General features: G+C 42.4%; 3 protein-coding genes across 5 annotated transcripts; 2 read left to right on the forward strand and 1 right to left on the reverse strand.

Moving 5' to 3' along the window:
- Positions 1–29,284: 29,284 nt before the first annotated feature.
- Positions 29,285–69,242, forward strand: GALNT10 (polypeptide N-acetylgalactosaminyltransferase 10). Its single transcript, XM_079968288.1, has 12 exons — positions 29,285–29,601; positions 42,696–42,798; positions 44,205–44,343; positions 45,275–45,441; positions 47,206–47,391; positions 49,600–49,783; positions 50,929–51,046; positions 56,995–57,102; positions 58,406–58,627; positions 59,958–60,074; positions 61,854–62,003; positions 63,090–69,242. Exons 1-12 carry the CDS (start codon positions 29,386–29,388, stop codon positions 63,255–63,257), a joined length of 1,878 nt encoding a protein of 625 aa, XP_079824414.1. The 5' UTR covers positions 29,285–29,385; the 3' UTR covers positions 63,258–69,242.
- Positions 69,243–72,815: 3,573 nt separating this feature from the next.
- SAP30L (SAP30 like) lies at positions 72,816–84,383 on the forward strand. 2 transcript variants are annotated; one of them, XM_079968342.1, is made up of 4 exons: positions 72,816–73,442; positions 75,400–75,522; positions 78,101–78,121; positions 79,548–84,383. In XM_079968342.1, the coding sequence occupies exons 1-4, from the start codon at positions 73,257–73,259 to the stop codon at positions 79,671–79,673; spliced, it is 456 nt and encodes a 151-aa protein (XP_079824468.1). In that variant the 5' UTR covers positions 72,816–73,256; the 3' UTR covers positions 79,674–84,383. The 2 variants fall into 2 exon arrangements, with proteins under 2 accessions (XP_079824468.1, XP_079824467.1); XM_079968341.1 differs by having other exon boundaries at positions 72,851–73,442; positions 78,101–78,199.
- Positions 84,384–102,305: 17,922 nt separating this feature from the next.
- On the reverse strand, positions 102,306–111,172 carry HAND1 (heart and neural crest derivatives expressed 1). 2 transcript variants are annotated; one of them, XM_079965246.1, is made up of 2 exons: positions 110,295–111,172; positions 102,306–104,623 (listed from the first exon to the last, which is right to left on the reverse strand). In XM_079965246.1, the coding sequence occupies exons 1-2, from the start codon at positions 110,928–110,930 to the stop codon at positions 104,525–104,527; spliced, it is 735 nt and encodes a 244-aa protein (XP_079821372.1). In that variant the 5' UTR covers positions 110,931–111,172; the 3' UTR covers positions 102,306–104,524. The 2 variants fall into 2 exon arrangements, with proteins under 2 accessions (XP_079821372.1, XP_079821371.1); XM_079965245.1 differs by having other exon boundaries at positions 102,306–104,626.
- Between the last annotated feature and the right edge of the window lie 33,007 nt (positions 111,173–144,179).

Genomic DNA, 144,179 nt, shown 5'->3' on the forward strand with positions numbered 1-144,179 from the left:
GGAACCGGAAGATCCAGCGAATAAGACACCACCCCCAGGAAAATAACCAGATTTATTCAGGATGTCTCTGCAACTTTTGAGTTGGAATATAAATGGCTGTAATATTCCGGAAAAAAGGAGGAAAATTTTCCACATATTAAAAAAGGAACAATTGGATATTATTTGCCTACAAGAAACTCACGTGATTAGGCTCCACAGAAAAGTGTTAATAAATAAAAGACTTGGCCAGGAATTTATATCTTCGGATAGAGTAAAGAAGAGAGGGGTGGTGATATATGCAAAAGAGAGCCTGTCACCTAAACTTTTATTTAAAGATGAATATGGAAGAATTTTAGCAATTGAGATACAACATCAAGGAGAGAAGATCTTGATATTAGGAATTTATGCACCAAACGAGGGGAAATCGGAATTTTACAAGAAGCTGCATGAGACTATGCTGGATTATCTGGACTATGATAACATCATTATGATGGGAGATATGAATGGGGTCGTATCAACTAACATGGATAAGTCACAAAGTCAAAATGTTACAAAAGATGGCAGACTACCAAAGACTTTTTTTGAAATGACTGACAATATGGACTTGATTGACATTTGGAGAATGAAGAAACCCTTGGGAAGAGAGGGAACATTCTTCTCTGAAGCCCAGCTGACTTGGACAAGAATCAACCAAATATGGATATCTAGAGGTCTGGCACCTAAGGTTAGAAAGGTGGAAATCTGCCCAAAGACCTGCTCCGACCATAATGCACTAAAGATGGACATGAGACTACTACCAACCGGCTCCTTTAGATGGAAGATGAATGACAATTTGTTTAGAGATCAGGAGATTATTAAGAAGGCCCAAAAAGTTTTGAAAGATTATTTTGAGATAAATTTGAACACTACGGTGGAAAAAAGAATCATCTGGGATGCAAGTAAGGCTGTGATGAGGGGGTTCCTGGTTCAACAGAATGCTGTAAAGAAAAGGATACAAAATGAGAGGAAAGACAAAATCTTGGAGAAAATTAAAGAATTAGAGAAGAAGTTAAGATCAAATCCGAAGTCACAGCCGACTCTGAAAGAAATTAAACTTCATCAAGCCCAATATTCTAAATTGATAAATCAGGAAATAGAGTGGAAGATTAAATTAATGAAACAAAAAACTTTTGAATCGGCGAACAAATGTGGAAAACTGCTAGCTTGGCAGCTGAAGAGGAGACAAAAACTAAATACAGTTACAAATTTAGAGATTGAAGGAAGAAATATTCAGAACCCTGTGGATATTAGAAAGTGCTTCCAGTTATACACTCAAGGGCCGCAAGACGAGGTCGAGATTAAACAATTTCTGGGAAAAAATGGGCTACCAAAATTGTCACAAGAAAATAGATCAATCCTGAACTGCAAAATAACACGACAAGAGATTGAACAAGCCATTCAGAACATGCAAATGGGCAAATCTCCAGATGGGCTGACCTCCAAGTATTATAAGACATTAAAAGACTATTTGATACAACCACTGATGGAGGTTAGCAATGAAATTATGGAGGGGAAGAGGGCGCCGGAATCGTGGAAGGAAGCCTTTATCACATTGATACCAAAATCGGAAGCTGAAAAGACACAACTTAAGAACTATCGTCCCATCTCTCTTTTAAATGTGGATTACAAAATATTTGCAGACATTTTGGCAAGTAGACTTTAAAAAGTTTTAAATGAAGTAATTTACAAGGACCAGGCAGGCTTTCTCCCAGGTAGACACTTGTTTGCTAATACAAGGAACATTATTGACATCTTGGAACTTTTGCAAACAGATATAAATACAAAAGCAGTGTTAATTTTTATAGATGCGGAGAAGGCCTTTGACAATATTTCCTGGAAATTTATGAAGGGAAATTTAAAAGAAATGGGAGTGGGACGGGGTTTTGAGAATGGGATTGATGCAATATATTCAGAGCAAAAGGCTAAATTGATAGTCAACAATGTGGTTACAGAAGAGTTTAAAATCGAAAAAGGAACACGACAAGGCTGCCCTATTTCCCCTTTGCTATTTATTTCGGTTCTGGAGGTGCTCTTGAATATGATTAGAGGGGACCGGTTGGTGGAAGGAATTCAGGTCGGAGAGAAACAATATAAACTTAAAGCTTTCGCAGATGACCTAGTCTTGACCCTGCAGGAGCCAGAATCTAGTACGAAAAGAGTATTACAATTGTGGCGGGATTTAAATTAAACAAACAGAAAACTAAGGTATTGGGGGAAAACTGGACAGATACAGAGTCAGAACGGTTTCAGAAAGAGACAGAACTAAATGTGGTTAAAAAAGTAAAGTACCTTGGGGTAAACATAACAGCAAAAAATCTGAGTCTTTTTAAGCATAATTATGAAAAATGTTGGTCAGAAATTAAGAGAGACTTAGATAGTTGGACAAAATTGAAACTTTCTTTGCTAGGCCGAATTGCTGCTATCAAGATGAATGTATTGGCAAAAATGTTGTTTTTGTTCCAAACATTGCAGATTGTGGACAAGACGGAGTGCTTCCGGAAGTGGCAGAGAGATATTTCTAAGTTTGTCTGGCAGGGCAAAAAGCCCAGAATTAAGTTTAAGATATTAACTGATGCGAAAGAAAGAGGGGGCTTTGCCCTGCCAGACCTAAAGTTGTACTATGAGGCCGCAGCTTTTTGCTGGCTAAAAGATTGGCTACTTCTCGAAGACACTGATGTATTGGATCTGGAAGGTTTTAACAATGCTTTTGGTTGGCATGCATATTTATGGTATGACAAGGTTAAGATCAATAAGGCCTTTAAGAACCATATTGTCAGAAAAGCAGTGTTTAATGTCTGGACAAAATATAAAGACTTATTGGAAAATAAAACTCCAAGGTGGCTTTCACCGCTGGAAGCTAAGGCCCGAAAAAGACCCAATATGGAGGCCAAATGGCCAAAATATTGGGAAATATTAGAAAAAGATGGAGACAATTGGAAATTGCAGAGTTTGGAGAAAATTAAGGACAAAGTGTGAGACTGGTTACATTACGCTCAGATTAATGAAGTTTTCAAAAATGACAAAAAGTTAGGGTTCCAGGTGGAGAAATCGAAATTGGAAACAGAACTGTTAGAACCTAAGACTAAGATACTTTCAAGAATGTACAACTTGCTGTTAAAATGGAATACACAAGATGAAATGGTTAAATCGGCCATGATAAAGTGGGCACAGGATATAGGGCATAATATCATGTTTGAGGACTGGGAAAGGTTGTGGACCAACGGGCTGAACTTCACTGCATGTAATGCTTTGAAGGAAAATGTAATGAAAATGATATATAGATGGTACATGACCCCAGTTAAACTTGCCAAAATATACCATTTGTCTGATAACAAATGTTGGAAATGTAAAGAAAATGATGGAACATTCTTTCACCTCTGGTGGACTTGCCCGAGAGTGAAGGCCTTTTGGGAAATGATATATAATGAGTTGAAAAAGGTATTTAAGTATACCTTTACTAAGAAACCAGAGGCCTTCCTTTTGGGTATTGTCGACCAGAAGGTGTTAAAGAAGGACCGAACATTTTTTATGTATGCAACAACGGCAGCAAGGATACTCATCGCTAAGCACTGGAAAACTCAAGATCTACCCACACTGGAAGAGTGGCAGATGCAACTGATAGACTATATGGAACTGGCCGAGATGACCGGCAGAATCCGAGACCTGGGAGAAGAGAAGGTTGAAGAAGATTGGAAGAAATTTAAGATTTACTTTAAAAAGCATTGTAATTTGGTTGAATGTTAAGATGGAGGCTAGATCATAAATAATTGACCACCACTAAATTAGATGCAATTAGGATGATAAGTGAGATTGAGGGAAAATCTTAAACCTTTGGGAGAACTATTAGATTATATTCTAAATGAATGGGATATAAGAATGTAAACAAGATGATAAATTGCGGGCAAGAATTGACAAAGATGCAAGTGGGAGCGGAAGACGCGAGGGAGTCCAAAGAAGCTAAGAAATTATGTTATGATATATGTTACATTGTTTATTATATTTGCATTTATGTTTAAAAATCTTAATAAAAATTGATTTAAAAAAAAAAAGAGAAAATGTCAGATGGGAGAACCAGGTAGTTGTACTCATGGAGCACACTAGACCATTGGTGGTAAGGACATTGGATGAAACAGCAATGCTGTTCCAACCATGCAGCAGACTTCCACTTGTGCAAAGCAACCACTTGCTGCTCTACCCTAAAAAACCCTGTGCAACCACAAAATCTGCTCCAGAGGGTTGGTGATTCCTCCAAAACAGGTACTGGGGTTGTGCAGGGAGAAGAGAGGAAGTGAAAGTCAAGTTGTGCAAGTGGAACTCCATTCATGCAACCCACAACACCCAATTCCCACTTGGATTGCAGCTCTGTTAGTATGAACTTTGTTAACTTTTGAGTAGTTATCAGAAACTGTGGAAAGCCACAAATAAGAATGATGCCCTTTACATGAATTTTATAAAAGCAGAAAGAATACATCCTGCTCAAGGTAGAGAAAAGGATGAAATCTGTAATTGATATGTTTTACACAAGGGGTAGGAAATCTTCCTTCCAACTTCCATCAGTCTAGGCCAGCATGACCAATGGCCAGTGATGATGGAAATTGTAACCCAACAACATCTGGAGTGTTTACAGGCCATCTCAATGACTATCACATACAGTGGTACCTCAGGATACAGACGCATCAGGTTACAGACGCTTTAGGTTACAGACTCCGCTAACCCAGAAATAGTACCTCGGGTTAAGAACTTTGCTTCAGGATAAGAACAGAAATCGTGCAGCAGCGGTGCAGCAGCAGCGGGAGGCCCCATTAGCTAAAGTGGTACCTCAGGTTAAGAACAGTTTCAGGTTAAGAATGGACCTCCAGAACGAATTACGTTCTTAACCCGAGGTACCACTGTATTCCCATCTAATTGTGCATAAGATTGCAGCCTTAAATGTTGATCAATTTTTGTATGCACTTTGACAACTTTTGGGAGGGTGCATGATATATGTAGGTATATATCTACATACCTCTAGAGATGACTGTGGTTGAAACTAAACTCATTGGTGCTTTATTTTAACTCGGGTTCAGTTGAAAATCTTAAGACTTGTCCCTCTCATTTTATTTTGCATTCTCAGCAGTAAATACAAAGATTCAATGCACAGACTGCTTCCAACCAAGACTAACTGCAGCATCTCCCAATAGGTTGATCTATTATATTTTGGAGTGAGTTTCATTTTGCAGAGCCCTGTGGGCTTATGGAAACAGCCAAAATTGCACGTTTATTATCATCCCTGGGGAGAAAAAATGGATTCAGAAAAGCCAGTGTCCAATCAAAATATAAAAAGCACTTTTCATTTCCATGCCCGATATTGCTCCCCTTTCCTGAGGGGTTAATGCTCATATCCCTTTGATGACATGGGTTTTGCTGGCTTTGACTGCTGAGCATCACCCTCAGTTTCTGCAATATAAAAAAGGAAAGCCAGTTTCACCCCTGGCGCAACTATTTAATGTGCAGACAGGTAAATTACATTTCTCTCCCATAAGTCATTTGCCAGCCCTCCTGCTGAAAGTGGGATAGCTGTGCTCCTGATTGTTACTGGAAGGCCTTGCCCTCCATTGGATGTTCGCAGCTGGGTTGTAGAATGAAGCAATATCCATCGCGTGTGAAACCAGGCCAAGACTCACTGTGGATTTCTGGAGGCGTTGGTACTTAATTGTTTGCTGGACTATACACATTGTTTTCACCTCTCATATTTCTGCCGCAACCTAAATTATTCAGGTGCTGAAAAATGTTCCACTGCCATCTTGGTGAATGATACCTTGTTCCTTCAAAGTTCCTTTACAGTTCCTTCCTTCTTAATATGTTTCCGTTCCTCTGGAGACTTTCCAGCCAGTCAGCCTTGTTCTTTAAAATGAAAGGAGTTTAAAATTGGACTCTGCGTTCCCGCTGAGGCTTCACCTGATCCAAGAAGAATGGAATAATTACTTTCAATATGTGGCTGCTACTGCCGCCTCAAACCAAAACAGTCACATAGTCCTGTATTGACTTGCTTGGGCCGTGCTCATTGCTGTTTCTGAAGCACTTTTGAGTCACAGTCCTCTCTTAGGGCACATCTGCATGTTGCTTATTTGGAAGATTGGGTGCATTCCTACAGCACATTCCCACAGAGATCGCCATGGTTTAGTACAGGCATAGGCAAACTCGGCCCTCCAGATGTTTTGGGACTACAACTCACATCATCCCTGACCACTGGTCCTGTTAGCTAGGGATGATGGGAGTTGTTGTCCCAAAACATCTGGAGGGCCAGGTTTGCCTGTGCCTGATCTAAGGCCACAAACAGAACTTCCATTATACTTCAAGTACTTGGGTCGTGTAAAATGTCCTACTTTCTAATGTAACTATTGCAGTAAAGTGTGTGGTTTTTTTCTCAGGGGAGGGGGTGGTGATACAGCTCCTTGCCAAGAGCACAAGAGATCCTTGTTATCGCCCCATGGTTGTGTTTGCTGTGTGGAGCTGTGCATCAGGTATGTATCAGTTCACAACCAAGCAGAACTGGAGAGAGAAATCATGTGGTAGATCAGCAAAACCACTGGTGCTGTCCTAATGCTTGGGTCTACAAACAGGAACAGGGTCTGAAATTAGCACTGAAGAGCATCCGGCACAAGTTCATCGCATGGCCTCTGCATCTGCCTCTAGCTGCATCAGATGCCTGTAGTTGTAATTGCCCCCAAATGCACAGAGATGATTCAGCCCAAGCAGGCAGGAGTCCACCAGCAGTAGCCAGTGTAGGACTCTGAAATGGGGCATTTGGGGACAGAAGCAGAGTTGGGTAAGGCAAGGACCCACTGGATCATATGCTGGCCCATTGCCAAGTAAGGACACCTGGATCTGACATAAGAAAAGAAAGCCAATGAAAACCAGTCCCCCATCCTTTCTGTCCAGACCAGCAGAACCCAGCAAGACTTTGGATGCAGCACTGGCTCTTGTGCTGATTCCCTAGGCAAGGCTAGGATTGCTATGTGTGTGTATACTATACCACATTTCTTCAAGGCAACCAAGGCAGCTAACTGTTTAAAACACTAAAACAAAGGCAAATAACAAACGATAAAGAAGCAGAATTCTCTCAGGCCATTGGCAGTCCTGTTCTATCCTTCCCTCGGGGCTCACTGCCGTTTAAATATCCACTAGGGTGGTAGAGGACAGAGTTTACTCAGGTTGTTGGTGGCCTCTTCAGGAGCTGCTGGCATGAGCCCCCTGGCTTGAGCTGCTCCTTTTCTTCTCAAATATTTCTTTGTATTCATGGGGCTGCCTTCCCTACAGGACATACATGGGGAATCTTGTTCCTGATGAAGCATCATTTACACTTAGGAGGTCTGGAAACCTTGAGGAACCACCAGCTTGCAGCAACTGCTATAATAGCCAGCTTTGTGTCACTCTTTGTCTTGCTCTGCTGTATATTACTACTGGATTTATTGCTGTTCTCCTTTCCCTGCTTTGTTTTAAGAACTCTTTTACTGTGCATTCTTGTACAAACATCTTCAGCTAAGTTAGAAAAACACTTATTTTGAACAGATGTTTTGGCATCCCTTCAGAGGTAATCTGCTGGATTCCATCATTCTTTTCCAGCAGCTCAATATTGTTTCAGGATGAAACAATTTCACATGTGCTGGCAGCTCACAGATTCTCACTCAATCACTTTTCTTTTTTCCATGGAATTGGTGTCTAACATTGACAAACGCCCCCCCCCCAAAAAAATTGCATAAATGTATATATTAGTAGACAACAGCCAGAAACATAAAAAGTAAGGAAAGTGAAGGAAAATCACATAATTGTAAAGTTGGAAGGGACCTTGAGGGTCCTCTAGTCCAGCTCCTTGCAATGCAGGAATACCGACTAAAGCATCCATGACAGATGACCATCCAACCTCTGCTTAAAAACCTCCAAGGAAGGGAGGTCCACAACCTCCTGAGAGAATCTGTTCCACTGTCAAACAGCTCTTACTGTCAGAGAGTTCTTCCTGATATTTAGTTCAAATCTCCTTTCTTGTAACTTGAAACCAATGGTTGGGATCCTTGCCTCTGGAGCAGGAGAAAACAAGTTTGCTCCATCCTCTATATGACAGCCACTGAGATGTTTGAAGATGACCATCATATCCCCTCTCAGTGTCCTCTTCAGGCTAAACATACCCAAGTACCTCAACCCTTTCTGATAAGACACAATATCCACAACATGCCTCTGATCCACCAGAGGGTACCAAAAGAAAAAGAAATGTGATTTGTCTGGCATGACTTGTTTTGAGAAATAACCTTCTTGTGTTTAAAATCTCCACTAAAATGATTATTGTTGTGTTCTTAATGTTTTGGTGCTTAAAAACACCTTTAACTAACGCCACTTACTTCTTTTGTACAAAGGAACGATCAATGTGCCACTGCCACACCTGTACAGCAGCTACTTACAGAAGTATCAAGTGTAAGATAGCCTGTGTTTCAGTCATAGATACGATACATTACCTACAGTTCCTTCAGTTATGCATAGGGATGGGAATGCCCTGCAAGTGGAATTCCGTGAAATCTGTTTGCCTTCTAATTGTCACAAATTTCACATAAAGCCTTCCTGATTCCCCTTGCATCATCACACTTCTTATTACAAAGGTCCTGGATGTGTTCACATATGTGGGTTTTGGTCAAAGATACTGTAGATTATAGGGAACATTTAACCCAGTATTGTCCACTCTACTCTAGGTGGCTGTGACTCTCAAGGCTGTTAGACAGAGGTCTTTACCATCACCTGCTCCCTACATAGGGACAGGGAAGGAAATTTGATTCACATTGCATTTAAAGATGGCTAGGTACAGTTGTGTAATGCATTTATCCAAGTAATGTGTGCAAAAATGCATATGCATGGGTAAAGTATACATGAAATGCATCTATTGGTGAAAATAACATACAAAATGCATTGTACTGGGGAAATTTACTTTGCAAAAATGTATATTAGACACGCAAAATGTTCACATACAAAAATGTGAACATGTGTATAATAGAACTTTGCACTACAATGCTGATGAATTTTCATGAGGACTATTTTTTTATTTTTTAATAAATTGCAAACTGATGTGGAAATGTGGAGAACTCAACTTTTAACATTGGAAAAGGGAGGGACCAAAATGGACAGATTCCCCCATCTCTACCCCTGAGCCTTTGAATCTGAGAATCCAAGATTGGACCTGAGATCTTCTGTATGCAAAGCATTGGATCTACCACCGAGCCATGCTATATCCTCATGGGGTTTGTAGTCAGTGGTTGCTGCATTTGAAGTGAGTTGTTCTCATGCGTGCAAAAGTAGCCACTACCCTTTGGGCAAGCTGCAAAAGTCTTTCCTGCATAGCACACGGTGGTCTGGGAGTTCATCACATGTTAGCTGCCATATGGATTCTACCGCGCTATGCCTAGTCTCATTGCAAAACTGAGGTTTAAAGTGGGGGTGATGAGGAAAGCAGCCAATTAAATTCCTTGAGGAATCCCCAGGGAGAACCATTGATATTTACTAGTATATACAGCTCCCATATTTTGCCCCTGAGAAAGAATACAAACTCACCCATTACCCTCTCTCCCATCCCCGGTTCATCTTCCTTTCTCTGCTCCAGCATTTTTGCATGTTTCTATTAATGAGCGATGCTCTGGCTTTTATTTGCTCAGAAAGCTGACATTTCCAACCAAGGGCAAGCTCAGCACTGTAAGGAAGCCAGATTTGGAATGCGCAAATTATGTGCCTGCGGGGACATTGCTTCTTTCCATACTTACACCTTCTTTTTTTAAGGTTCCATGGGGAGTTTTTGCAGGCTGCATCTGGGGCATGCAAACTTTGCTGTTAACACGCAGCCTTAATACCCACATTTGGCAGGGCGGGACTACCAAATGATTTACTGCCACCCTGGTTAAATTATTTGTTTCTGTCTTCAAGGTATCAAGGAGTGATACATTCAGAGGCAGCTTGGCTGCTTGCATAAGCTTATGACAGCAATTCATTATTCTTACTACGTACACCATTAGACTGAGTTATCATACCACGTTGGTTTGAGTCAGCTCCCTCACAATATTTCAGATGGATGACATTGCCGTGTTCATTTGCCCATTCATTATTTCGCCTTTTTCTCTCCGTTACGGAAGCAGAGTAGTGGGGAGCACACTTTGCATTAATCTCTGTTAACTGGACTGAGGCCATGATAACGCAATGTGACAACTGAGTCCTGTTCCCCAAAAGGAAACTGGAAAAGGAAAAGGTTATTAGCTTCAGACCTTCTTTCACCAGCTAGAGGGGAAACTGCCTTCCGGCTCATAAATACTAGATTTGTGTGGTGGAGGGAAAGATAGGAAATCGACTCTCTGGCTGTGGCCTGGATTGAAACATGAATTGTTGAGCCCCTGGAGAGTATTGGCCAAAGGTCAATACCAAATGAAAGAATTTGATAAATTGTTGCCAGCTTTCCACTTTCTGACAGATCAAGAGCAGCATAGAAAAGCCTATTCGTGTTACTTGATTTATGAGCATACCTCTCTCCTTCATCCTTTCAGCCACACCACTGAAAAACAACTTTATTGAAAGACTTGGTCCCATTCATATTTATATGGTTTCCTTATTTCCATTGAGCTATGCAGAGGGAACGGTGAGTTTTCAGCTGAAAAGCAGAGAGGCACTCGAAAGTAGAGCAAATAAAGCCTTTTTAAGATTGCAAAGGACTATTCACAATTTGAACTCTCTGGCACATATTGGGTTTCTTATCAGGCATCGTCATCCTGATTCACTTTGTCTCACTTGCCTCAAACAAACTGAGACACAAAGCACCTTGTGCAGATAGCAACTGGTGATAAAGTATTGCCTAGGAATCATCTGTATATTTTTATTTAATCCCTTCATCCAGTTTGTTTTGCCATTCAGCTCATTAAATCCCAGTAGGAGTTTATCGCAGGCAGGGGTGGCTACCCTCTTTTGGCCCACAGTCTGTGTTCATTGTTGGCCAACCTTCTAAGACCATATGCTAGCAGAGGACATGCCCAAAGTTAAAATGGGCATCATCAAACTTGGCATGGTCATCCCACAGCCACCTTTCTCATTTTCACATACACACACATGGGCAGACATGCTCGTGTACAGAGGCAGACGTGTGCAATTGTACACAAGGAGACAATATCCTCTGGCCAACCCAGCCCTGTGATGGGAGGAAAATTGTTGCTTCTGCTCTACAGAGACCAATCTCTGACAATCAGAGAACTATCTCCGGAGAACAGAGAATTGCCGTGCCAATCTGCTACTGTATTGCTAACATCTTCTAATTTCTTCCATTTTACCTCTTGCTCTGAAGAGTCCAATAGGTCTCTGTATGTTGCCCAACATCAGTCCATATTCAATCTTTTCAAAGAAATTGCTTCTGTGGGTGAAAGCCAGAAAAAGGTGTTTTCCTTTCAAGCAGGTTTTTGTATTTCTCCCGAAGTCTATATAAATTATTTCTAACTACATGGTTCAAAAAAGAGCTCCTCTATATTTTGGCCTTAGAACAACCTGCAGCCCAATGCACGAGGTGCTCCCAGAATGCTTTGGGGGAATCCCTGCGTATCTAAAGATATTGTAGTCCTTAATTCTATGGTGTGACTGTGGCTTGCGTGAATCAGGCCTGAGAGTCCCTCAAGAGGATTTATTTGTTAATCAATAGGTTTAAAAACGGGAGGTGGGTGTCACACCTATTTGAACATCAGTTGATCCAGATGTGGTCATTTTTAACATAGTTTGATGAATAGTTCAAGTTCCCTTCATGCCTTAGAAGGCAGAGTCAGGATCATCATGCAGGCAGAAGTTTGTCTGCCTGGATTTGTCCTCTCTTTGACCAACTTCCAAATGCATGAAAATTTCACAACAGCTTTGGAAATGCTGTTCCTCCGCTAGGCTCTTCCCCTTCCCCTCCCCCTTACTCTCACTGCATATGCTCTGCATCAGTGTTTGCCAGAAATGAATCACTGGCAAAGGAACAGCAATGCCCAGAGAACCTCTCTTCCTGCAGCTGCATTGGTTTGTATGCTGTGCCAGCTACAGAGAGTCTGCAGTCCAGCCTCACCGCTGAAATTCTCAGGGAAGGTCAAGACATAGCACGTTAAAGAAACAAGCTATATGCAGGGGTGGCTGGGCTTTGCCACAACTGCTTGTCATCTCTCCCTCTCCCTCTCTCTCATTCACAAGTGCAAGCAGCCTGCACAATGCATTTTTATTGGGGGCTTCCAAACACCTTAAGCAAATTAAAAAGTGACTAAAGCTACACAATGGCCAACTGTGGCTGCTCCTCCCAAGCCACTGAAACAGAAGTGTTTGCAATTTACCTAGTGCAAGGCCGTTGGTTTTATTAAACTGACCCGATTTATTAAAATCGGATTAACGGCCTGATCCTTTTGTCCAGCTCTCCATTTCCAGAGCACACAGGCAGGATGGGGCTTAAGCACCTGTGTTGTTTTTACCTTGCCAGCATTATACCATAAGAGTCACTGTGATGCCACAGCTGGAGCAGAGCTATGCAATACTGCTGCTGCTTCTCCTTCTATGTCTGATGTGTTATCAAAGGCATCATTTAGGGAGAAGGAAAGCTGGCGAAGGCCCTTTCAAAGGAGGCCCTGCTCAGTCATCTCTGGCTATGTTGGGACAGAGAGGAATATGCTGCTCAGTGAAATCTGCTTTTGCCTAAGCTTCCTTAGTTTTAAGATTCAGGTAGGTAGCCGTGTTGGTCTGACGCAGTCGAAATAAAAGCTTATATCCAGAACAAACTTAGTTGGTCTCTAAGGTGCTACTGGACAATTTTTTAATTTTTTTATTAGTTTAAAGAAATACTGTAGTGTAAAGCCTCGCCAATTTAAGCAGCCTTCGGGGGGCTTTAATTCCAGAATATTTGGAATCAAGTCCAAAAGTTGATTTCCATGCCTACCCTTTGCATCACTATTGTTTTCCTATCATTCCTTTGGTGGGGGTGGGGGTGGGGGGTGGAGGGCTGCCCCAAGCTACCCCTGAGAAGGACAATTGCTAGAATGGTACCCATTCTCAGAGCCTCCCATTTGCGATTTGTTGGTGGGGAGGTTACATGATGTTGCATCAAAGCAAGAGCTACCCCACCCATACTTTCCAGTTCATTTCCCCATCTTTCCTCACTGTAAAAAGTTCGATCGTTTTGGGAACTAGATTTGTTGTGAAAGACCTCCAAATCAACTGAGGATGTGATCAAATATCACCCAAATATGACAACGCTCTGGAAGTGCCCTGAAAGGAGAAAAGGGATTTTATTTTATTTCATTTAGTTTTTCATCACTTTCAGCCACCATCTGCATTTCCTGAAACCTTTACTTATAATCTTGCTTGGGGAGTCATAAAATGAGAAAGGCCCATAAACCAAGCCTCGGTTGGAAAAGAAAGCAAGAAAGTGTATGTGTAAGCAACAAAGCTGACTGCAAAGACAGAAAACTCATCACCTGGATGGGAAAGGTTGATTTTTATTTACTGCAATAACTCACATGCAATTGTGTGGCTTCTCCTTCTTCTTTCCTCATATGTAACAGCCAATATGAATTAAAGACTTCTGTGTGGTTGCCTGATATTTTAAGTTTTTAAAGTGAAATTTTAAAAGGCTTATGTGAAATTAGCAGCAAAGCATTTTTCATGAATTTTGTGTGTGTGTGTGTGTGAGAGAGAGAGAGAGCACTCTTGTGTGTCCAACCTTTTTTGTTTGTGCTCAGAGCTCAGATCTAGTTCTGTTAGGAAATAACCAAGAGTAGGAATACGTTTCCAGGCATTTACATGCAAACAAGCTCACCAAGCTACCTGTACAGTTTGCTTCAGAATTATCCTAAGCAGAATTGGTCCCAGCTGGTGGCTGCTGAGACGAAGCAAAGATTTGTGCGTGTTCCCTCCCCCTGCCTTTTCTTTCTTGATGAATGCATTCATTTCCTGTACTTATCCTTTGCAAGCCAGAAAGTGTAAAAACCCTTTTTCTGCTTTCAGTTTCTATTTCTTTTATTTATGGCTAAAGCTACACACAATACATTAGGACACGTAAATGCTGGTTGAAAAAAAATACAGCTGAAAGTCCTGTAGAGGTAAATAAAACAACTAAGCACGTTCAATTAAAGGGTCTTTAGTCCATTAACTTCTGATTAATTGCTTGTAACTGATTAATTCTCTTAACTGAATAAAATAAATAGCACTGCCTCAGCACAGATGGAAATTTCCCTTGACCGAACGATGCAAACAAACCATGTTTGAAGGGGGGGGGACTTAAATGTGTGCCTAAACAGGGCTGCCTATAAGATCTTCTGGGTCTTTTACCTTGTTATCGATTGGTTCTGAGGTTTTGCTTGCACAGCAGAACTTCCCCTTCCTCTCCGCTCCCCATACAGCCTAAAAATCCGCTCCAGAGTGTTTATCAATGCTGTGGAGCAGATTGATTGACTGTGTGCAGCTATGCCATGGGTCCTGAGGAGATGTCATGGAGGGGCTGGCCAGACCAGGACGAGGGGCGGAAGAATTTGCCCATGGATGATCTCAGGGAAGAGCCCAGTAAGCTGGGACTGGACGCATCAGGTCCTGGGATGCGAAGAGTCACCCTGGCAGGAGGATCCTCTCCTCCCTTTACACCAGGGGTCAGCAAACTTTTTCAGCAGGGGGCCGGTTCACTGTCCCTCAGACCTTGTGGGGGGGCGGACTATATTTGGGGTGGGGGGGATGATGCAAGAGCACCACGAGCGCCGGTGGCTGCTTACCTGTGTCTTGCGAGCGGCAGGGGCTGGCAGCGGTGGGACGATGAGTGGCATGTGAAAGGACTCTGAAGAGGGGCTGCTTAAAATGGCAGCCGCTCAAGCGCTGCTGCTGCTGGCACCAACAAAGCCCAGCCCCCTTCCTCCTCTAGGCAGGGCAGGGAGAAGCCAGGAGGGAGGGAGGGAGGAGGCGCCGCCAGCACCGCCACCGTGTGAGGGAGAGGGAGGGATCGCCGCTGGCGATCCATGTGGTGATTCCCGGAGTGTCTGCGGGCCGGATCCAGAAGGCAATTGGGCCTGATCCAGCCTGCGGACCTTAGTTTGCCTACCCATGCTTTACACCATTCCACTTCCTCCTCAGCCACCCTAGTGCACAGTATCTGCTTCACTCCAGCCTCTGGGCCAAATGCACCTCTTGAATCGGCTCTCCCTCCAGAGCCAGCAGAACTCATCCCCAGCTTAGCCTCTGAAGAGGAGGCTACCACTCAGTTTGTTCCAGAGGTGTTCCTAATGCCTCCTCCATCCCCCAGGTCACAGTGATGCCAGCGCAGGTGCAAACAGACAGGTCAAGTTCAGCCATCTCAGCAAACAGTCTTAAGTTGTGCTTGCCCCAGCCCCTTATAATGGGATTGCAGGGGGCCTGCTGTTTGTTGATCAACAACTTGGCCTACTTAGACATGCATGGCACCTGCTGTGCATTGCCACCAGAGCCATAGCTACGTGATCTTGTGCCCCTGGCAGAACCATCCAGATTGTGCCCCCTAGGCAAGGACAAATTAGCTCTTATTTATAGACCTATTTATGGACATATTTTTCACCAATTTTGTGGGGGGGGGGTCGCCTGCACCCCTGGCGGGGGCCATCCTCACCGCACCCTAGCTACAGCCCTGATTGCCACTCTTGCCTGCTTTATAACTTTGTAGCACTCTGAGCAATAGAGAGCATATATGAATGATCCGAGTCTGAGTCTTTCATCCATTGAGAGCCACAACAAGAGGGCCAGAGTGGGAAGATGAAAGTTCCTTTGCCCAAGCAGAACGCTTGCACTAGCAGAGCAGCAACTTCGGATATGACCCAGGGCAGATCTGCACGCATGGTTTTTAATGTTAAGGAAGCATTAAGGAATGGTTTTCATAACATAGATGGACACATGACGTCCTACTTTTAACATTCACAATGCGTTATTCAGCTTTACATGCTTGGCAAAAGAATTTTTTAAAAAATTAAAATGGGGTGGAGAAGGGGTGGTTGTCTGGGGAAGAAAGACTCTGGCAATCCCACCCACCATTGCACCCAATGTGTTTTGGCTATATGTGATTTTAGCTTTGGGTGTGGTCCTCAGAACATAACCCCTGCCTATGTTTAGGTCTTACTGTGGTGAAATAATAATAGTTGCTGTTGGCCTTAGTCTTCCCCTTCCCAATTTTTACCAGGAACTCTATGGACCTTATGTTTTATCCAGTACTCTGGTGGAATAAAACTCAGACAGAAGTTGTGTAGGAGTCTGTACACCTTTGTGGTCCCTTGCCTGTATCAAGTATACCTGAAGGAGCGTCTCCACCCCCCATCATTCTGCCCGGATACTGAGGGCCTTCTGGTGGTTCCCTCACTGTGAGAAGTGAGGTTACAGGGAACCAGGCAGAGGGCCTTCTCTGTAGTGGCGCCTGCCCTGTGGAACGCCCTCCCATCAGATGTCAAAGAAATAAACAACTATCTGACTTTTAGAAGACATCTGAAGGCAACCCTGTTTAGGGAAGTTTTTAATGACTGATGTTTTAATGTATTTTTAATATTTTGTTGGAAGTTGCCCAGAGCGACTGGGGAAACCCAGCCAGGTGGGCAGGGTATAAATAATAAATGATGATGATGATGATGATGATGATGATGTTCTGCTTACTATTTTTTGTTTTTGCTGTTTTATAGCCATTAAATCTTTTCACAACAAGAGATCTGTTACCAATTCATTTTATGGTCTGCACATTTGAAATGTGCAGGGAATGAATTAATTACAACTCAGGCCCACAGAAATGAATGCCCTGTGGGCATGTTTCATGTCACCCTGAAGAATATACAGTTAAGATAAAAAACAATTGTCCAAAGTGAAGAACGCAGGCAGGTACATGGGAAAGGAACTGAAGGTGGTTGCCATGGAATCGTGCTACACTAAGAATCACACTTTGGCCCAGAGTTTTGCAAGTATGTAGCAGGCTTCTTTATGGACATGAAGTGTGCTTGAGGAGGAATAGCTCAGGGAACTATAGAACAAACTAAGAAAGGGAGGGGAAAGATACAAATAAAATTATTAGGCAAGCCACTAGGGCCTTCAAGTATCAGGCATCTTAACTATAACCCTATGTAATACAAATAGAAAACTACCTTTAGGAGATATTTTTTTTTCTTTTTAAGGATAATCATTCTGTCTAGCAAAAAATGTTCATAGATAAGATTTTAATTTCCTTTCAAATCCTCCTTCCAATATATTCTGCTATAAGCCCTGGTAATTGTCCATGGTAAATTGCTGATCCTATTTTGGCCCGGGGGGGTGTGTGACTCCCCAATCGTTCTGTGTTGTGGGTAATATCAGCAGGTGGCTTTAGTGCTTCAAACAATCCTGTATCCTAATAAAGCAGCGTTCCCAGTTTTCTGTAGGGTTCAGCTTAGGTTCAAGTGAATGTGAATAAAATCCCCTACAGATCTTCCCCACTCAACACAGGAACTTGGGGCTGGCACACATGGGGTTGCATGTACCCCTGCTTGTAAACATCAGGCGAGCAACTGAATATGGCTGTCTAACAATGCTTAAGGTAAGAAGAGGGGATGCTGGAGCAGTGATTTTGAAGTAGAATAGAATGTCCCTATTTTCATCTGAGTAATGTTGAAGGGTATTATACAGTGGTCCCTCGAGTTACATACGCTTCAGGTTACATAAGCTTCAGGTTACACACTCCGCTAACCTAGAAATAGTGCTTTGGGTTAAGAACTTTGCTTCAGGATAAGAACAGAAATCGGGCTCCGGCGGCGCGGCGGCAGCAGGAGGCCCCATTAGCTAAAGTGGTGCTTCAGGTTAAGAACAGTTTCAGGTTAAGTTCAGACCTCCGGAACGAATTAAGTACTTAACCCGAGGTACCACTGTATATCACTTACACAACTTTGCCATAGAATGTATAAACCTTTTCATTACGCATTTGGAAAAGGAAATACTTCTAAATAGTTCTAATCCTGAGAGGGGGTGGAAATAGGTGTGTGTCTGCACATAAGGTGTAATCAAAAGATCTGCTTAGTTCATTCTTTTAAAGCTGACTTGCAAATTTAAAAATAATAAATTTGATATTGTAGAGGAATAACCTGGTATGTGAATCTGGAATACTATAATTCCACCATGTTAATTTAAAACAATATGAAACTCAGAAGAGCGTTAAGCATATTATAGCATTGCTTACGACCATGACCAAGTTCTGTTTCATCCAAACTCATGTGGCTTTTGCTGCAATAATTTGCTTAGTAGACCATTCACACTTTTATAATACTATGCTGGAAAGAGGAAAGCTGAATGAGAGCGGCTGTGTTACTATTACTTATTGATTTATATCCCACCATGCTCCCAGGACTGGGACTCAGAAAATTAAAACAGCATGGATAAAATACAGATAGCTAAAAGCATATAAAAGATAATGGTTAAAAAGTAATTAAACTATAATGGATTTAAGACATAAAAACGAATCTGTTAAAATGCAGATAGTAAAAACAGTACAAAATTTCCTACGAACCTCCGTATAATTTTTCCTTGTTCTCTTCTCTGAGTGTACTGAATGTAATAGGTAACTTCACCATTAGTTATTTTACTTTTTACTTATAATGGATGGTGTTAACACAAGAAGTTTGAGAGCTGCTGTTGCTCCACAATCAGTAGCACACAAGCGTAACTGTTAACCGAATATAATTATAGCAGTTGTGCTAGGAGTTTCACAATAGATTTATAAGCAGAAGGAACCTGCTGGGTTTGGTTGTTGATCCACGCTAAGAATGACACTCTCATGAGAAGAGAAGACTCCCTGGAAAAGACCCTGATGTTGGGAAAATCTGAGGGCACAAGGAGAAGGGGACGACAAAGGACGTGATGGTTGGATAGTGTTCTCGAAGCTATGTACATGAGTCTGACCAAACTGCGGGAAGCAGTGGAAGACAGGAGTGCCTGGCGTGCTGTGGTCCATGGGGTCATGAAGAGTCGGACACGACTAAACGACTAAACAACAACAAGAAGAAGAATGGCACCATTCCAACACTATCGGAATGGCAATTGCGCAAGTGGGCTGCTGCATCTAGATAGTACTCAATATATTTTAAATAACTGAATTATAAATAAACATCACATCATAAATATTACTGGTTCTACAAAAATATATTAATACCCACAAAAATCTTAGCTTTTATGCATCTATAAGTTTTGTCACAGCCTATTACCCTCCCCCACTTCATTGCTTTAATATTTAAGTGTTTTTGTGCTGAGTCAAGAAATTGTTTTGTCTCTCATTCCTTTTCTAGAATCCTATGTATTTTAATGGGGCCCATGGAGTTCACAGACGCATGCAAAAAATAACTCAAAAGGAATGTGAAAGGAGATGTCTCTTGCTCTTGCCCAGTTTAGAAATGATGTTCGGAGGACAACATTAATGATGCCCTACTGGTTTCCTGCAGTAGTGGTGTGCATGAGGAAGAAAATCTGTGTCTGTGCTCGTTTTAACAGACAATGGTCTCACTGTGACTAACAGATTTTATTATGCACACAATTGTCTCTAGCAGTGCAGCTTCTGATTCTTCTTCCCCTTATTACACATCATCAAGAGAATGGTGCTATTGACACATCCAGTTCCTTTTGGCATATTAGTATTAAAAAGCTACATTAGCCAACAGTGAACAGAGATGGAATCCAATGGGGATGTTTGAACAATTGTTATTGGCTTCCAAAGCAGAGGTCCAAGATAAAAAGGGAAAGTTTGAATGGTTCTTCTATGCAGAGAGAAAATCAAAACTGCACAGAGTTTCAAGCACCTCTTGTCTCAGATCTGTTTTAGAACACAAGTATCATTTGAAACATTATGAAGTTATAGAAGGAAGGTGGTCTCCAAAAATATATATACTGTACTCCACCTTTTGGACCACCAAAGAACCCAAATATGTATAGAAAAAATAGCAATTGGAGGAGATCAGAAAGGTGCAGCGGAAATAGCTGAAGGCCAACATTCAATCTGGAGATTTTAACCTTTTCCTTCCCACCACCATTGTGAATGTCCCAGCTACCCCTAACAAAGACTCTTTATCCTAACATAAACCAATGCAGCTTACGCTGAAGGGTATAAGAGCTTATGTACCCTCTTAAAAATTATATGTAGTGTCGTTCCTCATCTTCATGATGGCCAATAAAACACATTCCTCACAAGCTTTCTTCTACTGGTCTTTTGCGCCTCTCCCAATTGGAGCAGTTCTCAAAACTACATGCTAACATTTGCAATGTTTATGCAATGGGATGAATCCTAAACACTTTTATTTGGAAATATAGCCCATGGGACTTGGTTATATCTTTTATTCTTTAGGACCTCAGCATTAATATTTTCAAATGTGCCTCACTTTCATTTCTTTTTCAAAGGCACATTCTGCATTATGAAAAAATGCCTTTTTCTTTTTCCTGTTTCATAGAGCAGGCAATGATGGTGGTACAAATCTGAAAGAGCAATCTTACACATGTTTAGGGAAGTTTTTAATGTTTGAAGTTTTATTCTGTTTTTAGTGTTCTGTTGGGAGCCGCCCAGAGTGGCTGGGGAAACCCAGCCAGATGGACAGGGTATAAATTATAAAATTATTATTATTATTATTATTATTATTATTATTATTATTATTATCATCTATTCAGAAGTAAAAAAAAAAAATCCATCGAGTTGAGAGGGGATTACTCCCAGGAAAGTGGGTACAGGGTTGTAAGATAAGCCACAAAAATGTTATTATTCAAGAACCCGCAATGGAAAAGAAAATAGAGAAACGTGTTTATGAAGAAGACCAAATTGCTTCTTTGTGTTAGACATAGACATCAGTAGTCAGCCTGATGTCTATGGGAAGCCCACAAGCAGGACATGAGCACAACCGTACTCTCGCCACTTGGGGTTTTAGCACTAGCCCATGGTGGAATGAATCACCTTTCCTTGTTTAACCTCCCAGTGAGTCACCATCACTGCTCTCTTCAACAGCTGTTTTGAAGCCTACACAGCTGCAATCTCTTCCTGCCATGAAAGATAATAAAAAACATATGGCTAATATAAAGGGCAGAACTGGGTTAAAGAGTTACACAGCAGGAAGCTCTTCCAAAGGATCCTTGATAACACAGATAAACATGGCATGCCTATAGAACTATTTTTCACTTTCCTCTGCCTTCCCACTATGGACCATGAAAATTATAACATCACAAGTCTCTTTTTGAACTAAGAGATATTCCTTGTTCCCCTTAAACATACTGCTGAATAGCTTTAGGAGTGCAGTTTCACAAAAGGAAAGGAGGCTTTAGCAACCAGGGCATTCATTTTTGCCCAGCTAAGCCTGGGCTTGTTAAAAGTAAACTAAGGCAGCTGCTAACATTGACTTTTGGGATGTGTTTTATGACTGTAAACAATCTTAATCCAGTAGGATCAGAAAGAAAATCCTTCAATAATATGCATCCTGTGTCAGGGCTAGTTTTGTCATGCTCTATTTTTAGAAAGTCATATCAAACCATCAATATAGGCCTCGTCAATTTCAGTTCTGTTAAAAGTTCTCAGAAGCAATTTCATTAAATGTGGCATCCAAGGTGCTAGGATTTGAGCATGTGACTGAGGAGGGAGATGAGATCCCATTGCCCATCCCCTCCTGAATTTTCTATCTCCTCCTGAATTTTCAAGGCACAAGATCCAATTGAACATGAGCAGGCATTCACTCGTGCAATGGGACTTCACCCACCTGTCATCCTCCCATCCCTATAACACCATGACAATGCCTCTTACTTCAGAGTAAGATTAATAAATTGTAGTTTGTAAAGGGCTTGTCAAGAGCCATTACTGACCATGGATAATGAACAGCATTTTATCTTACTTGTATAATTTTTTAATTTTCTCATAGGTGTAGAATTGGAAAGCTACAAGAGTAAATGCATCCATCATTTACAAAATTAAGGGGGAGAGTCCCTAAAATGTCACATGGAAATTCATACCTCATCATGGTTAAGGGCTACCTGGAACATGGGATTGTTGTTGTTTTCCCCAGTGTTGTCAGGGTGAATTTAATCCCATCTGTTGATGGAGGGTTAGGCCTGACTTATGTAGACCCAGGCACATCCTAAAGTGTAGTGTGTGTGTGTGTGTGTGTGTGTGTGTGTGTGTATGATGAATGAGGAAGAGGAAGAGGATCCCAGTGTGGGATGTAGCCACAACTGGAACCTACCAGGACAAGCCAGTGATGGAAAAGATGTTGGGGTTGCAGAAAGTACACACAGGATAACAGAGGATGGTGAGAGGATGAGGGTCAGTCTGCAAGGACCAGAAGAGCATCATCAGAGCCAGAGAGGCACCCATCTCCATGAACAAGGCAGGTTCTGAAGCACAGGGAGCAGCGGGAGATACGCTCTGGGAGGCTGAGGCAGGCCAGGACACACAGCCCAGCTCACTAGTTGGCCAGGTCGAGCTCTTGGTTCAGGGAAGAGGTGTATTATTCCTCAGCTGGATTTGGCTCAGGACAGGTGAGGGTTACATGCCTCACCAAATCCAGGTACTACAATCAAGACTCAAGAGAAAAATGGGGAGAACCATGGGGCTGTCTGCTCAACTGCTCATGTTAATGGACCTTGGCTTGGATTTTCCAGGACCTTTCCAGGACTGTGCTTTGGGTTCACCTCTGGACTGTGTTTCCTGGCTGGTGGACTTTGAACTTGGCTTACATGGATTGACCCCGCACAGTGTTTCCTGTTTGTTGAACTTTGGCTTGACATACTGTATGGGACTTGCCACTAGGTAGGCTGGGGGTTCAGGACAATGTGTATTAAATGAGAAGGGTGTTCTGTGCTCCAAATGTTATTCTATAGAATATTTATTTATAATTATAATTAAAGTCCCTTCATATTACAGAATCATTTCAATTGAAATAGACTTGGAAGGCACAGGGAGGTGTTGTTGAATGTTCTAGGGAAATAGCGGAATGTTTTCACCCAATATTTACAGACTGACTCATTCATTGATTCTAAGAAAAGATGCCGCTCAGTGGTTCGGTGCATAAAAATTCATGCCCTTTGAAGGGGAAGGTTGAAACCATTGCAAAAATAAATCACTATATGAAAAACAAATTACAAGGGAAGCTGGAATGAAAAACATTAATTTCACTGTGATGTAACCCTCATGTTACTGTAGCAAAGTATCTGGCACTGTTCTTTTTTTAAATAGGGTCATAAAATTAATCATGGAATGTGATGTGGGAAAAATAAGCTCTCTTTTTTAGAATAGAAGAATATTAGTAGCTTTAGGAAGCTACTACCATAATGATGGGTGTTTTATTTATCACAGAATATATAGAGTGTTCTACATTTAAGAATACTTCAGCGGTGTACAGAAATAATACATAATACATAATACATAATACAGACCATAAAACAATATTAAAATATTGAAGGCAACAGGAATTAAAAACAACAAACAATGATCACAATCCTCATGTTTGAAGAGTCCACCTATTATGACACCTCTAAGTTCTGGTACTGATTTTGGGGTGGCAAGTCTTCAGTGAATGATCCATAATAGAACTTGGTTTTGGATAGGAAAAGCTCAGTTTTTGGTTTCATTCAGAGCAACTTTGTTATCAGAAATCCTAATACAGAATTGAAGAGTGACACAGTCTTGCAAGATTTATTGCAATCCCAAAAATGTATGTGTGCCATACCCATTGTCACTGAGGAGCTGTCTACAGTGCTGAACTAGGCTGGAGGCAAACTATTCCAGTTTACATTTCACTGGATACCACAGTGAAACTTATATCAAATCAGGAGTAGAGCTAACGTTGTTGAAAAATTAAGTACAAGAATTAGGAGTTCCTGTTTCTGAAACATGAAAGGCTTGTAAATGTGGAATAAAATTGTTCCAACTAAAACGCAACCTGTCCACAATTTTTTTGCAGGAGAAGCCACGGTCTGCAGCATGCCTTAAATCTGTAGATCTTATCTAGAATATATTTTAACATTTCTGGGAAGTGACTATGTTGGGAGAGCTAGCTACGTGATGGGTGCGTTATTAAACTAAGTGTAATGAATTTTGGGAGTCAGTCAACATTCAAAAATTATGCTCAAATCTAATTGGGTTTGCTCTCCCATTTACTAATTCATTTAGTATATAGAGCATACCTTGTCAGTGGGAAATTGATTGGATAGGTTGCATCCTTAATTTAATTTAATGTTTCTTATACTCTGGGGTATTCAGCGATGTTCCTATGAATATGTAATTTCCTTAAGCACTAGCAAGCCAACCTCATTCATAGCTACCTGATCTAAAAAGCAGATAACTATGAAAAAAACCAGGATTTCTGATAAAACTATATACACAAGAACAATTTATGTACACTATGTTGATTTTAATGCATTCATGGTCTGGAAAGCAAGTGGCTTTCTATACTTTCTAGATTGTGCAATAAGGACTGAGGAGGCAGCTGGGAGATGGAGGTAAAGAGAGACCTATGCTGGATTCTATGAGGTACACAGAGGGGAAAGAGATACTGTAGTAGTAATCAGTGTTTTGGTAAAAATACGATGAGCAGCAATGATTCTTCAACATCAGCTTTGTTGGACTGGTCATGTTGTGTGGATGCCTGATTATTGTCTTCCAAAGCAACTACTCTATTCTGAACTTAAAAGTGGAAAGCATAATGCTGGTGGTCAACAAAAGAGGTTTAAAGACTCTCTCAAGGCAAATCTTTAAAAATGTAGTATAAACACCAACAACTGGGAAGCACTCGCCTGCGAGCGCTCCAATTGGAGAACAACCATTGCCAAAGTCATGGACTTTGAAGACACTCGAACTCAGGATGAAAGGGGGAAACATGCTAAGAGGAAGGCAGGTTTGGCAAACCCTCACCATGATCAACTTCTGCCCGGAAACCTATGTCCCCACTGTGGAAGGATGTGTGGATTCAGAATTGCCCTCCACAGTCACTTAGGACTCACTGTTAAAACCGTGTTCATGGAAGACAATCTTACGTGGCTACAAGTGATCGCCAAAGAAGAAGAAACTACTACTACTAGAGAAATGAAAGAAATTGAAGAATTAACCCCTCTCCACTTTGTTGGATGTAACTCTTTGTGGGACTCTGCACAAGCTTAATGCTTAAAGGCTTTGCTCTCTTCTCTCCCCGAATGGTTAACCAATATGGTGTACACAAGGAAGGCATGTAAAGCCCTGGGAATTATGCCAAACTTTACAAGTAGCTCTCCTGAACTTCAGAAAAGACAAAATAAAATCAGAGTTTTTCCTTCAGGAGAGTTAAAAAGAGTCGAACAAGCTGATACAAGATACTTCCTGCTTTGGACTGGTCAATAAATCTTAAAGGGGACATGCAAGAATCTAGGAATACAAGTCCTTCAATAAATTTGACCGTAGAATTGGCCTTGGCAGAGGACATAAACAAGGCTAATTTGAGAAATAAATTGGGGCAAACCGGCAAGCTTATACAGAGGCAGTCTTTTGCCCACCCAGACAACAAGCATTTTCTAAATGCACACAAACAGGAGAGAGAGAGACTCAACTCCAGGAACAACTTCATATGGTTTGCTCTGAATTAACCCTCATCAGTAACCCTTTCTTACAGTAAGCAATGGGCTGCTTACAACATTAGTGGAAAATTTTACAATTCAAGAGAGAGCTTTAGAATCAAAAGATGTTGAAAAGTACTCATATCTTGATCAAAGTGCCATGGGTGCCAGCACAAAATGGCTGCAACAGGCAGCAAAAAAAAGGAGAGGTGACTTGTACTCCATACAAGTGAATAGCCACACAAAAAAGCACAGGTTGAAATGGTACTATGAAAAAGAGGCCTGTAAACTAGGAAACGGGAAAATGGGAGGACAGGCCGAAAGAAAGAGAAAGAGAAGGGATACAGAAAGAGAAGGGGGAAAGCAGTTTTGAAGCAGAAAGGGGAAAAGGAGAAGGTTTAATAGAGGAGGATTAGAGAAAAATCCCCATTATTGGGCACAGAGATTAAAGGAGTTACCAAAACGGATTACAAAGAAAATGCGGAATTAAAATGGCAACAAAAGAGACTTTTCTGTGGCTAATATGCTGGTGCAGCCACCTCAGGTTGGTAAATATAAAATAGTAAATATAACAATTGCCCTCATGGAAATTTAAAGTATAAATCTCTAAAGAAAGCTTCTTGTATTATACATCTTTCTTTACTGGTTTACAATTTAAGTGGTTATGCATTATTCACCAACGGGCAGAGTATTATTCACTGCACCACTGATGATAATACAGTGATGACAAAGAGGAACACAGTGAGATGAAAAAAATGAAACTGTGGGGATCTCTGCCATTAATATGCCATGGAGCAGTGTGTTTTAAAGAAAAGTGAGCAACTCCAAAGCCTTACAGGTTATACAAATGTAGGGGCTGTAACTTGTACTTAAAATGAATTGTTGGATAATTTGCCTGGCATCTGATGAATTCAGAATTAGCTGGAAGATTGCCACCTAGCGGATTATGTGCTGAGTTTAAATTTATATTTCTTCACAGGAGGGTTAGATGGCAGAGGGGGGTGGGGAAAATATGTGTGGAGGCAAGGAAAAAATGCAACTTTTAATTTAAAAATAGAACATTTTAATGCAATAAAAATTAAAATGTAAATGTAGAAATTCCACTTGCAAGACACTAATTTATTTAAGATGCAAACCCAGCAGCATGTGCTTTTGCCATAGTTCAGCTATTTAACTTAAAATGCTCTTGCTCAGCATTCCTCTTCCTAATTATACAGGTTGTTTGTTCTTAACTTACGCTACAATCCTAAACACTAGTGAGTCAACATGCACTGGACTGCAGTGTTAAGAAATTGTTAGGAGGAGAGAGAACAGTTATTTGAAATGCTGTGTCATGGCCAAGACTTGATTTGTTTATGATATGGTGGAACACACTCAAGCAGTAGGCTGATGAACAATTGCCAGTGTCAGCTATACCAGCTGCTGTGGCTGCAGATGCCAAACAAAGAATTAATGGCTCAAGTAACCGTGGGAAGTCTAAACAACTTTCCCTCTTGGTACCTGAAAGACTAACAGTGTGGTGTGATATTTCCTGTATGCCAAGTTTGAAAAAATTGCCTTTCCCTTCACAAGACACGCATTTACTCATTTTGATCATGTCATGGAATAATATTTATCAGTGCCAAAAATTGACACTAAATACATCTAGCAATATTAGCAAAACCAGAGACTTCAGAAATGCTCTCTGCATTCTTCCAATCCTATGGGGAAATGGTTTTTACTTTCAAACTGCTAGGTTACAGCTGCTTCAATTTATCACATGGTTCATTCTTGCAAAGTTGTAAGTGAAACAATGGCTTTGAAACTTTGGAAGCAACTGTTTCACTTGCAGTATGTGGAGGTTTTCTTCAATGGCATTTCAGAGTGGAAATCTGAAACACTGAAGTGGCTTCATCTCTAGTGCTGTGTATTAATATTCCTGCAAACATAAAATCTTTGGAGAACGGTGGACAATATCCAATGTTAGTCATATTCAGAGACGAACCACTGAAATCAATGGACAAGTCCATTCATTCCCACAGATCTGAATCAACAGTATGATTTAACTGGATCTCATCCAGTATATTTTGCTATGTAGGTTACATGCCACACCCATTCAAGATCCAAAAGTGAGAAGAAAGAACACAGTTCTCCCTGGGTCTGGAAGAAAAGGCATGCTAATGTCCTGTTATCGTTTGTGGAACAACTTTTAAGATTTACTGCTGAAAAGGCCTGATTCTTCTGCATAATTTGAAGCTACACATGTTCACAGACCAACAAGTAGTTGCAGATGGTGTATCTCAGTTCTATGTAAGATTCAAAGCAAAGCAGATACCAGCCATAAGCTGAAAGTATATAGGACTGAAGTATCAACTTTTACAATGTGTATTGAATATTCTGATTTACAAGCAAGCACATACACACTTAAAATGAACATTTGTTTTTAGCTTTGGGGATCCTAACCAATTTGCTGTCAGTACTATGAAGCTATTTTGTCTCTGCTTTGGAAGTGAAATTAAAGTTAAATTCAAAGACACTAGCTTATTTTGCATTACCATTTTTTGATATTCAAAGTTATTTACATCTCCTAGCAGTGGCAGTGAAAAGAAGCCTTTTTAATTCCCCGTTATGACTATAATTATTGACAATTATATAAAGTCAAAATAAAACCTTCAGCTATTGAATTCTAGCAAGTGCGCAAGGAGTTTGAAAAGAACAAAAAACCGCTGCAGTTGGCAAACAAAAGGCGGTATTTACAAGATTAGAATATAGTTAAATGTGCAATTTAACAAGGTGTTAAGGTGGAAAGGCTGCAGATCACTCCGTGGTTAGAGGATATTGAACAGCAGCACCTTGGGGGAATTTTTGAACTTCTCTATGTATACTGGGCACGCTTCTTTTGTTTACCTATGATCCAAATTCACAGCAGGGCTCTGACGTTTGGAAAACCTAATAAAAGCGTATCGCATTATTTTAAGAGCATTGAAAGTCCCTCCACATTTCTCCATCACTTCCCTCGCGTCCCTAGAAGGCTTTACTTCAGTCATTAATTAAAAAACAAACCAACCCTACAAGTCTCCTCCAACATATTGCTCAAGGCAGTAAAGGAATTAAATGCTTTGAGGCTGAGCCTTTTCAATTTCCTAATCCTGGATACTGCCCTCTTTTAACAACACTTGGGCTGCTCCGTCCCGCTTGATCTCTGCTAGCACTATAATTCCCCTCCTTCTAACCTGCCCGTGCACATTCACGCGATCCCCCCAGCATAAGGGCTCCTCTGCTGCAAACTTCTTCCCTTCACATTCAGTAATGTAAGCGGTGCCTAATTACAACCCTACGGCACAGCGCAGGAAAGGCAGCCTTGCTGGCAGGCAGGTTCCGCCCGGTCTACCCTCTTCCTCGCACTCGCTCCTATTTAAGCTTCTGGCCCTGTCAGCTCCACCACCAGCCCACAGGGGAAGACTACGGCCAGTACCATTTACAAAACATTGGGGGGGGGGGCGGTTGGCGGCGAGAGGAGCCGGAGCTGCCACGCTTCTATCCCCCCCCCCCGCTCGGTGCCGGGCACTATCGGTGGGCGTGGCCTAGCCTCGAGGTTTCTGGGCGGCGCTCCAACGCCAAGCTTCTTTCCCCCCCCCCACCCGCTCGCGGTGGGAGTGGTAGTGCCCACCCCTCCGGAGCGGAAGTGCCTGACGGAGCGGAGTTGGCGGGTCGGCTTTGCCTCGCGCGCTGCTCGAGTGCTGCTGCTGCCGCCGCCGCGGTAACCGCCGTAACCGCCGCCTCAGCCCCTTGTGTGAGGGGAAAGTTGGGGTGGGGGCTTCCCGGATGCGGCGGAAGCAGAAGCGGCTGCTGCAGGCGGTGGGGCTGGCGCTGGCCGCCCTCGTCTTCCTTCCCAACGTGGGGCTTTGGTCGCTTTACCGGGAGCGGCAGCTGGATGGCGGCGAGGGCAGAGAAGCGGCAGGCGGCGGAGGCGCGGGGGGAGCCCGCGGGGCGGTACCGGCGGCGGCGGCGGCGGCGGCAGCAGCCCGAGGAGAAGCGCAGGTGAGAAGTGGAGGGAGCCGCATATTTTTCTCCTCCCCGTCTCTCTGTCTCTTCGCCTCACGTCTGGGGTCTTGTGGGGAAGAGCGGTTGCTACTTCGGATGTAGCCGGGAGACGAGGATACTCCTGACTCGGACTATTATTATTTTCTATAGTCAGTGGTGACGGAAAAGGAAGCGGCCGCTCTCTATGGGGTGAAGGGCCTCTGCATTGCCTATACACGTTTACATTATATATGTGTATGTGTACACACACACAGAAGGAAATGATGGCTGAGCCGCATAGAGGTTTCTCTGTCTTACACACGCACACAGATACACACACACATCCAGTGTGTATATGTGTGTGTGTACACACAGAGAGAGGGGGGGGGGAATGATGGCTGAGCTACACAGATGTTTCTCTCTCTTACACACACACACATCCAGGGCATTGATCCATTAGTATGAGGGGCTGACGGGGGGGGGGCAGAGGAAGGAAGCCACACTTCCTTTCAGGCCAAGAGGTGGCTGAGGATAAAGCAGCTGTCTGGGGTGGGGTGGAGGGAGGCTTTGTGACCCCCCCCCCATGCAATGTGGCTTTTGGCAGGCTCCGCTCCTGGGCCATTACCCTCCTCTCCTGGGCTAATACCCTTTGCAAGACTTGTAAGTCATAGTTGGCTTACCTGATCTTGCCTGTTCTACTAATAAGTTAACTGGGTGGAGGTGGGGAAAGTAAGGCAGAGTTTTCTTCCTCCTTTCTTTCTTTTTGGAGGGGAATAGGCAGTTCCCGTTTTGAACCAAACCGAATCATAGGTTGATTTTGCAAGTGCTCATGCAGAAGAGCTCTAGATTACCAGATTGTTGTTCTTTTTTTAAGAAAAAAACCCCTGACTGGGCATCTTTTGTATTAAGAGTTTCTAGGTTTCCCTTTTAAATTAACGTGCTGGCGTTATTCTTGTTTTGGCACCCTTGTCATTAAGGAGCAAAATAAGGTGAAGAGCATGAGCTGTCATTGGTAAACTAATCTTCTTTGTTATAAGGCTCTCATTGTTTAGGTCACCTCAGAGTAAAGGGTGTAAGGTTGCAACCCTGTGCATATCTAATGGGAGCAGCAGTTTCCTCATGCTGGTAGAAGTGGATTCTTATGGCAGAGTAAATCTGTTACTGCTGCAAGACTACTTGTTTTAACTTGGGAATTCATTGACGTATATGTGTTTTAGTTTTGAGTAAGCACATACAACTCATTGAGGTGATCAGTTTTATATTTTATCTGTGAGTCTTATAGAGAAAGGGCCTCAATCAGCTACCTAAGGTAATGTTCTTTTCATTTATCTAAATATATATACATTTAGTTCTGTATTGTACAGCTATGGTAACTTTATTTCTTTAGTGTTAATGAAAAAGGCTTCATTCAAGACAAAATGCTGTGACACACAAATGTGCAGTGTCTCCCAAAATAATGAACATAAATTCTTAGCAATGTGTACAATGAGTTTTGAAAGTTCCTGCTGGTATATCAGTTATAAATTTGTTCTGTCTTCACTTGAATGCCCTAAACATGAATCCCTTCTGTTGCCATTTCATAGACTTTTGTTTGTTCTTCTATTTTCACACTTTATTGCCCTCACTGCTATTCAGATTTCAAGAAAAAATAATATTCTTAGGGGTGCCTAATTAGGTATTATATGTGTATGTGTATTATATATAAATTATATGTGTATGTGTATTATATATAAATTATGTGCACAGACCTAGTCCACAGGCCTAACAACCTTTTTTGGCACACTAGGAAAGGAGAGAGTGTCTGAGGTGGAAAATATTATCAGAGAAATTTGTTATGTTTGCTTTTAACAGACCAATCTTTAACAAGTGTTTAAACACAGTTGTGAGAAGAACCAGGTAGGCCTTGGAGAGAAGAGTCATGGGCAGGGTGCATTCAGGATATATTATTGGGTTTATGGAAGAAGGGAAATGTACCAGAGATGCAGGCAGAGAAGTGGAAAGTTATCTTCCTCTCAATTATGTTAAGCCTCATTTCATATCTCTCGGCTGCTATACCATAGGCTGGGATTGGGGGAAGAGGTGTGTGCTTTGATGAAGTGTAGCCTTCTGCTGTGCTTGCAGTTGAGGATAGTGGCTACCTCCTCTGTTGAGGCCATGAAGAGGAGTTAGCTTTTGCTTCTATGTTAGATTATAACATGCCATAACATCTGAACCTAGATAAAATGCAGTATTCTTAACTATCATCAGTGAGGGTGGGGAGAGGAAACCAGCTTCCAGCAATGGTTTATGAAGCTGGCTTTTCACTTACCATAGTAAAGATTAAGCACGGTTTAGTGCTGGGATGTAACACTAAATTGTGGTTGATCTAAAATGGAAAGAGACATGCCAGCTATTGTCTTTGCAGCTGTGCTGGAGTCAGTATGTGAGCCAGGGGGTTGCTACAGCTTGTCCATGTAATGAATGAATGAATGCCTTCAATGTATTGGTTTAATTTAAATTGTAGGGAGATTAGTGCTGTGAGGAACCAGTGGCTTTGCAGATGCCATTTAACAGGGTTCATAATTACCTGTAAAACTTTAAAAATAATTAATATTGGTTTCTGGTCCTTATAAGTCATGCCAAATTTGATGTACCTATCATAGCTCTTTCACTCAGCAGTGGAGTGGAAACCAATAATGGTAGAACTGCAAGTATTTGTTTACCAAAAAGACTACAACATTTAATGGCTCTCTGTTGCAGCATTAGTTTATTACAAAATGATCTCACAAAGCTGAGTACAGTTGGATCATAAAGCTTATAATTAATAATGTATTTTCATCTTTCTCCTCATTAGGAAAACATTTGTTAGATTACTTCTGCAAAGCTGTGATTAATTTTCTAAGCCTCCTCTTAGTCTGTTAGTTAGCATGTCATTAAAAAAAATCTAGCCCTACAATTACAAAAAATATAGATTTGCAGTTCACTGTAATACAAGACTCTATGAACTGCGCAGTGCATGGGAATATTAGTACCATTATAATCATAACACCTGGTGATGGAGGATGAAAACTGCATTCTCAGTAACATCCACAAGCTAGTTTTTGCATTTTAGTTTTCTGGATGTGTAAACACCTCTCAGAGGACTGTCTGTTGTAAAGTCAAGCAGTATCCTCTTGTTTGTATATTTGGCAAGCATGCAAAAGAATCTTATCCTCAGTCTTAAGACTGTACTGTGGACATGGAGGGCAAATTATTCAAGTATTGTAACAGTACCAACCAGTGTGTCATATGCTGGCTATGTTGCATCTTGAATGATATATTGTAGTCCATATCACAAACTCTTGATAATACTGTAGTCACCAGAACATCTGGTGAGGAAAGGGAGCCTGTTGTGTGATACTAAGTAAAAAAATGCTAAGTCTGGAACTAAATCGGTACCCTAGAAGCAAATGTCTCCCCACCCCCACTGTTTTCAAACACAGCACAATTATTTGAGATTCCTGTGTTGCAGGGGGTTGGACGTGATGACCCATGAGGGTTCCTTCCAATTCTATGAACCAGAAAATGCTTATTTCAATAATTAAACTTCCTCATTTTGTAACTACATTTCTAAACAAAATTCTAACTAGTTTCTGTACTACATTTGAGGGTAAAACCCTAGGTCTTTGCTCATGCTTTCAGTTCATTGTTTATGGTTGTATTTATGTGTAGACATAGAAAGGGAAGTTGTGGATTTGTTTCTCTGTCAGGATGCTGACCAAGATCCCCTAATCAGACTTAAGTGACAGAACTTTCCAAAGTCCAGAGTTTGTTTTTTGTAATCTGTGTTTTCTGTAAGGTGGAAAGTATATTTTTATCTATTTATTTTTTAAAAGACATGCCTTGCTTTTCACAACATCTGAGTCTCAAAGCATCTTTCAAAAAGTAAAAGCATACAAAATACAAAATTTAAAACATGAATTAAAACATCAGAGAATAAAACAGAACAGGATTCATGATACAAAGGCTTACTGAAAGAAATAATTTTAAACTGATGATATGATCATTCCAAATGTCAGCACTACATCAAAGTATGGCCCATTCCCCACAAGTTTTAACAGAGTTCTGTATCCCCTGGCTCCCTCAACATACACAAAGGCAGAATAACAGGGCAGTGCAAGGAAGGGGAATCTGTTCCACAGTTATTTATTTAAAGTAATTTGTTAGTTGCCATTCAAAATACATTACTTTCCCATGACAGCTTACATCATTTAAAACAATTTAAAACTTATATCCCAGGAAAGGAAGTGTGGGGCCACTTCTGTATGCCAAACTGACCTCTGTTTATGGCTTCCATAAGCAAGATTTTTCTATAGCTGATCTACATTTCTGGAAGGTTCACATATTTCCATCTACCTTGCTGCTCAGACAAGTTAACGTACATATTCTGCAAAACCTGTTGAGTGGCATGTGGCTATTTCAGAGGGGGAAATCTGTTGTAGGAGTGTTGAGCCTTATAGGAAGAGTGTCATATCTCAGTAGGAATGTTATTGCACAGAACAGGGTCAGTCACATTGAAAGCCCTGCTTTGAGTTACTGCAGAATGAGCTTCTGAAATCTTTGGAACTTAAAGAAGAAATTATCTTGCAGACCACAGTGATCTACTGGGTATGTAAGGGATAAGACAGGCTTTCAAGTAAACCAGTCCTGATCTCCTTGAACTTGGCCTAGTAGCAGATTGGCAACCAGTGAAAATCCCACAAGCAAGGTGTTGTATGCTGGCAGCAGTTTCACCAACAAACAACCATTCTGCACCAGTTTCAGCCTCCACCTCCATACGAAGAATAGCCTCACATACAGCACATTGCAGTAATTCAGCTGCATGGTTACCAATGCACAGACAACTGTGGACAAGCTACCCTGATCCAGGAATGGCTATAGCTGTCTTAACAACCAAAGTTGGTGAAATGCACTCCTGGCCATGTAGGGCATATGTGTGTTTAGTGGCAGAGCACTAGCTCCTTCAGAGAGAGAGAGTGACCTCACCCAGGACACACAAATTAATGATCAGGGACACTCACCTACAGAGCTCTCATTTTGCTAGGATTCAGACTAATTTTAACAGGATTCAGGCTCACTGTGAGAACAGGATGCTGGACTACATGGGGTATTTGCCTGATCCAGCAGACTCTTCTTATGTTCTTATCTATTGAGCATTCATCCTGATTTGTATTCAGGGAAATTAGATGGTGTTGGCTATTTAATGAGCATTCATTGTCATTTGCTGGAAGGTATAAGCTTTCGTGTGCATGCACAAAGACCAAACTAAGTTGGTCTATAATGTGCTACTGGACAATTTATTTTATTTTAGTTTTTAGTTTTCTGTCTGTTTTGATGCCCACATGAACTTGGCCTCCATTTAAGGTCAAAGGATGCCCTTTTCTCTGTGTTGTGCCATAACACAACAAGGAGGAAATGGCATTTTATGTGGAATGCTTTTCTTAGGGCTTTTCACCTAGCAAACATCCTGGTGAGTTTTGTGTACCAGGCGAAAAACTTCCTTATACGTTTCGTCTTTTTGTTGCTGCTAATTGCAATTTTAGCTTTGTTTTCAACCACAGCTTGGTTTTCTTTTGTAAGGCATGAATTTTAGTTGTAGCTGTTCTATTGTCCTGGATAAGATTAATGTTTATGATATGATATGTCTTTACAACAAATTTTGGTCTACAGTGTAAAATACACTACATTTCATTCAACATATCTGCAGGGAACAATTGATGATTGTGTATTACACATGTTGCTACAAAGACAAAAAGAGATTGAACACAAAGACAAAATAAGAATTAAGAAGTATTTCATTTCAAACAGTAGACAACAAGATGCTTCTGGAATATGACAAACAAGGCATAAGGTTATGTTAACATCCAAAATTCAGAAATGTAGGGGGACTTCCGGGTTAGCGCCTCCGGTGATGGCGGAATTCCTCTGATCAGAAGGAATTTGCTTCGTAGAAATCCGGGTCTGGCCGCCACGGCGAAGGCGGAGACCCACTAGAAATCACAGGCGGGTGAAGCCTGTGAATGTGGGATTCGGCTGGCACCTTTTGCGCCTCCCCTACTCGCGGGGAAACCCGGTTTTGGAGTGACGTGGGGTGAGCGGCGCGGTGCTTCAAATTAACTGCTTCTTCCACGGAGCGAAGCCACATAGCTGTTGCCAGAGAGCGCTGACTTTTTCCTGTGGACAATTTGATCTTAAAGCAACTACCCGTGAGTAGAGCGGAGAATTGGATTTTTAAACGTCTTAATTTGGTGCCGAAACGGGGAGGTCTAAAACAGGAAGTCCACCTTCCCCTTTTGTAAATAGATTGAAGCAATGAGGATGCAAGCTGAAGTCTCGGAAAGCCTATTGTAAAGGACTAAATTTTTATCAGTAAAAAATACTAAACCCACCTTGGTGGCAGGAGAAGAGGGGGGAAAGTTTTGGACTGAGTATACCTGCAGGAGAGAGTGAACAGAGTTAATATACCACCGCTCCGATCCTGGAAACGGGCTGCCAACAGGACTGACCCTGATTAGAATGTTCACTGACAGTTAGTTAAATAAGAGGAATACATTGTTTCCATGGTCTCCGTCTGCGTTTAAAAAGGAGTAAAAGTAACAGAAAATTGAAACTAACTTTATTGTTTGAATTGAGTTTAAAAGGACTAATACAAATAGAAACTGTTTCCCTCTAGAGGAAGCTTTTGAAACTGTCACAAGAGTTGAGCTGGGGGAATTTCCAGCTGCAAGATAAAAACCTGTGAGATTCTGGGGACCTTGAATCAGTTAAGAATGTTGACAAAAGAGGCCTTAGTGGTTGTATTATGTAAGATAAGTGACTCACTGAAACAGCTTCACAAAAAGGTGGATGTGGTAACTACCAAAATTGACAATTTGGGACAAAAAGTGAACCAAGATAGAAACTATTCAGAAACTGACACAGGAATCTACTTTGACATGGCAAACTGCGGAGAAGGCTAGGGAGAAAGTTATTGCCATTGAACCTAAAGTAACACAATTGGAGAGAGAGAGAGTCCCAGCCTTACAGATGCAATTTGATGACCAAAAGTTGATGCCTGCTATGATTGAATTTAAAGAAAATCAGATTTCGAGGATCAGAGCCCTACCTGAACTGGAGAAGGAAAGTTTGATAGATTTACTCACACAGGAATTTGATGACTTTTGGGACCGGGACTTGGGTCAAGAAGAGATTTAAACTGTGAGGGCTCTCGGACTTGGAAGAGGAAGGGAAAAAGAGAAGAACAAAATAACAGACTGTTGGAAATACCAGAGGAATTTAGAAGAACAACAGTCAAGAGTGGAAATTTTGAAAGACGTCCTTAAATACCTTTTGGATCTTAGATTTAACTACGGAGATTTGGTTGCCCTGTCGAGAAGGAATAAAATCATCTTTAGGTGGGAGTTTCCCCGAGATCTACTCTTTAGCCTCAAAGGAAGGAAAATGAAAATAAGATCAGTGGAAGACAAAGTAAAGTTCATGTATAAATATGAAGAAGACTCGCAGAAGGGATTTGGAAAAGAGTTAAGAGCATCGGACAGAAGATCACCAGGTTGATGGACTATAGGGAATTGGCGGATATGACTGGCAGAATCCGAGACCAGGGAGAAGAGTCGGTGGAAAAAGATTGGAAAAAGTTTAAAGGCTATTTATAAAAATATTGTAAAATTAATGAGTGCTAGAAAAATGTTGGAAAGGAGCTATATGGCTTTAGTAGAAATGTTACAAGGCATTAAGTACAAATAGATTATTAGAGTATTAAAGGGAAAATAAAGTTAAAATATGTTAAGACAATTATATATTAAAGGGAAAAATAAGGTTAGAATATGTTAAGATAAATTACAGGACAGAAAACAGAGGAAGATGGAAAGGAATTGCTGAAACAATTAAAGTGGAATACAAAAAGGGAGGTGTGAGGAGGTCGTTGAAACAAGTAAATGAAAGTTAAGATAATGAATTTATTAGATGTGTTTTAAATTGTGTTTGTTTGGTTTTGTTAATGTTTGGGGGTTGGTGGTGTGTGGTGTTTTTGTTTTTGTATTGTATTGCTTTGTTTTGTTTAATTTTTTTGTCTTTCTTTTGCAGTCTTTAAAATGTTAATAAATATTATTTTAAAAAAAAACAAAATTCAGAAATGTAGTATTTGGTATATGGATGCTCAGTGAGTAATAGCCCTTTAGCATCTTCTCAACATCTTGCAGTAGTGAATTTCATAAGTTAATGATTAATTGTTGTTAGCAATACTTTATTTTCGCTGTTTCGAACATGCTGCACATAAACTTAAGTGGTCAATCCTTAATAGAGGGATTAAAAAGTTTTATTCACCTTTTGCTACATTATTCATATCTATCTGTCTATATAAACTACCAGCTAAGGTGACTATAACCATATAATCAATATCTCTTCCACGCAGCACACTTCATACACATCCTCCCATCAATCGCCTGTGATTAGTGCAATACAATAATCTAAAGCTTCCCGCTGAATTTACATTTATCATTTTGCAGTCAGCAGTTCCTATCCAATAGAAAATCCTGATTTATTTCTATTACCACTATGTGTATATTCATTTTGCAAAGTAACCTTTCCAAACTTCTGTCTCTATTCATAAAAGTAGGAGAGGCTGTATTTCCCATTTGCTCTTGTGAAGTAGCAATATATGGTTGGTGTGGGATCCTTTAGCTCATCCTAGAAAAAGTCTGAGGTGCAATTAATTAAATCCACATCTTTGTATTGGCATACATAAAATATGGATAATTTCAGAATAAGCCCAGATCAAAACACATGATTTTGATTTTCCTTTTCAAGAACTGGTACAAAAGACAGTTCTATTTTCCTGTTGTATTATAACCATCTACAGATGTTTTAGACATCATTTCTTAATGGGCTTTGACAGTGCCTTCCAAAAGCCAGCTGTTTGGCAAATTTTGAATGGGCTATAAATATATTGTGAATGTGAGATAGAAATAAGTCCATGTGAATCAGGTTTCATGGAGTCTAAACTCTTGAGAGTTAAGCATTCAATACTCTCTTTTCTTGTAAAATAGGTGATGGAAAATATTTATATATTATCCAGAAAAGTCATATTAATTATTTAGGACTTGATGCTGTCCTAGTTTTTTGACAGGGAAGATAAACTGCTGCACTTCCTTATACAGTTTAAAGATGTGCTCATAATTTGTGTTGAGTCCCTGTCATTTCACAGCCTAAGTTATGCTATATAGATACAGTGGTACCTCTGGTTACGTACTTAATTCATTCCGGAGGTCCATTCTTAACCTGAAACTGTTCTTAACCTGAAGCACCACTTTTGCTAATGGGGCCTCCCGCTGCTGCCACGCCGCCGGAACACAATTTCTGTTCTTACCCTGAAGCAAAGTTCTTAACCTGAGGTAATACTTCTGGGTTAGCGGAGTCTGTAACCTGAAGCATATATAACCTGAAGCATATGTAACCCGAGGTACCACTGTACTTATAGCTATCTAAAAGGTTAGAGATTCTTAAGTCTTTGCTTCTCAGGCAATATTGTACTCAGCCATAAATACACCTGTCTTACATGAAAGGAAGTCCAATTGTTGCATCACTACCACATGATCAGACATATTTTGTTTTATTCCATTATTTGCTGTTTGAAGAAAAACATTCTCTTAAGGTGTGGTTTTTGGCTCTTGTGGAGGTTATCAGGATCATTTCCAGGCCTTCTCCTGCATTCAGTCAACTGCTATCACTGTTGGTGAATGTTCAATGTTTATCAAAATGCTAAAACTGGGGGGGGGGAGAGATGTAAACAAACAGTAATCACTGTTTGCATACAAATTACTTCATCAAAATAGTTCTGCACTAATTTATTCAGTGAAGTGTGAGAGTTCTGTTTTCATGAGTCAAAAAAGAGCCATCCATGTGTATTCATATTTTGAGTCCTCAAAAGCTATCCCCACACAGAATTCCCAGACCTTTAAACCTTTGAGTTAAAAAAGTGGGTTGGGCAAACATGGCACAAGAATGATTTAAAAGAGGAAATTATACTGTGCATGCAACCTTTCCTCATTTTCCCCCATTAAAAATTCTTCCTGATATATTGTGCTCTCTCTTTTTGTAAATTTGGAGCTTGCAGAGCACTTAGAAGGGACATGTTTGTCCCTCTGGATCAGAGTCAACAGCACTGAGACACATGATGTACCAAAGAGTGCTTTGTTATGATCTATCACCAATATGTTTAATCATTATCTCCAAAATGTTGATATAAAGGAGCTTTATGTCATGATATTTTTACTTCATTAAAGATGGCTGTTTCAAACAATATCTCCAAAAAGGGCTGCATTTTTCCTTGAAGTAATAATATTTGAAATTTATATAGCACATTTAGAACATTCTAAGAACTTCACATACATGATTTTATTGCAATTGCCACAACCACCCATTAAAGTAGGTCAGCATTGCTTTCCCTTTATTGCCGATGAGGCTACTGAGACTGATAGAGTTTGCCTAAAGCCCTCTAACAAGATAATAGCTGTAGTGAGCTTTGAAGTAGAAATTTCTAGGTTCACAACTTATCCACTGTGCTACACTAGTTCAGTGTGCTGATGGATTCATAATAATAATCTTACTAATAATCAGCCTTCTGAATTCCTCTTTCTCCATTTGAAAAAAGGGGGGTTGTGTTAGAATTAAAAGAAAGTTTACACACATGTGAGTAAAAACAGTGCCAGCAGCCACAGCTTTGCTTTTTTGTCCTTGTTATGGCAGTTAGAGGCCAGCTACTGCTTTGTCTAAAAAGGAGCTTGGCACCATAACTGGTTCTCTCCCACAAATACAGTACATGCATGCTCTTCAGCCTTAACATTTGGGTTGCTAATTTACCTTCTGGCTGCTGCATACCTCTATTTTGCGCATTTGTATTATGCTGGTTTTAATACATAATTTCTAATTCAGAATACAACAGTATTCCAAGGAGGAAATAGCACCAGAGCAAATCGTTTTACCAGTAGGAAATAGAATGGAGCAATCTCTCAGGATGGTCTTGCCACAGACAAATGTTTGTTCTTAAAAGGAAAATGAGTTTTCATTCCATACCAATGATGGATCAGATTTTGGATTAAACTTGTAGCCCCTTGCAAATGTCAGTCCAGCCAAGGAATATGGTTTTTGAAGGGGGTCTGTATGGTGTTTTGTATTTTTTAAAAAGAGAAATAAAGTGTGTGTTTTTTAATTGTCAAAAGGAGATTGACACCTACTTTAAGGTAAGGTTACCAGGGACAGTCCCCGGATTTACAAATCAGTCCCCTGACAAAATCGTATCATTCCTACTGAAGCTGGAAAGTGTCCCCGGATTCATTGGAAAAAATCTGGTAACCTTACTTCAAGGTAATGGTGGCTGTATCGCCATGGTGAAAATATATTGTTCCAAAAGAACACAAAAAATGGTCTGTTGTTGCAATAGTTGAAGTATATTGCTCCATAAAAACGTAAGAGTCCTGTTGGATCAGATCAGTGATCTATCTAGCCCAGCATTGTGTTTCCCACCGTCGCAACCAAAAGCAAGACAATGGCAATATCCTTCTCCTACTTAGGTTCCCTTTCAACTTGTATTCAGAGGCATATTGCCTCTGTTCCTGGAGGTACTGTATTACCATTGGGCATTTAGTGTTGCAGCACTAACCTTTGGAACATCCTCCTATTACATATCACAAGAGCACCATGTTTATTGCAATTTTTGTGCAATCTCTGACGCAGGAGGAACTGTACTCACAAATGCAGGCCCATCTTAAACAATGATTTTTCTTAAGGCTGCATGCTAGGCTCTGTTTAAGTTTATGATCTTTGATTTTTGTGCAAGGTGTAAAGTTGTAATCTTGAGAAGTTCCAGATTACCACCCCCCACCCAAAATATCAAACAAACAACACCTTGACACAAAGGCATTTCATCTTGTACTGTATTGGGCATAATTCTAGCAATCCAATTATATGAGATATGCCACAAAATGTATAACAAAATATGCTAAGAATCATTCTATATATTTTTTTTATTTTAAAGTTTTATTATATTTCTGTATTTTTATGTATGTCATTTGTTCATCACATTGGTGCACTTTGCAAAAAAAGCTTATAAATACTGTAATTTAAGAGTGAGTTGGATTTCTTATAACTAATGAGAATTTTTTAACAAAAGGTCTAAACCTGAATCTGTTGTTTTGTTCACCACTTTATATATTATAAGAAACGTTTTCATATTTGATCTGACTACAAATAAAATAGTGCTTTTTACTATTTCTGTCTAACATTATATAATGCTGCCACTTAATTGGTGATTTTATTATATTTTTATATAGCATTTACATGGCTTAAATAACCATTCATAGCTGGAACCAGGCACACCAAATAGCAACTAAACAAAAGATTAAAATTACATTTTTGTGTATGTTTAGCTATTGAACGTTACTAGATTTCTTTGGTGATTTTTAAGCTTGGTAGGCAACATAAAGGGCTGTTTACAACTATTAGTCTAAATCCATTTTTAGAGTATTATTTAATATTTCTTTCTACTCTGACCTCACTTTCATTAAAGCAAGGGATGAAAACAATGAAGGAAAGATTAGCTTCAAGTCTGTAATTCTTCATTTTAGAGGGAAACGTACCTCACTCAGATGCATTGACTTGGTACAGAAAACAGCTAAGTAAAGCCCTATGCAATGGATTGTTAAGCAGAAAGCAAATCCAAAACATGACAAACCAAATATCACTGTCAAAGGTATTGATGCAGTACTCCTTTGACCTTTCTTAAAATGCCACATAAGTTAAACCCCACAGCTTTTGAAATGTTCTTTGATGACGCACCAGGGCAGGGTCATTCTGTAGGTCAGCATTCACCATTCTGATGGACTCCCCTTCCTTGGAGATTTTTAAGCAGAGGTTGGATGGCCATCTGTCATGTATGATCTAGTTGAGAGTCGTGCATTGAAGGGGGTTGGATAGATGACCATTGGGGTCCCATCCAACTCTACAGTTCTATGAGTCTATGTTTTGAAAATATGGCTTATCAGTAATTCAGTTTAGCCTTGAATGCTTTCCCAAACTTATAGATAATGTTTATTTAAAAGGGTTTCCATACAAGGCAGAAGAAAGAAGCTTATCTTGAAAACAGACAAAGGAAAAAGGACTGGCATGACAGGGATGCTATAAAGAAAGACTTGCAACGTACAGGTGTGTATGATAACTCATTCAGCCTTAAGGCATGTAATATTGAATTACATATTCAGTAACCTGTAAGTAAAATGGAACTGAGCACAAAGTACTGGGGGAGGGTATACTTTATGTAACACAGTATTGATTACTGTTAGCAGAGTTTAAAAGAAAGTCAGCAGGCCTTTGCTAGCAAGTGTCTGGAAGGTGCTTCGGGCAGTGGTTGAGCAAAGAAGTCTACTACTTCTGTTTTTCTTTTCAGTTCTGATAATTTGCTATATTAATCATATGGGTGTTCGTTTGTTCCAAGAGAGGAAACTGAAAAATGCAACAGGACCTCAGACTTCAAACTAGAAAGGAACAGCAGCTATGTTTGTATGCTGCTTGCTCCCAACCATTCTACAAGCATGATGTCTTTCAAGGTCTTTTAAGCTAGCCACTTGAGAGTACAATTTGATGTATCACAAAGGGCAGGACAAGAAGGAAAGAAGGAAGAACTGCATGTGGCACACCACCCCACTTAAATCTTCACTGGAAGGCTTAAATGCCCAAGTTTCCATTGCAAAGGCCTTAAAAGCATCAGTGGGACATAAATGGAAGGGAGAAAAATGATGACTGATGTTAAGCAAACCAGAGACTGCCGTAACTTGCTATTTTGAAGCAGAATGATGTAAATTGGTGCGTGAGTGTGGAGGCCATGCAAAATCTCCCTTTTCCAGTTGAAGTGGCAAAAAATGTAAGCCTGAAACTGGTGAAGATTTGTCATACCAGCCCTAGAACGGAGTTAGGGGTTGTTTGGGCTTTCATCCCTGATTTTGGCAGCCTTCTGTGTGGTACAGTAGTACCAGTTGGTAGAGAGAGGGAAGGTTGTGCTGACAACAGCATCCTGCTAGACTTTATGCAATAGGAGGGAGTTATAAGAGTTAATCAGATTGATCTAGATAGAAATTGAGCGTTTGCCAGACCTGGTTTGTGTCCTCCAAAACCAAATAGTGGGGCCAACAGAGAACAAGGGCAGGAAAGTTCCCCACATATTTTTAAGAAACTGATTGGCCTTCCTAGGTTGTGTATATTTTGCATCCTATAAATTGAGATAAATCTAATTAGTCCTAAATCTGACCTTTTTTTCAAAATAACAGTTAACAAGGTATTTGTTATAAACACCGTTAAGTGTTCCTATAGTTCTTTCAGTTTTATCATCCGCTTCTCAACTGCTCGATAGTTTTAACAGATGTAAAGTGTGGTGTTTGGACATCATACTGTGTCCTTGATAGAATGTGGCATAATGAGTATTGCCTAGCCAGCCGTGCTAGCTGAAACTAGTGGGAGTTGTAGTCCATAATATCTAGAGGGACCAGATTGACAGAATTCAGCTTTCAGCCACTGGAATTTTATAAGTATTAATGGCTCCACTTCTTTTGTTATAGGAAATGGAGAACAGGGAAAACCGTATCCTATGACAGATGCCGAGCAAGTGGACCAGGCGTACCGAGAAAATGGCTTTAATATTTTTGTGAGTGACAAAGTTTCTCTCAATCGATCCCTACCAGATATACGACACCCAAAGTAAGTACAAACTTTTCTTGTTACTGAAAGTATGAAGGTTTCTATTTCTAAAATTGGCTTTTCTGTATCCTAACTTGAGTGTCATTCCAATTTGTATTGCCCTTGCTTGTTACATACGTCTGCAGTATCTTGATAGGTTGAATTATCTAATGTATTAAACAAGAAACCTGATAGTTCAGCAACTTTTAACTCTGTCATCAGAGCTAAGAAATAAAGCATAAATATTTATGTACAGAGATTCCAATAGTTTCAAATAAACTCTCCTCTGTATTTTATCTTATTGGTGATTTATTTTAATAGGTTTGCTATAGAGTGGATATGTTTTATTGTCAGTGTTGTTGCTGTTGTTATTTTCTTGCCCATCCTTCACCAGAAGATCCCATGGCAGGTCACACCATATAAACACACAATTAAAACATTAAAACTATCTGAATAAATGAGGAATAAAAAAGAACCCTGTGGGTCACGGAACATCTGTTTACTTCGGATGTATCCTCACTTTGAGATTTGGATGTACCTAGGGCTATGAAATGCCCTTAAAATTCTCTTCAGCAATCACTCACAGCTTGTATGATACGTATTTTGTAAACAAATTACATTCAGAAAGTGCTGCCTGACAGTCATCATTCTTTTGGTGCTTGATATGATCTCTCATCTCTTTGACATTCAGTCCAAAAAGTTTTTAAAATATTTCCTCCATCCCACTAAGAGATATCATTGTTTAAGTCTTCGATCTTCTATAGCACCAATGGGGAACCTCTGGCCTATGGACCCAGTTAGAATCTTGTTCTTCCTGAATCTGTCCTAATACAGGCTATTATTCAACTGTATGTTTAATATTTAGCTACAATAAGCGAAAAAACTCAAATAATAGTAGTAACCATTCTTTGTATGCTGGTCAAGCTAGTTACTGTGTTCATCTGTTTTGTAGCTGCAATAGCAAGCTATACCTGGAAAACCTCCCCAACACCAGTGTAATAATCCCATTCCACAACGAAGGGTGGTCATCACTTCTCAGAACAGTGCACAGTGTTCTCAATCGCTCTCCTCCCGAACTCATAGCTGAAATTGTACTGGTGGATGATTTCAGTGACAGAGGTACTTTCATTATAATATTTATTTATGCAGACATATGACTGAACAAAAAAAAAGGTATATAGCAGATTACTTGTGCAGATATTCTGCTGACAAAATTCATTAAGTGAACCCTGCCCAGTATTCCAAATGTTGTTGCATATAATGGGATATATTCATACACAAAATGCTCCTCTCCAAGGTGTGGAAGATTGTTTGCAATTCTGTATTCAGCTTACGGTGGATAACCAATGTTTGGGTACACTAAGAACTGCCATTCTGGAAATATCCATAGCTAACTAAAACATACACAAAGGTTGTCAGAACAGGAACTGCAATCAAAATTCCTTTATTGCAAACTGACTCCAGAATCTCTTATATTAAGTCATAGGAGCTTTTTGTGGATTTGTGTTTTAATTTCAACCACTATTCCTTTATCTTATTTAAATTAAATTATTTCATATACTGACTTTCAAAATGCTAATTATATTCTTGTGTTCAGAGTGGCTCAAATAGCTAATGCTTTATCAAGCATGGAAATCATTTATAGTTGTTGAAATGGAGAACATGTGTTTGTATTATCATTAGATTTTTAGAAATATTTAATAGAGAGTGAGTTTTTATATTAAATAGTGAGTTTTTCAGGTCCAGTTCTTGGCATTTGGCTAAGATAATGCATTTCTAATGATGTGAAATTATGCAAAGCTGTCCCACAGTGGTTCATTACTACTCCTGATAGCTATTTTCTCCAGTTAAAAAAAGAGCTATGTGACAGTTAAATGAACATTTATTCAGTTTTGAAGTAGCTTGCAAATATATTCTCACATCATATAGCTCACACATATTGCAATTTTTAATAGAGTTTTGGTTTTGAGAGAGAGAGAGAGCTTGTATCTCCTATTCCATTTGTATACTTCCCTTCTTCCAAAGATCCCAGGGTGGTTATCTGGATTTGGCAAAGTGGTATGGGCTCCTACAACTGTAGACTTAAGCCACACTGTAGTTAGCGATGTAAAAAAACCCAAAAAAAACTCCAACCCCTTCACATGATATCTCATACTAGACATTTAGATCTGCCCATGTTGGTAATATACATTCTTATTCTAGTGTCGAGCAAATTATTTGATTAGTGGTTAAGAAAATTGTTTGTATTATTATAGTATGCTTATGGATTAACTACTTGCCTGTTGTATGCCTATCAAAATTAAACCATTACTGTCCACGTGTTTGTGTTTTATTGGCCTGATGTATGTTATTGAATTATATGTAATACTTTAATTGCCTGGTGAAGGTTCTGTGCAACTACCAATACTTTATTATCTTAAAGTTTGTAGCTAGAATAAAGCAATGGCAGTGATCTGTTATGAAACTTTGCTTTTCTCAAGGTATCTAACCTGACCAACATGAAAGGTCTAAAATGGGATTGTATTTTTAATGGTTCAAGCTGTGCTGTTTGATCACGTCTTCCTTTCAAAGCTTGCAAAGTGATTTTTTAAAAAAGGTTTTTTTCTAATTTCTGGTGTTTTTCTTATTTCAGTTTTCTAGCTGCTTCATTTACAGCTGTTTCACATTTAGATATGTTTCATGTCTAATAGTCTAGATATAAGATGTATATAAGATGTATATATGTATATAAGATAGTGTATAAAAATGATAAAATAGCAAAATTATAAAAACACAAAACTATTAAACCTTAAAGGTGTTCCAGATTCTGGAAATTGGGTTTTAAAGTTGGGGAGAAATAAAGAGTAAAGGACTGGATGAGAAATCATTTACTTTTCCATGCAGAACACTTAAAAAAGCGCTTGGAGGACTATATGGCCCAGTTTCCCAAAGTGAGGATTCTCCGAACTAAGAAGAGAGAAGGGTTGATAAGAACTCGTATGCTGGGAGCTTCTGTTGCTATAGGAGATGTTATTACTTTTTTGGACTCTCACTGTGAGGCCAATGTGAACTGGTTGCCACCCCTTTTAGGTAAGCAGACTATCTCATTCATTGTTTATTTATATGATTTTTATCCTACCTTTCTAATGCATTTACATCACTCAAGCCAGTGCATAACAAGTAACACTACAATTTCGCAATAAATTCCCAATATCAACATGTATTTCAGTCTGATAATCACATGTCCTGATATGGCATTTCTAGCTATATGAAATACAGAGGCTTACAATCTGACTTAAAACTAAAATTTCTTCCATAATTTAATTTTATTGTTCTGGGACTTCTCAGAACTTTTTTCTACAAAAAGTCAGTATCTGGCTTATATAAAGACTGCTGACATCAGTTACTCAGTGAGATTCTCTTTGAGAAAGGGTGAGAAGGTACTTGGATAAAATGAAGGTTCAAAATAGGATTGTCTTTTTAATGGTTCTGGCTGTGTTGCTTGATCATGTCTTCCTTTCAACGCTTGCAAAGTGATCTTTAAAAAGTGTTTCTAATTTCAGACGTTTTTCTGATTTCAGTTATTTAGCTGCAGTTGGTTCACATTTAGCTATGTTTCATGTCTAATAGTCTAGGCAAAGATATATAAAACATGCATTTTACCATATACTTGGATGATGGTCCTGTTGTGACTCACCATGGACCAGGCTGCAACCACTGAAGCCCAGTGAAATATATAATCCAGCTGTGTTGGTAAATTCAAGTTGGAAAGCAGTTTTATTTTTTTTGTGAAGATGTTTTGCCTGAATTATTTCCTGCCTGAATCTAACACAGAACTTAAACACATTATGGCTGACTGGCATATTGGCTTGTGGAAATAGTTTTGAACTTAGAGAAAAAATATGCCATTAACAGACCATTGTCTGTTAATACAAGTCTTGGCTGGTAATTGTTTGCTTGCTTGCTCCACACAAAGGAGTCTCTCATTTTGAATTATTATTTTAGTTTTGTTTTGTTTTGGTTGACCGATAAACAGAAAAGAATATAACATTTAGATGACAAAATAGTGAGGCATTTGGATATCTGTTAATTTTTGTCTAATACCAAGGTAAACAGGCTTTTCAGATGTGTGTGTATAGACATTCAACATTAGAAGCCTGCAACTGGCCTGCTTAGTTCACATATAATATGTGGGAAATGGCCTTCTCTTGCTGCTTGGCCCTAATTGTCCTCTTAAGGCTACAAAGTCACAGTGCTGCAGCCCTAGTAAGTGCATTCCCTATCTATGTAGCTGTTAAAATACAGTTACCCAGCCAATGCTTCAAATCTTTAAGAACCATCACAAACTTTTTGGGCCTTCCCTGGTTGTTACTTCCCTTATGCCAATAAAGTGCAGCCAATGCTACTCCCAGGACTGCATGAGGTTTTGCTCTAAACTTCTTTCCCCTTCTTTCCTCAGTGTCTCCACAGCTCCACAATTTTTAGACAACTTCCCCCGTTGTCCCATTTTACTAAGCTTCTGTTGCACTTTCTTCGTTCACCCATAGTGTTTCATAACCTTAGCGCTGCAATTTCTTCAGAGACTCCTCTTTGATTAGCCCATTGCCTCTGTTCACTGTCCTTTGTCTGTCTCTCAGTTCCTATCCTTCAGTCGCCTTGCTTCTGCACCATAGTTTCCTGGTTTCATGGCACCTCTTCCCAGCAGTCTGCCTGTCCCACACAGCTACTGCTGCCATTAGGACCTGGATAGTGCCAAACTGATGGACTTCCCTCTTGGAAGGTGATCTCACAGACATTGAGAGCCCTGATCCTCAAACAGTTGCAGTGCTCAATGAACATCACCAGTTCTGCCAACTGGCATTGGAGACTTCAGCTTCACAAGCATTGTGTAGTATAGATAGCACTGAACTGACTTATCAGCCATTCCCTTACCTCAACTTGTTAATAGGTGTAAATCTGAATAGGTAGACTAAATTCAACTCCAAGTGTATATGTGCTCCCAAATGTTACCTTTCCAACACTATTATTTTATGTAGTCTTTGGGAGAGCATGAAAAATCACCAATGAATGTAAAACTCCTGTATTCAGCAAGACAACTCTATAATTTTTTTCTGATTGGTAGATAGTTCACATTTGAATTAGATTACCCATGTCTGTTTCGTGGAAAGAGAAGAAAAATCACAGTCGTGTAGCTGTACTTCTGAATATATTCTTTATGGAGTATTGTAGAAACAATTGTGTTTGCTACTCCTTTCATCTGTAGCAAAATAATGTAACATGTTTCTGTCTATACCCCAGACCGCATTGCTCGAAATCGCAAAACAATTGTTTGTCCAATGATTGATGTAATTGACCATGACCACTTTGGCTATGAAACACAAGCTGGAGATGCAATGCGAGGTGCATTTGACTGGGAGATGTATTACAAGCGGATACCCATTCCTCCTGAATTACAGAAACCTGACCCGAGTGACCCTTTTGAGTAAGTTCATGAAACAAAGTGTGAATAGGTGTTTAACCAGCTAGGCTCTTGACACTGGTGCTTTCAAATGGATAGAAACTATCCTTGGCCATCACAAGTAATGTTTCATTTCAAAAGATAAAATTCTTTTTCTCTGTCTACTTCAACTTTTTGAAAAGAGATAATAAGGTCCATTTCAGATGTATAAAAATAAAAATTGCATAATTGAAATAAGTCAGAATGGTGGATATTTAATAGAACATATCGCATGCTGGTACAAATTAAATCAAAACATAAACTTTATTTTCTTAATAATTATTAATTCAGTTAATATAGTGGTAGAATAGCCTGACCAGGTTCGTCCATGCTTTGGTAACCTCAACACACTTTATTTTATCTTAACCTTTGTTGCTATGTATGGGTAAAAATGCAGCATTGTTAAATTAAAGATTTGATTCCGAGTATTATTATTATTATTATTATTATTATTATTTATACCCCGCCCATCTGGCTGAGTTTCCCCAGCCACTCTGGGCGGCTCCCAATCTAGTGTTAAAAACAATACAGCATTAAATATTAAAAACTTCCCTAAACAGGGCTGCCTTCATGCGTCTTTTAAAAATAGGATAGCTGCTTATTTCCTTGACATCTGATGGGAGGGCGTTCCCACAGGGCGGGCGCCACTACCGAGAAGCCCCTCTGTCTGGTTCCCTGTAACCTCACTTCTTGCAATGAGGGAACTGCCAGAAGGCCCTCAAAGCTGGATCTCAGTGTCCGGGCTGAACGATGGGGGTGGAGACGCTCCTTCAGGTATACGGGCCGTTTTGCTGCCTAGACCAATTAAAGAGAGGAAGAATGTTAAAAGGTACAACATTGGGCTTTTGTTAGATAATGTGGGCTGTATTCCCACACAGATTGACACCTTCCACTATTGGAGGTCTCGTTAATTCATTATGAAGGAAACTGCCAAGTTCTCCTGGGTTCATAGTTTAAAGATATACTGTGCAACAACATCACATAGATTAAAAATATTAAGGTGGAGCAGTAGAAAAAATATTTAAGTATGAAATGTGATTTCAGGAATGTAATTTATTGATATATGGATGTAATGGTAGCATAACTACAATGATAGGTTTTGTAATGTGAAGGATTTTCCCCCCCTTAAGATCTCCTGTAATGGCTGGAGGACTCTTTGCAGTCGATAGAAAGTGGTTCTGGGAGCTGGGAGGATATGATGCAGGCCTGGAAATATGGGGTGGAGAACAGTATGAAATATCATTTAAGGTGAGTTATGTTCCCTGAAAACTTTTATTTGAAAAAATGCTGAATAATGAAGTAGTTTATAGACATGAAGCACCAGTTTGCAGTCTTTGTTTTTCTGTGTGTTTATAAAATAAAACTGTTGAAAGGATTTCTGCAACATTTCTTGAAAAGAACATTTTACTGTAATAAACCAAAAATATGGCTAAGAATCGAAAGCCTCTGTGAGGTTACATGCTAACTGCTAAATGATACCTGATATGAGAAGTGAATATTTGAGTGATTGATTTTTTTTATAGACAAACTGAAGGGCAATCAGTTTCTGCTAAGCTGGTTACGTACCCAATTGTAAGCCAAGGAAGCAGGAGCATAATGAATGAATAGAATATTATTTTTGTAAGTGTCATGAAACAAAATGGCTTGCTACTATAGTCTTCTGTTTGTAGAACACTCTATTGTCATAAGCTGGAACAAATGAATAAATTCATGTAGCCACCTCATCAAATTAAGAAGCTAGCTACTCATGGATCAGCTTGTTCATTGACCTTTCGGAGCTATGAGTTTACTTACTAGAATTTGTTAAGTAGAATAAATACAACTGAGGTCTTCAGCAGTACTTCTGGTGATCAAAAGGCAAACATTAGATTAATAAACAACTTGGTTACTGTAGTTAGCAAATATTTTAATGTCTTTATTCTCCAATGCTTTTGTGTTTTAGCTTTAGTTTTGCCTTGTGATTGCAATTATTTCTGAATATTTTTTTTAATACATAGCCATTCTAGTAGGTCCTGCATCCAAGTAAATAAGCCCCACTGCCTCGACATGAATCCAACCAACTTGCAAAGATCACAGGGGAAAATTTTGCCTTGCCAACAGCCCTTCCCTGATTATTATAATTATTTCTTTTTTCTGCTCACCCCAAGTAGTTTTTGAAATCTAAACTGTGATGCAAAAAGCCATCAAACTACATTAATTTGACAATTAACATGCAGCAAACAACATTTTCATCTCATTGTTTAACTACAAAAAGCTAAGTGATAAAGAAATATTGAAGGTTTCTTATTTCCTCTGTGAGATTTCTTTACAGTTGGTTCAATTTATCCCTTTTATTAGTGTGTATAAAGACATAGTGTAATAATGTAATTCTCTGCAGGAGATGGTAAAAGCAGCATTCATCTTTTCCAATTCGGACCTTTTCAAAAACAGTAGTTTCCAAGAGTGATGACAGTGACTCTGCAAGCTCTTTGTCTTTGAAATGCTGGAGCAGACACTATTTGATCTGCAGGAAATAAGAATACTTCATTCATCTGCCTACTTGCACACTGTATTGCAGAGTTTTATTTCAGGCCAAGGATGATAATTTATGGTGGGTTAAATTCACTCTAATTAAATCCCAGCAGAAGTCCTCCTTTCTTTGTATTGTTCGACAGAAAAAGATGTTTCACTGAAATGGTGTGTTTTCAGGAGTTATGATAGATTGATGCTTTCATCTGTGGCTGATAGAAATTCTGATAAAGTAATAAGAATAAAAGATTTGTTCATTAGCAACAAGAACACAGGGTTTTTGAGGCCTAACAGCTATGAAACTTCATATTCAATTTCAAAACTGCATCTGTTTAAACATAAAAAGATGCTGAGATCCTGCCTCCGAAGGAGCACAAAGAATCCACCTAGCACTTCTTCCAAGTAAAATAAATGGGAAATGTTATGTTTCAAAGTCCAAATTTTCAACCCATTTTTAACCAACTTTTCCCCCTCCCTTCATTAATCTATTCCAGATTATTGCTAGGGAATTATTACTTGGGGAACTGTGTAAGAAAAGGGAAATTATCAGTTCCCAGCAATTCTAGGAGATAGCAAAGGATAGTGTTAATCACTGCACTTATCACTTCATTTCTTTTAATGTAGGGAAATTCCTTTATATACTCACTGGAGCATGTTTGCGTGACATTAGGGAACCTAATTGTCTCTTGTCTTATGTAGCTTATAGGAAGGACCTGCTTCTCCAAAAAGATTCCTGTATCTTGAAAGTTTTTTGATAGCCTGCTCTGGATGAGGATGAAGTAGTCCTATGCAGTCAGCGGTTAAGGAGCTTTTACCTTGTGCTGGTTGCAAGTGAGGCCAGTTTTCTTCAGGTAGATTTTAGAAATGTACAATTTGTATTGCTTTTGATGGGAAGTGAATTAGTTGAATCACTATAAAAATGTTTCTAAGTGTTTAATTTTCACCCAAAAGAAATTTCTCTTTGCAAGATTATTTTTAAGGACTAGTAGGTAGTATAAATATAGCCTGTCCTCTAGAGCAAATGTTTCCATTGAATAAAATAGGCATTTAAGTATAGACAGACTCATAGTTCAATGAGGATACCCATCAAGCTTGGAATGACAGCTATATTTTGAGATTTGATGCAGTATCTCTGATTCTCTACTTATTCTTGATCAGATTGCTGGTTGTAACATAATGACATGGAATCTCTATCCAACTTCTCTGATGGTTTCCCTATTTTGGCTTTGGATGTGAAGTCTTAGGGGATTCTACAGCAGTCCTGCTTCCTTCTTAGCTATTCACTGTCTTCAAGGGACAAACTAGACATGACATGGTTTTAAACTATGGAAAGAAAGAAACAAATAAAATTATGATGATGCTGATTAAAATGCATTTATACATGCATTTATACACTTCTTTACATGTTTATGCTCTCTGGAAGACTTAGAAACAGAGTTTCTGTTCTCTGGAAAACTTAGAAACAGAAGAGCCTTGCTTTTCAGATTTCTCTCTTGCTGCTTATAATATGTTTGCACTGGATTACATTGTTTGTGCTGCGTTTTCTACAGAGTTATTGTATATCACTGATTAATGCTAGTTATTACTTCTCATGATATTTTATTTCTCCCCTGTCAGAGCTGTTCCTTGTGATTTTTATATAAAGCTAGCTTTTTGTGCTTTGTACTATGAACAGTGTTGAATAGATTTTGTTTATATGGGCCTCTGCTTGGGATCAGTAGCTACACAGATAGGAATTTAGGTAGCTTTTAACTAGTTTGGGAGGGTGGAAGTTTAAGAAGTATGTAATCTATGGCACAATAATATATATTATACCCTACACCCTAACCACTACACAACATTGACTTTCCTCATAATAGCAGATAGTCTTGGTATGGCCAGTCTGATCTCCTTTCTTGTAAAATAAGACAAGCGACAGGGTGGTGGCAAGGCATAAACAGTGCAATCCTGTTATTGAATGCAGATGGACAAATGTTGGCATTGTTTAAGAGGCAACAATAAGCTGTGTGCTGCTTAACATACATAAAATCAGGAGTATCTTGTCTGCTAGTAGCTTCTGTTTTCAACCAAGAACAGCTGCTTGATAGACACTTGCTATTTTTAATTTCAGTGCTACCTTTTTAATTCTTACCTTCTTTTTCCTTCTAGTGTATAAGGCTCTCTTTCTACCAATCTCTCTTTTTACAGATGAGAATGATAGTTTTCTTTATGCAGGTTGTAATGAATTCTGTCATCACACAAAGGGATTGCTAATAAAATGAATCAAAGCAGCAATGAAAATGAATAGGATGTCTGCTTTTGAAATTAGATTTGTGTTTGAGTAGCACATTATCAGCTGAAAACATGAGTGTTTTTAAAAGCAGTTGAGCTGGGTAAGTGTGAGGGAAGGATATCTGTAGCACATTGACAGGAACTCATAAGCCAGTGGACAAGTAGTTTGTGTAATCAGAAGTTGTAATTTTTAATATTAATGGAATGTGTTAATCCATAATGAATATAGCTTTCTGAAATGCTATGTAAGTCAGACAACACTGGTTCCATCTTCTTAGATGTTTTGGGCTTTTATATATTGGGTGCTATCCAGTTTTAGTCAGGATCAGAATAGGCCCATTTAAAGTTACTGTCTATTGATTTCAGTGTGCCTATTCTGAGTATAACTTAGATGTATATCACCTGTTCTATTTTAATTTTAGCCTGTCCGCTGTTGATCTTATTTCTTTGTTTGGAAGTGTTCTTGTAGCTGTGAGACAATTATGGCCACACTGTGAAGTTCATGGGGGAAATGCTTTACCCCAGTTGCTTTTGAAGATCCTTTGCCGTCCAAGCATTTCTTGCGAGAAGGAGGCTTAGGCCCAAATGAAAAGCATCAATCTCTCAGGCTGACTATGTTCTCAGCTGACATAGCTAAACACACTCCTACCCTGGGTGGAACTAGTATATTCACGTTGCCCTCAACTACCCAAAACCATGCCCCTAAACATTGTCGTAACTGTTGCAATCCCCACTGGAACCTTAGGGTGAGGGGGGGGGGTAATAAATTAAAATAATAATATTCAACTAATTTTTACTCTGAGTAGACCGATTTAAATTAATAGAGCAACTTATTCATGTTCATTATTTTCAGTAGATTTATGCTGAGTAAAATTTAATTGATTACCACCCAGTGTATCCATTAAGAATGGACTAATTAGTCAGTTTCAATTCCTCTCAGTTCATATTTCTTATCTTAAATCTTTTGTCCCATTTTCACATTATTTTGTAAACATTTTGGAAATCCTATATGGAAATAGGCAAGCATTTTCACTTGCATTTCTCCTAATATAAACATTTTAATACAATTTTGTCTAACATAAGTAATTGTGTAATATAATGCATTTTAAACTTTATTTCCATTAATGTGTACACCTCCCCCTAATAGACATATTTTTATACATATCTTTAAGTTTGGGAACTGCATCCTAAAATTCAAAAATTTTGAAGGATAGCTGCATTTCAATCTGCATATTTGCTCAGTAAATGTGAATGAGGTAGGTTCTCATTACAATGCTAACAATACCAATTTCTTCCCCATTCCTTGTATCCATTAATGAAACTGCCCATCTGGAAACTTTTCTTTTTGAATTCAAGAATTGATTCAGCAGTACATTCTCACCACTGTTGAATTCATATTTGACAGGCAAGTCAAAGACTGCTTAATATTTAGTTTTCTCTACAGAATAAAAGCTGGAAAATGTTTTAATGAAACCTTTGTTGGATCATTAAAATGTTTACCTTAGCAAACCTAGCCAGACAATCCTTTTTAAGACATTTCAGAGCCAGTCTGTTAATAAATGGGCATGGTACTTTAATACAGATTATGTACATTATTAGTCAAAGAACTTAAATTCATTAAGCCTACTGGAATGCATGCATTCAACACTACATCTGTTTCAATTACCTAGACTGGCAAAACCTATATCCATATTTAATCTAGGTATCAAGGAAAGTTCCTAGAGAATGTTGGCACAGATTCAATGCTTCTTGAAGAGAAAATAATTTTGTTGACCTTTGTTGTTGTTTAGTCTATTAGTCGTGTCCGACTCTTCGTGACCTTACTTGGACATAAATAGAGCCATAATTCTGCAAGTAGCATTTAGTTAATTGATGCTCCATTTTTAAAAAATAGTTATGCACTTTTGCTAATTTCAGGAATACATCAGCAGTTGTATTTCTGCAAAAGCAGCAGTGGAAGGGCATGCTGGCACTGTAGTAGAGTTACAAAATAGCAAGTAAGGTGTTGATGTCTGACCTAAAATCTTTAACTATCTCCAGATAACTCTGAGATTGTTTCATAATAACACTACATAAGAATCTACAAAAGTATTCAACTTTAGTAGTCATGTGTTTACATGTGCATTAACTTTCAGAATTCTTTGAACTACCTAAGCTACATACTGCTTTTGATTCATGCTAGGTTCATTTCTTGGTGTTGGATCTGGTGGTATTTTTTATGTCACAGTGGTGACATAGTTTCAAAGATGCACAACTTTAAAAGCTTGAATAACATGAGGTCTGAATACATTTATGATGTTTTAAAAATAGTTTACTAAGGTAACAAACTTACTACTTGATATGACTTTGAAAAAGCTTTGATTTCCATCATATTCAGAAAATTCTGATCTGTGCTTACTCTCTCTGGCATCTGACAGGTATGGATGTGTGGAGGTCGTATGGAAGATATTCCTTGTTCCCGTGTTGGTCATATCTACAGAAAATATGTTCCTTACAAGGTTCCTTCAGGAGTCAGCTTGGCAAGAGTAAGAGCCTGTCTTGCTAAATTTCCTTTGTTCCTTGCATTCAGTCAAGATGCAATCTTCTAAAAAGATAGTGGGTGAGATGCATTTTTTAACATTAGTGCAAGAAGTTTGGGAGTTGACATTGTTTTGCAAGCAAATGATAGCACACAAGCTGAACTCTCACAAACCATAAAAATAGTTGCTCTAAGGGTTGCGCTATATCTTTAACAAGTGGTTTCTGTAGTGTAGAGGTTGTCACATTTGCCTAATACACTGAAGGTCCCCATTTCAAAACCAAAGAGAAATAGGTAAATATTCTGGGGGAAGGGCCACAGCTCTCTGGTAGAGCATCTGTTTTTCATACAGAAGGTCCCTGGCAACTCCAGCTAGAGCTGGGAAAAACTCCCTGTCTGAAACCCTAGTAACCAGTTGCCAGTCATTGTAGACAATACTGAGCTAGATAGATCAGTACTTTGAGTCAGTATAAAGTAGTTTCCTTTGTTCCTGTTGTGAGATACTCATTGGATTAGGTTGCTGCACTAGATTAAGAACTGAACAAGGCTACATATAACAATGGCTGTTGGTTGAGCTGGCTGCCACATTTTGATATTATCCTTTATCTTTAGCTTTCTTTATATTAAAAACCCATTAGCATGACAAACATCATCCCCCCAGTGAAGGGCAAATGTGTCAGTAATAGGATGATTCCTTTAAACTGGCAGGACATCTGAAATCAGTTTGATTCACATTAATATATTCTTCAGGATAATTCAGAATATGTACACATGAGGATCCTCAGTGTTACTACCCAGAAATTAACAGTTTGTCCTCTCACATGAGTGAATTTGTCCTCTCACGTTGGTGAATTTTCATATGCAAAGACGAGTGCTTTTATTTGGTATTCAGAGGTATGTATTTTAAAGAAGGGTATATACTCCCTCTGGTGGGAAAAGACAGTAACAGAAGAAGAAGAAACATGACTGAAAAGACTTCTCTCTCCCTCAGTCACAACTAACTACCTAAAGAACACAATTACTTTTAAAGTTATTTTTGATGAAATACAGTAGATGCTCAGGGCCCAGTTTAATTCAGCCTTTATAGAATGTTCTGGTTGTCTGACTCCTTGGAAGAGCAGTCGTCATTCCTGTACCATCTGCTTGGGTTCGGACTTATTAATGTAGTATTTTGAAGTCCATAAAGCCCTTTATGCGTGCCTCCATGTAAGACAGCTAATTAATCGATCGTATGTGCATCCTGTATAATTCAAATTTATGGATATGCTTTTTTTCAATTCTTCATTTCAAATATATTGTCACCTATGTAGAACCTGAAGCGTGTTGCTGAGGTGTGGATGGATGAATATGCAGAGTACATTTACCAGAGGAGACCTGAATATCGGCATTTGTCTGCAGGAGATGTGACTGCTCAGAAAGAGCTTCGCAGTAATCTCAACTGCAAAAGTTTCAAGTGGTTCATGAATGAAGTTGCTTGGGACTTGCAGAAGTTCTATCCACCAGTGGAGCCTCCAGCAGCTGCCTGGGGAGAGGTTGGTTTATTCAAGAAATTCAGCTGTATCAAGAAGTCCCAGCCATGCCATGGTGTATGGTTGCAGATCAAACCACAGGATTTCCAGTACCCGCTGAGTCCATCTTTAAGTGAAATTGTTGTGCATGTTTACTTCTGTACATATTTGCTGGTGCAGAACTTTACAGAAGGGATGGGAAACCTGAGGCCTTCCCAAAGTTGTTGGACTTCCAACTCCCATAAGTGCCAGCCAACAGAGCCAATGGTCATGTATGATGGGAGGTGTGATCTAACAACACCAGTTTCCATATCCCTGTCATGCAGGAATTTAGTGAATGTATATGAATATGGCTAGAAAAAGTTGTTTTCAATACACTTCAGAATCCATTAGCAGAAAGACTAACTTTACTAAAACTATTGAAAACAGTACACACTGAACTTCTGGGGTATGTTTGCTCCTTAAGATTTACTTACTCTGACAGCCCATTATCAGGTTTAACCCTGACCTAAGAATGGGTAGTAAATCCAAGGCTTTGATCATTTCTTTTTTAATATCACTGCCTTCACAATTCTCCACTGAAGCCACTTGTTAAATGGCTCTCAAGCTCAGATGTGTATTCAACGGGCTGCTTTTTTTCCTTTGAGACACAGAGCAGATTGTTCTAGATCCCTTTTCTTGGCTTCTCAGTTCTTGAGAATTCTTGTCACATCCACACACATACATATATAGAAATCATATTGTCTTGTGTCTTTGCATTTATGCAAGCGTTTGCTATGGGATAGCATAGGGGCTGCCTGTATTTCAGCCCTCTGTTTACGCACATTTAATATGTGTGTGACGATGTATATGCACATCGCACCAAGCCCACCTGGAAACATCATAAAGACATTACTGAAATGTCACTAAAAGGGCAGAATGGGGTATTTGCAGGTTTTTTCAGTGCATTTCTATTATACGCTATTTCAGTGACACGCGCGGTGCCTCAGAATGTAGCCCCTGTGTAAGCAGGGGACCAACCCAGCAGTTCAAAAGCACACCAGTGCAATAAGATAAATAGGTACCGTTGCAGCGGGAAGGTAAACAGCTTTTCTATGCACTCTGGCTTCCATCACGGTGTTCCGTTGCACCAGAAGTGGTTTAGTCATGCTGACCACATGACTCGAAAAGCTGTCTGTGGACAAACATCGGCTCATTCAGCCTGAAGCGAGATGCCACATCCCATAGTTGCCTTTGACTGGACTTAACCATCCAGGGGTCCTTTACCTTTTCCTTTTACCTGTACTTCAGTTTCCTTGACTGTCACTATGTCAAGAAGTTAGATGCAAAGCTAATCAGCAACTTAATCTTTCAGGTCCGTAATGTAGGAACCGGCCTCTGTGCAGATACCAAACATGGAGCCCTTGGTTCCCCACTACGGGTTGAAGCCTGTGTGAAAGGCAGAGGAGAAGCTGCCTGGAACAGTGTGCAGGTATTTGCATTCTTTTTTATAATTATCTCATTCTTAGTGTTTCCACCGGCAGTTTTAGAAAGAACTACTTTATGCAAAGTATGTATTACTGAAATACCACAATAGCTTCACTAATGTAAGACTAAGGGGGGGGGGGTTGCTAGGGGAGTAGAATGTAATCTGCTGGTCTAAATAGTTCACAGATGCTAATTATCAAGCTGAAGGCCTTAGTATGTAAACACACCTGGGGTGCAGGAGATGAGTACTTTAAATTATTTGCATGAGTGCTGTGGCAGAAAACCAGTATTATCTGGAGCCAAATCCTGAGGTGACTAGAGAGGAGGCAGACAGAAAAAGGTTAATAAGACACTAGTCATGCAACTGTACTGTGCACTGACATCATTTCTAAGTGTCTTCTGAAACACACTATTAATGAATCTGCTACTATATCCAGTGACCACTTAGTGTCGCAGGAGGTATAATTAATACTCCAGTGGATGCTAATGAGAGATTAAACTGGTTAGGGAATATTTTCACCGAATATTTTCATTTCTTAATGTATAAGATGCTAGAAGTGACAGCTTTATTCTAACACAATATGTAAAATGAGAAGTTGCTAGCTACCATTTCATTTACCTGGAAATGGAAAATTAAACCAACTGACTTTGAAACTACCATATTTTTCTGTGTATAAGACTATATTTCCCCCCTATTTTTTCAAGTTTAAAATGGGGGGGGGGGTCATCTATACACTGATAGTGCATATGGGGGATTTCTTTATTTGGAGTCCAGTCCCAAAAAATAGGAGACATGTTATACACAGGGACGTGTTATACACAGAAAAATACGGTAAATCCAAAAGGCCTGCATGAGTTTTATATGCAATTTATGTTGAGTTGTAAAAATTAATGTGGATGTTGAAATATATTTTTGGTCTAATTCTTCCATAAAGAGATTTCCTTTTTTTATTATTAGTACTAACAGTAGCAGCATGAAGCAGTTGCTTCCATGTCTTCTCATTACTGAACTGGTGTGGTGGTACTTCAACTCCAGAGATATTCCTGCTGTCCTCCAAAAGAATACAAGCCTATAGAGCTCCAATAACCACACATTTTGTAGAACTGTTCTTGCTGTAGTGAATCTTGTTGTCTCTCGTTTTTCTTCCTGTTGTTAAATCTTTCAGTGCTAGTCGGTTTCAACTAAGGGAAATTACTGTGACAGATTGTTGGTTATGGTCAGCTAGGTTTTGCTCCAGAGTAGACTCATTGAAATTAATAAGCTTGATTAAGTTAGGTTCATTTTATTCACTTGGTCTGAATAAAATTTAAAAAGCACCCTATATTAGTTCCATTTCTTTTCTTCCCTTATATCTATTTATTTATTTAGTATATTTATATCCTGTTTTTTAACTACAGTCTTCAAAGTGGCTCACAATATTTATAAACATGCAATAGATACTTCAAGAGCCACTCACTTAAAACAAAACAAAATCAATCTGCTCCATTTGAGCAACTGATGTTCTTTTCCACAGGGCAACTGGTATTAGATGGCTCGTGGGGGGGGGGGAGTGTCATTTGCAGGCTTCCAATTCAAACACAACTGCCATTGTAGAGCTCCTTTTCAGTGTTTGTGTTTCTTAACAATGCCACAATTCTATTTCTGTATTTCTTGCCCTGTCCTAAGGAGAGGGTAGTTGTTCTTCACGTTGAGTAGTACTGAAGGGCAGGGGTGCATATAACCAAGAAGTCTGGATTTTTGTCCTCATCGTTTATTCTGAGAGTTTGATGTTTGTCCTAGCAGGTGTTCACATTTAGCTGGCGAGAGGACATCCGTCCAGGAGACCCCCAGCACACAAAGAAATTCTGTTTTGATGCTGTTTCCCACAACAGCCCAGTGACTCTCTATGACTGTCATGGAATGAAGGGGAATCAGCTATGGAAATACAGGAAAGTGAGTGTGTTATTACTCAGAATGTGGAAACCATTACTTCTGCATTATGGTTACCTGTAATATCTTGAAAAATATTCATATTGTAATATTTTGTCCCTATGTTTGGGACAACATGTTATGTAGAATCCCCTTTTTAGTAAAAGAACAATAGGGCATAGTAACATCTCTACCAGAGATAGCAAATAAACCTGCTTGTTTTAAGTGTACCATATAAAGTGGTATTCAACTGTTCCATGATAGGAACTTTTCCTATCATGCCACTCATATACTGCTCTTCTACTTGGGAACAGGGGGGCTTCAGATATTGGACTTAAACTCCCCTCACCAAACTCCCCTTAGCCAAACTAGCTGGGGCTGATGGGAATTGGAGTCCAACAACAACAACAACTGATGGGCCATAGGCTTTGAAAAGTTTATCCTTTTTTAAAAAAGGAACAAAGACCTGGGATTATATTCATGGATGGCAGAAATACTCAAAAGCAATGATAATTGCAGTATCTATAAAGTACAAATTTCCACGATACAAAATAAGGAATCGTAAGGCAGGCTTGGGTAAACTGTTGTCATGAGGGCAAGACATCTTCGCAAGGAATCTCAGGGTTCAGATCTCATCATTGACTCCTGCTTCATAATATCAGTGAACCCAATTCTAGCATTCTTAAGCCACATGAAGAAGTGTTGAAGTTCAGTGAGGTGTAGCCCAGACATTCCAGTGCCTGCTTCAGAAAGATTGGGATACATGCAAGAGTTGAAGACAAGGACAATAAGTTAACAATATGCTTGCGAGAAACACTATTCCAAGTGAGGTCTAGTGGATAACCTGTTGGATTTGAATAAGGGAAGAGTGGTTTTCTTTATCAGTACTCATTTTTTATTTCAATTCTGAAGATATATATATATATTTAATTTGTTTGAAAGTGCTTAGCTAAAGCAATGTACAATAAATGTGGAGAAATGCTACTTCTAAAGAAGAGCTGCTGTTAGATAAGTAATAAAATGACAGATACATTTTTCTTTTAAGCTGCTTTCTGAAATCTGTGGCATATATTCAAGTCCAGCAAACTGATTTCTAATTTTCATCCTTAGGACAAGACTCTTTACCACCCAGTAAGTGGCAGCTGCATGGACTGTAGTGAGAGTGACCGAAAAATCTTCATGAGCACGTGCAATCCTTCCTCTCCAACACAGCAGTGGATATTTGAACACACAAATTCAACAGTCTTGGAAAACTTTAACAAGAATCTTGATCTTTAAAGACTATCTATATGTATATATTACAGCTATAATTTTTACAGGGGAGATGACAAATTTTTTAAAAGAATAATTTTTTAAAAACAATAAAAGGGAAAATCTCAGGAGAGGGTGTGACTATCAGGCCAGTCTTTACTTTGATGATGCTGCATACCATTAACAAGATGTCTAGAAATCTATATTGCTATAATTACACCACAGATTGAAACCTAGTTCTCTAATGCAGGACCGCATCCTTTCATAATCTTCTAGTTTTTCAGCTTTTAAGGTCACATATAAGCCCGCATATTTTTCATAAGGGTAATGTGCAACTGTCATGAATTCTGCACCACATTGTCTCAAAGCCAAACCCATAGATCCATACAGCAGCCAAGGATTAGTGTTATGATAATGCATATCTCCAGTCCAGATGGTTTAAGAGCAGTGTTGTGACACTGACTTTTTACACTGACCCTTAGTTTTGGTGGCATGAAGTTGTTCATTGCACTGGAGCTCTTGAATAGAGCCGTTCCCTACCAAGAGAGAGGTTTGCAGTTGGTGGACTACAAACCCCATGGGGATTAGCTGCATGAGGAACTTCTGACTGCAGCCAATCCCTGTCAAAAGCTGAATGCAAACCCCTTTCAACAGGCATCTTCCTTTGCAGCCCAGCTTGAGTTCAAACGTAGGAAGAAGAGAGAAAGGCTCTTGGAGTACACTCCCAATTCTTTCATTTGAAGCTGGGCTGCCTGACATGGCAATGTCAGCTTATTGGCAGGTGGATGCCCTACCCACCTGTCAAAGTAGTCTACCTGGGAGGAGAGGGGAACTCAGGCAAATCAGCTGAGTCATGGATAATATACCTGTTCACGGACATATGACTTGAACTCAAAAGACCCAGTTAGACAAACAGAACTAGGGCTAAAATTCTAAGATCACTCCATGAAATTTAATTCCCCAGTAACATGGGTGAGACCGACTTCCAAATAAGTATGTTTTAAGATTGCAGTGAAATTCTTAGCAACCTACCTGTTAAACCAACTTACAACATCCAGCCACACCTGGGACTGCATGCACAACAATATCCTACAATAAAATGACAACTGCAGTGCTCTACAAAAGTAAAGGATTCATACAGTGCAGCATCTTTCACAGCTTAGGCCTCCCTAAATCTCATTCCAAATGACTTAAATGACCATCTTTAAAATCTTCATTGAAAATAATGAGTGTGATTCCTGTCAGTTTTTCATATTCACAAATTTGAATTTACAAACTCCCCAGTTCTGTGTTAGCTGCAGTTTTACTCATCATTTCCCATTGCCCAATATTTTTAGGTTAGTGAATTGGGCAAAATATTTTACAGCACAATTTTCTTGGCTTCAGTTACACTTTGATATCATTAGTTTTTCTTGACGTAGTTAAACCTGCATTTTTGTTCAACTCAGGCTGAGATCTGTTTTAAAATTTCACTAGTAATAGATGATTTCCTGTCGGGATTTTTAGAGGATTGTTTTTAATGCCTTCCCATGTGTTAACAGGTGCTAATTTGCCTCTTCCAGTTCTACCTCACTAGTCTGTCACTGGTTATCAAAACAATGTCTCTGGTATACTCAGAAGATCAATTCATACTTAGGTTTATTTATTTTGTTCAGTTAAGGGAAAGAATCCACATGCAGGGTTTTCCTGTTAAGGACACCAATATGAAAGGAAAGAGCTGTTCTGGGTGTGAAGGCTTCCTTGTGCATGCATATATAGACTGCTGATCATGACCTCTTTCCTTTATTTCTTCCAACGCTAATTTCTTTCCCCTCAATTCTGATTCCATGTTTGTTCCAGTTATCCCATGTTTGTTCCAGTCATCCTTACATTTTTCCATCAAAAGTAATATGTGTCGAAGAATTTAGCAAGCTAGTACACCTTCAGTTAATGATATATCTAATAACTAGTGCTGTTTGCAGTGGGCTACTAACCAGATGGCAAAGTAACGAGTTTGAAAATTAAAAAGGCCATTAATTCATATTTCATATTCCCCGTTTAGCTGCAGAATCACATACCCTTCTACTTACTTCCCATCATCTTTTTGTTCCCTGTAATGTTTTCTCTGCAATAAAACTGAAGGCCATTGTCTAGGCAGGGTGAAAACGTAATTAAGCTGAATAGTCAATACATAGGTTGAGTTTGAAGTTCTGTAATGTTTTAGTGTTCATGCAGTAGTTCATGATTGAGGTGAGACTTTAATTTAGGGAGTTTTTATCTTGCAATCTCAGACACTTTACTATGTTGCTCTAGGAAAGTTTCTGTGATTGTTACTAACCTGCTGAAACCAAACACCAAAAGCCAGATGTTAAAATATTCTTAAGAGCTTCCTCTCTGCAGCAATATAAATATTTGTCAAGTTACAAAATATCTTAAACATATTTAACTCTGGCTGAGTGGCGATCTCTGCACATAGGTAATGCATTCAATCCTGGAAGTCCCAGGCAATGGTTTGAAAGCATTGTTAGCAGGCCACCTGCTGGTTGAGAAATGAAAATGCATTTTACTACTTTTATCTTTAATTAATCCTCTGCTTTATTTATATTCATAATAACTAAAGCATGAGTCTATAAAACCATATTTGCATGCATAAGTGTGTCAGATAACAAAACTGAAAATACTTTGCTCTTGAATATTTTAGGATGTGTAGCTAAGATTCCTGGTCACACTTCAGTTACTTGACCTCAACTTCCTTGTGCTAAGCAAAAAAACTGTTCAGTTGTGCTGACACTGAGGCTTTTGGAGGAAAGCAGTGTGCACAGTATTAACATGCACATTGGCTGTCCGTGTTTTGTTCCAGTCAGGCCTGATTCATACTTTTGATGTCAGCATAATTGCTGCTTGAGAAGCAGCTCCACAGGATGATGGATCAAAGAGAGTGTAGTGGGGGGGACGGTGGGTAGGTTGAGCAAGCAGTTTGTGTGAAATGGCTCCCTACGTGGTTGTAGTGATTTCAGCATGGCATCTCAATTCAAAACTTTAATGTTTTCAATGGTTTGGTTGAAATGTGTGGACTGAAATGTGTCTGTTGCTAGCAGTGATATTATCTGAATCCTTCAAAGCCATCTGAATATCTTGGCTGCAGGAAATAACCCCATCTGGTTTAGAAAATTCTGGCATTCAAACATACACCTTTTGTGGTCTTAAGTAATGTTATCAAAATCAAATTTAACAGCATCATTAAAATAAAGAAGTGCCTTTTTAAATGCAAATGTTCAGCCAGTACCTAAACTTGAACAATTTCCTAGTGCCTTGGACTGGAGTGGGCTGTTGGATGTACAAGAGTACAGTAAAATGTGCAATTAGTGATGTTTTAGGAAGATTTTTGTGTTTAAATATCCAATTTCAAGTTCATATTGTAGAATGGAAAGTTTATGGTCTTGGTTTAGAAAACCAGTTGCTAAGTTTCATTACTCAAAACAAAAATGGTGTAAAGGACATGAATGAGCATCCCTATATACCCCTGATGGCTGATTCTGACAGTTTCGTAAGTGGCTCATGATCCCAAATGTTGGCATACAAACATACAAGGTTCACCATGCAGTGTCTTCCACCAATAGTCTATGACACATATCAAAATAAATCAGGGTAGCTTCCATAAAATGTATGGGTCATTCATTAGAAATATTTGTCAAGATCTAGTCCAGGCTTCCTCAACCTCGGTCCTACAGATGTTTTGAGACTATATAATTCCCATCATCCCTGACCACTGGTCCTGCTAGCTAGGGATCATGGGAGTTGTAGGCCAAAAACATCTGGAGGGCCGAGATTGAGGAAGCCTGATCTAGTCAGCATCATAACAGAGAAGCAGTAAAGCAACTTGTTTCCACCCTCATGCTTGAATACCTTTTTCACAATGGTATCTGTTTCACTCAATGGAGCAAACACCAAAAGCCTCTATAAAGCATATCCCAAGCAGTTGAAAGGTTAGCTATCAGGACAATGTGTGAGTACAGTGTTCCTGTAGGCCATAGTGGTGTGACACAAGTCATTACAAGGATTCATGGGCTATATAAAAAGACATATTTTCACCAAAAAATGGCCTCGGTACTGTATACCTGAAGAAGCATCTCCACCCCATTGTCCAGCCCGGACATAGATCCAGTGCCGAGGGCCTGCTGGTGGTTCCCTCGCTGCAAGAAGTGAGGTTACAGGGAACCAGACAGAGGGCCTTCTCGGTAGTGGCGCCTGCCCCATGGAATGCCCTTCCAGCAGATGTCAAGGCAATAAGCAACTATTTTACTTTTAAGAGACAACTGAAGGCAGCCCTGTTTAGGGAAATTTTTAGTGTTTGATGCTGTATTGTTTTTAATATTCAGTTGGAAGCCGCCCAGAGTGGCTGGGGAAACCATAATAATAATAATAATGTCATCAAAACAATACCACAATTTGATTAGATATTTGCTATGAAGCTGTGATGTAAAAAAAACAACCACCACATCTGAAAAGAGTAGAAGACTTACAGTAGTTTGCTTTATGTTTCATAGAACTACTCACAGTACTAACATGGATATAACCACCCCTGGTTTAAGACAGTCTAAACTAGTGTAAGCAGTCTGATTAGCTTCTTAATATACTGTAATAGCAAAACTAGCTGAATTCCTACTAATTTCAACAGGACTTGCTGCTTAGCATGTACAGAAATGCTCAAAAGCCTTGCTGCAGAGTCCTTCTGGGCACCCTATCAAATATGAAGAAGAGTTCTAGAAGGTTCCTTAACTTGCTGTAAACATTGAGGCATTTTCCACCAATTTTATTTCATTGGAAAGTGTTTGGAAGATACTAACAGCACAGAGGTGTCTTCTCAACTTTGTGAATTTGCTTCTGTTTTGTGGGTAACAATGTCCAAAATTAGATGTGATTGCAGCAAACAAATGGGGAAGGGAGTCTTAAAACAAAAAGAGTAGAGTGTACCTGTGAGAGCCTGTGGAAAGAGTTTGTGTGCAGAGAGAAAGAGAAAGTGCTTGAACCTTCCCCATACCTGCCACTCACCTTCCTGTGGCCCCCTCCTCACCAGTTCTTTGCTTCCCAGCCAGGCTCTTTTCCTATATCAGAGCCTAGATGAGCAAAAAGTGACATGGGGGGACAGCCCACAAGGAGATGCTCTGAAGACAGGGTGAGTGGTTAGGGTTTAGCACTTCTTCCCAAATAAACCTTTTAAATTATATCTCATACAAATTGCTTTATTTGTGATGGGAGGTAGAGAAGTGTAGCTGCAAATACTCACATGTAGTTTGGCTTTAGATTTTTCTAGGGTCTCAGTGTTATAAACTCTATATAATTTCTAAGATGTCACATGTAATCATATATGGAACAAGATGACAATTTAGATAAAAATTCATTACCCATTCATAAAAAGCTTTTTGACCTGCATTCTGTTCAGGACTATCCTAATAGTGCTTCTGTAGTCACCCAGAGATTTCCAGTTTCAATTTGATTAGCACCATGCAAGCACATTCCATTGTTGCAAATAGGTAGGAGCTTTTTATCCTAAATAAAATTATATTAACTAAGTTAATGACATTGCATTGTATAATCAAGCTAACTGGCTAAGGTTGCAATTGTAACACCACTTACCTGGGAGTAAGCCCATTGACTTCAGTAAGCCTTACTTCTGAAAAGAAATGGTAAGGATTATGTTGGAAAACACCATCTCTCTTCCAACAATAGTATCAAGTAGCCAACTATGTTTTGAGATGATGTTATACAGGGACTCTTTGTTTCAACATTGTAATGCATGCTTAACAGGTTGTTTGAAATTGGATGTTGCAGCATAAACCAGTGTATTTATTTTGTGCATCTCAGGACACTGTCCTGTTGTGTTGCGGGGAGGTAAAGGATGTCTAGCACTTTAATTTAGAATCTTTGATAAATTGGAAATCATTTGGGTGTAAGGTATAGTGTTTCTAAGAGATGAATGGACTTTCTTTTATAATATATTTAAAATAAATTTGTATTGTGTCTTTTTCTGAACATCTTTGGAAGTGTTCTGTTTTGCATTAACCAAAGCATTTTATGTGGATATCGTCTGGATTGAAAAGTGTCCTGAGATCATATTGCCTTCCAAAATGTACTCTCCAGTAGCTTCGAATCCCAGACTACTGCAGACATTGACCTCTTGGTTTTTATCACTTTTTTAAAAACATCAAGTATTTTTTCTGAAATTTGTTATACTTAAACATGAGACTTAGAGAGTTGGGGTGTAGTGAGTTGCAAGAACTGCCTCTCCCCACATGAACCATCTGAGACCTCGTGGTCTTCAACAAAGGCCTTCTCTAAGGGAAGTGTGGAAGGGTGACTACATAAGAACAAGCTGTTTCAATAGTGGCTCCACATCTGTGGAATGTTCTCCCCAGCGAAACATGTCTGGTGCCATCATTGTTGGTTTTTAGGCTCCAGGCCAATACATTTTTATTTATCCAGGCTCTGATTGTTAAATTAGCTTTTATTCTGGTACTCACCTTTTAGTGGGGCAGGACTTTATGTTCTTGTTTTGTTGGATGAGCATTTTACAAATGTTGTATGTCATTTAAAATTTGGCTTTTAATTGATTTTATCTGTGTTTTAAGTTGCTTTGAGACTTCTCTTGTTTTGTATCTAGCAACTAACAAATGCAATACATTATTTTTTATTCCACTTTTATGCCACTTAAAACCAGTGTCTAACATTAAACAATGATGTTAGAGATACAATTGATAAAATCATTTAAATACACAATAAAATCAGAAAGGCTTGCTTTTAAAACCCCTACTCCAAAAAAAGCACAAATTCACCAGGTACCTGAAGTTCAATAGGGGAGGGCCTGTCTGAACTCAAGCGGAAGAGGGGTCCACAGCTTTGGCTCCACAATACTGAATGGGCAGCTCTGATAGATGAGAGCCCTGCATCTGAACCATGGTGGTCTGCTGACAGCAACTCTCCTCAACCTCAGTGATCAGGCAAGGATATAATGCATTGCGATCAAAGTATCCTGGGCCAAAGATATTAGGAGCCTTATGAAGTTTCCAGCCCCTTATGTGCATAGACATTTGGTTCATGCTACATGTGTGAGTGGGGTTTGACTGAAAAAAGCTGGCTACTTTGGTCTAGGGTGAGAGAAAGGTATCTCTGCTCCCCCTTGGATCCCGGGAAAGTCCTCCTGTCTGGGATTAGAGGTAACCTAAGGGAGAGTGGTGGAGCTGCTAAGAACCTCTGGCATGTCTGGTCTACCCAAACTAGCAGTTGGGGAAGGGAGTGAAAGCTCTTCTTGCCCCACCAACTTACAGTGGTACCTCTGGTTACATACTTAATTCGTTCCGGAGTTCTATTCTTAACCTGAAACTGTTCTTAACCTGAAGCACAACTTTAGCTAATGGGGTCTCCTGCGGCCGCTGTGCCGCCGGAGCACGATTTCTGTTCTCATCCTGAAGCAAAGTTAGCGGAGTCTGTAACCTGAAGCGTCTGTAACCCCAGGTACCAATGTATAGCCAAAACTCAAGTTTTTTGGCCCTCATTCAGTCCACCACTCACCCATACAATGGTGCAGATCATGCGAGACTCCTGACTCAGATGTTATAAATAGAACTGTGTTTCATTGGTGTACTAATGACATTTCGCCCCCAAACCCCTAATGACAGATCCCAGTGGATTCATACAGAAGTTGAACATCATTGGCGACAAGATAGAACACCATAGTACAAAGATCATAGGGCTGAAAACACACATTTTTCTTACCTGTTGATTTCTGTTTAATAATAATAATACTAGATTATATTCCTTGTATATGGAATGATGACTCCCTCTGCTGGATTATGCAGGATAAATGCAGTCCATGGAGAATGCTGAGCAATTAAAAAAAATTTCCCTTCGAAATCTCAAAGCCCACACACTTGTTCTGGTCCCATACATACCCATTATATACTTCTATTTAAACTCAGAGGAGCTCTGCAAACATTTGTATCAGTATCCTGTTATGTGGCCAATCCGCTCTCTGTATCATTTAGCCAATCCTAATCTAAGAATAAAGCCATTCTTGGAGAACTACCAACTCTTAATTAAGACTTTTCGGGCGGATCTGTCTCGTTTGCCTGTTCCTGATTCCAGCTCCAAGCGTGCCTCCGACCTCGGGCTCCCTGCTTTCCCGGACCCTAACCTGCTTCCTCCTGTCCTGGGGTCCCCATGGAGCTCGGGGTTTTGTCTCCTCCAAATTCTCCAGAATCTTTGCCCCCGCCAGTTCTTTTAACACCCTCGCCATGGACGCAGCCAGGATTTATTGGGGGGAGCAGAACCGAGTTATCTGCGACGCAACTGGTCAGTTACGGTTAGCTAAGTATTTTTATTTATTTAACTTGATTTAGGAGGGCAGCTGCCACCACCCTGGCTACGCCCATGACCTTCCCCTTTTCCCAGTTTCGCCCTTTCCACCCACCCACATACCCTAGTCGTCTTCCTTTCCTTACCAGGGTCTCTGGGCCGCAACTCCGTTCCTTTTCCTACGTACCTTTCTCGCCAGCTGCGGCAGATCCGAGCATCCAGAAGAGGGGATAGGAATAGCCCGTAGCTTTTTTTTTAGTATTGACAAAGATTGCTGTGGTGAAAGACAGAGACAGGTTTAACGCAGACTCCTGCGCTGCCCAGGGTTGGACTAGATCAAACATAGGCAAACTCCGGTCCTCCGGCCCTCCAGATGTTTGGGACTACAATTCCCATCATCCCTAGCTAACAGGGCCAGTGGTCACGGATGATGGGAATTGTAGCCCCAAACATCTGGAGGGCCAGAGTTTGCCTATGCCTGGACTAGAACTAGATGACTCTCAGGGTCCTATTCAACCAAGTGTATTTATGTACAATATTAAATCCACCCAATGCAGTCCACCCGCTTTTTAAATTGTTACAAGGCGCTCCTTTTTCGGGTTAGGTCTTAAGCAGCGCAACCTTAAGCGTGTTTACTCTGATGTAAGTTGTTGTTTTTCCCGTCGCTCTGCATGTAAAACAGGCTTCGGAGCTGCATCCGAAACTTCCTCCCTCCGCCCTGCCAGCCTCCCTCTCTCCCCTCCCCTCCGCTTTCATTCTATGTGCGGACTTCAAACACTCTCCTAGCAACCGCCCCCATCGCAGGAAACAGCCTATCGCCGCAGACGGACAGCCGCTCCGGCCAATAGGCCGTGCGTGCGGCGGCACAGTTCCCGGCCTTCCGCACTCGAGCAACCAATGGCTGCTGGGAGACGGGACTTCCGGCTAAGGTGGAGGAGGCGGAGCGGGCAGGTTTTTGTGTGTGTGAGAGAGAGAGTAAAGAGAAGGCGAAGAGAGCAGAGAGCAGTCAGTCGCTGGCTCCCTCGGGAAGGCGGGGGAGGTCCGGCTCTCTCTGCTCGGGCGGCGGAGGGCAGGCAGCAACGGCCACCTCCACCTCACGAGGCTGCCGACAGCGGGGGGGAGGGGGTCTCCGAGTGAAGGGAGCTTGAGCGGCGCCCGCTTCTGTTGTTGCCAAGGGAGGGAGGGAGGGGGTCGCCTGTCAGGAGTTGCTCTCTGAGAGGCCGGTGGAGGGGGGGGGCGGCAGGGCAGAGGCGAGTGTCCCCCTCAGGGGCGGCGGGGCAGAGTCCCGGGGAGGACGAAGGGGGTTTGGGAGGTTGCGGTGTGGTCGGAAAGGGCGTTTGTGGTCCGAGGATGGAAAGAGAGTGGCTTTTGTAAAAGAGCGGGGAGAGGGGCGGCTGCCCCACAGACGGTTTCTGTGGGTCCCTCGCGGTGTGACACACTCGACGGGTGGGGGGAGGAAGAGGTGGAGGTTTCCTTGCGGGGAGCTGGGAAAGGCTATAAAAGGGGCGCGGGGAGGAAGTGTCCTGCTGACAGCCTGCTTTGCAATGTCCCTTTAAGGCAGGTGGATAAGCCCAGGGTCGGATAGGCCGGGGGGGGGGGAGGGCTTCGCAAAACCCGGGCGAAGTAGCCCAGAGGCGGGAGGGTCGCTGCCCGCCTGCCTTCGCTTTCTCTCCGCGGGGCTGGGGGGAGGCTGCGATGAATGGTTTCAGCACTGAGGAAGACAGTCGGGATGGGCCTCCCACCACCCCTTTCTACGGACAGAGTTGCTGCCTTATCGACGACGGGGACCGCTGCGTCCGCCCGGCTGGCAATGCCTCCTTCAGCAAGAGGATCCAGAAGAGCATCTCCCAGAAAAAGCTGAAGCTGGATACTGACAAAAGCGTGAGTTGTGCTGGGCCGAGGGGTGGGATTGCCTCGATGTGCTGCATTTCTCTGTGTTTGCCCTTTCCTGAGAATAATCTCAGATGTTGTTGGTGTTGATCTAATAGCTAGCTGCTGCAGCAAAAGCTTCGAAAGGTTTGTGGAGGCTTTTGGTTGCAGTTTTCAGGCCACCCATCGTTGGAGATGAGCAGTGCTTTAGCAGTACACAAACTGCATTCACTGTAACTTGCAATAACTATAACTGGTTCTTTAAAAATAGTTGAAATGAGAGCATGTTGCCTCTACAGTACTTATGTCTTATGTTTCTAGCGTGGAAACCCACATAGATAGAGATTTTGCTTCTTTTTTGTTATAGGAAGAGAGTCTACAACATCTTATGTGGTCTCTAACTACATACTATATTTTTGTCCAGTCTAGCTTTATAAAGTTATGCTGAGTAAAAGAGAGAGAGAGAGAGAGATCATGCATACAAATATAATAATAGAAATGGGAACAACAATTAACCAACTTAATTCAGAGTGGAAATACACTTTAATCTCATGATAGAGTGATATTAATTGCACAAAGTTCACAACACATTGCAGATTAGGGAAGACAGCATCATGTCTGGTCAAGGTAAGAAGCTATAACCAGTTCTGAGCTTTTAAGAGCAAGGGTGGAGGTGTCTATAATGCTATGTAAATATATAGCACTGGTATATAGAGGACATTTATCAGTGGCAGTTTGAGGAACCAATAAAACATCCACTTCTTTGTCAAAGGCTATACGTACAGTATTACTGTTTGTTATTGACACTGTGTGGCATTACTGCTGGGAGCTGTTGTATGTACAGTATTTATAATTGACTGGTGTGCCTCTGCAGATTTCAGGCTGTGCTATTGCCTTGAAAGGGCTGGTTTTAAAAACCTGCTAAATCTCCAACCCTGAAGTAACAAAAAACTTTTAATATCGTACAGCAAATGCACAAGAGTCCTGTAGAACTGTAGTGTAAGCTTTCATGGATGTTATCAGATGCCTACTCACTAGAATGATAACTGTAATGCTCTGGAGACAATGAAATAGTCCTCAAGTCTCAAATTGTGGTTAATGAAATTTACTGCCTCTTTGTCCCTGCTCTGTACATGCATGGAGCAGCTATAGGCCAAATAGGTAACTGATGTGCTGTCAGACTAAAAAATAAGTAAGTTATACAGAAGTAAGTCTGGTATAAATTTACCTTTATATTTCAAATCATAATAAACCCTCACTATACTGGGTGCCCTGTTATGTAACTTACCAACTTCCAACACACTTGGATCTTTTTCTTTTGCAAGCTGATTTGTAGACAATTATTCAGTGTCCCAAGCTAGGAACTAATGCTCAATAAATACTTTCAAATAATTTCTCAGCTCATATTTTGGGGTTCTGGAATGCCAAGTCCCATTCTGAAACTATAGAAGGGAGAAATTTCTGTTGGAGGAATAAATTCATCTGCTCCATGTACAGCTCCACGTTCTAAGCCACAACTTCAGTTTCCCAGACTTCAGCTTATTTACCTCTGCAAGTCCTTATTGGAGGAACTGCTTCCCTTTCTGGCAATAGGAAGGCATGTGGGTGGGAATGAGTGGAGAACTGTTTCCTTGGTGTGGACTGCTGTTAGCACTACTGCAGCAGCCTGCCATAAACCACAAATACTTACTTTTAAATGAACTACTTTTGCCCCTCAATATATCAGGGACAGAGAAAGGGTGGAGTAGGCCCCATGATATTTAAGTGGGATGCTGGTATTCTGCCTCTCAGCAGCCTGCAGGTTAATAGAGAAACAAATCCCCCCTCCCAAAAAAAGTCCAAGTCAGTGCTAGTGATATTTTGCAGCTTAATTAAATGTAGTTGCATCACTGTAATCTTCCACTCTGCTATATTGTGACCACTGTACTATTTCACTGCATGTTTTTTTTTTTTTAATTTTAATTGTTAGGTAGGACATCTGTATATATGTGATTTCCACAAGAACTTCATTCAGAGTGTTCGAAACAAAAGAAAGAGGAAGACCAGTGATGATGGGGGAGACTCTCCAGAGCATGAGATTGATGTCCCAGAGGTACGTAGCATAATTAAATTGGAGATTGTTGCAATTTCTGTTTGACCCTGATTGAATTTTCATTCATCTTGGTCAACCTCGTGGGGGACCGTTTTCAGCCTGAGGGTTGCAGTTTCTCATGAACAACCTTCTGCAGGCCACATACCAGTGGTGGGTGGGGCCAAGGCAGTAGTGGATGGTGCAACAAGTGTAATCCAATGTTTCTGCAGCCGCACCCCACACCCCTCTATCTTCCATCCAGGCAAGCAAAAGGCACACTTCAAGAACACATTCCAGTCAGTTAAAAGCATTTGATGAGGGGGCAGAGCCACAATGTAGAATAGAGTATGAAGGGTTGTGGTCTGGAAATAATCCCAAAAGACATGAAGGGCTGCATTTGACCACCAGATGTGAGGGTCCTCACTCCTGATCTACAGCCTGAAGGTTACATAGTAAATAAGTAAGGTTATAATGCCTGTGCCTTCACCTCCAACAGCCTCTTATCATTTAGGAAAATTAATTTTCGGAAATTTAATTTGTAAGAACAGGTTGCTTTTGGAGAAAACAGAGCTCTTGTAGGCTGCACACAACTAATCTGCTTTCCTGCAAAATTTAGTGTACTTTTGTACTACTCTATAAAGAAACTGTCCATCACATTTTAGTATCATATCCCCTACTGTGGTGATTCTAACTCATCTGATCAGCTATCTCAGGAAAGACCTGTGTGTCAGGAGTTGTTCTGGCCCTGATACTGTCACCAGGTCTGCTCCTAGAATGGAACTGAGGGGTAGGGCAAGACAGCCAGAACTGACATGGGTCAAATGGGGCTACTCTTTTAGACAGCGCTAACCAGCATAGACAGAACAGCAACTGCATTACAGTGGTACCTCTGGTTACGTACTTTATTCGTTCCGGAGGTCCGTTCTTAACCTGAAACTGTTCTTAACCTGAAGCACCACTTTAGCTAATGGAGCCTGCCGCCACGCCGACGCCGCCCAATTTCTGTTCTCATCCTGAAGCAAAGTTCTTAACCTGAGGTACTATTTCTGGGTTAGCGGAGTCTGTAACCTGAAACGTATGTAACCTGAGGTACCACTGTATATGGACTGTAACTTGTGCTTGAGCTTGCTTTTCCCTTTCCCTTGTGTGTCATGCATTTTTAGACTATGAGCCTAAGGGTAAGGACCATCTTGGTCCTGATTTTTTTAGGTCACTCTTAGAGCCTTTTGGGCAGGATATAAGGTAGGGTATAAAAAGCTTAAATAAATAATAAATAAGCAAGTGACAAACTTGTTTACAGAAGAGAAAGCTCTGGATAAGAGATATGCTTTCTGATTCTTTCTTAGTGCTTGAAAAGCCTGCTCTTTGTCACAAAGACTTTCATAAGTTATGATGCTTTTTGTACTTCTCAAATTATGATTGAAACACAAGTAATTAAAAATGCAACTTCTTCAACGGGCTATATTTTATTTAGTTAGTTAGTTATAAAAACATTTCTATACTGTATCAAAAAAAACACCACAGCGTTTTACAGCAATATAAAAAACATAAAACAGACAATAAATAATAAAAAGTTAAAAGCAAAAGGAATTTTAAAAAATCAGTGGCCCATCTTGGGGGGGTGCACTCTTAATTGCCTGCATAAACCTGGTGGAATAGAAAAGTTTCCAACAGGCATTTAAAAGTTGGCACAGAAGGCATTCACATGTACATAGCAGCATATCAATAAAAGAAGTGCTAGGGATTGTTTGAACATCACATTGTATTAACTTTGAATGAAAGTTAAATAAGGATATAGGGTTGCATCCAGAGTTCCCCTCAGTGAGTTGAAGGGCTTCTTCCATTTGCAGAATAGACTATTGTGGAATAGCGGTTCCTGCAGGAGGAGGAGATTTTCACCAATTTTACACTACCACCACCACCCACATTTATCTGAACGGTCCCGCAACACTCTGGAGCATGGGACCTGCAGGTGAGAAGGGTAACTGGTGAAAATTTATCTCCCTCCCTCCAGCAGCCTATGAGCAAGTTAGAAACCAAGGCAGCTGCCTTACGCTGAGTCAGACTATTGGTCCACCTAACTTAGCATTGTCCATGCTGACTTACAGTGGTTCTCCAGGGTTTCAGACAGAAATCGCTCCCAGAACAATCTGGTTATACTGGAGATGAAATGCATGATTGTCTGTGTGCAAAGCATGTGCTCTACCACTGACCTCTGGCTTGCCCTCTCACAGGAACTTTGGATCCAAGCCTTAATCTTTTAAGAGGGCAAATAAGAATAGTCTAATGTGACCCTGCTGTATCACCAAAGAAATTACTGGGATAGTGTATTCTCATCACTTCACCAATATGGTGGCTACAATCCAGAGAGCGCATACAAAATGGAGAGACCATTCTGTTGAAAGTACAGGGAAGTAAGGTGCTTGCAGAGCTGTTGGTGTCCCACTATTTATATCCTAGTTACCTGTTTTGTGTATCTTGAACAGGAATTCCTTGCCTTAAAACACGTGATGTTTCTTACTGATTTCTTCTTAGAGTAGATGCATATTTTTAAAAAGACTATGCCTTTTAACTGTCAGTCATGCCATCTTTTTTGCAGGTCGACTTGTTTCAACTTCAGGTAAACACACTGCGTCGTTATAAAAGGCATTACAAGTTGCAAACCAGACCTGGCCTGAATAAAGCTCAGCTGGCAGAAGTAAGTTGGCTAGCAAGCTTCTGTGCTTTCATTATATGAACCGTGCTTACCCACCACAACCAAACCTATATATTTTTATTATTGTAATACTGACTTGTAATTGTAGCTACTTATTGTAGCTACACATTGTCAGTATGACACCACTGCCTTCAACTGTATACTTAACACTTCTCAAAGGGTAAAATGTGAAAGGACCTGGAATGCTCCAGCTAATAAAGTAAGCTGATTTTCTTCTCTTATTGTTCAAGTTTTTTGAGGGGGGAAAACCACCACCAAATAACATTCTTTTGTTTACATATGTTGCATCAGTCACATGTCATATTAATCCATAGTTTAAATTAAACTATGGTTTAATATGAAAGAGTAGCATGCCTGTGCACATCACATTCCTCAAGTCCCTGTGATGCTCCCGCACTGCTCCTTGCTTTCCTGAACAAAGGAAACAGTCTAGAGGCTGGTCTGCCATTACATATGAACCAGTGTTTATGGTTTGTTTTACTAACCAAATATGATGGTAAGTTGAGGTTTGTTCTTAATTTACTTTTGCCTGTGTCTGTGTCTTTTGCCTGGCACAGGAGCATTGACAGTTAACAAATTGAGGATTTGATTCAGTTCTTAAAAGTGTTGGCCAGTACCTAAATTACAGGTCCATTAAAAAGAAACTTGAGGGAACTGTTGGCAAAAGCACATGTTTGTTTAAGGAAATTGTGCTTTTCTTCCAGGCCATGCTTTTTTTACCAACACTAAACATTATTATCATTATTAATAAAATTGTACACCGCCCTTCATCTGAAGATCACAGGGGCAGTTCAGAAAATCAAAATACAAAATGAGAACCCAAAATACAATGTACAAACCAATACCCTCCTCTCACAAACACCAGGCTATCAACCAAGCTTGAAGTTTTGTATGATTTATCAACTGACATCTATAATTGTTCAAGTGAGCAATCTCTGTTTTACACTGTAGGTCATTATGTTTATCAGGGGCTTCTGCAAGGTGTTGTTATGTGTGCTATAGGTTCATTTTCTGCTTTGCATGTCATAGGAAATATCAACTGTCGTGTCTCCTTAGCGTTCCATGAAATATTGAGATGAAAAGAAATTTCAAGCACATTCAACATGCAATAGACCTTGGAGAGCTAGCTGTGACTAAGCCACAGCCAAGGGATAGGGAGCCTGTGGTCCAGATGAAGTCCAGATGTTGGACTATAACCCCATGATCCCTGACTATTGTCCTGGCTTTTGGGAGTTGAATAACTTCTGGATGACTGCATGTTCTCCATCCCTGCTACAGACCATGTGCTAGCTCTATATTACAAAACTTTCTCATTTTCTTGTCCTTTCAGACTGTCAGCCGTCACTTCAGGAACATCCCAGTGAATGAGAAAGAGACACTTGCATACTTCATATACATGGTAAAGAGTAACAAGAGTAGGTTGGATCAGAAGTCAGAAAGTAGCAAACTTGAATGAAGATCAGGCAGGTTTTGGACACAATCGTATGTGAATTTGAAGAAGCATTGGGTGCATTATGAATACAAAAGAGTTAACATTTTTGTAAATTTAAGTGCAAACTAGAACTTATACAGAAAACTTTTGGTCCAGAATATTAGAATACATGAATATATGTGATGATTCCAGAATTTTCAAAGCCTAATACTTGACTGAAGGGATGGAGATCACAGGAAAAATCAAGAAGTCAAATATAATGCCTGTCCACAGGATTAAAATTAATCTCTTGATTATAAGTCACATGTGATAAGAGTTCATCATTCTTTCACTGGATCATACCATATCCATATAGGGCTCTAGGACTTACTTGGTCCAGGTCAGGCATGACACTGGAATTTTGATTCAAAATCTTGGTCTGGGGTTCCTCTTTTTAAGTGTGGTCACCACTTGTATTTAATACAGGATTACTTGCTTTGAGACTAAATATGTATGGGTGCTAGAAGTTTTTAAACCTCGCCTTTTTGTATGTATATGGTCTTGATAGAATACTAAAACTGTCCAACTCTGCTTATTTGCTACTGGGACTTCTATTTTGTGAATTCACAAAAGTTAAAATGTTAAATGTTCAGGTGTTGTTGTTTTTTTAAAAAGCATCATTTAATTGAGAGCTATTAGAATTTAGACATGCTATCCAATGCTCTTGCAAAGTTCAGTGCACAAATTTAATTCTGTTTTTTCACCATACTAAAAATGACTTTATTTAAGTTACTGTGGGCCATTGATCAATATTTAAAGCACCAGATTAACAGCACAATTTTATATATATCTACTCAGAAGTAAGCCCCATTGAGTTCCACTGGTCTACTTCCAGAAAAATGAGTGTAGGAGTGCAGCCCAGGTCTGTAACCAAATATTCAGTTATAGACCTAATCTGATCTTGGTTAGGCAGATATCCATTAGCCTATCTGATGCTTTGACATTTGAATGCACACAATGCAAAACATCAGTTATTATGTCAGCAGTTATGATGTCTGCTCACTCTAATTTTTGAAAATGAGAATTAGTGCCAATCCTCTTCTCCTACATGCGGCCACCGGAAATGTGCAGTGACAAAGTTACCATTGTTTAAATTTCATGTTGCTCTTCACCTTTTATCCAATCCGGAATCCCTTATGCACTGCACATGTGTACAGCTTCCTCATTTTCTTCAGTGGAGGAGGCAACACTATGGTCTAAAATAAGTCAACAACTTGTGGCCTGCTGGCTTTGGCTTGCTGGTACCTAACGTCTTATGTCCTGGCCAACAACACATACAGATTATTGACCTCTTGATGGACTGCTTAACATGAATGGTGAACTGTATTTTGCTTAGTAAGTTACATGTTACTCTTGCCTGGTCTAAAGTAAGTTTTCGCATTTTTTTCCACATTCAACTTGGAGACTATGAGCATCATATCAGCCCTGTGCTGCTCTAGTCCTTGACTTTGTTTTATAAAAGCACAGATTTAAGCACCTCTGAAATCCATCAGTCTTGTATCCAAGTAAGAGGTGAGTGTATGGTGCAATTTGCTTGCCGAAAATCTGTTCCAAAGATAATTTCTCAGATGATAAGGTGATAGGCAAGCATTTAAGAGTATTTTGGCATCCTAATAGTAGATCTCTCCCCTACCCCAAACTCATGTTATGCTATGGAGATTAACTGTGTGGAAAGATACTGCTTAATTCAGCCTTACATTTATTTGTTGTGCAATGCAGCCTTACCTTTTAAATACTTTTCAATCTGACAAAGCTCATGAAAAAACTAAAATTGGTCTCAAAGATGCAACACTCATTTGCAATCGTTTGTTTGTTTCTATTGCAAATAGATGCTCAAGAAACATACATATTCTCTCAGTTAATTGGATACCACCATTAAATGTGGTTATTTTCAGGCAGCTTCAGCAAAGGGTATGTCAATTTACCATGTACTTCCAACAGATACACAAAGTGCTACTTCTCTTTTCACTGGGAAAAGTGAATAGAACTGACCACCAGAACACAATTAATCTGTATAAGCAGAAGCTTGAGGACATAGTTTTTGATTTATCTTCAGAATATTCATGTTTGCAGTTAGAGGAATTTTGCCATGGTCATCAAAGAGACACACACTGTATGCCTCACTTCTAGACCAAAAATGTACATTTTTTAGTGTTAGGTCTCATTTTTTGTAAATAAATAACTGCAGGGTTTCAGCAGCCAGCTTCAAAATGACTATGGAAAAATGCAGGTGCTACCCCTTTAGGCATGGCTTTGGAAATCAAATCAAGGAAACCATTTCCCCAAATAAATTAATTGATGTAAAATGTAATTGTTATTCATTATACAAGCAGATCAGCAATTGCTGATATAATTGTTGAGTCCTGTTGTAGTTTAGCGACATCTCTATATGCCTTATTTTCAGCTAGACCAACAAGGGTTGAACAAATGTCATGGCAGACAAAATAAGCCATTTTCATGGCTTGTCATGCTAGAAAGGAATCCAGCTCACAGCAATATCTATATTCAGGGAGAATCATAGAATCATAGAGTTGGAAGAGACCACAAGGGCCATCGAGTCCAACCCCCTGCCAAGCAGGAAAGCCTGTGATTCTTGAACATCTAGTGTAGAATCACCAAAACCGCCATAATGCAGTTGTTTAATGTAATGGCAGATTATGCTGCGTGCCATTTAAGGAAATTATCCAATTCCTTGTGGTTTTAATAAAACCTTCATCAGCATTTTTGAGCTTCAAAGGATGTGAAGGATATTCTAAAATTAATAGAATATGTGAGAACTTAGTCACATTGACATGTTCATTCATACAAACTGGTGGGTTGCATTTTATCTTGATTCTTGTCAACTATATAGTTTACATGGGGTTTAAGCTAGTCAGCTACGAACTGTGGCTTGGGTGTGACAGTTCACACGTTTAAGATTAGGTGTGGGAGATTATATTGCTGACCACAGCTATACTGAATGAAACTTAACTCCAAGCAAGAAGATCTGTTTGAAACCTTCAAACTCATTCAAGAACCCACTTAAAGCTAGCAGAAGGGCCATCTTTGTTTTAATGGGCTTTGCATCAGAGCCAAAGAACTTAATGTGGCACATCTTCTATAATGAAGTTAACCATCAAATATGGTGGTCCTCGGTGCATTAGTTGTTGTTATTGTAGTAGTGCAAGGATTTTTGTTCATCCCTTGAATTGAATGAAGGAAAGAGCAAAGTGATGGGGAATGTGCAATGACAATTATAGCACTGGAATGACACTTTTATGAATACATTGTGCAGGAATACATTGTGCAGTTGATTAAATAGTCAGAAACTAAAGCAAGCAAGTCCAAGTGTGTTTCTGCAATATAAATGTTGCATATCAAACTCCTGCACTAAATTTCAGATTTTGTCTTGAAAGGCATATCATGAAATATGATTCAAAAGTTAAGTCCTGCAGTTGTTCTTGCAGAACTACTAAGTCTTAGATTCATAGACTAATTCAATCAAGCCTTTTTTTCCCCTGCCACCTGAAATATTTTATCAGTAAACGTATCTGTGTAAACGTCAGCAAAGCCAAAGTAGCTCATGGCAAGGATATTTTTTCAGATTTTCAAAAGCAGACTTGAAAAGCCATGAGCAAGATATATCCCAGAAATGCAGCAATTGGTGACTTGTCTTGAGAGAGAACTTACTAAAACAGTATTTTAAATTTTGTGATAACTATATATTAGCCAAATGCAATTTTTGTGGGGGGTGGGTGGGTTTGGGAGCCTTGCACTTTACCTCATGTTGATAAATTCTAATGTAAATAAGATGGAACCCCTTGGCATATTAGAAAAAAGCATTTTGATAAAGTTGCTAAGACTTAAAAGGCGGACTGTTGTATTCAATGCACTAGTGTCACTTCGCCCTGTGTGTTGAGATGAGGGACTGATGAATCTTTAGGACAGCTATCCTAAAAGAAGTATCTCAGTACTGGAACAATTGATTAAAGGGCCCTGCTATAATGAAGCAGAACATCAGTGTTCCCTCACTTGTAATATCCCACATGCTCAGTTGTGAATCTAAGGGTGTGCTTGGATTTGTTTGTTTCTTAAAAGTGTGATAGTGGTACAGGATAATTCTTGCTCTTCTGTAGAATTTACCTATTCTCATTTATTAATACCTTAGATGTTGAATTTCAAATGTTTCTGGAGGGGAAGGGGCTCATGCCTTAAACTCAGAATTTCAATGAAATGCTTAGCAATAGTTTTTTCCTGCTGGTTGTTTTTGTGGTGTAGTTTTGTTTTTTTTTACAATTTTCAAACATGAGCTCATGGAGTTTGCCTTTTATTACGTTGCCTTCATCCCTCCTTTCTTGTCCTGATACACACTAGAAAAACATGACAACTTACCTGCTAATCTGTGTTTTACACCCCTTTGGCATATAACAGGCTTACTGGAGGAAAACAACATCCCTTCCCCTTCATTCATTATGGTGGGCCTTCAATGTCTTGTTCTGATCTTTATGCCAAATGTTTTAGGCAAGCTTTCATTGTGAAATAATAACTGTGTACTCTTAAAGCAACCTTGTGACTTACAGTGAAACTGTAGAGTTCTTTTCTCTAAGATGTATAGTGTATCCTTCCTTCCACTGTAAGTTAAGACTCTGTGCTGTTGGACAAAGATGTCAATGCCTGAGGTGCATTTTTAATAAATGATCAGTTTTGCTGGTTGCAGTTTTCCTTGTAAATGTACTCATTTATAGGTGTTAATACTATGTTTGCTGAAATCCTCAAATGATGGGCATAGGAAGACACTTGCATCACCCATGTGGGAAGAAAAAGCAAAAAAACCTTTTCTCAACTTCAGACATTTTGTACTTGACCTGGTCATACCCAGTTGCTTACCAGTATTCCATATTTTGAAAACTGAAAGCTTGGAAGCAAATCATATTATGTACCTCATGATGTCTGCCTGTTATGTACCTCATGATGACTTACAATTTCAAGTGCAAGCAAATACCATGGACAGGCTGAAGAGCAGTTGTCTGGTGGTGCAAAGGAAAAAAGGTGGCGTCCCTCAATGACAAATTGCAGATGGTGTAGTGGATAGAGTGTTGTGACTAAGACTGAGGAGATCAGTGTTGAAGGTCCAGCCAGCCAAGAAGCTCACTTTGTGAATATGGATAAGTCGCTATATGGTTCAGCCTATATGGTTCTATGGGTAAAGGTATGGCGTAGAACAAGAGCTGCCCATTTGTCCTGCCCTGAGCAGCTTTTAGGGAATGCAGGATGCATGCAAACATAAATTAAATAGCATAATTGTGTTTGTGCATAGACTACTAATATATTCCAGGATAAAGCTGTCTTAGTACATATTATAGGTTTTCACTGCATCATCTGAAATCTATGTTGAAATTTGAGTTTAGTCTTATGATAGGCAAAATAGCAATTTGTTTATGTTGACAAGTTTGAACAGGAAGCACTGCTTGAAAATCTTGTCACAACTATATAGTCAGAATAGGTCACATTTCAGTTGCAGGAATTCATTGAACATTATAGAGAACACAGAGCTCTGTTTTTAAAATAAATACATAAATAAAGTATAGTAAAATGCCTGTCCTTGTAAACTTGTCACATTTTTAAATTTATACTCGGTGTTCCAAACCACTTCTATTCTCTTTGGGCTATTGCTTGTGTTATGTTAGTAATCAGCCATTTTAACTACCCTTTGAGAAATTGTTACCAAGAAGAGCCTTCGAGAATCCACTTAAAGCTGGCAGAAGGGGCGCCAAGGACAAAGCACACCAAGGATAGTTCAAGTGTGTGCTTCCACTATATAAATGGATTGTTTTCTGAGAGCTTTACATTATAATAATCATAGCTTGATTCTTGGGATTCTTGGGACAAAGGCATGTAGCTTTCAAGCCACCGATCTCTGACCTGAGTGACTTCTTCATCAGTGTTCTAGGCTAGCGCATTATAATCTGAGTACTGGACTGTGATCATTCTGTGTACTTCCCTCCTGTATCCTTTTTCACCATACGAGGGCAGTATCATCTAAGCAAGCACAGCTGGTTTTGCAGCCTTATAACCTTGGCAGTGTTTGTGCCCCTCCCCTTCCATCTCAGCCACAGGTCTGTGTTTTGCTGATTGGGTAAGGAACATTTTCCACAGCTGTTAACAGGGACTGCAGCCATTTTCCTGTCACAAACAGGACTCTTTCCATAGAAGTGCTTGTCAGATACCGGAAGTAGGATTATGCAGTATTAAGGGATATGAATATCATTAAAAAATCTGGCTTTTTAAAAAATGGCCTGGTTGAGAATGAAATGCACTATGCACATTGGATTGGATCCCTGAAGGAGTTGTTTCTCCACCCTTTCCATAACGTTTGATAAAAGCCAGGCTTTGATTTTTCTCAGCATCCCTGTTATAAAGGACAGATTGGAGGATAGTGGAGAACATGAATGGAGATTTAATGGTTGAGGGTTTATTTTATAGGCAATCTGTTATCAAACAGGCTTGAGTCTATAGTAATAGCTGAGGCTTATATTTTATATTTACCCAGTGTACATAAGAAGGGATGACTAATTAGTTTTTCTAAGGCTACTAATTCAAGAGCTGGAGTTGAGTTTATGTCTCCATTGCTTTTGGAGACAGGTTTAGATCTTCCCATGCTATTAGAAAGTCTTCCACCACCCTGCCCCCTCCCAGCTTTTCTTAAACTTGTTTTTAAAGCTGCTTTCTAGCATGTATTTTAATTATGTTCCTACAGATTTGGTTTCTATAGCAGCACAAATGAGGGTGCACTAAAAGGAACAGGAGGAATGAACATAGAAAATGGATTAAACTTTGAGGAATATTATCACCCATATAGGTACACCCCAGAGAAGAGGCACATGCCATTGTCTCTCAAGACAGATGACCCCAGCTAGGCTTTCCTATAAGCACAGGAAGATAGGAAGGCTGCCTACCCTACTCCCAACAGCTGTTTATTAGTTGATTTTTTTTAAAAAAAAGGTGAGGTTAGTGCAGAAAAAGGTCTGTGTGTGATTTCTCTAAGGTTGAGTTTCCATTAACAAGAAAATCAGCAAGGCATCAATCTCAGGCGCTGTGTAGCCAACATCCCCAGTTGCCTGCAGCTTAGTCAAAAACCAGGGCAACAGCACGGACGGCCACAGAGCACTGCAGACATCTTTTTAATGGAAAAAGAAACACATCTTACTGCAAGGATATGGCGATCTCAACCATGTACTCACTAAAAGGATAAAGAAATTATAAAATGCCTTGCAAATGAGGCAGAAAGAAGCTTATTTTAAAGGACAAAATAGTTTTTAACCTTAATCTTTCAAAAATCATAGAGCCATAGATTTGAGCTGGATGCCTCCTATATATTGTACAGAAGCAGCACTGTTTAAACCCAAAGTATTCCTTCTGCTACTGTTTTAATGATAACATTAAATGATTTCCATCATTTCTGATATAGCTGCTTTGTCAAATACTGATTACTTTGTGAAGAATAACCAGGTTCCACAGTGATGACACATTTTGAATGGACCACTTGTGATATGGCTTTCTGTGCTCCTTGTTGCCATTTGTGAGCTCAGCCAAGCTCAATGTCAATTTGTTGTGGTTACCTACAGTATTGTGGGACATGTTTGTGTTAGCATTAAGCAGAGTTAGATGGACCTTAGTGAAACTAAAAATGTATTGGTGCACTGGTCAGCATGGGCTCAATCGGGATCACTTGACTTGCATGAAGAGCCTTAGGAGTATGCATAGGAAATCCATCAATTAACTCCTTCCATCAGTAGCATCAAAACCCAGCAAACAGCACTGGTAGACCCTAAACCATTTTCTAAACCATTTGCAATCAACCAATCTATGCTGCCTTGGAAAGTACTTCGGTTTGACTTAATAAAGCCTTTATAAAGAACAATGTGGTGTCTCACTTGTGTTTTATCTAGGAAGGATTTGCCCTGCTGGGTGTTCTCCCATCAGTTCATCAATTCACAGCATTTTTGGCTGCCGAGAGAGGAGTTACAAGACTCTCTAGCACAGAAGACTCGATCTGAATGGGCTGTCTAGGTTGGAGATTCCAGTAGACCCATATGTGGGAAAGGCTAGGGGCAGGCAATGCAAAGAAGACATTGCAGTTATTTTATCTGAAAGCTGGCCAAGGTCCTGAGAGACTGGAAGGATGGGTGAGGATCAAAGGCTTCGCTGGCTGTAAATCTTTCACCTGCAACTGTTACTTACTGGGGCTTTTGGCCATTATTTTGAGGTCGGGCCCAGGTCAGGATTTCTCCTGTCTCTTTAGTCCCCAAACTCTGAAACATCCACCTTATCTTTGACGCCATCTTGACATAAAAAACAAATTATGGCCCAATTACCCTCCCCGAAGGAGCCATCTAAAGGGCTGGGGGACTGACAAGAACTGTCAGGCGCTTCCTTAAGAAAATGTAAGCATAGTTGCAGGGAGGCAAATATGCCACAGCTTCAAACCACCTTGGCACACAGTTGCCCATCTACATGTACAAAATCTCCCTTTTGGCAAGCTGCCTGCCTCACAGGCTTAATGTCTCTAATCCAGAAGCCCAGTCCCTTCATTCCACTGATCTTCCTAGAAGTTCAAGCAAGATGATTGGTTGAAACCTTTCCCTTTCTTGATGGAGAAACCCACTGTCCGCCAATCCCCCATGGGCTAAAGAAAATGAGCCTGGGGACCCTTCCCAAAGTGGTCACCCTAAAGGCTGCTTTCCCCTTGCATACACTTCATTGGTTTCAATGAGGGTTTGTACAGGACCTTGGTGACAGAGCACATGCCTTGCATGCAAAAATTCCTCAACCCTGGCATTTTCATTTAAAAGGCTCAGGTAGCAGGTGATGTAAAAGGCTTCTGTCCCAGACCAAGGAGAGCTGCCTTTTGCTGTAGGGAGGAGGAGTTGGCAATGCTGAGCTATAGTTGAGCTCGGTGTAAGCTTCCTATGTGTGAAAGAACATCACTTTTTAAAAAAAATGCTGTGTGAGCAGAAAATTCTCTTCTGTGATGATAAACACGTGGTAGCTAATTTCTCTTGATGCTATAGTAAGCAAGTGATAAACACATGTATAAACCAGCTCAAAGCCTTATTCCCATGTCATGATACTGAACATGAAGTCCCTTAGTCTCTGGGAATATGTTCATAGAGACTTTGGGAGTAATTACTACTGCGTCCTCCTGTCTTATTTTCCATCTCCTGTAGCAGAGGAATAAAGGAAGATTTTGTTACTCTGAAGTATCCTTCCTGTCCTTAAGTGTCAGTGCTAGCAATTTATGTGCTAGCAGTTACAAAGACTGTAGTATGTTGTAAGCAAAGACTTATCCAGGGGAGCATGACTGCTTCGATCACACCAGGCACAGAACTTCCTGAGAACCACAGCAGGCCCTGCAACTCTGACATCTAACAGAAGGTGAGAGGCAGGGGACTGTGATGGGTTTTGGCATGGCACAGGGCGCCACTGAAATCTGAGGCACCAAAGTCTGCCGCTGGTTGTAATCCACACATTTCTGAGTTTTATATATATACAGAAATGAATGTGCAAATAAATATCTATAGGCAGGGATGTTATTGTGAAGGGGAGGGGAAAGATTATTTTAGAGGCATATTTCTAGCAAAAGTTCAAAAGCCTATTCTTAGATATTAAAGTGAGCAGTGCAGTGTGTCCTGAAAACAGCATTCTGAAAGGTTGCTTTATGGTTAAGTCATAATAGTGATGCTTCGTGTTAAACTTTCTTTTGTATCTGATAAAAGAAAAGTGTATATTAGGCATGTGGAATGTAGCCCACAGATGGCCAGCTTCCAAATATTCCTGGACCATCATATTTGACTGGGGGTAATGGGAGTTTGAGTCCAACAGCTGGAGGATCACAGGTTCACAGCCACCAATGGCAGTGGCAAAGAAACACAAGAATTTAAAAGAGAGACCAAAAAAGGGCAAATAACAATGTGTGTGTGTGTGTGTGTGTGTGTGTGTAAAAATAAATAAATGTGAATGGAACAAATAAACAAAACAAATGCATATTTTTACAAGTTGATAGCAAAATCAATTAAGGTTTCAATAAGCAGTGGAGTAGTGACTTAATGTAATCTGGTATTGGCACACACACCCTTTAAAACAAAAACAAAAAACTACCAGGATAATTTATTGAATATGTGTTGCTGTTTTGCCTCAAATGTGTGCTTATGTACAAATCTGAGTGTTTAACAGTAAACACACATATCCACAGCTGCTCCATTTCAGGAAGTATACACAAAGCTACACAAAGGGGGACATGGGCAGATTCTAATGCATGTGATACTGCAGTGTGCACAAGGTTAGCAAGACATCAGTGTCTTGGCAGGGTGTGTGTGAGAGGGGACAGCGAGATTGCAGTTGAGAAAGTGATGTGTGGACAACACCACATAAATGGAGGCACAGTCAGATTCTAATCCACACTAAACGATGATGTGGAGAAGTCCTGTGATGTTGACACCAGTCAATCTTCTGCATAGGGAGAATGTCCCAAAGTCAAGATGTGCCACCTCAGAAAAGGCCCTCAGCTTTGTGTGAGCATAGCATACTTCAGGAACTGATGATACTAGGGAAAGGGCCTCAACTCAACGTCTTGATCCTCAAAGGCAAACCTATGTCTAATGCATGATAGTACTCCAGCTGGAATGTTACCGGAGAATGGATCAATGTTGCTAAGCTATCCTTACCCAGATGATGGGCAAGCCTAAAACAGGCAGAAGGTATTCCATGCCGCCAAGGCCACTTCAGCCTCCTAAAGAACATAAGAAGCAGCTGCTGGATCAGGCCAATGGCCCATCTAGTCCAACATCCTGTTCCCACAGTAGCCAACCAGGTGCCTGTGGGAAGCCTGCGAATTGAACGTAAGCACAACAGCAACTGTGATTCCCAGTCATTGGTATTCAGAGGCATGATGCCTCTGGCTACAGAGGTAGAACATAGCAATTGTTGGTTATGGCTATAGCTCCAGTGACAGAGCTGGATCAAGGAGTATCCCCAGAATGGGCACCGGCTCTTTGAAGAACGGAAAGGTCAGTTTCCTAGACCTGAGAATCAGTACTACCATCTTGTTACATGCACCGTTTCTCTGATCTAAAGATCTCCATCCAAGCTGTTATTACCTGTATGTTGTACTCATGGAGCTAAGAGAATAACATGTGTTTTAAAAAATATTTCCAGTGTGTGTGTGTGTGTTTTTTTTAAAAATGTATACATGTTCCTAGAGCCTGACATCTCAGCATTTGCCATCCCTGAGATTATAATTTTGTTTCTGACGGTTGGAAGTCATGCACCAATAAAAGTGAACCTTAAATAAAAGCTTTTCTTGAGGGGGACAGTTGCTGTTGTTATTATCATCTATTCCCCACTTCCTTCCATAGGAGTCCAGGGCAGCAATCCTTGCAACATTTTCAGTTACCCAAGATGAAATCTTACGTTATGCTCTCCTATGTATCCTTTTCCCAGTTAAAATGAGTAACTTTCATTTTCAAGATCTAGGAATATTGTTTACTGATCACAATTTTCAGATTCATGCTAGAGATTGGATGTGCAATTCTCCAGGCCAGGGCAAGGGGGTCCTTTGGCTCTCCAGATTTTCCTGGACTCCAACTGCCATCACCCATGTCCATTTGCCATGTTGGCTGGGACTGATGGGAATTGGGAGCCCAACATCTGAAGAGCCTCCCCACAGCATGTTCTGGTTCTCCTGTATTTTTTTAACAAGGCCAATAGATCTCTTTATTTGATGAAAAGGGTGGTCTTCTGATAATTTTCCTCTCTTTTACTATCTCCTTGGAGTCTTTTTTTAAATAGTTTTTTTCATTAAAAAAAATATGCAGGGGTTTTTTCCCATTTCATATCTGTACCGCTTCATATTTTAAAGAAAAAAACACAAGGCAACCGACATTAAAGCATCAAATAAAACAATTCAGACTAAGCCATTACAGAAGGAAGTCAAATATAAAGTATATATTCAAAGGAGCATAATTAACCAGAAACTAAAATATTACCTTAAAAGATTTAAAAATAAAACATTACAAAGAAGGTCAACTACAGAATGCACATTTAATGCAGCAGAATTTATGAAAAAGTGTCTTAAACATTTCAAGAGAAAACATTAATAATGGAAGTCAAATATTAAATGCACATTTAAAAGAGCACAAGTAGTAAGAAAAGAAAATATAAGCATAAAACGTATCTGTTGCTGCCAATGGTTGTTCATGGTGGGTGGTGGTTGTGGAAGCTCAGGCTCCATGACCTGAGTCTGCATTAAGAGACAGTCAAGATGGTCTCTGGCCACCTCAACAGCCTTTTGTAGCTGGAGTCAGTCCTGCCCTCCCAGGCCAGGTGGGAAAGGCCTGCAAGGCAGGGAGCAGGTCTTCCAGGACTCACAGCCCAGTTGGTCTCCTCGCAGTTCCACACACTTTCACCTTTCACAGGAGACCCACCTGTCAGCCTTTGGTTCTGATCTGTAGATTCCCATGAGGCAGCTGAATACTGACATCCAGTCAATGCCCAAAAGCTTCATGCAAGAGATAGGTGGCTGCAACTTTTTCCCCGTGGCACTGCAGTGGGCATGACCTTGCTACCCGCTTTCTGGCCATATAGCGAAGTTAGGCACAGTAGCAGCTATAACTTTTCTTCGCCTCCCTCTTCTCCCCCCCCCTCCAATTTTTGTACAGCTATGCATACAAACTTACCCAGGGGGGAAATGAAGCAATAATACTTTGCTGCCTTTGAAGCACTTCCCCTGGACTTTCACCGAACTCCCGCTTCTCGGCTTGTGGAAATGTTTGTAGGTACCTCTCATTAACTTTAACGGGGCCTGCGATCCGCAGGACGCAAGCGAGGGGTCTCAGTGTTAATGGTGCCCTCACACATCTCCTGAAGGCCTCTTGTGTTGTGGACTCCTCTGTGCGGAAAGCCCTTGGACTAGGCCAGGCGGCGCTGAATCTCCCAGCGCCGTGTTTTATTTTTCTTCCTCTGGCCTGGGTGAGACAATGGCCGCTCTATCCTTCCAAACCAAGCCAGGGAAGAAAAAGCAGCAAGAAGCAAAGGCTGGCTCTCTGTGTAGAGTCGACCATCTTCAGCCAGGGCCTGGCCACCCAACAGAGGGGCATACGCTTTCTCAGGCACCCAAAAAGCTATTCCCCATTCCATTTCAGTTTTGCTTCCATGTGCCTTTCCCACTCCTGTTTTTCTTTCTAGTTTCCCAGCCCGCCCGACCCCCCCTTTTGTCAGATTGGTATTTTATGTGGCTCCATGCTGTCTACGGGGCTGTCCCGTTTAACCCCTTCCTTGCCGCTTCCAAGATAAGAATTGGCTCCTTTGAAATCAGATAAACAGTCTCATAAATACCAAGAAAGAAACAACACTGCAGCTTTCTGAAGGAAACTGTGTGTGCTTGGGATGGTGGCTGCGGGGGGGGGGGGGGGGAGAGACGAGATAATTTGCCAAAAGGCCAAACACGTAAGTGCGGAGATGAGTCATTGAGTGGGCGATTCCCTGCAGGGCTAGCTGCTTACCTTGTCACCGTACATGCTGTCAGTACGGCACCCGTGAGTGATTAGCCGTGCTTTGGGCACACTGGATGGGAGATTCCCAGCTTCTGTTCAAAAATAATGATGAAGTTTCTAGCCTTCAGGGTTGGAAAGAAAAGCTTGACAATAGGTGGTTGTAGTGGTAAAAAAGGTAAAGGACCCCTGGACAGTTAAGTCCAGTCAAAGGTGACTATGGGGTGCTGTGCTCATCTCACTTCAGACTGAGGGAGCCGGCGTCCACAGACAGCTTTCTGGGTCATGTGGCTAGCATGACGAAACCGCTTCTGCTGCAACAAAACACCATGACTGAAGCCAGAGCGCACGAAAACACCATTTACCTTCCCACCACAGTGGTACCTATTCATCTACTTGCACTGGCATGCTTTCAAACTGCTAGGTTGGCAGAAGCTGGGACAGAGCAACGGGAGCTCACCCCGTCATGGTGATTTGAACCACCGACCTTCTGATCGGCAAGCCCAAGAGGCTCAGTGGTTTAGACCACAGCGCCACCCACATCCGAGGCAGGTGTAGTGCACCATCTTAGGGAATAAGATGATGTTCCTTCATCACAGGGTCAATGCACTGAAAGTTCCTAAGTCAAATTTTGGTTCAGCCGCCTGGTCTTAAGGAAGATGTTGCGGTTCAGCTCGCCCATCTATAATAGGAGGGTAATTGTCCTGGCCTACCTTGCAAGGTGGTCAGAACTGCTGGCAATGTATGTTTAGTGTTTCAGGCATTATGGGGATAACTATATAAACATAAGGTAGCAGCATTGGATGTTCTGAAACCTTAAAAATCAGAAGGCATGTGAAAAAGAAGCAATGAGCACAAAGCTATTGATCCTACATGTGGTCAAGCCATGGGGTGCTTTTCTTGGGACACTTGCCTGGTGCCCACATTGCCGCATTTTTTGCATCAGGTCAAGACCTTTTTGTTCTCCTTTTAACATTTTTATTTTTCAGTTGCTGCACTATGGTGGGTGGTTTTAGTGTATAAATTTGATGGCTGTTCTGGTTTTGTGCTGTGTATGGTATTTTGTTGTGCTGCTTTGGTTTTTATGACGCTTTGTCTCTTAAACTTATTGTGGGATGGAGAGAGGTGGGGCGTGGGAGAGCTTTTTTCTTTAAAAATGGGTACCCTCATTTTGACTCAAGAAAATACCATTTTATTGTTCAAATTGGGAAAAATAAATACAGTAAATGGACAAAAGTATGAAGATTCACAAAATGATAGGGGTACGCATACCCCTGTGTCCCCCCAGAAAAAAGGTGTGTGGGTGTGTGTAATGTTTTGTTCTTGTGCTTTTATTTATTTTTATTTTGTTACTGCCACCTAGACAATTTATTGTATGATGAATCTCATAAATATAAATAATATGTATCACAGGAAACCAGAAACACTCACATTGTGGATAAATGTTTCCACCAAGACACTGTTGCTAGGTCAGGAACGTGTTGTAGAATAATAAAACGCTGCATGCATGTGCATGTGCATCAATGCCCTCTATCCAAGGGGAAGATTTCTGGCCAGCAGGTTTCCTTTAGTGATCACACTATTCAAGCTCTCTTTGTGCCTCTGTGCATGCAGAGCGAAAGGGGAGGATATGGCATGCGGTCCAGGGAGATACAAAAATCCAGAATACGGTGTAGTGTGACAATGTTTTTCGTTGCTTTTGTTTGCTCATTCGTTTTGCCCTCCTGCCATCTTTGAATTGGCAATGAATACCTAAACCAAGAAAGGGGGGGGGGGGGGGAGCCAAGTCCACAGAGAGAGGAGATTGGGTGGATGGAGGGGGGAGGGGGAGCCCTCTCAGATTTCTCAACGGATAATGAAGCAACAAGGGGGTGGAGAGGGTAGCTAAGATTTTGAAAAATGCCTTGACAAGAGCTAATGCTGTACAGGGATAAGTGTAGACATGATATAAGGCAAGGGTTAGCCTCTAGGATCAAAGAGGCACACCTAATACTCCTATGCCCCTTTCCTGGCTTGCGTAATGGAGACAGGGAGGTCATTTTTCTTTCCTGTGCAGCAAAAACTTTAACTGGGACTTTAAACAGTGCATCTGAAACCTCCAATGCAACATTCACCATTGTATTCAATTAAAGCAGAAAGTTCAGGGGTGTTCCCAATCCAGCAGTGGTTCTGGGTTACCATTTATATTCTATCAGATCACACAGCGCTTATGCTTTCTATTCAGGCACATTTTGAATGACAAATAGCAAAGGAACAGAAATTATTCACAAGAGCTCAGCTTATAGGATGTATCTGAAGCTTATGCCGCTTATGTATAGTTACCATGTTTGGAAAAAGTATTGGCTCCTGTTTGGATACTTTTTGCCACCATGACTGGAGAGAGATTTGCCGACAATGCATTCTCATAATCATCCGTAACGTTTGCAGAGCGCTTTCTAGTGTTCAAAGCACTTCAAATCTGTTATTATCTTTTGGGGATCTTTACAACCTTCCCCTGCCCCAGAATTTCGGTATTATTTTTCCCTGTATTACAGAGCGGGGGCTGGGGCTAACTAAGGACACGGGGGTCTTTTTTGTTTTGTAGCTCAGTCACTAACGCCACGCCAGCTCTTGCCACCACGGAGTAAAAACAGCTGGGAAATGTCAGGAAATAGCACCTCTTCCTAGCCATAGGGTGGGGGGTGGGCTTCTGGCACAGCACAGTATTTTGCACAGTACCAGAAAGCAGCCCAAGGTGTCTTCCCAGTGTAAATAAACTGAGTGTAATGTTTGTGCAGGGACGCAGGTGGCACTGTGGGTTAAAGCCTCAGCGCCTAGGACTTGCCGATCGAAAGGTCGGCGGTTCGAATCCCTGCGGCGGGGTGCGCTCCTGCTGCTCGGTCCCAGCGCCTGCCAACCTAGCAGTTCGAAAGCACCTCCGGGTGCAAGTAGATAAACAGGGACCGCTTACCAGCGGGAAGGTAAACGGCGTTTCCGTGTGCGGCTCTGGCTCGCCAGAGCAGCGATGTCACGCTGGCCACGTGACCCGGAAGTGTCTCCGGACAGCGCTGGCCCCTGGCCTCTTAAGTGAGATGGGCGCACAACCCCAGAGTCTGTCAAGACTGGCCCGTACGGGCAGGGGTACCTTTACCTTTTAATGTTTGTGCAAACTGTGCAACTTTTTCTTTCTTCTTCTCTTTGGTTCAGTTGTGACTATTCATTATTTATATGCACATAGATCCATGAAGGTGTGGTCTAGGAGTGCCATCCACACTGGGGGAAATTCCAGTGGAATGCTGCCATACACCCAGCAACTAGGTTTAGAGTACAGAATTAACACACACACACATTTCTCCTTTCAAGTATTTCCCATGATTATTTCCTCTGCCCGTTTCTCTCTTCTTAGGTTGATACCTTAAATCCTAAGGCTAGAAATGTTTTGATCCCAGCAGCCCCAGCAGCCATGCCCTGTGATAGTGATTGTGGGAATTGTATTCCGAGAGCACCTGGAGGGGCGCAGGTTCCCCATCCCTAATGTAAATTGTGTACTGATATAGAGAACCCTAATGTAGTTGTGGACACTACACTAGGTGGTTTCAAAAGAGGAGGAGAGAAATTCAGGAATGATAAGGCTATCCGTGGCTACTAGGCATGATGACTATACAGTGGTATCTCAGGTTAAGTACTTAATTCATTCCAGAGGTCCGTTCTTAACATGAAACTGTTCTTAACCTGAGCACCACTTTAGCTAATGGGGCCTCCTGCTGCCGCCGCGCCGCCGAAGCACGATTTCTGTTCTCATCCTGAAGCAAAGTACTTAACCTGAAGCACTATTTCTGGGTTAGTGGAGTTTGTAACCTGAAGCATATGTAACCCAAGGTACCTCTGTATTCTACCTCCACTGTTGGAGACAGTATCTCTCTGAATACCACCTGTTAAGAATCAAATGTGGGGAGAGCACTGTTGCACTCAGACCTTGCTTGTGGGCTTCCCATAGGCATCTGGTTGGCCACTGTGAAAACAGGATGGTGGACTAGCGAGGCCATTGGACTGGTCCAAGTGGGCTGCTCTTATGTTCTTAAATGATTCCTGGATACTCGGGATAGTTTGCAGTTTCCACCTGATGTTTAATAGGATACTTAAGGCCCTGTTCAGGTAGCATGTAGATGACCTTCGAGCAGCATACAGAATGGTTATATGTCGGTTGTGGCAGAATCTCCATGGGCTTGTCACCAGGTTTCTTGACTGCATCGTTTTATGCACCCTTCTCAATCTCCTGGGCTCACACCTCAGCTAGGCCCCTCTTTACGTTGGAGGGTTTTCCTTCCCTGCTGTTGCTGTCATGAAATTAAAGCCTCAGTAATCCGTGTTATAGGAATGAAACCAGCGAGTGTGGGAAAGAACGGGAGTCGTTTTCATGAATCCTGTTACCAGAAGTATTTCCACCAATAGAGCCAATATGTTAACAGCATCCTCTGTCATCTACGTGATCAACACAGCAAGAGAAAGCAGTTTGGGTTGCATTCCATTATGATTAACATGGTACTATGTTATGAATATGTGGCTTATTATGTAGCTTGCAAATCCCCTTTCCTCTAAGCAAGGCCTCTATTGGTTTTACTGGTAATCCTGCCTGGATAAAGGAACCTAGGTGGTTGAAATAAACATCCCATACTCCAAGGAGCACCCCCAAGGCCTGAAGCTGAAAGAATTCAACACTTGGAGAGGGAATCATCTAATCACTTAAGGACCTTGATACTGTGTGCACTTATCAGTCCATCGCTGGGTGCCTCTAGTCTCCCTCCTTGTACTGATAGAGAACTCACTTGATTTGATCATCATCAGAGGCCCTTCTGTCTGTGCCCTACAGGAGTAGTCCAGAGGGTGACAACAGGAGGACAGGCCTTTGGGCTGGCCGCTGCCCATTCAAGGAATGCTCTTCTCAGTGAAGCTCACCTGGAACCAATAGTGATGCATTTTCAGCTCCGTTCATTTGGGTGTTTATTTTTCTTTGACGCTAGGGGCTAATGACTGTCATTTACAGTGGTACCTCTGGTTACGTATTTAATTCGTTCCGGAGGTCCATTCTTAACCTGAAACTGTTCTTAACCTGAAGCACCACTTTAGCTAATGGGGCCTCCCGCTGCCGCCACCACGCGATTTCTGTTCTCATCCTGAAGCAAAGTTCTTAACCTGAGGTACTGTTTCTGGGTTAGCGGCGTCTGTAACCTGAAGCGTATGTAACCTGAAGCGTATGTAACCCGAGGAACCACTGTATAATAATTGCCATTTGTTTCCACACCTGGGCTTTAATGAAAATTTTAGTTCCCTCCCTCTTTTGTTTTGCTTTCCATTCTCCAGAAATGTCCATGTGTGAGAGACTCTATAATAAGGGACAGAAAGTCAAGAGCAGTTTGACCTTTTCCATCTCTCTTTCTCGAAGTGCAATCTCTCTGTGTCTACATAGAATTAAGTCCTATTAAATTCAATTATGGTGCTTACAAAATGGACACAAGTAGGACTGAGGCCTCCATGACACAAAACCCTCTTCTTGGGAGAATACTCAATGAAGAATGCTGTGCTAGTTGTGCAAATCAAGAAAAATATTTTTGGCAGAATTATGTATATATATTTGTGAGTGTGCGCATGCATGCACATGTGTACAGAGAGTGGAGGAGAGAGAGAGAAATAAAGGAGAGGTGCAGCTGTGCTGATTTTTGCCCCTATGGCAAAATCTGTAGACCCTGCACTGGGCAATATGTAATAGTACAGTAACTTTGAAATGTGGTGTAACAGCTCTGCTTTCCTTGGCGATCCCCCTGCTCAATCTGCTAAGTGGGGGCTTTGGACATCTTCCCCAAAGGCTTACTTTAATGGCAGCACTTGGCAGAAAAAGAGTAGCACGCTCAGTCTCATATATGGGTCAAGATTCTGTTCCCATGTTTGAATTAGGTTTAGTTATTGCAACATTTGCAATATATTGCAATATGTTCTGGTAAGCTTCCTAGCTTACCAGAAAAGTCAAGGCTGTGCATGTGACTTGGTATGAGGAGAAAAGGGGAGGAGCTTCTCTCTAAGTATCAAGGTTTATGCCCACCAATTTGCAGTCCAAGGAGTACAGTGAATGCATCCAGCATCTTATACTGTGTGCTCTAACATGTTTATTGCTAGTTACAGATAGGTAGCCGTGTTGGTCTGCCATAGTCAAAACAAAATAAAAAAATTCCTTCCAGTAGCACCTTAAAGACCAACTAAATTAGTTCTTGGTATGAGCTTTCGTGTGCATGCACACTTCTTCAGATACACTGAAACAGAAGTCACCAGACCCTTCTATATAGTGTTTTATTTTGTTATGTTTATTGCTATCAAACATGTTAGGAGGTCTAGTAGGAATGGCATAGCACTGGAGATCTTGCTGAAACGTAGATGCTTGTGTGAGGAGGGGTTAAAACTATAGCCCCCAGGCTCTTTTTATTTTTTTAAGCAAGTCTCCAGCCCTTGTAGAATCAGAAAGAGAGGCTAAATCTGCATGAACTCTTGGGCCAGTGTGTTTTTGAGACTGCCTGTTTCTATCTTTCAGTGCAAATGAGGGACATTTGGGAAAGCAGGGCTAGGCAATTAGTCAAAGGCATTCCCAAGTGACACACCCAATGAATGAACTTCCTGATTCATACTGAAGCTTCCTTCCTTGGTGGAGAAGTGATTGCCGCCCCATGAAAAACTGCTCAGAAATCCAGGCTTTTAGAATAGCAGTAGCAGCACACATGGTAGAATGGAGCTCCCCTTTTGATGCCACTGTTTCTGCTGCTTACCTCGATGGGGCTGTCTGGGTGGAGGCACCTGGTACCACCGAAAGAGTCTATCTGGTACTCTCAAAGCCTCAACCTCATCCCCACCCAGCCTCATCCCTGCCCCAACTAGGTAAGCAGCAGCAACACTGGTGTCCCGAGTGTGGATCTGCCCCACTGCAGGTGTTGTGTCTCCCTAAAAACAAAAAGGCAGCCACAAAGACCGCTGTCCATTATCTAATTCAGGTCTAATTTCATACCCTTTTCCACATGTTCTTTTCTTGTTTTTACAATGTTTACATTTAAACAACATTGGTTTTCAATGTGCTGCCTGTACCAATGCAATTAAAGCCCATCATTAGCTTATCCCTGTTGGACAGGGCTAGAGATTATGCTAGACCTGCAAAATAGCAAAGTTTAATACCCTTTCTTCTGAGGAAAAGGGGGCAATAACCGCAGTGTAATCAAGTGCTGTTGTTCAGTTTTGTCGTGTTTTGCTTTTGTTTTTTAATTAAGGGAAAGGTGAAGTAGCTGAGCAATTAATTAAAGGGGGGTGTGAGTGAAAATTGAAAGGTTTCAACTACAGGGAGAAGAAATCACCAGAACAGCAGGTCTACCCACTGAGAAACTACAGTAAAGTAGACCTGTTAGAAAAGTTTCTCAGACCAAGTCTACCCAATTTGGTAGACTTGGGCTCTAAAATGGTAGACCTGTTCTCTGATGCTAGTTCTGAATGTTTGTCAAAATCTGTGAGTGCACAATAGTCCTGATGCAACAATTCTTGGAGGCAGGGGGTGGAATTTTCTCTCATTAGGATCTGTCTTCTTTTTGCTCTTTCTCCTAAGCCTTGGAGAAGGGGAAAAGGGGAAAGACAAGCAACTATGCTGTGTTGACCTTTCTTTTGAAATTAACAATGAATATTTCCTTTTGATTTGCCACATTAGCACAAATGGAGTCATCACCAAGAAGAGGGGGGGGGGGTGTAGAATGAAGTGGGACAGATTAACTCTTTGGGCCCTTCTTCCCCATAACAGCTGTGCCTCTACATCCATATTAGGCATCTGCATTTCAATTAAAACACAAACACTGTTAAATAATGTGTACACTCCACAAATGCTATGGAAAAACATATTAAAGTGCCCATAATGTGCATGCTGCTCATGTATACCAAGTGAGCACACTGAGGTGTCTCAATGTGTATACTAAACACACTATACATATATATCTAAGAGGGGGCAACTTTTAAATCCCATTTATTTCAATGGTAGATATATGCTTAAACTCTTCCTCTTTTTATTTTTTAAAGAGGACTTAACATTACTTAAACTTGGTATCAGCAACGATTTTCAATAAACTAACTTCCATCATTTCTGACACTGTAGGGGAGTGACAGCTGAGAAAAGGGGGAGGACAACGTAAATGTTGGTATCCCGTTACTTGTAAAACTGAAAAGCTTGTAAACATTTTTAACAGCAATTAATTCCACCAGGAATGTGAAGCACACACTTAAATCTCCAACTAAACTCTCTTCCGACATCCCCTTGATTTCAGTTGGAAACATTCAAATCCGTGCTTAACTCTCCTACTGAATTTGGTAAGAGGCCAAAACCTTCTCACTTCGGTTGAATCATGTCCCATGTTTACTTGAATGCAAGTTTGGTGATTTCAGATAAATTCTTCCAAATCAAGGTGCTTAGCATCAAGGCACAACTGTCTAGAATCCATGTACTAACATTTAATGGGGCTGTGAATCATAGCCTGTGTCTGTCTGCCTAGTGCTAAGACTTTTATTTATTTATTTTTTAAATCTCTGTTGGGTCTGCAAGCTCTCAAGCAACTACCACAACTATAAACATTTTTTCTCTGTAGTATTAAATCATATATGTTTATGACACAGCACCAGCAACTAGCAATATCAATAAATATAGAGCTTTTTCAAAATATGATGTATATTTAAAATAATTTCATGTTATTTCTGTTCATGTATAAATATGATTGACACCCTATTTATTTGAACGCCCACCCTGTGCTTTATCTCTCCTAGGCACAAGATTCTAGACAGAAATTTTCAGTCTTTATAAAAAATATAAATATAAACCAGTAGGGCTTAACACTGGATCATATCCCCACTATTTATTTCCCTGTTGCTAATCAAGTTCTGTTCTTGCAAATTTCATACTTCCTCCCTCACTGCTGTTTTTCCATTAGCACAAACAGGAAAATAAGTTTCCAAACTCACAGAGAGGATTTTGCACTTCGTTTCAGCTTGATTAGACAAGGAATCCATCTGACTTTAGGGAGTGATGCCCTTCAGGAAAGCAAAATCTTCATAAAGCTTTTCTTTATTATTAATATTATTATTCTTCTTTAAATCCGCATAAATATTTGGCAAGGCAAACCTGTTCTCTTTGCAAGTGGTCATACAGATTTGAGGTAGAAAACCCGGTACAGGAAATGTATAAAATGCATCCATTTAGGTAGTTTAAATACATCCAAACAAAAATATGAAATGGAATCAACGATGTTGGGAGAGGAGAGACATGGTCAGAGGGGGAGACCTTGTGTTTATTTACATCTAAACAAATAACGACACTAGGCACAACACACAAGCCTGCCACAGGGAAGCATCCTCACGAATCACTGGTTTCAACGCGGGAGGTCGCCATGTGCTGAACTTCCTCTGGCTGAAACCAGGCGACCTTTTAAATGGTGCTTAATTGTAGCTGGATCATGCCCAGTATTCCCTCCCCCACAAGTGCAGGAGGAACCAATCCCCCAAACTTGAGGGGTGCAGGGAATGAGTGAAGTGGTGGTGGAAGGTATGGAAAGCTCATGCACGGTTCTGTAGGGGAGAGTGTCTCTAGAGTGCATGGCCAATCCCCCCATCGACCACGGGCAATACCGGGTCCCAGGCCAGGCAGGCGACAGTGCATTTACAACAGGAGGAGCAGATTGGGAGTCCTGTTCTTTCACTTTGCACCTTTCTTTCTGAACTGGATTCTCTTTTAACTGGGCAGGAGAGGGGATGAAAGCAGAGGAAATGTAAACCTAGGGCACAGAGACAGAAGAAAGCAGCCAGGTTACAGCCAAAGCGAGCCTCCTTCCATTTCTGCAACCTGGACCTGAAAGTTTTGGCTCTGCTTAGAATTGCAGGCTGTGATCTTCAATGTGGTTTATTGACTAAAGTAGTTTCATGCGCATAGCAAGGATTTTTTTTTGGGGGGCAGGCCTTTTGTTAGAGGGGGAAGAACCTCAGTTTGCTATGTATTTTTAATGATTTTTATTGATGGAGGGGCAGCTACCCCTCCCTGCCCCCCCTACACCCACAGGTGGTTTATTGAAGGAGCTTCATGGACTCCGATGGGGAAGGGGGTGGCGGTTTTGGAATAAGCCCCTTGAGGACCGCATAGCTGGCCCCACTGAAATCCGAGGGATGGGTCCAGCCCAAGCCAAGAGTTTGGAAATCCAATTTGGGGGGTTCTTAATGTGGGCTGGATCGTGTCCAAAGGTGGGATTCAACTCCTCCAGCTCTTATCTGCATCCTTCCATCCTTGCCAGGAAATAATCCCATTCCTAACTGTGGGATTTACTCCTGAGCAAATCAGTTTATGTGCTCAGGTTTCCGGCTACAGCACTGCTAGGGCGGGGGATCCTATAAATTTTGTAAAGGAAGCAAAGGCTCCGATCCGCACGCTGACATGCAGAAAGAAAGTTGTTGCCTCAAGAGTGGCCTGGCGTTAATAGAGTGGTGTATTTCGAAGTAGCTCTCCTCCTGTTCGATGGGATCACCAGGATGTTTAGGGCTGCAGCCTAAATTGTGATGAAATCGGATTATCAACCTCTCTTCTCCTCCTCCCCCCTCCCACTCCCCCCCCCTTCAGCAATGGCTTGACAGCAAATGGAAATCACTCTCAAGCCAGGATCGGCTGGCGGGCCTTCCACCTTCTTTTGTGCAACACAAGATCCCTTTCAGGTCCGCACACAATCCCGCGTGATATAGCTATATATATATACATCTACATCTGTGGCACCCTGGTTCCATGAGACATTCAAAAGCGACATTAGACGACGCGATATCCCGCGCGGGTTTCCAGCAAGGCTTCTTCTTGCCAGACTTCTGACGGCGCAGACGGTCCATCGTTTGACGTCCAGGTCCTCGCCGGGCTTTCAAGCCAGCGAGTTACTGGCTTCAGGGAAGGGGGAGTTTTCCGTTCTCAGGCGTGTCGGGGCCCCCCTCTCTCTGTGCCCCCTTCTGCAGCCTCCACATTGCACATGATCCTCGTCCTCACTGAGGCGGCCGCCGGCTACCCGCTCCAAGGCTGCGAAGGGGAGGGCGGATCAGCAGACGGAAACAAACAAAAAAGCGGGTCGCGGACGATTTCTCTCTCTCTCTCTCCTTCTGAGTGTTGGGGATTTGGGGTGCGCGAGGGATGGGGCAGAGACCAACCAGGGAGAACAGGGTCCCCCATCCTGGGCGCGCGCGCAGTTCTCCTCCCAGCCACCTTGGTGGAGCCGGTTCTCTGGAAACGGTTCCTGGTTTCATTCATTGATTGAGTTCCAGCGCCCAGACCTGCTGAGGCCAGCCAGTCCTGCCCTTAAGCCGTTTTTCTCCGTGGCCTAAAGCGTGAGAATAGCCCTCGGTCTGCTGCAAGGGGGAGAGGGGAGGGGAGGAAAGAGGAAAAAACAAAAACCAGGAGGGAATGAATCTCCATTACGCATTAATCAGCATCATCACCAGAAGAAAAGAAAGCTGGGAAATGTAGAGGGGAGCCATCCTAAGCGTGCTACTCTTGAGAAAGTACGCTTTAGGAGGGCGCCTGGACTGGCTTCCCTAGATCCTCCTGTGCTCAAGGGCGGCTCCGTCCCTAATAAGTGGATCCTACTACTAATCATATAGATTGTCCTAAAAGGCCCAACGCAGCCCCTGCGAAGCGCGCTTAACAGTCCTCGCAGGCGAAGCAAGCGGCGCCAGCTCCTGCCTCTGCAACGAAAATCGACGGAGGGGCTTGCAAAGCGCTTGGTCTTGGTGGGGTCGTGCCTAAGGCAGAGGAGAAAGCCAGGCAAGTAAAGGAAGCAAGGAAGCAAGGAAGGAAGGAAGACGTTTGCATGGCGAGCCCTTCTGCCGTCCACGAGGCCACTGTTTGTAAATTTCGCCCGGAAGGCTGTAAAGAAGACCCCGGAGTTGTTCATCTGTTTATGAGTATTAGATAATCAGGCGGAAGGCCATAAATTTCAGTCTCTATTTGCAGCCCTTTTATAAATATAAGAGGCTGCGTTTTGGTAAATACGTCGGAGTCCTCTACTAAATTACGCCGGTTATGAGTTTTTTAATTGCCGAGGCCGCTCCGCGAAAATAACTCCGGGCAACAGGACCGAATAAATAAATCGCGGGGTTTATACAGGCTCTTGAATAGTATAAACTTTGCAGATGCTAATTTATTTACCCTTGGGAAGTATTTGCAACTCGGTCATTTAGTTATTATTTATTTTCAAATCCGGCTCCTCCTCTATCTCCCCTCAACGAGAGCGAACGCACAGGAATAAAGGATGAATGAATTCCTTTTTCCTTTTCCTCCCCCCCCCCCTTTAAAAAAAAAAAATTCACTGATTAAGCACCTTCTTCTTCTTTTAACTGTGGAGAGAGGACTCCACACCGGGACGGGAAATGGAGGAAATTGAGATTGAGAATTATATTGCAATACAAATTTTGAATAATGATGTTTATGATGATGATGATGATGATGATGATGGCAGCTGAGATCGAATTCGATTAATGTTTCTATGGCCTGACCCTTTTCTGTATTGAAACAGTATCGAAAACTGATCGGCCAAACGCCGTCATTGAGAGAGGGAGAAGAAGCGCAGAGCCTCTTTAAAAGCCGGAGCAGTACGTCTCACGGCCAATTTCCCCCCTCCTCCATTTTTACACTTCCAGAAAAGGGTGGGTTGAAATGGCCTGAATGCATTTATATTGAAGAGCAATACAAAATAAATAAATGGAAGCCTCAGGACAGCCGAACCAGCTTCGCTCCAATTCAATTTCAGAGGGTTTCTTTTTTTTGGGGGGGGGGTGTCGAAATTTGGGTGGATTGTATTCTGCTGGCAGCAGGAACGTGTGGGTCTGCCGAACAGCCCCCCCCCCGCCCTTACTGGTCTATTTTATTGGGGAGAAGCTTCCATTAAAAGATAGAAAGGGGGGAAGACCACTACAGTACTGTTGAGGAAACTCTTCCAGGGCGTATTTTGGAGCGGTCCCAATTCACCTCGTGTGCGTATTTATTCCTTGCGCCTTGGTTTTGCGCGGAGAAGGGTTTTTTTGCGGGAAGCAACTGCAGCCAAAAGCGGCGAAGATACGGGATTATTATTTCCCTCCCCCGCCTTCCTTCCAGACTGTGTACAATTCTCTCTGCTCGCCCTACCCCACCCCAAAACCCACATCCAAATGACCTTAACAGTTCTAAACAGCTCTGGCAATTCGGTGGCGCATTTTCAAATCCCGCCAGAAAGGGGAACAGGAAATGAGGAAATGAAGTCGAGAGTTGCCTCGCGCTTTTCATCGCTCCTGGAGGATTTTGAAATAATCTCTTGCGTTGTGCCGCCTTCTTGAGCCCCAAAACAAAAGAACCTATGCAAACTAGCGAAAGAGACGCCAAGAAAAGGACCGGTATCAATGGAACGTCCCTAGAGAGGACTGGGCCAAGATAGCTACATGCCATTTTAAAAGGGATGTGGGGTGTTTAAGTAGCGGCACAATATTTGATAGGCTTCCCTGCATCTTCCCTATCTTTTCAGGGGTGTGGGGCACATTCAATATTCCCCCACCGGGTTTTTTTAAAAAAACTATTTGTTGCAGTCCGATCTTCCAAAAAGGATGTGGTTCCTGACCTGGGAGAAATAAAAGAAAAGTTGGCCATTTCATTTCGGCCGCCCTTTCCAAAAGTATTGGGACTTTTCTACCGCCAGATCCTACGCGTGTCTACTCAGAAGCAAGAGCCGCTGGGTTCAATTGGACTTCCAAGGAAGCTTGCATAGAATTTGCAGCTGTTTCCGATGGCCAACTTGCGGGGTGAAGAGAAGGCGCTTTGAGCCGCTGACTACTGAACGCACTTTTACTCAGTACACCCATTGAAACTAATTGGCGTCAGTTAGTTATGACCATCAATTTCAGTGAGTCTGCTCTGAGTAAACGTTAGTCGCCGGCAACCCTGGGTAACGTCTTAAGAGGAGAGCGCCGCTTTTGCAATCAGGAGGAAGCTCCTGCGACCCCACAACCAGCCCGCAAATAACGTTGGGTTGCCTCGATGTCTTTACGCAGCTGCTTAACACTAGGGCAGCGAATAGAAATCAAAAGGATAACGTGTGGATCAGAACAAGCGGGGCCTGTTGCACCTCCTGTCCAAGATGCCTGCCTGCCTGTCTGCCTGCCAGCCAGCCATGCCATGCCCGTTCATAGGGCATGCCATTTCCCTCCCGCTTCTGCCTCAACAGTCTGCTGAGGGCTTTCCCTCCCTATTTGCCCCTTGAAAATGTTACTACTTCTGAAAACCTTCCTATGGTGTGATGCTGCCAGCGCAGAAAGCAGACTGCTAGCAGAAGCCTTGTGTTGAATCTTGCAGAAAATCCAGTTCAAATGAGTAATTTGCACTTGCAGGATACACATTGTGCAACCACTGTCACCATTATTATACTCTTGTGAGAGGCAACACTAGTGTGTCAGTGCTTGTCTGCTGTTGCTTGCGCAACAATGTAACTCTTTTGTGCGCGGATGGCGTTGTTTCAGATGCGTTCACGCCGGAAGAACAAAACTGATATTCTAGAAGAACATTCCTCGGACAGCACAATAGACGAGTCACTTCTAACTTTCCAGAAAGCGCAGTTCCAAACACTTTTCTCGCAGCGAGGCATGTTTATAAATAAACCTGCACCCGGGGTTAATCTGACCTAAAATAAGGAAGATGGCTGCGGGCGATCTCACCGCTTTAACTCGCGGTCAGAACCTTCGCCATTATTTTCCTTCTAGGTCTGCTTCCTTTAACCATAGTAATTAATATATATTATTTCGGGGTGTAAAGAAAGGCGGCGCAACACGACATTTGGATGGCTCGTTCATCCAAGGTCGGATTCCGATTCTCCCTCCGGCAAAGAATGTTCCGTGCAAGGGAGTAGTTCTCGTCAAGGAAGGGCACGTCTTGCAGAATGCAGAACTGGGACAACACTTGCAAGAAATGACCGCCCTCACTCAGCTCAGCCTGGCTCTGTCCTCCACCGTCTCACATCCGCGCTAAAGGGAAATCAAACGAAGAGAACGAATGACTCCCGTGCAGCGCGAGCCCACGCTTGTCTACTCAGAAGTATGTACAAGTGCACGCTTCCAAAGACGCGTGAAGGATGGATGGAGGCCTAAGGCTGCCATCCTAAATCACGCGATGTCGGGGATTGCGCAACAGGGGGCCGAGGGCAGATCGTTAGCAAAGCCGAAAGGATTGGCCTAGGCCAGAGTCAAGTTTAAAAAGGGCGCTTGGAGGGCGGACGCAGGGAACATTTGTTACAGACGGTTACTTATTAGACATGACCATAGCTCAGGGATCCCTAGGAGCAATTCCCCCGTGGTCTTGAAACAGGGGAGCGAGCGATTCCCCTTCCCCTGCCTAGATCTGTTAACGGATGAAGATCGGAAGGCATGCAATGCAGTGAAATAATCGACCTTCTTTCCCCGAGAAATTGAGATCTCCACGCAGTTGGCACATTAGGAAGCGGGTCGGAGAGAGGCTCCATAGTCCCACATTACTTCTCCTGAAATATTGCCTGCCGCAATGTCCCATTCCGCTTTCATTCCTTACTAAAATGTCATGCAATGCATTCCATACAACAGAGTTCGCGCGCAAAGCATCAGTTGGGGGGGGGCGCAAATCCACCGACCCAGGTCTCCAACTTGGACTGCCGAACGCTTTTGCCCACACAGTCTTTATGGCCCTGATTCAGACACGACCAGCAGGATGAGTCCACCAAGGGATGCAGTGGGTATGGGAAGCTTTGTTTTGTGGGACAAAAGGCTTCAGATTGAGTGGGTATCAAACCCGCAGCCCTCCTTTGAAGGCTGGTTGCTTAGTCTAGAAGAAACCCCCACCCCACACACCAGTGCAGAAGGGCTCGTTTAGATCCAAAGGCCAGAGGCCTAGGCTTTCCTTGGCACGCCTCTAGATCCCAGTCGCTGCGGAGCCAGAGCAAGAATGAGCTGTTTTGCTCTCCTGCTCGGCTTGAGGAAGCTTTCCAGGGGCATCTGGTGAGAAACAGGGATGCTGGACAAGAGAGGCCTTGGGTCTGATCCGGCAGGGCTCTTATGGCGTTCTTCTGATTTAATAATTGAGGTTTAAGTACCCAGGCCACCAAATCTCATCTCTAATCTTTACATCTCCCAAACCCACCGCACAGCAAATGCAGCTTTCCCCAGCTTGCCACCCTAATATCCACTCCACTCTACTTAAAAGAGGACCCTTTCCTTCCTTACCCTATTCACTTGGACTTCCGTAGGCGTCAGTGGGCTTGATATCCAACAAAATACTGGACCATCTTTAAAACACACATAGAAAAAGCAAGCTCACTTCACTCTTGCGCCAGGCGGGAATCATTTTTAAAAACCAAGCAGAGATTTGCCAATGATTCCGAGGGGCTCTATAGCCTGCCAGCCTAATTCTACCCACAGGAGGGGTGGGCTCCTTCCATACCCCTCTGCGATGTCCAGGCCTCTGCTCTAGGTACCCCCACCGAGGAAATCAGCCTCAGAGAAAAACAGATGCTTGTTTGGGATAGCTATTCTTTAAGGGGAGCACCATTACCTCACATGAGCCTCTTACCTGAAGTTTAATGTGGGACAGGCCCGGAGACGAAGACCTGGAAATGGGGAAGGGGCGCGTGTTCTGGGGCAGAGAGGTCCACTCTCCGGAAGCGGAAGCCCATGGGAGCGGGATCAGGCTCGCTCAGGTGGTCAGACCTGGCCGAGAAGACAATCTCCAATGTGCTTTTTCCTCCCCTCCGCTATGGGACGGCTGAGCTCCAGGGTGAAGGGGCAGGGGTTGCAATTCCCTGGAATTGAGCTAGCCCCCGCGCCTCTAAGTTTCGGCCATGGCTACGCTCCGTGCAGCTGCCCTAAAGCCTGTGCAGAAACAAAGGTATTGTTTCCACCCCTTATATAGGGAGCCGCCACTCATCCCGCTAAGTCTGGAACCAGGAGACTCACTTTTCTGCCCCGCTCCTCCCGTTCGAGGGGAGGGCGCCTCTGAGCGCGCGCAGAGCGCCTTCGCGCGGGCCCTTACCGGCTGCTCGCGCTTCCTCTTGGCGGCGTCGCGGGGCTCGGCCTTCTTGAGCTCGGCCTTGAAGCCCTCGGCGGCCGGCCCGTCCTTGGCCAGCACCTCCATGAGGTAGGCGATGTAGCTGGTGGCCAGGCGCAGCGTCTTGATCTTGGATAGCTTGGTGTCGGCCGGCACGTTGGGGATGCACTCGCGCAGCTCGGCGAAGGCGCTGTTCAGGCTCTCGGTGCGGCGGCGCTCCTTGCGAGGCGCTCCGGGCGCCGACGACGAAGACGCACCCCGACGGCGCGCCGCACTCAGCCGCCCGCCCAGCTCCGACGGGCTGCCGCCGTACGACGAGGCGGGCGAAGCCGACGAGCCCAGCCCGGCGGCCGCTGCAGCCGCTGCCGCAGCTGCCGCGCACACCAACTCGGGAGGAGGCGGAGGCGGCGGGGAGAGGTCGGAGGCTGCGCTGAGCAACCAGCCCTGCGCGAAGGGCCGCTCGGCCGGCGGGAAACATCGGCCGGGGGCCGGCGGAGGCGGCGGCGCGGGCGGCCCGAAGAGGAACGGCTCGTGGTGCGGGTGGTGGGGGTGGAGCAGCGCGCCGTGGTGCGGGTGGTGGTGGGGATGGGGGTGGCCCTGGTAGCTCCCCACCACGTTCATGGCGACGGCGGCGCCCCCGAGTCTCCGGCGCTACGAAGAAGCCATGGGAGGCTCGGCCCCGAGGGGCGCCCACGCTGCGGGCGCGCCGTCCAAGTTGCGTGGTCCAGCGGCGCGCTCCCTCTCTGCCGCGCTCGCCTCAGCCCTCCTGCTCTGCAGCCAGCAACTCGGCCGGCCTTTATGCAGCGGTGGGCTCTTTGATGTCACGCTGCGGTGAAGGGGAGGAGAGAGAGAGACGCACGCACAAGCACACAAGCAAGGAGGGAAGCGAACCCGGGACGGAGTGGTTTTGCCCCTGAGCAAGGAGGCTGGCTCAGTCAGTCCTCCCCCCCCCCGCCCAAGACCCAAGAGGCGTCGACCTCGACCACATTCGTGGTGCATAGAAACAGTATTGTAGTTTGGGGTTATTTATGGCATTCCCAGCCCACTTTTTCCTTACTAGCTGGTCTGCGTGGTTCTCCCCGCTCCCACAAACACCGTGTCCCCAAGGTCACCCGGTGAGCTTCATGGCCCAGTGGGCATTTGAACCCTGGCCTCCCAGGCCCTATGGTCTGCCCACTTCAGTTCAGTGGCACACCTAAGAAGAGATTTGCTGGATCCAGTCCAGCTTTCTCAGTGGTCAACCTACCACAGCGATCTCCTCACCCAAACGGCTGTTGTTATTTCTTCCGAGTGCCACCATCAAGCACACGGAGCCAGGGTTTGTGAGCACAACCACATTCGCCCTCCCAGCCCTCGCGTATTTACTTGGAAGGAAATCCCGCGGAAGTTATTCTGAAAGCGCGCCTGAGGTTGCGCACTTATCTACCGCGGAAGGTAGCGCGACTTCCTTCTGAGAAAACAGGCATGGGATCGGGGCTGGCAACAGGCCCCGGTTCCAAGGCAGGTTCCTGCTCCCTGAAGCTCTATTTACTGTTGGAGGAGCTTGGGAAAGAAAACTTTCCGCTCCTTATAAACCCTGCAAGAGTTTCCTTGGAAGTGCAGTCCCGGCTGGTTTCCCTGGATATTGCTTCCGAGGAACTGCATTCAAGATCGCTTTGATCCAGATCGGCTGAGAACGACGACAAGATATAGCCAGAACCAGGGTGCTCTAGGACCACCCTCGGAGTCGGAGCCCTGGCAGACCAGCGGCACCCACCACCAAGCACTTTGCTTTGGAAAAAAGACTAGATTTTGAGGACCGATGAATGAATAAGGATCCCTGAGTGCCTGTCTTTGACATGTGGTCCGATCCAAAGCGTATCTGCAGTGCAGCCCTAGTCTACCCAGAAGCTACTCCAAGTGGTTGCGGCCTTGCAGGAGGCCCCACAGAGCTCAGTGGGTCTCATCTCCTTCTAAGGAGGCTTCCTAAAATGTCGGCGTTAAGGCTGTGCCAAGGTCACACGCGCCCCTGAGAAATAGTCCATTATATCATTGGTATGTTGTGTTGCTGTAAGCCACCCCCAGTGTCCACGAATGTATGCGTGTACTAAGTGTATAGGCGGAATTCCATCACTTCCTACCAGCAGCGATGCGCTTGGTAGAGGCCCTCAGATCTTCGTGTTTTGCAAGCACCTTAGTTGGGAATCCGCAGTCCCCGTTGACTTCTGTCGCCCGAAGTTCAAGCGTTCTTTATAAACCGCTTGCTCTGATATTTACTGGCCAAGCAATTTAGGTCAGGATCTGGCAGAAAGCTCTCTTCCAACAGCTTCCGTGGTTACGTTTGGAGCTTGCGCAGGAGAACATCCCCCCTGGATAATTCGAAAATATAGACAGCCGGGTCCTCTGTAAGGTTCCTCAAGCAAAACCCGCAGGGTTCCAGGAGTGCCAACGTGGCCCCGCGACCGTAGGTGCCAGATTGCCATGCAGCGTGCATGGCCCTGGCACCGAAATTTGTAGGTATCCAGGTCCCTTCATGGGGAATTTTATGGGTACTCGGGCGCCCAGGAAATTGGCACTTGTGCAGGGTTCAATGGAGTTTGCTTACACAGGTGTCGGATTACAGCCAGCAGTGGAATGAATGGGAGTAAAAAGCACGTTTAGGATGGGGGTAAAGGTGAGAGTGGGAGATCTCTGGACCATCTGGATCACAGTCTTCCTTGTGGTTAATATTATATGAGCGATCCGTTTCCCCACTAGGGAGTATGAAATTTTGTGTACATATATACACGCATCTATATGAGTTTGGGAACTACAGTATGTGCGCATTTCGTGTTTTTCTATTTAAGTAACCCACAGGGCTCCATGCTTTTTCTCGGGGGCAACCTCGGCCCTCCTGTGATCCGGAGGTAGGGAGGACAGCGAAGACAGCTTCGGCCTGGTCTTCACCTGACTCGCCGGCGCCATCCCAAAGGCTCGGAGGGAGCCCAGATGTGGCGTGGGCACACTCCAGCCTAAGTAATTCCAACGGGACTGAGTCAAACCTGCTTACACTTGAGTCGACCTATATAATGTAAGGCTGCGATCTTAAACCTCGTGAACATACTGCATTGCTTTGCATTGCTTTGCGTAATATACCGCTTCTGTTAACATACCCATAGCCGCTAAGTAAGAATGACATTGAAAGCTCAGTGTGGTTTGAGGAAGAAGCAAATAACCTCATTTTAGGTTTGCGGGCGGGGCAGCTATGAGGAGTGGGCCTGGGGCGGTCAGGGCGCTTCCCTTCGTTTTTATTTTATTTTCATTCTGAGCAGTCTGGAGCGGAAGAAATAAATGGATAACGTGTCTGAATTTCTCCTGTGTGTAAGCTAAATTCCGTGCGTATGGGTGGGTGTGCCCCTTCTCTGCGTTTTTAATTCTTTTCTCTCCATATTCGAGAGAATGAAGTCACAGGGATGACTGGAGGAAACCACAAAATGGGACCTTATCAGTTCAACCACGGAGACCGAAAACTTTTGCACGTGCTGTTTTATTTCTTCTCCTTGTCTCCCGTGTTTTTAAAAAGGGAATACCAAAGAAACTGGGGATCTTTGTCTGGTTCAGCACTAAAGGCGCTTCAGAGGAACCTTCTGAACTTTGCCTTCTGAGGTAATATGATGAGAAGCCTTTTTAATAATATCACAGTAAGGTGTCTGGGAGGTTGTTGCTGCCGTGACTTCCCATTAAATCCATTGTTTCTAGATGACGAAGACACTGAAGAACTGAGGAATTGCCTTTAGGGACCAGAACAGGTCATTCTGTCTCCAACATGGGTCAGTCAGACAATTCTAGGCCAGGAGTGTTGTTGGACACAGCGACTGGCAGTGCTGGCTGAGGCTCACAAAAGTAGCTTGAAAGCCTTATCCTGTCACTTGTCTCCAGAAGCATAGGATTTTCCACATATAATCTGCTTCTATACAATATGGTCCATCACTCAACCACCATCCGTTGTGTGATCCAAGGATGGCTAAACTGTGGCCCACTCAATGTTTTTTTTTTTGTTTTAATTAAAGTTTTTCTTGAGTTACAAAAGCACATCCATCATCTCTATTTTCAGATCCTAAACTCCTTTCTACCAATCAGTTATATTTGATGTGAGACGTTGATGTTGTTGGCCCTCTCAATCTTGTTGGAGTCCAACTCTCCTCAGCACCAATCAGCATGGCCAAAGGAGGGAGTGGGCATGGTGAGGAGTGGGCAGCACGATGGGCCATGTGGCTCCTGAGGTGACTGCATCTGTGATGACACAGATCCACCCTCCCTCTCCCACCCTCAAGAGATTCTGGGCACCTTCTGCTGGAATTTGGGGGTGCGGGTGGCGACAGGGGAGAGCCAATAAGAAGTGTATGTGCTGGTTTATATGGGTGAACCCTCCTTGTTCCCTATCAGCCTGGTCCCTTTTAGCCAGACACATGCCTCTGTGAAGCCCACAGTCCTCCCCTTTGGCCCAATACAGCATCTGGAATGAGTCAAAGCACACTTTTCTTGTGCCAAATAATCCTTGATAGGCCTAACCTATAGTCCCTCTTTTAAAGTCATCTAACTGCAGTCCTAGGGTGGCGCTGTGGGTTAAACCACAGAGCCTAGGACTTGCCGATCAGAAGGTCGGAGGTTCGAATCCCCGCGATGGGGTGAGCTCCCGTTGCTCGGTCCCTGCTCCTGCCAACCTAGCAGTTCGAAAGCATGTCAAAGTGCAAGTAGATAAATAGGTACTGCTCCGGCGGGAAGGTAAACAGCGTTTCCGTGTGCTGCTCTGGTTAGCCAGAAGTGGCTTAGTCATGCTGGCCACATGACCCAGAAGCTGTACGCCGGCTCCCTCAGCCAATAAAGCGAGATGAGCGCCGCAACCCCAGAGTCGGTCACGACCGGACCTAATGGTCAGGGGTCCCTTTACCTTTACCTTTTAACTGCAGTCCTGTGTCTGTCTAGGCAAGCCCCATTGAGTTTAATTAAACCTACCTCTCATTAAGTGTGCATAGGCTTGCATCCTAAACCAATGACCATGCCCAATGGCTTTTAGTGCTGTTGGCTCTACTACCTCCAGTATTAAAGGAAGGAGGCCTCTGAATACCCGCTGCCGGGCATCCCAAGAGGGGGTGTGCTGGGGGTGCTCATCTCCTGTTCCTAGTCTTCCCAGAGGCATCTGGTGGGAAGGACTCTTTTTATGTCCTTATCACATCTTGCGGCAGTGAATAGTGAATTTCACAAGTTGGATGATAGCAACATTAACGGCAATGAAGAATAAAATATTCTTCACCACACACACGGGATCCAGCCTCAGAACCTGTTTGCAACTTCGTTTGGTGTGATGAGGAGGAAAGGGAAAGAGTGCCTTTGAACATGGGCAGTATGCTGAGAAGCCAGCCAATGGTCCTCAGATGGTCCGGATCGGAGCATATTTGAGAAGGAAGGTTTTCCCCATGAAGACGGTCCAGTATTTCAGGAGCTCTCTCTGGAAGCCGCCATTCCCTCCACACTTTCAGAGCGCAATGGGCTTAGCCAGCTCTTTTCTACACGAAAGCCCTGAAGCCCGGTCGAGGCCAAAGAACTGCCTTGAGTCCCTCCAGCCCCTCTATCAGTCGAGCCAGAAAGTACAAAAGCAGCAGCATTTGCTACTGGACGGAGAGGGGATTCGGAGGACCTGCAGCTAAAGAGAAAGGAGCTGCGAGAGACTGGGACCAAGGTCCGTCAGGGAAAGCCACGCGTAGCCCGGGGACTGGTGGCTGAAAGGGTCGCTAGGGTTGAGAAGGAGCCTCCAGTGAGAGGGGCCTCACCTCCACCTCTAGGTCGCTTCCCACTAAGATGGCGAGGCGCTGAAACAGCTCTGGGTGCTGCAGATTCGCACAGAAGTCAGTGGAAGTGTACGCACGGAAGTGGTGCCACAAGAGCAGAACTTGGGCGCAAATGCCCTGGCCCAGTTTAGCTGAATGAGCAGGAAGACAGCAGCCGGGCTGGTTTATGGCCTTTGCAGTAAGGATGACGGTATAAACATTTCCTCTCTGAAGAGCCCCCTCCCACAAGACCACGAGAAGCAAGCAAAGTAATAGGCGCACATTGTGATTTAAAGAGGGACCCGCTCTCTTTAGCCCTGAATCTAAAATTAATTAATACAGCCGCTGGGTAGCTGGAAACAGAAGACCCATCCTGGAGCAGAAGATCTCCCGTATCAGCGCACCCAGCCGTGGTTATATCAGTTTCCATCAGAAAGGCTGTAGCCCTGCGCACATTGATTTGGGAAATAAGTCCTATTTAATTGGGGTGGGGGGGCTTACTTTGGAGTAGACACGCCTAGGATCCGCTGCAAGTGTTTAGACACACTGAGCTATGAGCCAGGTGACTCTCGCCTCAGTAGCCATAGCCTGATCTTCTGATCTTCCTGACGGCATGGCTTTTAAAGACAATCCGGACAGTGAATAAGAAGCGCTTTGAGCACTTTGCGTCCCCAAGTAAAATGCAAAGTATTGTCGCTCTTACCGGTTCTGCAAAACCAAGCGCTGTGTCTGGCTTAGAACAAGTCTTCAAGCGTTAATAACACCAACATTTAAACATTGTGACATCCCCAATGTTAATGATGTTTACTCGGAAGTGTGTCCTGTAAACTGAACGGAGTTCATTTCCTCCCAGTTACGAGCCTGCTCCAGAACGCAGCTGGACACCTCGATCCTGAAGCGCCTTCGCTGGGATCTACATCCTAATAAAAATCTTGGACTAATTTCAAAATGGATGGTCCTTCATACAATGACTTGTAGATCATCTTGATCTTTTGGGAAAGCGTCTAGACAAAGTAAGCTGCCATCCAATGCCTTAGCTACTTGGAAGTTAAGTCCTATGGTACCCCCTAGAATCTACAGCAAAGTCAGTGCTCTTAGGATCGCGCTGCTCTTTGATTAGTTCAGGATTGCAGCGTGACCATGTTTGCCCACAAAGAGGGGACTTTAGGTGTGGCGGGCGTAGGTCTATGACAAACACCCTTCCCCAGTATAATAGTATCCCAGCATATTTATTTAACCGGTATTGTTAAATTACCCATTAATGCATTTCCGATTTCAAATGTACAATTGAACGGGATCTGTCTCCCGCGACGAGACGTATTTAGGATGGACTTGCTGGAAGTGTTTATGTATCTAAACGGTATCCAACCAAAGTTAAGGAGACTGATTTCAGTAAAAAAAAGATTTGGGTTTCAACTCTCCCACTTAAATTAGTGAGATTTAAACGCGTTCAACTTCAGCGTTCATTCTTTACTGACCCATTTCAGCTGAAAAATGAACAGGCTTTGAACGTAGAAACACAGCAATTTTTTTAATGTAGAAAGACACACTGCACCTGTCGTTTTCCTCGCCAGCTTCACCTGAATTAAGACACAAGTTGTTATTATTACGTGCGTAAGAAACTAAAAAAAGCGCTACAGGGATGGGTCAGACCAAAAGACCTATCTAAGCCTCTGATCCCGTTCTGGCTTTGGCCAAACAGATAGCTCTGGGAAGCCTCGAGCACTGTGGCAACGACCCTCTCCCCACGCGTGTCCGTGAGCGACTGGCATTGTTCTGCTTTCGAGAATGGAGTGACTATCTCGCCATCGTGGCCAGCACATTCACTTTCATGACGGGATGGCTCCATTGAATGATGAACTATCTGGGACCTTCCTCTAAGGCGGCTCAGAAAGGAATCTCTGGATCCAGAACCAGGTGAAGTTGGCAAGTTGTCTTGCTCTAAGGTTACACTCCTCTGCGCCCAAGTAAGTTCCATTGAACACAGCGGGACTTAACTCTTGAGCGCGCGTCGGATTGACCTGTACAGTTAGGGACTGGTGGGAAGTTAGTCCCACTAGAATAATATCCACCAGGGGCGGGGGTAGCCGGACTCTCAAACACCTTTCAACTGCGGGCATTCCTCGTGCATTATTATAATATATAACCCAAAGAATAAGTGTTCCTGTTTACCTCCCACCTCGCAAAAAGCACAGAACCGACCCTCTCCATCCAGGAGCTTCCGCGCCTACTTGGTGGCCACGCCGGCTTAGATGGGATCCGGATCGGAATTCTCGCCTTGCAAGGTTGCCTTCCTCCTACCGTCCCCACTGAAATCGGCCGGTGGTTTCAATCTCTCCGGTTGTCCCGAGGAGCTTCGGAGGACGGAGATCGAATGGTCTCAGCCAGTCCTTCAGAGTGACTTCTGCAAAAATTGACGCGGCGCGTTAGAAGAATTGGGTAGCATGCGAAGGCTGCGATCTGGACAGTGGCGTAGCGTGGGGGGTGCAGGGGGGGCCGGCCGCACCGGGCGCAACATCTGGGGGTTAGGGAAATCCATGGGTTAGGGGGCGCAAATTACTTGCCTTGCCCCGGGTGCTGATAACCCACGCTACGCCACTGGATCTGGAGGACGCTTACCCGGGAGTAAACCTCACTGAGTACAGCGGGACTTGCTTCTGAGTAAAATAATGACGACGACGATGATAAAAATAATGCACCTGATTGCTTTGTACATGGCATTTCTGGAATAGATGCGGCGAAGCGCTCCGGGACTACAGAGATCTCCCTTAGACCGGCAAGGCATTCCCGTTTAGTATCCAGAAGGGAATTCTGGTTCGCAGGAATTGCAAAGAGATATTGAATAAATTCCTCGTTTCCTGCCAGGATGTCTTTGGTTCCCCAAACTCCTGTGGAATTTGCAGGAGGCAAAGCAGCCTGCGTTGAGTGCCGTTTAATTTTATAGCAATTATGTTTGCTCTAGGCGCAGATTGCCCGTCATTTGTTTCCTTCATGTAAAATCGAATAAACGGGCAGACTGAACGCCTACTTTTGTGTCTTTAAAAATTAGGCATGTCTAACTCGATCAGCCCGATCCACAGCCCAGATAAATCGAAATGATCGAATCGCAGCACTCGGATTCGAAATACAGACCTCACCGACACACAGCTGAATTTATTTCCACGTTAAGCGTGCTGATAAAAGCAACCTAAATACGTTACGTTGAAATAAATGTCAGTAAAATGAATGGAATCTGCTTCCGTGTATCTATGTAGCTTTGTATATGTTTAGTAATTAGACGTGTGCATAGCCCTTACTTGGGTTGAACTTGGCCGGTATCGTTTGTAGTTTGTACCACTGCATTAGCTGCCTACTGTGGCTAATTTGCCTGGTTGTAAATCCTATTCCGAGCAATGGGGCTTACTTCCAGGTTGCCATGTCCAGGACTGGGGTACTAGCTCCTCGTAAGCGTTTGCATTAAAAAATAACTTTGCAAATAGTGGACGGTGTACTGGAAAACAATATAAATTGTATTGTTTTGTATATGTTTTTTATGACGGGTAAACATTGCACACCGCTCTAGTGTGCATGTCCGCCCTATAGCTGCTGGGATTTAAAAAACAAACTCGTATTAAAACAAATCAGAATCTCAAAGAATGCGGAGGAAAAACGGCGTTTTAGAATAATCTATTTCCAGAACTCTGTGTGTGAGAGAGAAAGAGATTGAGAGAGTATGGGGAGAGACAGATAGGTTTATTTTTAATATGTCAATTTTAAAATGTACTTTCATTTATTAAATATATTGCTCTTATGAACATTCACGACTGTTTTTATTATGTAGAATTACATGCCAGCTGGCCCATTTCTGAATGGCCCTTTACACCGAAAAGGGCCGAAGCGCCACTCATTGCGGAGGACAGACAATTGTGAACCCGGAGACAATGGCTGCGGGTGTCGTGTCTACATTTCTGGCAAGAAGAGTTGTGCTGGTTGCTAAAGGGTGTGGGCGTTGCAGAACCAACGCGACCCGTGCCAAAAAGTGCGGTTCTCTCTCCAAAGTGTTGCACACTGGTTTTTTGAAAAGTGCTTTGAGTTTCTTTCTTTCTTTTCAACTTTTGAATCAGAAATAGCCCCCAAAGAGGAGGGGGGACCCCGCGAGGTTGCCTGCAACACGCACCCACCCCGCCCTTATTAAGTCGCTGGAGCAGCGAGGTATGTTAACGATTAAATCGTTTTCAAAGGCTTAATCTTGCCGTTTAGGGTGGAAATGTTTCAAGGTTGTTTCTCAGGCGCCTTATATTAATCATCCAACCTAACAGTCCATTAATGTCCATTTACATTTTGGAGATGACAAATTTTATGTGACTTATTTCAATCACAGCTCCGCCAGAAGTCTCCAGCGGATTCGGTAGCCACTTAGAGGTCGGGAGAGCTGCCTCCTTATTTGTTACCAAAGGCGTTTAAAAGCCACTAAGACTCGGCTCTAAACCTCCCTCTACAGCTGATCGGGAACAATCGGATTTTCCCTGTCGCAAAGGCCATTAAGCTGCGGAAAGAACAGCGTGCGACGCTACGGCTTGCCATCTCTCTCGCTCTCTCTCTCTCTGCTGCCTAGCCTTTGACTAAAGAAAAGAGGCGCAAGAATCAGGTTTGCATTATAGGACTTTCCTCCCCGCCCCTCTAGCGCACTCCCTTTGCCTTTGTTCTCTCGCCGTGCTAAACCCTCCCCACCCCACCGCACCCCATTACGACCCCCTTAAACCAACGAGGTGGAAACATTTGTTATTCATTACTTGCCCATTTCCATTTGGTAACTGGGGAGGGGGGGAGGAATTAAACCGAGGAAGGGTGAATATTCCGCTTTCTTCTGCATTAAATAATATAAATAAATTTGCTGTTATCATCCGGTCACTTTTAAGCCCCATTGATTTCATCTGGTGAAAGGGAACCCAAGGCTTAACTCTTCTCACCGAAACCAGCGGGACGTGAACGCGCTTCCCTTTGACTGGATCCTGGCGTCATGATCGTCCTGCGTGATTATTAATATCTGATGGGTCTCCAGGACGCGCCGGGCATCGATCCGACGGGGGGGACCGGGGAGATAAATTTCTAGCCTGCTCTCGAAGTTGGGCGCCGCCCCGCCGCTTTGGATATGTCGCGAGGTCCTCCCAAAGTTTTCCTAGTCAGGGTGGCATATGCTCTTTATTAAGGTCTGCATTTAAGGATTGTCACGGTTAACCTGCCGCCATCCGAAGGAGGCTTTTCCTTTTCCAAGGGGGAGGCACGTTTCTCATTAGAGTTTCCCAGGGGAGCGAGAGAGACCCATGTCTGGCGATCTGGGCTCTCCCTCCTCCTCGCCAGGCTGCTGCTCCCCTCCTCGAGACGAGGATGAGGACTTCCATCAAATAATGCTTAGGGAAGAGGCCGAGCACCCGGGCCAAGCTCTGCAGTGCGCGCTGCCACCAAGCGGGCTCCTTCCTCATATGGCAGTCAGGTAGGGAGGAAAGGCAGCTGGTCCCCCCCTCTCCCGCACCGCCTTTTCCATTCACAGAGAAAGGAGCGAAATCGAGCGTTTGCAGAGCGCCAGTTAACACGGGTCACACAGGCGCGCGATCCCTGCACCCAGAGGTTCTTAAGCAGAGGTTGGATGACACCTGTCATGGATGCTTTAGCTGAGAGTTCTGCATTGTAGGAGGTTGGACTAGATGACCCTCGAGTTCCCTTCCAGCTTTATGATTCTATGGTTATTATTATTATTTCTCAATGTATTCAGTTTAGGAACACAGGAAGTGACTTTAGGAAGAGTCACCAGACCATAGCTCGGGATGGTCTACACTGTCTCCAAGATTTCAGCCTGGATACAGGAGTGTGCTACTGATCGCCCCCGCCCCCCACGGGAAAGGATGCCGATCCTACGAAAAAAGTTGCCTGCCGTGGCTCACAGTGTTTACTCGGAAGCAAGTTCCGCAGATGTCCCCGGGTCTTCCTTCCGAGTCAACGCGCTTCGCCTTGCCGCTGCATTCGGATTCCATTCCCTAGCAGGCATTCCCTCTTAAAACAGGGAAGAAAAATCTCTGGGATTTGAAATCTCTGGGATTTCTGACTTCCAAGTTAGGCTGCAGCACCCCACCCCTACCCCTGTAGTCGCTTTTCCTGTCCCTACGAACTCAGTAGGGTTACTTTCGAGGAGCCGCGTCTAGTATTGCACTGTAGAGGTGTGCTTTCGGATCCATGTGTACGAAAGGCCCCTTTCTCCCTCCCTCTCCCTCTTGGGGGCTAGTCTCCCACCGCGATGCCACCCTCCTGGTGCCACCCCCTGCAAACCGACCGGGAGTTCCCCGCATCGCTCCGTTTGTTTCCCCCCAAATGGTCAGCCACTGGCTCTGGAGGGAACGAATCAGGTCCAGTTATCTAATCGTAATTGTTGGCCCCAGACCAAGAAAGCTACAGTGAGTCTGTGCCTAAGGAATCTCATTGATAAGGAAACCACAGCGTGTTGCCGGGAAGGGGGAGGCCCGATGAGGGGGGGCATTTTTTTGAGCTGGGGGAAGGTTATATAATACGTCATCGCTTTAATCTCCAAACTGAGCCACCGCAGCTCTTGAGTCAGAAAGAAGATACTCTTCAAAGGGTCTGGGGTGTCCCACATTTCTTTCCAGGTGGTTCATATCCCCCCCCCCCTTTCAAAACAGTTACTCTTACCCTTTAACTGATGAGGATGATTGCTGTTAACTTTTCCTGCTGCATTCCAGTCCTGCTTTACTGATGTTGTACAGTATTCTTGTTTTTGTTTTTTTAAATGTTCTGATCGTTCTAAATATATTTCTCATAGATTTGGAAGGCACCTTAGAGGTCAATTATACCATGCTTTTAAAAAAAATAAATTAATTTTTTAATTGATTTTAATATCACCAGTCAACAGTATAACAAAACAGATAACATACATAAAAGAAAGCATTTCTATACATAAGAAATTCCTTCCACCTATTATGACTTCCAATCTCCCCATCATGGGTTCCAAGTTTTCTTTATCAACTGCATATTATTTATTATCTAACTTAAGTTTATCCGAAATATCTATAATTTATATATACTTTGCAGGAGTCATTCAAAGCATGCCTAAGATTTCATATGATTACAACGTTCTTTTAAATATAATCTGTATTTATCCCATCCTCTGTTGAACCTCTGATCCGATTGATTCCTAATTCTCCCTGTCATTTTTGCCAGTTCTACATAATCCAATAATTTCGCCTGCCATTCCATTTTCGTTGGTATATTCTCTCCCTTCCAACCTTTGGCTATTAGTGTTCTTGCAGCAGTGGTTGCATACATGTATGCATTTATATATTGTGCTCAATGCAGGATGCAGCTATAGCATCCCTGACCAATGGATGCCCAGCCCTTGTTCCCTCCAATGAAGCAGCTTTTTTTATTGAACAGCAGCATTCATTTGTTTATTTAACAACATTTATATGTTACTCCTCTCACCTAAAGTTTTCTGGGTGCCTTACAATAAAAAATAGTATGATGATGATTTATGTACAAAAGAAGACATAAAGCCATCAAATATAAGTGAGATATAAAGTACATAAATTGATTAAACAAAGTAATAAAGTTACAACAGGATTAAAAATACAATAATAAAGGAGAGGTGGAAAGGGCTGCAGCAAGACAGGAAACTGCCTTATGTTGAGCCAGACCTTTGTTCCATCAAGCTCTGTATTGTCTACACAGGCTGGCAGTGAATTTCAGACAGAAGTCTTCCCTGCAGAGGCTGTGGCTAGAACCTGGGATCTTATGTAGATGTCTGTCACTGGGTGGAGATTTAGGGGCTCACAGTGCAAATTCTGGTACTTATTTTCTAAATAAGCTCAGCATCAAACCTTTCTGTCAGTCACAATGTCTAATGTGAAAACTTAATCCCACATACAAAGGGGCTGACTATGTTTACTTGGCGACGGAGGCATACCTAGGATCCCTTGTGCCCTTGGCAAGGAGCCCCCTCCCCAAAATCACATTACCACATAGCCACATTAGAAATAACTAGGGACCCAAGTACTCAAAGTGCTGCCCAGAGTGAGGACGAGTCAAGGAGTAAGGACAAAAAAAAAAGTGGTGCAAGAAAGACGACAAGCTTCTCCTGCATTCAGTCTTGCTGTGCTGGTGACATCGCATTGCCACACACAAATGTGTCACACACTCCTCGGTTTGATATGTGACTTTTGCACCTTCTCCCTGGGCTTTCACCCTTGGTGGTGGCCCTTTTCACCAATTCCTAGGTATGCCTCTGCTTGGTGGTGCGGGAAAGCTGCTCTGCACATGGTCAGAAACACCTTCTTTGTATTACTTGCCATGTTCTAGGCAGCAGTGAGCCCTACACTGAATACAAGCTGAGAAGAGACTTCTGAAGAGTGCTGCATAACCCTCTGTACTTGGAATGAGTCTCACGGAGTTCATTGTTGCTTACTACTTTGTACGTGTGCAGAAATTTGATGCCCTGGAGTTCTCTGGAGTCTATTTCCAAACTTAGCACGTAGGAGGAAGTGCAATTATCCACATGCCTACAACAGATAAATGCTAACACTGGGATCATCTGCACAAACTGCCCACTCCTATTCAAAATATATTATATATCTGGAAATGTTAATCTGTATATGTTTTATTTACTTTTTCTATATCATATAGATAGAAGGAACATCATCATCAGCCCAAGCATCACCACTGCAAACATTTTGTCAAAGTGTTGTTTTGTGCATGAATCAGTCATAGGAGATTCATTCTTAGGTTAGTTTGGTTTCACATCTGTTCTGGGACAACTGATGGAAAGCATTATTAAAGATAAAATTAACATATATTCTATATTCAAATAATCTATATTAATATTGATGGTATATCAGAGAAAAACAAGTCTTGCTAAAGAGGAATCAGCATGGCTTCTCCAAAGGTAAGTCCTGCCTCAACAGTCTTTCAGACTTCTTTGAGAGTGTTCAGAAGCATGCGGACAGAGGTGACACTGTACAGTTCCCAGCAATTACAGTGGTACCTCGGGATAAATACTTAATTCGTTCTGGAGGTCCGTTCTTAACCTGAAACTGTTCTTAACCTGAAGCACCACTTTAGCTAATGGGGCCTCCTGCTGCTGCCGTGCCACTGGAGCACGATTTCTGTTCTCATCCTGAAGCGAAGTTCTTAACACGAGGTAATATTTCTGGGTTAGCGGAGTCTGTAACCTGAAGCATATGTAACCTGAAGCATATGTAACCCGAGGTACCACTGTATAACATGCTCATTGGGTAAGGAAGAAAGTAGACATGAAAACCTGCCTCTTTAGAAAGGTGAGAGGTGGTGGAAGGACTTGATTCTGTGACATCTGGTATTGTGAGCACTCAGAGGCAGTTGGGACTGGTCCCTATGGGGATTGGTGGGGTGGAAGGTAGGGAGACCAATAGGAGGTAGAGTCAGAGTCAGTGGCTGGTGGAGCCACAGGCAATGACAGGCAGAGGCAACTAATTCTGGTTTTGTCTCCATCACAGCACGGGCTGAGGAGGAGGAGGAGGAGGAGGAGGAGGAGGAGGGTGACAAGTAGTGCTACCCTCTAGACTGGTTATAAGTAAGAGACAAGTAGTGGGCCGGCCAAGAGGAGGCTGTGCCCCATTCATACTAATGGATCAGCGTCCACTGATCAGAGGAGTGAATTCTCCTGCTCCTACCACAGCAGAGCCATGTTGGCTACCAGAGACAAGGCTCTATGCTGCTTCCTAGGATCAGAGGCAACATGTCACTGAAGACTACCAGTAATTGCTGGCAAGCAACAGCAGAGGAAGGCCATTGTGCTGATGTCCTTCTCGTCGGCTTCCCAAAGGCATGTGGTTGCCCACAGGAGGCTAGATTAGTTAGGCTTTTGGTCTGATTCATCAAAGGCTCTTCTTCCATTCTTTAGTTGAACACACCGGCAATAGGTGCGGATACCCACATTCCTAAATTGCCATTGCTACTAATAAAAGTCCTCATTCATTTTACTAATTTATAAAATTGCATATATCTTTATATCTTATGGTCTCAGCCAGCAAGAGAATTCCAAGCTGTTATGACTTAACCATGGCCCCATTCGGTGACCTTGGAGGCTATCACCTGAATAAATACAGAGGGAAAGCCATGTTTCCCAACTTTCACTTAGCAACAAAGACAGACTTCTTTTTTTGGTTCAACACCTTCTAAATTCAGCCAGCAGGCTTGCTTTTCTTAGCACCTTTCAAGCTCTTTTGGAAAAGTCTATCCTTGCAAATTTATGGGGTAGAGAACTCTTAGGAGGGCTCTCTCTTCAGACACCTGCTTTCTGTCCAAATCCTTCTAAGGAGAGTTTCATGTGTCTTCTCAGTACAGCATTGGCCTGGGTCAATCATACATAGACATCATTTGATTTCTTTGCCCTTGAGGACTGTACACATGGTGACTGGGAGCTGACTTTGTGCACTGCCTCCACTGTAAACATGGCATTTCAGTGTTATGCAGCGAATATCCAAATTCTTTCTGTGACACAGGATTGCGCTGGCTCATTTGTACTTGCACATTACCGCTTGATCCTTGTGGAATATACCAGCAGCATTAATTTACACAGAGTCTGCTTTTGTACAGTAATTATATTCCCATGTATGGAGTTCACCTGCAAATGACAGTTTCATACTTTAGCCTACCTGATTCCTAGGAAAACCACAACACTGAATACAATCTGGAGAGTTGTAGGAGGCTTAAAGCAAGGAACCAATGTGTCCATGCCATTACCAGGCATAGCAGTCAACTCCTAGGGGCAGTGGGAACTTTGGCCCCACAAGTAAAATATTTTAGGGGTTAAGGCCCTTTCAAAGTTAATGGACATTGCCATTGGAATGGTGTGCGTGCACTGTGTCATGTGATCGCTTATGTGGGGGGGAGGTAAGCCTCGCCCCCATATTTTATTCAAGTTGGCACCCTTGATGGATATGGTAAAGATTGCTCCCAGCAGTGAAGTGGGGGTTTTATCGCTGATTAAGTTGCACGGTCGTACACCTAATAGAAGCCTTCACTTTTGTTCAAGACCCTCAGGCGCAGACACTAAAAACAATAAATATTTTTTTGCTCCAACACCCCGACCCATATCCCGTTTTTGCCTCTTCATTTCCCATTCATATTCAAAAGAGAGCCACACAAAGGAATGCAGAGCCAGGCGTGACCCTTAAGCGGCTATAGAGTTTGGTTCTGGGTGAAGCAAGACCCAGACCTAAATCTCACGCCCAACAGGAAAACTCGAAGAGCCACTGGGCAGATTGCGCAATCGACCGCCCAAAGCGAAGAAAAGGCGCAGGAGCCCATAGACAATCCTCGCACCTTGTCGAGGTCGCTTTTGATTGGCCTTGGGGGAGAAACTCCATTCCTGCCTTGACCAATCGCCGGCTCTAGCGCCGAGACGGGGCTTTCCCCTCCCTTCTTCGCCTGCTCCTTTTCCTTCTCAGCAGCGCCTCTCGTGGCCGATGGCGGCGGGACACTGTTGACTGCCTCTTGCAGAGAGCCGTAAGCGGAGTGTCCCGGAGGAAGGGCTGGTTGGTGCTTTTGCGCCGCAGGCGGCATTCTTGGGCGGCGTTTACGGCGCCTCCGTAGCTGCAGCTGCTGCTGTCCGGCGGAACGTCCGCCCTGGCACGCCCTGCGACCTTGACGCCACCGCCAATCCCTTCTCCGGACACCGTTATCTAAATAGGGCCGTAAATCAGGCACTTGTCTGATCGCGCGCCATTGCAGGGGCTCCGTAAAAAAAAAGCGGGCTCTGCGGCGGCGATGTTTACATTGCAGCCCCGTAAACTATTCCCCCTGTCTTTTGTATTAGCGTCTCACTGCAACGTCCCGTAAATCAGGGGCCTTCAGCGTGAGGAATGGCTTAAAGGTCTTACATATTTTTGGAGGCATAAATAATGTCAAATTGGTTTCCATTATGCTGCGAGCTCGAGGATAAGAGGAGGAGGCCCTGCCTTACGGGAAGATTGCACCTAGCGCTTCGCATGAAAAGACACATGGTCATAGGACTGTAGAGTAGGATGGGGGACCATGAAGGGCATCCAGTCCAACCCCTTGCAATCTTTCTGTCCAGTGTGGGATTCGAACCCTCAACCACGAGGTTAAGCGTCTCATGCTCTACCCTCTGAGTACAATGCTAGCCATGGGTACCCTCAACCTATAGGTTTTCAGGCATGGTTGGTAGGTTGCCAACGCTCTTGGAAGTTTCAGCTTCTGAAGTTACTTATGGAGCTCAACCCTGCAATCCCAATGAAATGCTTTTATAAAAGTCACTCAGGTGCTAGACTCTAGAACTGGTATAGGTGCCTTTTAGTACAGTGGTACCTCAGGTTAAGTACTTACCGGTAATTCATTCCGGAGGTCCGTACTTAACCTGAAACTGTTCTTAACCTGAAGCACCACTTTAGCTAATGGGGCTTCCTGCTGCTGTTGTGCCGCCGCCACACGATTTCTGTTCTCATCCTGAAGCAAAGTTCTTAACCCAAGGTACTATTTCTGGGTTAGCGGAGTCTTTAACCTGAAGGGTATGTAACCTGAGGTACCACTGTACTGTAATTTGCGGCCTGAAATGGGCTATGGAGAGTGTCTGCTCCCCACCCCCCTAGATGGCCTCACTGGTTGAATGCCAAACTGGTATTTGTGCAAGAAAATAAGAGCAACTTTGGTTAACTTAGAGGTAGGTGAATAAACCGCATCCTGTTCTGTTTTGACAGCTTTGAAAGAGACAAGGTGGGGCTGAGGATGTGTGGATTTTGTTACAGGATGATCAAGTGGGAAGATCCAGAGTTGGCTCTTCTGCTGCTGGATCTGTCTGGATCTTGGATTGGCATAAAAGGTTTCTGTTCAAAAGCCATTCCAGCTGAAGAACCCTGGTGTGTATGTTAGTTCAGGACTATGTGTGTGTTTGTGTACACACAAATGCACACAGAGATCTGAATCAGAGTGGACAGTCATATTTCAATAGTGGCATAATAGTAGGTGTACCTGTGTGGTTTCTTAAAAGCCTGATAAGTTCCTAGCTTGAAGAGTCTTCTGTAACACTACCTCTGGTCCCCCTCCCCCCACATTTGTTTTAAAGTGAAATTAAAAAGATATGCATCGAGAATGACTGGTGGTCTGAAGGAGTTCATCCAGTCACTCAGAAATAAAGTTTGCCTTTGCCAGTTACCACTACAAATCCAGCATCTTGGACATTAGTCTGGAATGTGTCTCTGAAAAACATGATCTGAAACACATTACAGTCATGACAGTACAGTACAAATAGACATCACAATAAGGCAGCTAACACGACACTGTTATCTGTCACTCTCCCCTGTTTCTTTTTGTCTGTCAAACTCTAGCAGCACAAGTGTCCCAAACCTAGTTGCTTTGGTAAAAGAAAAGCCAATAAGGTCATCTTGATTAAATATCAAAAGCCAGGGTGTTCCTTCCCCCTGCCCCCAAATATCTGAAAAGAAAATAGAATAAATGTTAGTGGGCGGACAGCTCAGAGTTTTAAACGGAAAAGGCAGACTCAGCTCCACTGTTGAGGGCCTTCAGGAGTTTTGATCTAGTAGGGCTCCGTAGCAGTCATGAGATGGAGGACAAAGATCTGGTTGATGAGAGGTGTGCAAACTAACCAAAATGCACCAGAGCACCGAGTACCACCACAGGCACTCTCATATTTCACACAAGGCTTAGCAAAGTTGGGGACAAAACATCACCTCTCCATGGCTGGAACGAAGATCACAGCTCAGAGACTCCTTCACTTTTACAAGAGACCTCTGGACCCTGTTCTCACCATTGGGAGTTTCCCTTGAGACGTACGTAACAGCTCCAGAGAGGTTTTTTTTCCCCTGGGGGTGTGTGTCTGGATTGTGCCTGGGGGAGAAAGAATTGAATTCCACTGATTAGGGATGTCCAGATGCAATTTTACATACATATGTATATATGTATGTAAATTGTTTTAATGCAATTAGCACCAGGTCTAGTTTGGCATTGGCCAGGTCAGAGATAATGTGAGTGGATTCCAGTTTGGCTGGATGCCATGAGGAGGGGCTACTTTCATGGTATTGACTCTTGGCGGCAAGGTCCCTTAACAGTTCAGGGTCCTGACCATAGCTTAGCCCTGCTGACCTCTGGCTGTGGCAGGAGGACTTCACACAACTGAAGGGAGGGAGGCAAATCTTTTCCCTATTTCCCATATGGACCTGCTTTCATTTCAGGATTATTTTTATTTTAACCAGATTTAATATACCACTTGATTGTAAATAGAATCTCTTGAGCAGTTTACAAAAAAATAAAATTAACTTTAAGACAGAGTTTAAAACAATTTTTTTTAAATGCAAAGAATGTATAAAAAGCTTTAAAAAAGATTAAAACACATAGTGGTGTCTACATGTCTGAATAGACTTGCCTGAACAGAGTGTTCCTACCCACCCAGCGAGTGCTGAAGAGTGCAGTGCTTCTGAGTAGACCTGGTTAGGATTGCAGCTTATGTTTGGTGCATTAATTTTAATCGGTCTGCTCTGAGTAAAACTTAATTGACTAGCACCCATGGACTTTTAAAAGCATAAGAGATGATAAAGGTCTTCATGAGGCATAAAAAATAACCCACTCCTATCATGGGCATTAAGTGAGCATCTTTAAGGAGACCATTTCCGAGACACCACCACTGAGAAGGCTATGTATGTATGGGTTTTAGTACTTAAAGCCAATTAACATACAACCATTTTGTACTGTCTGTTGTTAGATGTTTGCATTTAACTGCCTGGATTACACTGAGCAGTAGCACATATCAAGTACAGTAGTACCTTGGTTTGCAACCATAATCCGTTCCGGAGGTCTCTTTGTAAACCAAAACAGGTTGTAACCCAAGGCGTGCTTTCGCCAATGGGGCCTCCAAAAAAAATTTGTTTGTAATCCCCCAAAAATGGGTTGTAATCCCAAAAAAAAGGTTGCAAACCGGGACACGCACTTCTGGGTTTGACGTGTTTTAATCCAAAATGTATGCAAACCAAGGCACCACTGTATATCATCTGAATCATTCATCACAAACCTCTCCTTTTTTGCACTTTGCTACTGATTGCAAGAAAAAAGTAAATGTGGAAATAAGAAAAGAAAAGAAATCTATGCATAGTAAGTTTGAGGAAGTGGAAAGATGAAAATCTAAAATTGGTACCACTAGTTGTTTGCTCATGAAACCCTGACTGTTGTGAGGCAAGAAACAGAATTGTTTTTTTAAATTAAAATAAAAGTGGGTCCATTGTTAAGACTGGAGTTAAAGGTGGGTCCCAGATCCAGAAAGTTTAATGACCACTGATTCATATGAACTCTTCATCAAATGCAAGATTCAATCCAGTTGTTGCAAGTGGAGAGGAACAGCCAGCCAGGAAATGTTTTCCCCCAGGAAATGGGGAAGTATAATAATTTAGGGTGACAGATCAACATTTTAAAATAACATGCTATGAAAGGATGGGTAGTGGTCTTTAATGGAACTACCTAAACCATAGAAGCATAGAATCTTTTACCCAACTTGGGGCTCAAACCCACGTGAGATTAAGAGTCTCATGCTCTACCAGCTGAGCTTGTAAATAAGCATTTGATCTGGAAAAAAGTACATTCCTGTGAAATAAGGATTGCTTAGAATGTGCACACTGATTCACTGTGAGCTTCCATGTGGCAATCTTTTGCAGACTCTGTGCTCCCTTGGCGTGTAAGTTTTTTTGCAGCATCCATGTGTTTTAATCAAAATGCCATCCATATCCCTACCACCACCATTTTATTTGAATGTATAGTTTATGTTGCATTTTCTGCAGAAACAGTAAATTTGGATTAAGTAGGAAAATAACATAGGATGGTGTTTGGATGAACATGACATTATATGGATACTATACAAATGATCAGCATAGTTCACAGTAAACTGCCATGTGGAACTACCCATTAATCCTGCATGGAAAATCCTGGCTGAAATATAAATTGCTAGGGATTGCTTCTCTCAATTCAGGATGGATCTGTTGCCCTTAGAACAATTCTGAAGAGAAGTCATTGGCAGAAGCCCATCTTGTCTTCCACTGACTTCATGCACAGTTGAGGAATGGTATTTGTACTGCAGTTCTATTATTATTATTATTATTATTATTATTATTATTATTATTATTTCCAGCTGAACCTAGCAGTTCGAAAGCACCTCCGGGTGCAAGTAGATAAATAGGGACCGCTTACCAGCGGGAAGGTAAACGGCGTTTCCGTGTGCGGCTCTGGCTCGCCAGAGCAGCGATGTCACGCTGGCCACGTGACCCGGAAGTGTCTCCGGACAGCGCTGGCCCCTGGCCTCTTAAGTGAGATGGGCGCACAACCCCAGAGTCTGTCAAGACTGGCCTGTACAGGCAGCGGTACCTTTACCTTTTACCTTTTATTTGTACTGCAGTTCTATTATTATTATTATTATTATTATTATTATTATTATTATTATTTCCAGCTGTTAAAGTCATGTAATGAAAATGGTAAAACCTGGCCTGTTCCTAATGGTTCGAGCCCAGTCACAATGTCTCTCTCCTTATATTGAAAAGAGCTGAGAGGTGGGGAAGAAGTTTGGTTCCTGTGGAATCTCATGTTGGGAAGGTGATGGTGGTTGTTTTCTTAAGCCTACGCTGAAAGAAAAATCATTTGAAAAGATGACAGGCTTGATTTACAGTGTCATTAACCAGAACTGAAACCCTACACAGGCGGCGTCTCCTGTGTAAACCGCATTCCCCTCACGCTTTCCAGCTGACGTTTCTCTGATTATGGCAGATAAAGGCCACTGTGGATCTGTTTCTATATCACTAGGCCTTCATTTTCTTCATGTGGATAGTACAATTATTGCCTTACATGTTCCCCAATCTCTAGATAAAATGGGAGTTAATAATCTGCCCAAACTGCGAACATGTGAGAGATTTCTACATTACAGTAAAATAAATGTCAAGGTTTTGTTTTGTTTTTTTAAAGTCACATTTAGAATCCCACCGCCCCCATCCTGTTTTAAGAAATTGATTTTTTTTGACTGGTCAAGCTTTGCAACATTTTAAAAAAGTACCAAAACCCCTAATTTATCTAACTGGATCAATGATGCAATTACATATAAAGAAATTGTAAATAATGGTCATTGCAGAACAATGGTTGGGATAACAATAAGAAGAAATATAACCAAAAATAATATGGTGAGAATACTGTCAAGTTGTGAGAAAATAATTTATAAGAAGGAAAATCTGAAGGGGGTTATTTCTAAAATATATGTTTTTTTCTGAATACTTTTAAAGCACATTTGGGTAGAAACCTTAAGGGAAAATGTGGGTTGACCAATTTTTGAACAAGAATTGGATTTTGTTTTGTTTTTACTCAGGAAACAGCACACTCTCTTTCTGCTAACATGAGAGAAAATCATTACAAATTGCTATTACAGTGGTATATGACCCCAGACAGAATTAGCAAAATTTATACTATCTGTGGTGGAAAGTGTTGGAGATGTGGACATCTGAGGGCAGATACGGAACATATTTGGTGGACTTGTCCAATAATTTAAAACTTTTGGGGGAGGATAGTAAATATAATAACATTAACTACAACTTTCACTTTGCCACTGGGGTTAATATGGAATATAATTGTAGCTGCTTGCATGCTTGTTGCACCAAAAAGGGAAAACAGGTCACCATCAAAATTAAAGGAGTGGTTAAAATAAAATTTGCATGGCAGCAATGGTGCATAAGCTTACTCAACTGATTACAGTGAGAGAAACAGACAAGAAAGAGAAAAATGTAAAAATAAATGGAAACTGTTTTCTAAATTTATGAAGAATAAATATAACATAAATATGGATGAATATGATAGTTTTTCTATGTAGTAATATGTTAATTATAATTATAATGCATTTATTGCATGCCTCTATTTTGCTATGTTATGTATAGATGTGTGTATGATTTAATGAAGACATTTTTTTAAAATAAAAAAGTACCAGAACCCCTTAAAAAGTACCAAAAAACCCCTTCTCTAGGACTATCCACTTTAGTACAGCCCAGGTTTTATTGCTCTTCTATATGAAGTCAGAAATGGAACTAAAACAGTGATTCCACAGGATACTTCAACCCCTATGAAAATCCTACAGTGTCTGTCCCCATTGGCAATATCCTAAGCATGTTTATACAAAAGGGGGCTGCAGACCAAACCCCATTTGTGCTGGGTAGGGAGAGGGGGAATGGATTAGGCAGAGATGTCCCTCCACCCAGCCCTGGCAGCCTCCACCCATTGAATCCCCACCTCTCTCTCTCTCTCTCTCTCTCTCTCTCTCACACACACACACACACACACACACACACACACACACACGTCTAACAAAGAGGAAGAGTATGCTTTGCAGGAAGAAGAGATCATGTCCTAAAACCATTTGCTAGTTAGGCTGAGAACTGAAATCAGACAAAAACAGTGCATCAGCCTGAATTTCACACTGGACAATAGCACCATACCTGTGGTAGTCGAGTCATGTGCTGAAAGGTTGTCATCTGTAGCCTGCAGAAACTATTGCTAAATCTTTTATAGATTTCAGCTTCCTGCAATAATCCATGACTTTTGGTGAGACATCACAACTGGTACATATATACACTAGCAAATCACCTAACATTATTTACAGCAATAAGCATTGTGAGTAACTGGGATCCATGTAAAGGAAAACTAGCAAGAGGCACTGGTGCAAATGGAATATTTTTTTGTCCTGTTTAATGCATCAGCACAGTCTGGGAATCTCTCTTCATCTAGGGCAATCAAAAATAACCTCGCTTTTTTGTAACCAAGCAATACTTCCTGCAAGAGGAACCATCTTGGTGAGTCTGATTTTTTTACTGCTTCCTGATGAAAGTTATTAGGCCTGTCCTTTTGTATAATAAAAATGCACTGTTCTACAGTATGAAATTCATATTAGCTGTTCTGTTGTTGTTGGACTTGAGTGTTCAGCCAGTTTTTACATATGCTGGATTTTATTATCCTTTAAAACTGATGTTTGTTGCTCACTTCAAATTCTAGCCAAGGATAGTTTGGGAGAATCTGGCAAATTGCTTTGGCTAATAAACTAACTCACCATAGCAAACTGGTTAGCTGTGTCACAAAGAAGGATTTTGTCATAGAGGCACGGTTTCTGTTTCTCTCCAACGTAAACAAAGGCACCCTTGGGCTCCCCCCTCACATTTCTTATTTTGGAAAGATACTCTTACTTTGAAGTGTTAAATATGTTCTAATCTCCCATCTTTCTTTACCTTCACAAATTCTTCATTTGAACATCAGCTGACAGGGAAAATTTGTGAATACACCATCACTTGGCTTGGATTCGTGGCTTATTGGAATTTTGCATCTTAAACACTTAATAAAAACATGAACAATAAGAAGCAGGAGGAAAAGACACTCTGCTATCATTGTCTATATGGTGGTAGTATTTACAAATCTAAATGGGACCCCCATAAAACAGGCACAAGAAGATGAAATGACTTCCTTATCAATAGGGGGCACATACTTTCTAGTGAAGCTGCAACTCTTGATCCCTTTCCCAATTTTATGTTGTATGAACAAATGAACATAAGACTAATCTATGACATTGCCATGCCAGCTCCGCTTCCCCCTGCCCACTGAAGTCCCTAGATCTCCATGACCAGCTTCTGCACGTTGTCCTCTTGAACCATTTCGATGGGGTTGTGGGGAGGTAAAGTCTGAAACTTGAAGAAGAGTAGGTAGTAAGAAACTTTGTGGGAGCCTGCAAACCTCCACCTGGAAGAGAGCCCCAAATGATCCTTCCCCGCAAGAACACACTACCTTGTGACATCAGCAGGTTCCTCCACTTTCCACTTTCATATTTGCATGTCTAATAACCAGCACACCTCATTCTAAGGAGAGGGGGCAAATACTGCTGTACTCATAGCCCTAGTGCTGGAGGAGACTCTTGAGAGTCCCATGGACTGCAAGAAGATCAAACCTCTCCATTCTTAAGGAAATCAGCCCTGAGTGCTCACTGGAAGGACAGATCCTGAAGCTGAGGCTCCAATACTTTGGCCACCTCATGGAAAAAGAAGCCTCCCTGGAAAAGACCCTGATGTTGGGAAAGATGGAGGGCACAAGCAGAAGGGGACGACAGAGGACGAGATGGTTGGACAGTGTTCTCGAAGCTACAAACATGAGTTTGACCAAACTGCGGGAGGCAGTGGAAGACAGGAGTGCCTGGCGTGCTCTGGTCCATGGGGTCATGAAGAATCGGACACGACTAAATGACTAAACAACAACAATAACCAGCACACCTCATTCTAAGGAGAGGGGGCAAAGACTGCTGTACTCATAGCCCTAGAAACTAAAGGTTAAGAATGAGGGTGGGTATATGGGTGTCAGCTGGGAAGATAAGCAAGTGGTTTAGGGGAAGCACTTTCTCTGAAGAGTGGATACTTCCAGTGGCGGAAAAAGATGCTTAGGACCGAAAGATGGGAAGGAGGGACCTTGCAGCAGAAAGAAGTGATGGCCCCAAGAAACTGGAGAGAGAGGAAGCAGGGGACAGGGAAAGAAAGAAGAGGCAAAGTTAGCTGGCTGCAAGGGTCAAACTTACTTTTATGGCCATAGTTCCACCATTTGGTGGGCTTCTTCCTGAGGCCACTACATAAAACACCTCAAAAGAAACTTTTTCATTTTCCCCCTGTGTCTTTGCTGCGTCCTTCAAGACTTGAGCATCAGAGTCATCACAAAGTTGTTTGGAGTCTTCATGGATTTGCCCCACACATGTTGTTTCCCATTAACAGGCATTCCAGATTTCAGTGGTATCTGCAAGCAGATAGGATCTGTCTCCTGTCTAGGCATGGTCTTCCTGCCCTCCAGCTAGTTAATGGAATGAAAGCAGTCCAAAGGTTTCCCATTTTAGAATGATTCAGAAATGGCTACTAAGGGCTTGGAGTTTTGTTTTGGTTTTTTTTGCATAAGAATGGAGTAGTGATAAGAAAGAATGGAGGGGGGGGGAGAAATGTAAGAGAGATGGAATAAATACATTCCACAACTCTATCTAGATACTCAGTTTGGAGACTTAGGTGAAGGGCAATCTTACTATGGCTTTTAGCTTAAACTGAGCTCAAGCTATTCTTGTTTTTCCAGCTCATGCTTTCCCCCCCAGTATACAATATCATTACCATGAGAAGACACTGTTCAAAACACTGCATAGAACTTGATGGTTACTGATCGAAGCAAATCACTAATGAATAACATCTGAAAACAGACAAGTGTCCCAGGGAATTTGAGAGGTGCTTCACTTCAAGTCAAAAACTTGAAGAAGAAACCTGCTTACCAGAAGCGACTTGAGTGTATGCACCACAAGCACCTTCAACCCTCTTAAAAACTACAGCCTTTCACCAACAATAGACACAGGCTTCTAACTGCACGTTCAGCACGACTCCAGAACAAACTTGTCATACCATGGAGCAAAAGACCTCAATTATTACATTTTTATCCTGCCTGTTCTCCAAGGAGCTCAGAATGGCACACATAGTTCTCCCCCCCCCCCCAAACCTTATCTTTCTAACTCTGTGTTGTAGATTAGGGCAAGAGACAGCGACTGGCCCAAGGGCACCCAAGGAGCTTAATGGCCAAGTGAGATTTGATAACTTGGGTTTCCCTGGTCTTAGTGCAACACTTTAATTACTACACCACATTTGTTCTCAGTTATCGATGTGTACCATTTCCCCCTTTGTGCTGCTCCTCAGAAAGGCAAAAAACTGAATGGGTCATGAAGGCAAAACCAGTCCAATGTGTGTGGACAAGGTTCCTTAAGACATTGTGCCTCCTGAAAGAACTCCAGAAGGCAGCAGAACTGCACTCCCATCTTGTGATGGAGACATCTCTTATAGTGCATAGACACTATAACTTTAAAGCATGTTCAAAGCATGCTCCACTCTGTAGAGGCAGCATAAATAATAATAATAATAATAATAATAATAATAATAATAATAATAATAATAATAATTTAACTCTGGGCAGCTCCCAATAGAATATTAAAAACACGATGAAACATCAAACACTAAAAACTTCCCTAAACAGGACTGCCTTCAGATGCCTTCTAAAAGTCAGGTAGTTGTTTATTTCCTTGACATCTGATGGGAGAGCGTTCCACAGGGCGGGCGCCACTACCAAGAAGGCCCTCTGCTTGGTTCCCTGTAACCTCAATTCTTGCAGGGAAGGAACTGCCAAAAGGCCCTCAGAGCTGGACCACAGTGTCTGGGCTGAACGATGGAGGTGGAGATGCTCCTTCAGGTACACTGGGCCTCAGTCTCTGGGATTCACAAATGGAGAGAATGTAGCTGCACTCAGGTTCAGCTCGTGGGCTTCCCACAGGCATCCGGTTGGCCCCTATGAGAACAGGATGCTGGACTAGATGAGTCTTTGGCCTGATCCAGCAGGGTTCTTCATATTATTTTCCTCAAAGAATTCTGGGCACTGTAGTTTACCCCTTGCAGAGTTACAATTCCCATCAACCTTTCGCAAACTACAGTGCCCAGAATTCTTGGGGGGGGGGGGAGAATGTGCTTTAACGGTACAGTTGTGTACGCAGCCCTTATTCACAAGTGGCATTTTCCTATACTCAGGAGCAAGGAACAATTTACATAATGTCACCCACTGGTAAGTTATGTTAGGTTCCCCAAAGCAGGGAGTCTGAGCTGAGTACCTTGTCTCCTCTAGGCACAAATGTAATGGATTGTGTTAGTACATACAGTTTATTATAGTCCACAGTTGTAAGATGCCTTTCTGGTTACCAAAACAAAGGCAAATACCTTAAGGCATAATTGAGGCAACCAGGTAGTCTATTATTATTCTTATCAGAGCTGAGCCAAATAGTCCCTGGAGAGGTTGTCAAAGGAGTGCAAAGCTCTTTCTCAGGGTGAGCTTCACATATGTTCGTATTGCTGCAATCCAGCATGCCATTAGGCTGCCTGCATCCCACTGACTTGAAGAGGATTTAAGCAGCATAACTATACAGTGGTACCTCGGGTTACAGACGCTTCAGGTTACAGAAACTTCAGGTTACAGACTCCGCTAACCCAGAAATAATACCTCGGGTTAAGAACTTTGCTTCAGGATGAGAACAGAAATTGTGCCGCCACGGCACAGTGGCAGCGGGAGGCCCCATTAGCTAAAGTGGTACCTCAGGTTAAGAACAGTTTGAGGTTAAGAACAGACCTCCAGAACGAATTAAGTTCTTAACCCGAGGTACCACTGTATGCAGGATTGCAGCCGTGTTCCTATTGACCAAACAACATCCAGCACTTAGTGCCAATCTACACATGCTGCAGATTTGTGGCAACATTTTTCCTGGGTTGTGCCATGATAGATTGCAGGTTTAAGTTAAAATGCTTCTCCACCCAGAAAGAAACCCTGCACATAGAAAAATAGTACCTCAGGGAAAAGGTACAGTCCAGAAGATATTGCATGTATAGTTGGTTGTCTGTAACTGCTGCAGTGAGAAACACCGCCAGAGTTGGCAGGTCTGGCCCAAGACATTTGACTGCCTCAGGCACCCCATCCCATCCCAGGTCAAAGGGCACAGTACCCAAGGCTGTCTAAGTTATTCTGGCACCTGAGACAGAAAATCTCACAAGTGCTTCTCCTTAGAAGTAAAAATACAATAAAAGTTAGTTAACTAGCTATTTGCTGCTTTTTCAGGACACTCAAAATCACTTGCCTAAGGCAGCTGCCTCACTCTGCCTAAGGATAGAGCCGGCCTCAGATTTGATGCCATGTCATATGCATGGCACTGATTCAGTAGTTGTGCCTCATTTTAGGGACTTTGTGACTGGAGCCGTGACTTGTTAAAAAAAGGTAATGGGCTTACCTGAAGTTTTCAAAGAAGCTGTTTTCTCTTCCTGCCAAACTGGCAGAGTCTCTAACCTCCATAATGAAATTCGAATATGAATATTAAAAAATCCTGCACTCCGCCCTAGTCAGTGCCACGTCCCCATTAAATCTTAATGTGTGATTATGTTGGCCAGTGTCATGAATCCAGGGCTGGAGAGTGTCACAGCACTTGAAAGAAGTTATTTACTTATATGAGTCAGAGCGTTTCAGGACAACCTCCTGGGTTCAATCACATCAAACAATTTTTCTATAGTCTTGAAAGCTGATCCATCTATAGCAGCAAGGGATATCCTTCCCGAATGGAATTCCTTCCATTTAGCTTTTCCCAAGGAGAGGGGGAACATGTCAAATTTTGTTTTATTTATCCAAAGTCTTAAAGCAAGTGTTCTCAAAGTGTGAGGTGGAACTCTCCAGGGTGGTGTGGGCTGTTGTCGGGGGAGAGATCAGATGTTTCCTGACATCTCCCAGTGTATCTTTATGGAACCAAAAGTCTGTCTGAGACCTAGTTCAGACATTCAGACTTGTGGTTATGTCCTTTGCAGAGTAAGAGTTGGAGGCCAGACCTCAGTAGCACATCCATTCGTTCCTTTGACTTCATCAAAATAGATCTCAGAGCCGTTTACGAAGCAGTAAATAAGCAAAACAGAATCCCATCAGAATGATATGTATCACAAAACATAGCATAAACATATATAAAGACATGTTTTTTACAAGGTCCAACTGTTCATCATAACAGTAACAGTACCCCTTGAAGAAAGTAATCAGTTTCCGCATGAGGCCTGGGTGAATAGATATGACTTAACTAGAAATGGAAGCTGAGTGTTGGGGCCAAATACGCCTTTCAAGGAGTGAAATTTCACACAGTGAACCAATATAGAGAAGGCCCCATCTTGTATCACCATCCAGTGAGTTACACTCACTGGTGGGACATGTGAATGATGTCTTGTGTCAATCAGGTGCAATCTTTGCATGGGGGGCAGGCAGCATTTCATTTCCCTATTCATTTCCATTTAAAAAGTTTCATTTGTTTTGTTTCCCATTAGTCTTAACTGATTTCATTTGCGTTTTTCATTAATTAACATATTTTAGTTGATTTCAAAAGTTGCTCCTTGCATCTTTCCTCAACCAGATGGCATGGCATTCACAGGTGTTCTACTGTCTCACTCCAAGACATTTGACCTGCCAATGTTTAGAGAGATTGGACAAAGGGTACCCATTTTAGAGGATTGTATGGTTCTTATTGTTTTAAATGGGATACCTAGCCAGTCTTCTGTTGCCTGTAACATAGGTGTTTTTCATCCAAATGTAATGAAATGTGCAAGCATTCTGTTGTCACCTGGGACATCAAATTTCACTGCAGGCACCATTCATCCAATCTGTGTGATCCTTCCCCTGGGAATGGATTGCAGGCAAATTGCATGCAGTTTTGTTCAAGCTAGCAAAACACATCATTTGCATGGTGCCAGGTGCAAGTACCCCTGAAGGCTAGCCCTAGTTCCCAGCATACGTACATGAGAACTGGGCCTGAGTGCAAAGCAACCCCATCACTTCCTATTTAATACACTACAGTGGTACCTCAGGTTACATACGCTTCAAGTTACATACGCTTCAGGTTACAGACTCCACTAACCCAGAAATAGTACCTCGGGTTAAGAGCTTTGCTTCAGGATGAGAACAGAAATCGTGCTCCGGCGGCACGGTGGCAGCAGGAGGCCCCACTAGCTAAAGTGGTGCTTCAGGTTAAGAACGGACCTCCGGAACAAATTAAGTACTTAACCCAAGGTACCACTGTATAGGTGTCCCACCTTCCTATACATGGTGCACCTCAGTCTGTGAAGCAACTTTCCTTTTTGTTTTGATGAAAGAATATTTCCAAGAAAACAATATTTCCAAGGGTACCAAATGCAAAACAAACAAACACCACTTTTCTAAGTATGTACTGTAATTCTAAGACACAAACCTCAATTCTGGAAAGCCGGACTGGAAAATATTTTTATTCCAGCCAGACATATACATAGCAGTCTTGTAAATTAGTTTGAACATAGTTGGAAGTCCTGAATCCAGCCATAGGATTTACCTACACTTTTTGTTCCTGAGGCTCTGATGTTTGGGAGAAGAAAGATTCACGGCATAGACTCATAGAATTGTAGAGTTGGAAGGGACCCCAAGGGTCATCTAGTCCAACCCCTTCGATGCAGGACTCTCAACTAGATCGTGCATGGCAGATGGCCATCCAACCTCTGCTTAAAAACCTCCAAGGAAGGAGAGTCCACCAGAATGAAGAATGCTGACTTACAGGATGCTCCTGCCCTGGTGAGTCATCAAAGAACATTTCAATGAAAACAAAGACTCAGCCTTGCCAAGACATTTTGCCTTCTTTTAGCTTCATCTGTTCTAAACTTGGGAAATGTTGTTACTAACTGTTTGTAGGCTAAAGGAGTCAGGGCTGGTTCAAGACATTTGGGCACATGAGGTAAACCACAAAATGGTGTCCCCGCCCCTGGCCAGGGGAAAAGGGGTAAGTGAAGATTTACATTGGGAACAAGGTGGAGGAATCAAAGCAACCTGGCGGGCGGGGAGTTAAAAGAAGCCTGCTCTGAGCCATGCTAGGCAGGAGCAGAGCCCTGGAGACCCCAGAGAGTAGCCCTGGCCATTTCTTTCCTAAGGATGGGACGATTGTCTCCTATTTGCTGAGAGGCTGCCATAGAAGCAGCATTGGGGGGCTGCCAAGGGGATGACAGATCCTGCTTTCAAGGAGTGCACTGCAGTCGTAGCTGCTACTGCGGCAGCAACACCAGTGGGTGATGCATTGTTTGAAGGACAGATCTGCTGCCTCTGTGGATCCTGCCACCCAAGGTGGTCGTCTCACCTGGCCTCGTGTGTGGGCCTGCCCTGAGAGGACATTACCAGGTTAGGTAAAGGTAAAGGGCCCCCTGACCATTAGGACCAGTCGCGGATGACTCTGGGGTTGCGGCGCTCATCTCGCTTTATTGGCCGAGGGAGCCAGCGTACAGCTTCCAGGTCATATGGCCAGCATGACTAAGCCACTTCTGGCAAACCAGAGCAGTGCATGGAAACACCGTTTACCTTTCCGCCAGAGCAGTACCTATTTATCTACTTGCACTTTGACATGCTTTCAAACTTCTAGGTTGGCAGGAGCAGGGACTGAACAACGGGAGCTCACCCCATCGCGGGGATTCGAACCGCTAACCTTCTGATTAATAAGCCCTAGGCTCTGTGGTTTAACCCACAGCGCCATCCGTGTCCCTAGTTACTAGGTTATGATGGCTCAAATCTTCTGGTTGCCTATGGGAAATACCTAATTTGGCCCCACTCACTTACTAAAAAATATAACCATTTTTAAAAATCAAGACTTTGCTGCCTTTTGGTGGTACCTTCAAGTCTGCCAGGTCACCTCAGCATGCCTAATGGTAGCGTCCCTTCTGCAAATCAAACACACCTAACAAAACTTGCAGCTTGCTTCTTGCTGTGTAATGCTGTTCAATAGAATGAGCTCACACATTCAGCTGCAAAGATTATCAGGACCTAAGAGTGAAATTAGATGGGATGGGGGAGATCCATGAAGAGGAACATACACATTTTCAAAGTCTGAAACAGCTGTGGGTGGCTTGATTTGGATCAAACCCACAATGTTGGGGGAAGGGGAGTTTAACTCTCCCACCATATCACATGTTCCTGATTTAAACTGTTCCACCTACCACTCTTTGGCCTGTGAGGAAAAGCATACAATGAACCTATAGAAAAATCCTTTGTGTTTTCTCCTGTGCTACAACTTTGGAAGAATTTAAAGAGGCCGGATGTATCAGACCAAGGCCCATCTACACCAGCTTCCTGTCTCCAGCAGTGGACAGCCAATGGCTTGTGGAAGCTCACAACTGGGCATGAAGGGTTTTTGATATAGCATCCTCATCCACTCCTGAGTAGATGATTGGAGGGTGCCTTGTACGCCTCATTCTGGGAACTCCTGAAGCAAGGCTGGTGCCAAACATATTGCTCTGCTTCTCTTTGGACTACATCACTAAGGCCAAGAGGTGGGGCTTGTCGCCTGGGCAGCCCAGGCACACTCTCCAGGCTTGCACCTCAGGGAGGTAGCTTCGGTGCTTGACTTCACCCCGGAGGCGCACTCCATTGTCACTCGAGACAGACGGAGGCCAACAGC

The sequence above is a fragment of the Podarcis cretensis genome (assembly GCF_951804945.1).
Source record: "Podarcis cretensis genome assembly, chromosome: 2".
In the NCBI taxonomy this organism is placed as follows: Eukaryota; Metazoa; Chordata; class Lepidosauria; order Squamata; family Lacertidae; genus Podarcis; species Podarcis cretensis.

What these genes read in the sequence shown, in the direction of transcription:
- GALNT10 (XM_079968288.1), top strand. Translation starts at nt 29,386, where the DNA reads ATGCGGCGGAAGCAGAAGCGGCTGCTGCAGGCGGTGGGGCTGGCGCTG. An exon ending in CAGCAGCTGCCTGGGGAGAG is followed by an intron (nt 58,628 to 59,957) that starts GTTGGTTTATTC and finishes TTAATCTTTCAG; the next exon opens with GTCCGTAATGTAGGAACCGG. An exon ending in CTGCCTGGAACAGTGTGCAG is followed by an intron (nt 60,075 to 61,853) that starts GTATTTGCATTC and finishes TTGTCCTAGCAG; the next exon opens with GTGTTCACATTTAGCTGGCG.
- SAP30L (XM_079968341.1), top strand. Translation starts at nt 73,257, where the DNA reads ATGAATGGTTTCAGCACTGAGGAAGACAGTCGGGATGGGCCTCCCACC. An exon ending in AGCTGGATACTGACAAAAGC is followed by an intron (nt 73,443 to 75,399) that starts GTGAGTTGTGCT and finishes TTTAATTGTTAG; the next exon opens with GTAGGACATCTGTATATATG. An exon ending in ATAAAGCTCAGCTGGCAGAA is followed by an intron (nt 78,200 to 79,547) that starts GTAAGTTGGCTA and finishes TTGTCCTTTCAG; the next exon opens with ACTGTCAGCCGTCACTTCAG.
- HAND1 (XM_079965245.1), bottom strand. Translation starts at nt 110,930, where the DNA reads ATGAACGTGGTGGGGAGCTACCAGGGCCACCCCCATCCCCACCACCAC. An exon ending in AGAGGAAGCGCGAGCAGCCG is followed by an intron (nt 104,627 to 110,294) that starts GTAAGGGCCCGC and finishes TCCCCCTTGCAG; the next exon opens with CAGACCGAGGGCTATTCTCA.